At 38.0% G+C, this 105,580-nt stretch overlaps 1 protein-coding gene across 3 annotated transcripts; it reads right to left on the minus strand.

Annotated features, from left to right (window-relative positions):
* Positions 1-13,883: 13,883 nt before the first annotated feature.
* On the minus strand, positions 13,884-92,804 carry ZFAT (zinc finger and AT hook domain containing). 3 transcript variants are annotated; one of them, XM_009882897.1, is made up of 15 exons: positions 92,648-92,804; positions 85,744-86,004; positions 75,996-76,169; positions 67,482-67,632; positions 65,727-67,195; positions 64,308-64,540; positions 55,922-56,009; positions 51,905-52,054; positions 49,829-50,002; positions 45,142-45,230; positions 42,426-42,564; positions 33,478-33,596; positions 31,892-32,018; positions 29,664-29,794; positions 13,884-14,123 (listed from the first exon to the last, which is right to left on the minus strand). In XM_009882897.1, the coding sequence occupies exons 1-15, from the start codon at positions 92,799-92,801 to the stop codon at positions 13,884-13,886; spliced, it is 3,699 nt and encodes a 1,232-aa protein (XP_009881199.1). In that variant the 5' UTR covers positions 92,802-92,804. The 3 variants fall into 3 exon arrangements, with proteins under 3 accessions (XP_009881199.1, XP_009881191.1, XP_009881207.1); XM_009882889.1 differs by lacking the exon at positions 75,996-76,169 and having other exon boundaries at positions 92,648-92,801; XM_009882905.1 differs by lacking the exons at positions 29,664-29,794; positions 31,892-32,018.
* Between the last annotated feature and the right edge of the window lie 12,776 nt (positions 92,805-105,580).

The following is a 105,580-nucleotide window of genomic DNA, read 5'->3' on the forward strand; positions in this document are numbered from 1 at the left end:
AAGAGATTATTTAAAGGGCAATCCAACAGGTAAGTGTTTACCATCTTTTATGAAGAGCAGATCAATGCAAGAAGGTTCCCAATGAAAGAAATAATTAATTGGAGTCAGCGTTGCTGGTGTGTGAGCGAAAAGGTCACCAAGGGTCTGGAGCAGGAGCTGAACAGATTGAAGTTTCTATTACACAGTGTTAGATGGAAATGCAGAATAATTACTTTTGCAGGCTTGCAAAGGATTAAACTGATTTAAACGGGATGAATCTAGCTGCAGCCCACTGCATCAGCTGTGTGACAGTAATTAATATGCAGATTAGAAAAAAATTAAACAGAGTAGTTTACTTTGCATTAAGGCAACATTTTCCTTTCAAAATTTCAGCGGCATCTCAGGCCTTAGTATAGATACATAGTGTGGAAGATGTCTTCCAATGCTCAAAGTTCTTACTGTACAGATGAATTCATTTTCCAGGTTTCTTTTTAATGCTGAATAATTTAATTTGGGATTTAGAATTGAAGCTATAGTTTTACACTACAAATTTTAAAAGTGTTTAGGAAAACAATGTTCAAATTACTTACAGATGCATATAATGAAGTTGGGATAGGTGTACTTGCTTTGGCTTGTATTTGTGCTTTGCAGCTACATAAAGGCCACAGAGAGCATTAGACATGCTTAAATGATCGAGATATTCCCAGATATTCATATCGCAGCAGCAGTCACAAGCCCGTCGTGCACCAGGGCCCGACTGCTGTGTTCAGTCTGTCAGTCAGACCTAAAACTGCACAGCCAGAGCTGGGTGGTTGTAACGGGGTCCATCAGTAGTCCCGGACAAGGTGAGGAGGTGATTCAGGTCCAGGGTTCATCTAGGAAACGCAGAGAGGAGCAGCAGGAGACCAGGCAGGAGGCACGGCTGCAGACAAAGCCACAGCGTAGGTCTGAGGTCCATCCAGGAGACAGGGACAGAGGCAGGACCGGAGACAAGCTACCTACAACCAAGGTCCTTTTAGGAAACAAGGGCCAGACCTGTCTCCAAAATACCCACGACATTTTCATTGTTGATCCCAGCTTCCAAAGTTTCTTTCTGTTGCCTGTTAGTTTTCTGTTATGCAGACTCCATAAGCACGCTGTTATGCCAGTCATGATGTAGGTGAGAACTCCTGATACCTATGTTAAGAAAGGAAAAACTAAGACTGGAAGCCCGGGTTGTGTTACATACTGCTTGATTTTCAAAAAAAATCATGATATTCAAAACCTTCAGAGGGCATGTAAAGTACTCCTCACCTCCAATGACCAGCTCTGGACATCTAGCTCTGTGCAACCTTCAAGATCATCGGCCTATGAATCTCCTTTTTAAGATTACTAAAAATTTGTTTTCAATCAAAAACAGAATTGCATCCTTATGTAACTTGTAGCTACCTATCACTGACTAAAGAATGATACTGCTTTAACCTCTAATATTTTTATCCTACAAATGACAAAGAAGGATGGCAAGAATAACCCAGAAGGATTGTGACACTATTTGCAGTCAGCAGACAACCTTTTTATAGACAGCTTTACAAATTTTGTGTAACTGAGTGTAAGAGAGAGTTACACCTAGGGAGAAACGCTTTATTGTTAGTTGTGCATTTCTGCTAAGATAATGTACGTGTTACCGGAGAGAGTTTTAAACTACCTCTTTCACTGGACTGACTTCTTGGGCACTCCCCCGCTGCCTACAACGCTACAAAAACCATCGCAAAGGCGCTGGGCTCGAAGCACACGGCAGCACCCCGGGGTCTTTGCAGGCCGTTACCTGCCTGGCGAGCTGTTGTGATCCTCTGTTTTATGCAAATAGGACTTGACCTTTGGACGCTGAGAAACCAACGGTGCAGCTCTTCAGAAAGTCCCGAGCAACAGCTCGGCATCTATTTTTACAGCAGCTTCATCTCGTATTCCAGATACTGCAGGAGTCCCCTGGACACCTGTGTGCCGGGAGCGCGGCAATTTCCACCCAGCGCCCACCTCGGCCACCGCGCAGCGGCGATGAGCTCCCAAACTCATCAGCACTGGGGAAATAGTTCTGTTGTTTGTGTGCTGATGCTTTATAATCTCTACCTATGCATAGCTAATTTTGTTTTTTAACCACACTAGCTGTTCCTCTCAATTTCTAAAACCTCCTGAGAAGTGGTATAATCCCGTTGGTTCCCATTTTTATGATACACGCTCCTCACACATGCAATTACTGCCCGCATAATTGCCAGCTCACGTAGGCTCAATTATTAGTTTCTAAATCAGGTATTTAACTAGTCCTTCTAAATCACCGGGAGGGTGATTTAAAGACAATCTCATATACCCTTGTGGTCTCGGCCTCAGTGAAATGGTTTGGATTCTCAGTAAATCACACCGTACCCGAGTCTTAGTGCCTTCTGTTTTGTAAGCAGGATCTATCCTCTCAGAACAAGTAAAAACCTTTAATACACAGAATCCTTTTAGATTTCTGAGTATGTGGATAAAGCAAACTGCCTCGAACTTAGGTTGAAAAATGGACCAACCTAAGCATTCAGCAGAACAAAAGAGCAGCAAGAGATCCGAAAGCTGAGCAAAATGGCATATCCTTCTGAATATACAGCACAAGGGAATAAGCATGAATGTCCAATTCAGATGGATCTTGGCTCAAGTGGGAAGTATGCAATTAAATGCCAATCTGGCTTTATGCTGAGCTGTGATATAGGACATTCTGACATCTAGTGTAGAAACCTTACTGATGCCTCACAGCGCTCGGTGCCCTGAAGTCTTTGTGAACCAACTTAAGCATAAAATACAGGCACTAACAGCTAGTGAACTAGGCTGTGAAAAGAGAGAAGAAAGTAAAAATCAAAGTGTGTAGCTTAAGACAACACACTTTCATTGCTTCTAGGGGCGAGCAGAGGGAAAGGAGTCCTGGTGGCTTACCTACAGAATACTATAAATACAGAATTTTGCTGCTAAACACATTAATATTGTTAAATCAAGACAGAAATACTTCTCTCTTGCAACACTACAAATTTGGGCTTTTCAAGAATATCCCTTACGTGTGGTTTTGCAAGCTGGGTTTATGCTTGCCTCCGTGTTACGGTCCTACCTTGGTATCTACTGACATTTACCACTACAGGCTAGACAGTAGATATATGACAAAACACACTCATTTTATGCATCTACAGGTAGAATCATAGAATGATCTAGGTTGGAAGGGACCTTTAAGACCATCAAGTCCAACCATCAACCTAACACTGCCAAAACCACCACTAAACCATGTCCCTCAGCAGCACATCTACACTTCTTTTAAATACCTCCAGGGATGGCGATTCCAGCGCTTCCCTGGGCAGCCTGTTCCAATGATTGACAACCTTTTCAGTGAAAAACCTTTTTCCTAAAATCCATCCTAAACCTCCCCTGGCACAACTTGAGGCTGTTTCCTCTTGTCCAATCCCTTGTTACTCGGGCGAAGAGACTGACCCCCACCTTGCTACAACCTCCTTTCAGGTAGCTGTAGAAACCGATAAGGTCTCCCCTCAGCCTCCTTTTCTCCAGGCTACACAACCCCAGTTCCCTCAGCCACTCTTCATGAGACTTGTTCTCCAGAGCCCTCACCAGCTTTGTTGCCCTTCTCTGGACATGGTCCAGCACCTCAATGTCTTTCTTGTCATGAGGGGCTCAAAACTGAACACAGTATTTGAGGTGATTCTTGAAAGCTAGTCCCACCTTGATTCCTGTACTGAGAATACTACCCAAAAATGTAACTGTTTGAAAAACAGCATAATAACAGAAAGCACACTGCTATCGTTCAGCCAGTACCTGTCCTGTCATGCTTCCACCCCCACTGTCATGGAAATACCCATCATCAGAATTGAAGAAGCTCCACACTCTCACTTGTTCCCAGAGCTGCAGACCCATACTGCTAGGTACGCACCGTCTCCACGCTGCATTGCATAAAGACACTGCGCTCGACACTCCCCAGTGGAGAGGGATGTCAGCTGAGATCCCTTTCAGCTGTGAGAAAAGCTTTCTTCCAGCAGAGGTTCCACATAAGCTTCCCTCCACCTGCCTGTAGGCTCTTCTGCAGCTTCCTCCATGTTTTGTGTCTCCAAGGGAAAGACAACACAAGGGCACCTGGCTTCGCTTGGCTCTGCCACAGATTTACAGCTACTCCCTGCTCCAGTTCTCCAGCTACAGGTATGGAAAAACTGTATTTTAAGGACTCATATCAATCCTGCCTACTTAAAGAGCAAGATGTTTGGGGCAAGGATTTTTGGTGTGATTTTACAGCACCTACCACAAGATCAACCAATGACTAAAGGGCTACAAAGATGATTAGCGATTGGAGCATCTTTCTTATGAGGAAAGACTGAGGGACTTGGGTCTTCTTAGTCTAGAGAAAAAAAGACTGAGGGGGGATCTTATCTATACTTAAAAATACTTAAAGGGAGGATGCCAGGGGGATGGGAACAGTCTTTTTTTCAGTGGTGCGCAGTGACAGAACAAGAGGTAATGGGCACAAACTTGAACATAGGAAGTTCCATCTTAACATGAAGAGGAACTTCTTTCCTTTGAAGGCAGTGGAGCACTGGCACAGGCTGCCCAGAGAGGTTGTGGAGTCTCCCACTCTGGAGACATTCCAAACCCGCCTGGACACCGTCCTGTGCAACCTGTTGTAGGTGACCCTGCTCTGGCGGGGGTGTTGGACTAGATGATCTCCAGAGGTTCCTTCCAACCCTGACCATTCTGTGATTCTGTGATTCTGTAAATTCTGCTCTAGTACAGACCAGTAGCAAAAAAACCCCAGGCCTATATTGACTCCAGAATATAAGACATAGTAATATATTTCCATTTTATCAATTCTCGCCAGATCTTCTGTTGCACTTCGCTTCCTGCTGCAACAGGTTTTAAGGTGACAGTTAAAAAAAAAGCAAAACAAAACCAAAAAACCCTAAAATACCTAGTAAACTTCGCACATAGTGCATCTTGCTTAGTTCAGAATACCAGGAATAGAGTTCACGCTGACTCCCTGTTTTAAGTAGGACTAAAAAAGTGTTAGATTTAGTCAAAAGGAACATCTTGCATCTTTATGCAAAAGTCTGATAGTATTGCCTGCTTCCTTTGTTTCCCTCACTCAGATGAGTCTCTGGAGAAGGCTCTGTAGTTAAATACATCGCATGGGAAGCTGGAAGTTCTGGTGTAGTTTCAATAAAAGTAAAATAAAAATAGGATTAGACTAATCACTAAAAAGTTTAATGCAACCACTCTGGCAGGCCCTCTGTTATTTATTTTGTGCTAAAATACATACAAATTTAAATTTTCTGTCAGCTAGTTGGTTTGAGGCTTTTTTTTTTTTTTTTCCTATTGTGACCAGGAAAATTAAAGCACTGAGACTGGCTAAAGTACACCATCTACAGCTTTGTCCACATTTTTGTTTTTTGGTTTTGTTTTGTTTTGTTTTTTTAAAATCACACTGAGAGAGAGAGAGAGAGAGAGAGAGAGAAAGAGATTGAGAGAGAGAGAGAGAGAGAGAGAACTATAGTGGGTCACATTTCTACTGCCGATGCTATTATATTAGCAAAGACATTTTGCCCGGGAAAAAAAAAATACTCTATTCAGGCAAATGGGAAAAGAACTTAGAAACACATTCAAGTAATGCAAAACTAAAACATCTTACCATGATATTCCCAGCCTTAGCTATACCGGTGTAAGGAGTTTTATCCAGTCACCACTGCACCCTTTTCCACCACCATATTGGCTGACAACAGTGAAGTCCCCAAAGGCTCATGATGAGCTGCCTTCTTGAGGTTGCCCAATAGCTCTGTGAGCAGAGGGCTGAGGTGAAACTCTCTAATATGCTTCAAGTGAAGTGTATGGGATTAAGATAATGCTCCAGTTTCCTTGGAGTAGATGAGAGAGCTCCTACATGACTTTTACTGTTGACAAAGCTATTGAGTAACCTCTAGCAAATGGAAGAGAACAGCACCTGAATGCCACACTGTCTTTAGTGAACACCTCTAGGTTCAAAAGCCGACATCTGTCTAGCACTTCAGTAAATAATTTTGGTAGTTTTAAGTGTTACTATCCCACAGATGTTTTCTGACCTCACAAAACAGCACAGTTATGCCAGAAGATCTTGCAAGTACTATGATTTTTAGTAAAAAGTTCTTGCACTGTGGCAGTGCCCAGGAGTCCAAATCAACACCCAAGGTATTGGAATCACCCAAAGGGAAATGGAAAGCAACTCCACACTGGTGGGACTGCACTCTAAATGGACAAAGCTTCACATGAAATTCATTATCTAAGGGTTTAAAATGCAACCTGAATAGCTAAAACCAAATGTTAAATAGAATGTCACTGTCTAGGCTAACCTTGTGGCCAAGTGAAGGATGGCTGGTTTTGCTGGATAAACTGATTGACCTTTGATGAAGGTGTAAGAGATATGCACAAAAAACCTTCCAGAATCAGGGGATAAATCCCACAGGCTTTTTTACATCAGTTAGAGAACTGTAATTCACCAGTATTCCGAAGCATTACTCATGTATCCTATTTCTGTTGAGCCATGAACAGACACCTGCTGTAATGAGACAACACAAGCCACAAGGTGAAATCAGGTGGGGTTTTTTTGTTGACATTTGGGTGCGTATGACAAGTTCTGAGCTTGTTACATGATGAAAACTGGTAACATGATCACAAAAAAAACCCTGTTTCTTAATTTGTCTTCCACTCTTTTTCTAGCCTGAAGTTCTTACTAGTTGCCCTAGGATTATTTACTTCCCACTCTGCCTCCAGTCCCACTGGTGAAGAGTGCGCTCATCAGTAACATGACTTCAGATCTTTTTTGAAAAAATAATCCAATTCTGGCAGCTTGGATTGGTTTGTTCTAACACAAAATACTTCTGTAGTGGATGTTATCTGTTAGACAGAATAATCTAAAAAGCCAACTGCCTGACATTTCTGTCATTGCCAAAATTGTAAATCATATTGTCAGAGAAGAGCGGGTGTGCCACCGAACTTGCATTACAACAGCCACAGAAACTTCCCCACTGATCTACTCATGTAGACATGCTACTTCGATCCTAATTGCATAGTGATTTTTTGACTCGCACCTTTTCTAACGAATCTTGGATTTGAACTCTCTGACTCATTCAGTTACTGTTAGATGAAAGAAATACCTGATTACTACCATTTGAATATGGGTTTGAACAAGCTACCTAGCACCAAAACCAAGTCTGTACTCTTATTTTTAATACTCCAAGCCCATTTAGCTTTCAGCTCCCAGAAAGCATTTTCACTCCTAATGGTAGTAGCAAAATAAATGCTATCAAGGCTAATCAAAAAGGGGAACCATTTCTAAAATAAATTGTAAAAACATTGACCAGCTCTGTAATCCACTGTGATATGTTGTCCTTTATTTCATTGCTAGCCCATAAAGAATATTATAAATGAGGTCGCTCCTGTGGTCTCATTCTCATATATCTTATGTGTTCCTGTAAAATACACTTACAGTGTATTTCGTTTGTGTGCACGACACAAAACGATCCCTTCTTTTCCAGAAGATAACATTCCTTGAGCTGAAGAAAAAAACATAACAAAGCCTGTTCTATAAATTCCCATTAGCTGTTTGATTTCATTCCAAAACACTGAAGACCTTTTGATCCTTTTTAATTTACCGAGGCTGACAAAGGTATTTCCAGCCTTTTCAGAAAAATTTACAACATTTAAAAAAATCAGGCAGAGCTCTGTGCAATGCAATGACTGTAATTTCCCTCTTCAACCACTTTTAGCAAACCAGACTGTAAAAAATATTTTTATAAGGAATAAAAAGGTCATTTATAGCACTGTCAGAGATTTTTATTTTGTGGTTTGTATTTTACTGGCAACCAGTACTCACTTCAAGTCTTGCGTTGGACTTTTCATGAAGAGTAAGTGATGTAAGAATAAGAAAATATAAGCGACAATTTTGGTCTTATTTAACATCCCATCAATTCCTTCAGAGTAAGCTCTGACAAGCATCCTTGTTAGGTGTGGCTCTGAACGTAAAACAAGTCTTCTGTCATTTGGTTCTCCTTTGTTGTTACTAAATCCCCAGAAATCTGAGGTGTAAGAGAATCCTTTGAGGTCAGCTGCCCCGTGCTTCTCACCAGGCTCAGTCCTAACATCTGGCTGGTTTTTATGCAGCGTAATAATAGCGTAACTCAAGAAGAGGAGCTTCTACTATTTCAGGTTCTATCTTACAAGCTAATAGTTCTCCCCAACAGTACGTTAATACTGTTATTTGGCCCAGTATTTCTTTTGCTCAATGACATCCCATCATTTCATGTTTTCCTGTCACACCAATCCCTGCCTATTCTCCTCCCGTTAAATCCTTAAAAATTGTTGATCACTGCACACACGGGCACTTGGCCTCAACCCCCTGGTCAACTTCTGCAAACCCAATCCGAGAGAGAGGGGAAAGGACAAAGAACATTTTCAGTAATCCTTAGCTCCAACTTCTTCCTGTCATGGTTTCTGAGGAGTTGTAGGCTGACATGGAACTAGCTGAACTCAGCAGAATAAAACCCGACTGAGTTAGAGAGGAAAAAAACCCGACTGAATTAAGAGAAAAAAAAAAAAAAAAAAAAAAAGAGGCCAATGGGGTTAGCCTTCCTCTGAAGAGACTAGGGCACGTGGAGAGCCCCGGCGGGAGCAGGTTGTCCCTGAAGGACTGCAGCCCGGGGCAGGGCCCGCGCTGGAGCAGGGAGAGGTGTGAGGAGGGAGGAGCGGCCCAGAGGGGCTGCCATGGGCTGACCGCAGCCCCCATCCCACCCCTGCGCCCCCCGGGGTGGGGAGAGGGGGCGGCAGTGTGGGAGCAATGTGTGCATGTCTGAGAAATTTTTTTTTAACTAGGATAACTATTGCCATTCCTTTCCTTCATCCAAAGAGCTTACAAATTTGTTGAAGATTTATTAGGCACCTTAAGCTACGGCAGCAGCACTAAAACAAGCGTGCAACTCTTGAGCTCTTCAGCTGAAGTCCCTTCCTGCATGTCGTGCTGAGAGCGGGGATATACCCCCTAGCGGGAGTTACCTGCCAACCAGATGCTGCTGCGGCTCCAGTAGTCCCTTTCCAGCATTCTCCTGTTGAACTTCAGCTCCACCCTAGCTGAGGGCTGAGTCTGTACCCCCTGGCAAATATCTGTCATAGTTGGTGGCTTTCTATGGATGTCAACATGCTCTGTGCTCTAAAATGTGTTGCTGGTTCATCTGAGAAAAGGCGATCAGGTTGGCAACTCATTCTGAGAAAGACAAAGTCATTCTGGGACAGTTAGTTTGGTACTTGACCTGCTTTGTACGGGACTGAAAGGAATTATGTTTACATATAAGCAGAGCATTTTTATCCATTAGTATTTACCAAGAAACACATGATGGCTTCCTTTCTCTGCCTCAACCATCTGGAAGGTGGACTGAGGGGAACACAACAGGCTTGAATGGAATTTTTTGTTAGGAACATAAAACAAGGGCTCTGTCATTTGCACCGTCCTTTGAAATGTGTGGCACTGCTTTTAAACACTTAAAGCCCAATACAGGCAAGTTGAGAGCAGGAACACATAAAAGATCACGTAACCAATTACCTGTACCTTGTGGAATTATAGCAGAGATGAATATGATACTGCATATTTATGTCACAATATCAAGTTTGATACTCTCAGGATGTGCCAAAATACATCTCTGTGACTGAGTGAACATGAAAGTCTTCCAAGATGAAAAGTTGTCCTCATTTCAAGGAAGAAAAAAAGACAAATGGAGTGGTGCTGCTATTGATGGAAATGATGTACAATAATGACGGGAAAGCCGGAATTGCAAATAGAGAAGCCGTGGAGCCATGTGCAGTTCAACTCAGTAACCTCACTGTGATCAGATTACAAAAGGGAAAAGAACATCTGCAGTTTATCACGTTATGAGCAAAGACCGTATTATTAGCATTACCCAAAGCAACGGCATTTTCACTAATGATGCAGTGTGCAGATGAGCTCATGTCTTTCCCTGTTTAGACTTTCACATACAGCTCAAACATACCTACAAAAAGCAGAAACTGTAATCTGGTGTAAGAAAACCCATAACAAACCACAAAACAAACTGTAACAACCCATATACTATGATTTTTGTGTACACCATCTCTTTCACTCAGCTCTGCTACGTGCTCTGTGATGCCATCACTATTTTCAGATCAAAAGAATTAAAAAATAAAAATCAGTATTCTTTTCAATTCAGTAACAGTTGAACAGTGCTCAGTTGAACCTCACCCTTCTTACAGAAATAGAACCCCACATTTAAGCAAGACAAGACAAGCCAAGCTGGCAGTTTTTTAAGGCATAAGAATGACTGATAAGACTCTTGTGAGACCCCACCTGGAGTATTGCGTCCAGCTCTGGAGCCCTCAACATAAGAAAGACATGGACCTGGTGGAGCATGTCCAGAGGAGGTCACAAAGATGATCCAAGGGCTGGAGCACCTCTCCTATGAGAAGAGGCTGAGAGAGTTGAGGCTGTTCAGCCTGGAGAAGAGAAGGCTCTGGGCAGACCTTGTAGCAGCTTTCCAGTACCTGAATGGCACCTACAAGAAAGCTGGAGAGGGGCTTTCTAAAAGGGTTTGTAGTGGTAAGACTCTGCTGCCACTAAAATTATTTGCAGCTTCCTTTTTCCGTTTTTCAAAATCTTTGCAGGATTCCAAGACTTATCTCCCCTCTGTGCTCAGCCCATTCCCAGAATCATTCGATGCGTTCTGAGCTGTGCAGACGTGTTACAGCAGCCCACCAGTTACTCGATTTATGCATGCATAAGCTTTTAAAGAGCAATTATTTGCCAATTGTTAGCCTAAACCCAGGATATTCCTCAGGTGTCAAAGAAAGAGGAAAAAACAGAAGATTGTACAGTGTAGTAAATGCTAATGAAAATTACTAGCGTGTGGGAAGAATGTATGATCTTCAGAAACAGGAGCTACTTGACTAACTTAAAACTGTAACTGCTTGTCTCCCCTGAACTGAAAAGGTCACATAACCCTCGGAAAAGATTAATTGGATAAAAGAGTTGAAACTATACTGGAAACAATCTGTGCTGTTTAGGGGGTAACAGAAGCAGAGCTCAACAAGCAAAAGATTTAATTCTTACTTTTTTGGTCACTCCAAATCCAGACAAAAGACAAGCGGGAAGCAGTGGCCTCTCCAAACAAATGCCTGGTATAAACAAAGCTCTCCTGGATTTTCTTTATGCTTCTGAAAAAATGAAAATCTTTGGACACTCACTTTGTGAAGTACAACGGCTTACATTAAAGAGGAAGAATGTACCTCCTCATAGCATTACAGGTGTTGCATATTCTAGAAAGAAGAAAACGTATTCGTTATGGAGGTAAGAAATCAATGTGCAGTGCTCAACACAGCTCAGTATTGGGGCCGGTTCTCTTTGGTATCTTCATCAACTACCTGGATGAGGGGATCGAGTGCACCCTCAGTAAGTTTGCAGATGACCCCAAATTGGGCGGGAGTGTCGATCTGCTTGAGGGTAGGATGGCTCTACAGAGGGATCTGGGCAGGCTGGATCGATGGGCCGAGGCCCATGAGGTTCAACAAGGCCAAGTGCCGGGTCCTGCACTTGGGTCACAATAACCCCATGCAGCGCTACAGGCTTGGGGAAGAGTGGCTGGAAAGCTGCCCAGCAGAAAAGGACCTGGGGGTGTTGGTCAACAGCCGGCTGAATATGAGCCAACAGTGTGCCCAGGTGGCCAAGAAGGCCAACAGCATCCTGGCCTCTATCGGGAACAGTGCGGCGAGCAGGACTAGGGATCGTTCCCCTGTACTCAGCACTGGCGAGGCCCCCCGTCGAGTACTGTGTTCAGTTTTGGGCCCCTCACTACAAGAAAGACATTGAGGTGCTGGAGTGTGTCCAGAGAAGAGCAACGAAGCTGGTGAGGGCTCTGGAGAACAAGTCTTCTGAGGAGTGGCTGAGGAAACTGGGGTTGTTTAGCCTGGAGAAAAGGAGGCTGAGGTCTTTTGGTCTTTTCCAGACTAGGTGATTCTATCATTATTGAACTGATTCAGAAAGGTTTTACATTAAGCTGTTACCACATAAGATTATGATGCTCTTCCAAATGTGGTTTTAACACCAAGTGGGCTACGAATATTTCAATAAATTCTAGGAAAACTTTTTGAGACTGCTTTCTTCTCTTTTAGGTAGTAGAAAGCATTATTCTTGCAAAACCCAAGTTTTTTCTGCAGATTAACCAAGTTGATACATTTTGTGCATCACTTTCTATCTTGTTGCAAATGTTATTAAACACTTCATGGCTTATTCCAGTCGAATTTACTAAACGTATAAGAAATCAACACCGACATTTGTGACAAGCTCCAGCCAGTTACACCAAATGGCAAAAAAGTCTCCATCCTACAAACGTAACATCCCTGGGACAAATTCTGCACTTTCAAGATTAAACCCAAGGAGACTTAGCTACTACCAAAGTCCAACAATTTTCAGTTCTTTTCCATTAATAAAGCTAAATTCCCTATCACCACAGTTAGGGGAGAAGCTACCACTAAATGTTTGCACTTGGATTTTGCACAGCATTAACAGAACCCAGAAGACTCAGCAGAAGCAGGCAACCAACTCACCACATTACATCGACTTAGTCAAGAGCTTTTTTCCACTTTTCTACCCAGAACATCTATAACTAAGTTAAACCACACAGAAAGGACCACCTAGACTTCACTAAGCTACTTTCTTTACGAGAGACCGCTAATTGGAGGAATACTTCGTCAGAGCCAATGCAAAATAGCAATTTTACTTCACTGTGAAAGTGAACCCAAGACTTAAGAAATTAGAGCATTAGAAGAAAACATGACAATTTCGTTATTAATTAATAACTTTTATAGCTCAAATTTAAAAATATTAAATCAGAAACAATTCAATATTCATGAAGAAAAATCTGGAACTATATACATGCATAATTAAGAAGATCTAGATTCTTTTCAATATTTACTTAAGTTTTTTGTACAAGTTCTTTCACACAATCATATTTACAAGCATGTCTGTCTAAAACATAGGAACATACATCTTTTATAGCATTTACAAATATCTGAATATAATTTTTTTTTCTTAAAAACAAAAGAATATTTCATTGATTTGACAGATTTGGTTTCATCATATGGTACTGGACAGATACTTATCCAGTAGGATGGAAAGAGTTATCAATTATTCAGTTATCTTAATAACAGTCATCCTACTGGTACCCAGAATTATCATATATGGCTTTAAATACCTCCCAAACTCAAAAGATCATCTCACAAGTACAAACTACAGTCCATCTGTGGTATGTTTCTAATTAGTCTTGAGCCTCTGTTTGGGTTAGATCCACAACTTGGCAAACGCTTTCTAAGTATGTACTTGGAAATAAGAAGCCCTTCTAATTTAAAGAAAAAATAACTCTGCTTCCAGTCAAGTCAAATGCATATCAAGCATGTATAAAATGGGATGTATGGACTTTCCTAGACATTCTAGCTACCTTTATAGATGTTTTGTTATTGTGGTGTAACATGGTTTTGAACAGACAATATTTGTGGGGATTTACAGGAATCAAGTGAGAGATCTTCTAAGAAGGGGAAGAATACTTTTTCCTCAAAATATGAACATTTTTTAGAAAAAAAAAAAAAAAAAAAAGAAGTCCAAAGAGGTTTTGTACATAATATACCTAAGTCACTGATACAATCCAACCAGTCAGACCACTATGTAGTAACAAGGTCTCATTTCACAAATCAACTGAAAATTTGTTAGCTTGGTTGCTTTTGGCAAAGAAAGAAAAAAACAAAAAAAAACCCAGAAACTTTTGGCTTTGGCAAATCAAGTAGCCATCTCCTTTGAACACTAATCTCTAGAGCTCCTGCACAGATTGTTCCACAGTTTGTTCTTCTACAGGCTGCATAGCTTCCTGAACATAAACTATGAATTCTGAAGCCTCTCCACCCTGTGTATAGACAGTCACTGTCTCAATTCCCTCCACTTCATCTGAGGAGACTACCAGGTGATGCTGCTCAGACAGCTCCACTGAAGCCTGCTGCAGTGTCTCCTGAATCATCAAAGTGTGATTGGCTGATTGCTCCTCTTCTTTCACCTAAGGAGAAATTGAAGAGGTTACAGAAATTTCACCTTTCCAATAAGCACCTGGTATTGTGACGATTAATGGAAAATACAGCACAGAAATTAGAAATCAAGATCGTTTTGAAAGAAAATGTCAGTTTTGCACAGAATTTGTAGTGAGCACTTTTCATTAATAAGCATATAGCTAGACAGAATACTGAAAGCAGTAACACCATCTCAGTTATATGCACAGAGAGCTGTGAAGTTCCAAGAACACAGGTCTTTGGAGACAGCTTTAATCTCTCAGCAGTCATTCATTCAAAACCACTCTTACTTGAATAAATCTGAAGTCAAACAATTCCTCTAGTAGCACTGAGATGAGAATCCATCGAAAACCACTGGAAAACAAATCTACTGTATCCATTTCTTTTTCTTTATTTTTTTTTTTCCCCCCAGCCAACAGATTGCTCATAGAAGTAAAAATTTTATTGTAAACCTAAATGGAATTTTAATAGAAAAAATGCAAATATTACTGAAATAGATTCCTAAGACCTACTGTTTGTGAGCCAACAATGTTTACATTATTGAGAGGACAGTGACAGAAACAATTGAAAATAACAGAATTTTTATTGCTTCTTGTCAAAAAGGAAAAAAACACAATTTGGTATCAAATTTCAAAGAGCTCAAACCTTTTGAAAACCTCTATTAAGATACAGTACTTACTAGAATTCAAGAATAAATTTTCATTCTTTACCAAAACTATAGAAATTTCCAATACAAAGTACTCCAGCCCAGTAAAAACACATCAGAAAACTCTAAGTCATGTGGAGGAAATGCATTCTCTCAAGTGTTAGTGGTAAAATAATGTACTTTTGAGGAGAGAATAGAATAGCCATTTTTTGGTCATGGTTTGGTCTGAGCTGGCCACTAACGAATGACAGATGCTCTCCCCAACCTCTCCCTTCAGGGAAAGAAGGATGAGAGATGAAAGAGAAACTTTTGAGTTGAAAAAGATACTAAACTACTTTAATCAAAATATTAATAGTAAATACTAATAAGAAAACTGTATTGAGCTCCCAGGATGATGATCGCATCACAAGCAGACACTGGGAAAGTCGCAGACTGGACTCAGCAACAGGCGAGAGCTGAACTCAGGAACTAGACTGAGGAACGCACGGATGGGGATCAAAGGCAGACAAACGGACATAGTCCTCCTCGGACATCGGCCATTGAAGAAAGAGGGCTGACCCTTTGATCCCTCAGCTTTTATACTGAGCATGAGGCAGATGGGATGGAATACCCTGTTGGTCAGTTTGGGGTCACCTGTCCTGTCCAGTCCTCCCCGCAGGTGCGACCCCATTACACTTTTCCGCTTCTGACCCTCCAACGGGGCAAATAACATATTTAGCTGGCCCTGGGTGTTACGGCAATTAGTATAAGCAAGAGCCTCTCTGTATACCATTCCTCAGCATTAACTATAAACATCAGACCTTATCTCTGCTAGGAGCGGATACTTTCTGAAAAATATGCCATTAATTTTAGAGAGTTCAGTTAGTTAGAAGAGGCTTAGCTGAAAAGCAAAATTACTGAAAAGAAAATCTTTTCTGTTTTACCTCAGACCAGGACAGTATGCAAGATACATGCAAAGGCATTTGTTAGATGTTTTCAGTACAATACCACTCCCTGTATTCACTGAAGAGAGCTGTTTTATTTCCTCCATCATAAATACCAACCCACCTGCAAATGCAACATGCAGTTATTCAAATCCTCTCTTCGTTCTCTTTTCAGAAAATGGGTTGTTTTTCTTAAGGCCTATTTCTCTTTCATTTAGGCTTTGCAAATGTTTTATGAAGTAATCTCCCGGAGAGAAATCATGTTTATTTCCCACTGTAAGAAAGTAGCTGATTGAATCTGTAGGAGGTCACATTCTCTACAACAAATACGTTTTTCATATCCTCAAGTGTGTCTATAAATTGTCCACTTACACAAACAGGGAATGAAGACAGAATTGCTGGCTCACCTACACCTCATGATGGAAAGCAAAACTCCATGGTACTTCCAATAACCATACCAGGCGTAATAAAAAGAGAAGAAAGGATTGATAGATATCGATGTACTGGATCTCAGTGTACCCTTGTACCTCAGAGCAGTATACGGTGTGCTCTTGGCAGCACCGAACTCGTAAGTGATTTTGAAAAGAACAGGTCAAATATGGTGGATTTCGCAAAGTGTGGGATCTAAATTATGCAAATTAGAAAGGGGCTATTTTTTTAATTAGAAGCTGATTCAAAATTTCTTCTCCAACTCTCATTTATATGACATTGTTTTGTAAACAGTAGTGTTAGAATAATCAAGTTCAAGAAAATACAATTAAGATCAGTATTGTTGCTTAAGAGGGGAGCAGGAACAGAAGGGAAGAATTACAGCAAAACTTCCAAGCATCTGTTTGACTCCTTAGAGACCAGCAAGGAGAAAAAGAAGTTCTATATGTTTGTTTTCCTGATGCTCTTTTCTAATTACATTTTTTCCCAAAGCAACCATTGCCATTGTTGTACACTGCCTTTTCTTTTACTTTTTAATTCCGTGTTTAAAATATCTGTCAGATGAAAATTTCAGAGACGCAGAAACCCCTTAGGACTTCATATCACTTTGAACTTTCACTTAATTCATCAGGCTATATAAAGCTTTTTCCTGAACAATAACAAGCGTGTTCAGGTGTTAAATTATTCAGAGGTCCCAGAGTCAGTATGCCTGTGATATATTGATGAAATATATGTGGATTTTATCTGATGAAAAATTTAACATCTAAAGAGAATCTTGCCATTGTCATTGACCTTAACGCAAGAACACAATTGTACGTACTGATGCTGACTCTGGCTTTGTTGCACAGGATTCAGATTATAGGGATAAAACTACAGGGATGAGCTGAAGTCCTTTCCACACTCTGTTTCTTTTACCGAGCACATCTGAACATTTTAATTCAAAGTTACTTTAAACATGCTGAAGTTCAAGCTCAACATCCTACACACATGAGTGATGCTGGATGTTCGTCTTGACACAACAGAATTTGCAACCACCCTCAGAAAAACAAATTAATGTTGTCACGAAATATAGTTATCACCAAAGTACCCTTTACTAATGGAAGCTTGAGGCTGTCTTTGAAAAACAAGGAGCTAAATCATGAAAAGAAATACAGCACTGTTAACTTTCTTCTCTTCTTCCTCCCCACGCACCACCTTTTTTTTTTAATTATTAAAGAAACACTAAGTCCTATTGAAAGCAATAGGAACAAGTTGCCCAAAGAAACTGTGGATGTCCCATCCCTAGAGGTGTTCAAGGCCAGGCTGGATGGGGCTTTGAGCAACCTGGACTAGTGGAAGGTGTCCCTGATGATGGCAGGGGGGTTGGAACTCAATCTTTAAGGTTCTTTCCAACTCTAACCATTCTATAAGTTTTGTGAATTCATACACAGGACTCCCTTCTCATAATTGTCCTCTCCTCTTTCCTGAGGGTACATGCTCCAGTGTCAGCTCCTGTGTAACAGGGAAGGACATACACGAGATCATAGAATAGCTCTGTAGGCTTCCTTTTTGTGTTTGCGATTGTCCAGGAGCTCCTTGTTCATCCATGCAGGCTTCCTGGTGTTTTTGCCTGACTTCCTCTTTGTTGGGATGCATCGCTCCTGAGCTTGGACCCTCTAATATTAACCAGCTTTCTTGGGGTCCTCTTCCCTCCAGGGCTTTATCCCAACAGTACTCCACCAAGCAGATGCCTAAAGAGGCCAAAGTCTGCTCTCCTGAAACCCAAGGTAGTGAGCTTACTGTGTGCCCTCCTCACTGCCCTAAGGATCTTGAACTCCACCATCTCATAGTCACTGCAGCCAAGGCTGCCCTTGAGCTTCACATTCCCCACCAGCCCCTCCTTGTTGGTGAGAACAAGGTCCAGCATGGCACATCTCCTCATTGGCTCCTCTACCACTTGCAGAAGGAAGTTACCATTAACACATTCCAGGAACCGCCTGGATTGCTTATGCCCTGCTGTGTTGTCCCTCCAACAGATATCAGGGTGGTTGAAGTCCCCCATGAGGACCACAGCTTGTGAACATGAGACTGTTCCTCTCTGTCGATAGAGGGACTCATATGCTCTGTCTTCCTAGTCAGGTGGCCTGTAGCAGACCCCCACTGTAAAGTCACCTGCGATCTACTAATAAAGATCATAATAGGCAGACAAAAGTCTAATCATTAGCGAATTCAGATAGAAAGCTGCAGTTAAAGATGTTAGCTAATTAAAATCTCACAGCTTGTTATGAATCAGCTCACAATTACAGCCCTTGATACTAGAGATCCTCAAACAAATACGCAGATAGGGGTGTCTAAAATTTGGCCCTTTTAATTATGTAATATACACTAACTTCTCCTTATGTACTATACATAATCCCCTGACAACATGCCTCAGGCCAGAAAAATTACACTACATTTGCTAAGAGCTGCAAGAATGCACAGCACAGTCTGAGAAGGATCTCATACAGTCTCACTTTAGTCACCGTAAATCAAAACCCATAAATAATTTTAAATATAGTTTTGCGAGTATACATAAATAAGGAAGAAAGAAAAATAAATAAAGCACAGCTGGCACGAAAATGAAATGAAACCAGAATCTCATTCAATTCAATAGCAGCAATCTAATACTTATCCAGTTTTATATGCTTTTGAAATGAAAATGGCCAATAAAAAAAGTTAATTTAACCTTCCTACCTGACTTTATCAATGTGATTTTATTAGCCTTGTCACGCAGGGTAAAGAAGACTAATGCCCTTATTTCTGGTGTTTCTAGTTTCCAGTGTCTTTTTTGGACAGCTATCTGTAATCCTTTTAGTTTGACAAATCACCACATTATTTTGGATATTTACATTTCAAATCTGTTCAATGTTTACATGCTTCTGCTTGGTTCCTATTAGATTGTTCCACAGGGAATAATCTCAAAACATTAATTCACATCCCTCAGATTGATGAAACAGTGGGACAGCTGCCATCAGGATGAATGAAGTCACTACACTCAATTCTTTTTATTGGCATCTGAAATCTTTTGAAGAGTAGCATCCAAGACCTCTTTTCTGTTTGAGAGCCAGCTGAAAAGCATCTGGCTGCTTATCCTTCACTAAAGAACGACAGCAAGAAGCTGAAGCCACACACAGCTGGCACATTAAATCAATTCAGTACCTGCATAAATATTCTTTAGTAGTTAAATGTGTCTATCACAAAAGCCAATGGCACTTTCACCCCCATGTCTTCATAGGCAGCTCAACATTTCTAAATTATAAATGTTACTAAATTAAATATCTGAGGACCATCCAAATACATGTAAGTGACATTAAAAATTAGTATCTCTTAGAGGAATCTCTTTTTTAATTTGAGAGAAATTAATTCAAGCCATTAAATATACTTCTTCCCTTCCCTGAAAAGCAGAAAATATAAAAAAATATTTGCAGTAAGATGCTAAAGCCACTTTCTTATTCTAAACTCATCTTGAGAAATAATGAGTACCTGCAATTTCCTTTGAAGTCAGCAGGAGCTGCAGGTCCGTAGTGTTTAAAACAGCCTTGCTGGGCTTGACCTAAAATCCTCTACAGAATCTCTCCCTTGATTTCAGATTGAATACTGCCTTTCAGTTTACCATGAAGAAGAAAAGTTAATCACAGGGATCTTGCCAGGACTTCAAAACATTACACTAGGTTACAGATGCTCCTATTTATATCGTAAGACACCACAGTAAGAAAACATACGAAATATCTACAGAAAGGATTAAAAGGAAAAGGGAATATAAGCATTCTGGATCACAGAGAGCACCTGGATATGTGATGTGCTAGCTTATGTTGGTGCCTACAGGACTGTCTCTACCATTCTGTTCAGTGCCATTTGAATAATTTGAACTCTGTCTCTCGGTTCTAGTTTACATATAGATATACTGTGTGAAAATGACAGAGATGCACACAGAAAACACCGTAATTTGATCATGTGATCCTCTATAATGAGCTACAAAACAAAGACAATCTGGCACACAAAAGTCTCAGAATAATAAGAGACTTGAATATGCAAGAGTTGCTTTGCATAAAATAAAAAAATGCAAAGTGGCAAACAAATTTTCATATTGGTGATGCAGATTTTTTACAAAGTTTTAGCAATTGGCTGGTTGAATATATCCTGACTGGCAACCTCACTCAGCTGACAAAATGCTGTATCACCAGATTTCCTTCTGAGGAAGTATGGCAAGACAGCCATCATTTCAAGAGTTCTAACAGGACAGTAACCTTGATGTGAGATTTTATCTATATGTTACACAGATGACAAGAACTCCACAGAGCCTGAGAAAACAGGGCCATCTGCCCCAATTAAAACTTTCCTTTATGGGTACCATCAAGTTAAGCATCAAATTGCTCCATGTCCTAAAAGAATCGCGATCTTCACAATCAACCTATATATAAATCCACCTATTGGCAAATTTTCTAGATTAACAGTGCACCCAGCATCACGTAGGTATAAATCAGAGCCAGACTGAAATACAAGGTGTGCTGCTGAAATCTGCCTTTGACATGACAGCCACGCTAATATTATTAGATATTTATTTTTGAAGATGTGTTGCACTATAAAATTCGGTTTTGTGATCGGCTTCAAGCTGATGTGTAATCTTTGCTGTGCATTGCTACTGCTGTCACTTTGAAGAAAGTGACTGTTACCATGGTAGGATTTTACTGGAGCCTGAACAGATCATTGAATAAAAGGATGAAAGGAACTAAAATAAAGGGTGAAATGCATGGAAACCCAGTGTTTTCTTTAGCGTGATAAAGACCTGCTTAGTTAGTGAAACAGTTGATATACTTACTCTGAAAAGCAAATTATGTAGAAGTCTAGAATGAAAATAGGTTCCTGTGCTTTTCAGGAACAGATTTAACCCTAGACTCCAAGCTACAGAGGTAGTATGAACATCAGTCCTGTCTCTTATTTCTGAACGAGAGAAAAAGAGAAAGAATTCAGCAGCCAATTACTGCTCTTTATAGTTAATATTAGTGTAGTGCTTTGCATCAGGACCTGGACTGTATCCAGTATGCTACATGCAAAACGTATTTCATGCCCCAAAGGCTTTATAATTTCAATACAAAATAAGAGACAGTAAGCAGACACAGAAAAAGGGAGGTGGGGGAGTACAACATAAATAAGACAGAGGTAGTTTTGTGCGCCAGACATTAGTATCAATATACCAATAGCCTAACCACAGATAATTACTGTCATCATATATTTGAAGCGTAATTGGAAGAAGACAATGAGGTACAAATTGCTCTTCATTAAAAATCCACATAACTAAGCACAATATGGAAGAAGGCATTAAGAAACTTGTTTGAAAAAAATAATGAGCAATTCATTCCTCGTGGACTGAGCAAAGGTAGGAGTCAAAATCTTTACAGTTAATGAAAAATGGAACACTAAGTCAGAAAGGAGAAAAAAAAAAAACCAAACCTTGGAAATTTAACCAAAGTTTTGTCTGATGCTGCAAAAAAGGAACATCAAGTGAACAGAATAAGAAAGGGTGATGTCAAGAGCGGCAGAAAAAAGTAATCTTCCATTTTTTCTGAAAGAATAGAAAAGAGGCAAAACATATTCTGTGAATACCAGGAAGATGACTATCAGAGTTAACTGTAGCATAAAATAATGATGGTTTGGACAACCATTTTGGCAAAGTGGTCGAAATAAGAGACCATATAAAAGTCACCATGCAGAACAAGTCAGCACCATTTAGCTAATCACTTGCGCGCACAGCCCAAGAACCCTACCTGAAGAAGACACCAGCTTTCTGGCTTGAATAACAGGAAAGACTTACATCCCATTGGGTTGAAAAAGAAAGTGGACTAAATCACAGAATCACAGAATGGTCAGGGTTGGAAGGGACCTCTGGAGATCATCTAGTCCAACCCCCCTGCCAGAGCAGGGTCACCTACAGCAGTTGCACAGGACAGTGTCCAGGTGGGGTTTGGAATGGACAGTGTGGGAGCCTCCCCCACCTCTCTGGACAGCCTGTGCCAGTGCTCCACTACCCTCAAAGTAAAGAAGTTCTTCCTCATGTTTACATGGAACTTCCTATGTTCAAGTTTGTGCCCGTTACCTCTTGTCCTGTCACTGGGCACCACTGGATACAGACTGTTCCCATCCCCCTGGCACCCTCCCTTTAAGTATTTATAAGTATTGGTAAGATCCCCCCTCAGTCTTCTTTCCTCTAGACTAAAAATACCCAAGTCCCTCAGCCTAAAGATGAACAGCTGTGCAGAAAGATTGATATAATCATCTTAGTGATTAATAATAATGATTAATACAATCTTAGCCATCTTCAGAGAGAGCTTGAAGTGATGGCTCTAGAGCAACAGGAAAACTTTAGAGGACAGACACAATCTTGGGTCAGGAGAAGATTGTCTAGAGTGGCAAAGTAATTTTGCAAAATGTCAACCCTGAAACAAAAATCATGCAAGTGAAATGTCTGTGTATTACTTAACATGTGATGCCCTGGATTTTTGACTAAAGCTTTTACATGATATAAGCAAAGTGGCATAAAAATGTCTGTTTGCAGTGCTCACCCCAATATATTGCTCAGAAGAATTAGATATTAAGGAAAAGAATGGGGAGTTGACATGGTGAACAAGACCATGAGCATGTTAGCTGTTTTTCTGGGGGAGTTGGTTTCGTTTTGTTAGAGAGAACAAAGACTTCTCCTCTGCTCTCTAGCAGTTTTCTGTATATGAGGTAGGCAGGATTTGCTCTGAATGAAGAGGGATCCCAGTGGCTTGTTCATACAGGAAAAATAATACTGAGGACAAGATTTAAAGCTTTACACAATCATCTACTGATGAGTTTCGCACATCAGGACAATAAACTCTGGTCCAGTATGACACAGAAAACATACACCAGGCCTAAACATGGCAAATTAGCAGCACATTTGTCTAAATGAAAAAAGTCCAAAAACCAGATAACACGCAACCAAATGTAACTGGTTACTATCATATAAGGATTTAAAACTTTGCTTCAGATTAGGAATCAAAAAATCTGTGGCTCTGGTTTGGTAATTTGAGGCAAAAAGAAAAAAATTCAATTTGGACAAAGAACAGTATGTAGTTTCCACCCTTTTCCCAGAGATTTGGTACAAGTAATACAGTGCATTTATGAAAAACAAATTAATTAAACAAGAAAGTATCTCGCTACCATTACCAGAGCTGCTAACAAGCACTGGAAATGGAAGAGCAATAACTATAACAAAACCTAGAGCTGACGGACACAGACCAAGAAGGGACAACTCTTCTGATGTTCTCATCAATGCGGTGAGGGATTCGGGAAATAAGCATTCAAGGATGTTCACGTTGTGAAACCAAGAAAATGCACTTTGGATCTTGTCCTGCTGGAGAATAACTTACAGACACTACACACTGAAAGAGTCTCCTTTGCAGAAAATAAGATAACAGGAGCGCTCAGTTCTGAGGGAAACGTTTCTTCACAAGAAACTCAGTATTTAAATCAAACAAACGTTTAACTGGGAACAAACTTCTTTAGGATCAGTTAATATCCTTATTTGATGCACATGCTAACTGAAAGAAACAACTATACATCAAGGTAGTTTGTAGTTAAACACTCACTCTCTCTCTTTTCTAGTCTACCTATAGATAGATTGTGTGAAAAACAAGGCTTTGAACACAGACCTGCAGACACTGTAAATCCAGGGTGGATGTGACACTGGCATGCCTGCTCATCCTCCAATCCTGCCTTTTATATTCAGCACATGAGCTCGGAAAATAGTCCACCTATATAAATAATGGACTGAACAGCCTCTGCTAGCAAAATAAACAAAAAACCAAATGCCCTCCACCCTAAGGCATGAGGGCAAAAGTGTATCTGTAATAGGACACAGAGAGTCAAATAAATGCACAGAAAGTTAACTGACTTGTTTTATATTTCCAGTCCCTCCATCTTGCTATGTGCTCTGTTCCCACAAAACCGCTTTCTCCCCAATTTCTTGTCTGTGTTTACCACCCACCATGAACACTATTTCCTGCCTTTTCTAAGTGTCCTGGTTTGAGGTAAAACAGAACCAATTTTGGTCAGTAACTTTGCTTCTTAGCTGGGCCTCTCTAACTACTGAAATCAACAGCATATTGTGCAGACAATGATCTCTCTCTCAGAGTGACAAGACCTATGTTTATAGCTGATGCCCAGCCATGGTATGCAGAGAGGCTCTTGCTTATACTTATTGCTATAACACCCAGGGACAGCTAACTTTGTTATTTGCCCCGTTGGAGGGTCAGAAGCAGAAAAGTGCAGTGGGGTCCCACCTGAGGGGAGGAGCAGACAGGGCAGGTGACCCCAAACTGACCAACAGGGTATTCCATCCCATCTGCCTCATGCTCAGTATAAAGGCTGAGGGATCAAAGGGTCAGCCCTCTTTCTTCAATGGCCGACGTCTGAGGAAGACTGTTCGTCTGCCTGCGATCCCGATCCTGAATGCAGATCCGGAATCCAGTTCCCATCCGTCACTGAGTCCAGCCTGGGACTGCCCCAGTGCCAGCCGGTGTCGTGATTGTCATCTCAGGAGCTTGATAGGGTTTTGTATATATTTCATTATTTCTTTTTTATTTTATTATTAGTATTTCATTTAAGTAGTTTATTTCCTTCTAAACTATTAAGTCTCTTTTTCCTCCTCTGCCTCTCTCTTTGAAGAGGGGTAGAGGGGAGCATCTGTCGCTCCCATTTGGGGTACCCCAGGTCCCCAGTAGCCGATTTGGCCTAAACCACGACATTAAGCATTTATTAGCCTCTTTCCTAGTTATTCTTCAAACTTAGCACTCTTTACTCTCACCTTTTCCCCACCTTGTTACTTTTTTTTGGTGTTTAAGCGGTGCAGAACAACTCAAATATCATGCCATAAAGAAAACTCTTCATTAGCTCTGTTAGAAAGAGATCCAGACTGGATCACTAGTAACTGAAAAGGACTCAAACTGACAAGGATACACTTCTCTTGCAATGCTGCGATCAAAGCTTCATTGTGGGTTTTTGCCAATCTCACATCATACTGGTAAAACTTCACATTATTAACATTTTTTTTTTCCTCAGGCATTTAGTGTGTATTACATTCCTTAGTAGCTGTATATTTTCATAGCTGTCAGGCAACAAGATTTCTCCCAAATTAGATACCAGGAAAAGTTTAACTTCGATAATAGGTTAGTATACTGACTCTCAGGCAAGAATGAGCTGAAGTAATTTTGGGCTTTAGACACAGCCTTTGAAAAGGCTCATACACATGACACTATCAGAGCCAACAATGATTCCTATATCCCAACCATAGCCCAAGCTAAATAGGGCTAATTTTGCAATTTTTAGGCTTAAAATCGTGAGCTGAATCCCGATTCACACTGGGATTGGTTATTGCTATGTTGTTAAAGTGTTTTCTTTTACAAAATCATTCCTATGAAGAAAAAAAATGAAGTTTCCAAAGTCAGAACTCTAATTTTGTTCTTCTCAACACCCAATTCAGGAGCTGGGGGCTTTGATCAGACAATCTCATCTTGATTTCACCTCTGTTATAATGTGTACTCATGATTTAAGATACTTGCAGTAAGACTATATGCAACTCAGAATAATAATTTAATAGAAGAACACCTCAAACGTGGTATCCTTTCTGCCTTGTGACTTAGTAGAAGACAATTTTAAAAATATGCCAGTTAAATATAGCTAATACACTGGACATCTTGCAATACGCTGAAAAGGACTTATGGATAAAAACAAGAGTTTGTTTCTGCAGGCAAAAGTCTTGCATTAACCTGAAACACTACAAGTACTGCACACCGAAGGGATGTGAGCACGCAGATTAGGGGAAGTGCTAAAGCAGGAAGATCGCAGCATTACTGATAGACATTCACGTATAATTTTAAGGATCAAGCATAAATGGCACTTTTATGGGTGAAAAGTAAGGAAGAGAACAGCTGTGGGAGAAAGTTCCAGGGAGGAAATGGGAGAAAAAGATAGCAACAACATAGTGTAACATTTATAGCAAAAAATACTTTTAAAACATTCTAATAATTTAGGATTTAGAAGAAATTTCTTGGTGCAAATATAGAAATAGGAAGGCAACTTGCAAGGGCTAGCTAAAAATGAGATATGAAGGTAAGAACTGATGAAAAAATGGGTAATGTATGTCCTTAGAGAAAAAGAAAAAACCCAACATAACAGCATAAAAATCAGAACAACTACAATAAATGTTGTTAAGGAAAAAAATGGAACCAAGCTGCTAAGCAAGGACTCAGTGAGGCCATTAAAGAACAAGAGTGGAAATTCAGTGACAGATGATCCTGATATATTGCTGACACCCTGAATGAATTTTTTGTCTCACAATCCACAAGAGAAGCTGAAGGTCATAGAAGAAAGTGTAGAATAAATTTTCCAGTAGGAAAGTGAAATATGAACATGTCTTAAGATCACTTCAAGGTTAACAATTAGGAATTCAGCATAATTAAAAGCTGACAAAGTCATACGTACAAATGAGTGATATCCCACAGAAAGCAACCCAGTATTGAAGAAAAAAGAAAAGCTGACATTTCTGAATAGGAGAGGATTACAGTCACGCTAATAACATTTAAAGTCTTCCTTCCCTCAAATTAAAAATGGGTGCAGCTTTAATTCTGAGGCAATCTTCTCGTGGGAAGACAAGAACTGGAAACTAACTACAGCTGTGTAACAGATCAAACAGAATTTGATAAAACATTAATTTATATAGAAAAATAAAAGAGAAAAAATTAAAAGAGAAATAAACATCATCATCTCCAACCCCACCTTGGTCCTTGAAGCCCACTAAAGGTAACTAAGTAGTCAGTCAGCTGTCGGTAGGTGCACTGTCACCTGATCCTCCCCTGGGAAATCACAGATCTGAACACTTCTGCACGCACAAAGTGAAAAGTCACCGAGGCTACCAGAGAAAGAAATGAGTAGGCATCAAGTACCCGTTAACAGAGGAACGGTGCTTTGAACATCAAAGTAAGGCATTACTAAAATCCAGTGTAAACAGAGGTAGCACAAGTTCACTCACTTGAGGTGTACTCAAATTCTTCACTGATTTTGCTTCTGTTCAACTTCCAGTTAGGGGAAAAAAAGGCATTTTATATTAACAATACTCGGGGGGGAGAGAGGGGAATAAAAAAAAAAAAAAAAGCAGAAAAGAGATTCCATGCTCTGAGAATACAATATTTGATTTGATATAGGAGTGGAGCTTGTAACAGTTTGACTTCAGAACACTGAGAATCACTGATATATACAACGCAAGGGAAAAAGAAGTGATCAACGCTTAGCAGCTTGTAAACTCAAATCCTAGAAACATGGATTAAAGAGAGAGGGAGAAAATTAATTTGGGATATAAACATTTACTTACAAAAAGCTGCCAGCAAATTCAGATGGGCTAACAAGGAAGACGATACGATTTAAGATGAATCAGACATTGATCAAATTTAATACTTGGAGAAGGAAGACTCACTGAATTTTTTAAATTATGCGTTTTTTAAATTTAACATTCAAATAATCAAAACATAGTTTCTCCTTGGCAGCTGCTACTTCAACAGTCACTTCTTCCTAGGCTTTTAGTAGAAAGGCCTCAAAAGATACATTTTTAAGGGAAGAACAGGTTTCAATAATATTAACAGACAGCACAGACAAACACCAAGGACTAATACTGTATTCAACCCTTAAACAGGCCACACGTACAGCTCAGCGTGCATGTTGGCAGTGACTCTACTGTTAAAGTTGTTTTGAAACTTGCACATAAAGAGGACTAAAATGTCTCTTCTCTATAATGACTGAATTAAGTTTCCAAAGTTGGATCTGTTATTCTTCAAAGAACCCAAAAACTCTTACACGGTTTCTAATCAAAATACCTGTTAAGTATTGCAAAGGTAGATCTCAAAATGCTTTGTCTTAAAATTCTGCCTTATCTCCCTGACATTCGGATGGCAGGTTTAGGAATTATCCAAATACTGCATTCACAGACTACAGAGCTCCCACTTCTGTGGAGCTCTCACAAATTCAACATCCACAACACTACAAAAAATACTGCACTCAAAAGTTAGTTCTAGCTCTCAGAATAATCAGAGTTTTGGTTCATTCAAATAAAAGGAGTGAGTTAAACTCTTCAGGAATTAAAGACTTTGTACTTTGCTTTCCTCACCTATCAACCACATTGAGCAGAGAGAGACATTGACTGAATGAACAGAATGCGAAAGGGGACAAGCAGAGAGGTATGATGAAACAGGAGGAACAAGTGGAGCTTGGAGAACACTGTGAGGAGAAACATAAAATGTCATAACAAAGTTAGCAGACACCTGTGAGGAAGAAATCCTGGGCAAAAGGCTTGATGTTTGCACTCAACAGCCACCTCAAGTTGAAAATTATTTCCTTTTAATTGCTAATTTCGTATATCTTACCTTACTTAATTTCTAAAGTGCTTTAGTAATACTGTAAATATTTTTAGCTAAAACTGCGCAGTACTAAACTTCAAGAAAAATATATATACATTAAAGTTACTTCTGCCAATATCTTATAAGGTTTGTCTCATCTTAAGAGGAATAATATTGCCTACCACAAATTATGTCACTTAATTATCAGTTGAATCCACCGTCTTCCTGAAATTAACAACCAATTATACGTGGTTTTTTGATATTGATCTCGATCTTCTGGTCTTGCACAATTTCTCTGGTGACAACAAAATTAACTACAGATCTTTTCAATGAACTACAACTCAACTGAATTTTTCTTCATTTATCTCAAATGTGGGTGGCCACACTGACTTTTGTCTCACATAAACAACTGCTGTAAGGAACACCCACAATATTATTCTCTGCAGATCACTTGTGGTGCACCCCCTATTAGAAAGGCAGCGTGAACACAGACGGAGTAGAATTTTCGTATGTCGCCAGGGTACGTGACTTTAGGACTCCGCACAGCCCTGTAACTTCAGCCACAGGACACCACCGCAAAGACTAACGACAATGGTTCATCTTTGGGTATGATCCCACAGCACTACAGTTGCAGAGCACATTTCTGCACAAGCAACGCCCTTCCATACTCTTCTGTACCTGGATGAACGCTGTGCCAAGGACCTCCTGATTCTTTCAGGTGACAATGGGACTAACCGCCCCCCACCCTCAATGCAGATGTGTTATTTTAAAAAGCCTGAAAATGCCTGCTAGAAAAAAAGCTTTGTTTTCTCTCACACACATATATATGTACATTATACATGTGTATTTAGTGACTCATATCTTAGATACTCGCAAAAATGTATGCATTTTTATATGTATAAACATATATGCGTATATATGTATAAACATGTATGTGTGTGTGTGCATATAAACTTACATACACAGAACACGTAGTCAAAAATTAGTTTAGGAAGAATTCTATACATCTCTCACACTCATTCAAAATTTAGCCATTGCTAAATATTTATTTCACAGTAAATATATGAAAATGAAATATAGCTTTTTTGGAGAAAAAAGAGCTCTTACCTGCTTTACCACTGTGACAGTGCCAGGTGCCATGGTAACTACAGAAGCAACTGCAGTAGCATCATGGGTTTCCGAACCCAACTCAATGATTTGCTGCAGGATGTTTACAGCTGTTGGATCAAGTCTTTCACCTTATCAGAAAGACAGTAACCATAAGATTGTTATAGTAAAACAGCTCTAAGGGTATGTGAATCTAAGTGCTACAGGCACTCTTTCCCCTCCTGTCTTTAACCTGACTCACAGCGCTGTTTATAAATTTAAAATAGCTCAATAACGTGACACTTTAATAATAGATCTATGGCAGGAATGTGTTCGCAAAACAATTTTGCCCGAGGAATGCATGAATCAGCAAGTGAAGCCACACTGCTCATTTTTATGCTTCTTTTAAAAGAGATCTAAAAGAATACACTGAATAAACAAACAATAGATACAACTCACAGCACTACCTGTAAATTAGGAAGCTGCAAGACTTTACAAATCCAAATGCGTGTCTGCCAGCCATTCAGCTTAAACAGGACCTGAACTCTATACCTATAACCACAACAGCTATTTGGTGTATTACAAACCTGTGTTTACCATCTGTCTGGCCATCTGCCTACCCCTCAACCTTAAACAAGTACTGTTATCACTAACATGCTGAAGGGAAAAATTCATTGCTGAGAGAGCTTGTGCCTACCATTTTATAAGCACGGGATCAGAACACTTTTACCAATTTTTTTTTTTTTTTTTAATCCTCTTGATGTGTGTAGCCCTGCCAAAGGACAGGCAAGTTTATAAAAGCACCCCATACACAACTGTACTCTCTCTTCTCCTGAAGCATGAAAAGGAAAGATTTGGAAGCTGGAGGTTTTTGTTAAGCAGGAATATGAATTCCCCTTCTGTGGCCCACCATTCCCACACACCCAGGGTCAGCATGAGAGTTAGGTCGGAAAGGGAAAGAAACTCTCAGGGTCATGTCAAAGCTGCCTTATATTTGCTGTAATCGCTGTTGGAGCTAGGAAAGAGACAGGAAATCGAATAAAGCTCATCTCTTAACCCCAAACCCTTTCAAACTGAGCTTGATACTGTGCAATGGGGATCTACGTCAGGTAATTTCGTTTTAAACGGAAAGTAGTTATATTTTGTTATCTACATAAGAAACAACCTTATATGAGTACTGAAAAAAGTTTGTTTGCTTTAGGGTTTTTTTTCTATATAACTGCCTTTAGGCAAGATACAACTGGTTTTCATACCTAGAAGGAATATGCCAGAAGAGTATCCAAAGTTGGATACACTAAAGCAAATAATTCTACTTTGAAAATTACAGCCTCATGCTTAAACCCAAAAACGTTACGTACAGCACATGCAATGATCACGTTTATTTTAACTGAAATATATAAAAGCTTAAGAAAAGTTCTCGAGAGGTTTTTACTCATTCAGAATTCCCAGTCATTAAAATAAAATAATACACAGAAGTTGTCAGTAACATAATTTAATTGCAACATGCTTGGAAATTCCATTAAAAATGGGAGGTTTTGAAATGTACTTGTATTATGAACTATAAAGACCACAGAGGTAAACAATTGTAAAATGTCTGGTAACCAATGCATTTATTTACATATATAAAAACAAGATATATGAACACCTAGTCTAGTCTCTGATGTTTTAAAACCCTCAGAAACGTGAACATTTTTTCTCTTCTTCCAGCTTTTGTTATTTTCCACTTAGCAATCATGACCTAATCCAACTCTTCTTCCTCAATCCGATACAGAATGGCTTACTTTCTGTTGTGTATCATCAAAATTAAGTTTGTTAGTACTGTCTTGGGAACATGGTAAATGAGCTATTCCACTGTGTCACTTCTGCAGGCTGGCTGACTTAAGCAGGGAGAAAAATAATAGCTAGAGAATTGCCATTAGATACACACCATCTACTCTGCCAAGATAGCTGATTTTGCAATATATTTAATAATACAGGCAGGAAATTCCACACACCTAATAATAAAGTGCAAAACAGAGTGTGGTAAGTATTAATGACTTAAGGATACAGAAATTCATAAAGAATGCTCATTTGTCATTATTTATCCTCAAAGAAAAATATAACCCCCCAGAAGTAAGTTCTAAATGAAAATTTTCATCATTTTTAATAGTCTCATAGGAGATCATGTACTGCCTAGTATATTCAAAAGACTTAGATATTTAGGAAAAAAAAGATGTATTTTGTGTTCTAACCTAAAAAAGGTAACTTACCATTCTCAGAAGTATATCTAAGGTTCTGCAATGCAGCTACTGCAGCTTGAGTGCCTTGAACATCTTCTCCAGACTCCGTAATATGGAGATATTGAGTGGATGCTTCTTCAGAAACTTCAGCCGTTAGCTTGAAAACAAAACCCAGCCAACGCATGAATAATCTCACTCTCATGTAACTCTTGTAAACAAGAGTTACAGAAATATTGGGTGAAACAGAATTCAAGAAGAACATTACATGGGAGTCAGGATATCATCCCATAGGTTTTTTTTCTAGATTCTACTTTACAAGCTGTTTCAAACATGCTAAATTATATTAACTTCATTTTTGTTGCAGTTATTTTAGAATTAACAGCAGACTTTTGTTGTATCAGGTTCTAGTATTGACCTTTTGGGCAAAATTAGTTTATGATGTATGTCCTTGAAGATCTGGTAAAAAGCCTCTGAAGTTTGAAAATGGCATTTTGCTTTAGAAAAATTATCCTTTCTATGACTATGTTTTTTCAAGACAAGCTGTCAACATGTATTCCTGCTCTGATGGGACTTCTTTATTTATAGCCATTTCAACAACAGAGACATGTTTGTGTCTTAGACGTCCTCTTATTTTTTCAGGTTTAGGCATCTACTGGGAGAGTGTACAGAGAATCATTTGTGAAATGCATGTGGATATAAGACTTTGAAGGGCTAAATTTTAAAATGCTTGCACTGTCTTCTTTGAATAACTGACCATACAGAACCAACTTTGATATTTTTCAATGTCTTAGCATTCTGCCTGTGGATACTCAAAAACTGTTGAACAAGAACTGCAGGATGGCTGTTCCAAATCAGGTATTAGGTTTATAATGGGGTCTAGACTGCCTGAAATTTAGCAGAACAGCTCTTATACTGTGAAGGTCAGCCAACTGCAGTTGACTCGGCTTTTTCCTCTCGTTGGACACCAATAGCCTACTCAGGCAATGGAAAAGACACAGCTTGCTAACTGTAAATTTTTACATAAAAGTGCTTAGATAGTTCTTTGTTTTTCCCATAGCTTCTGCATCTACAGTCAGCCCTGCTCTGTAAGAGAAACAGTTTTCATTTTAAAACAAATAGCTACACATATGACAATAGAGGAAAACTCGAAAGGGTAAGCCCTCTCAAGGTAGCTGCCCTAATCCAACCCAAACCGAGAAAATTCAGGTTGTTGGTTTCTTTTGCTTCCTTCATTAATTCAATATAAGCTTGCAGCTTTGCACAACCTGCACCTAACACCAGTGACTATTTGGTATATTAAAAAAAATGCAGAAAATTTTTCAATTTCACATTTTTTAGCTAAAAATTTCACCCCTTCTGCTGCAAATACAGGACTAGAGCCTTAAAATGCAGAAGTAAGCAGTTACAATGGTGTTAATCCTACCAGATATTAAAGCAGTCAAGCTTAACAGTCACAGCAATGTATGCATTCAAAATGGAGATGAGATCACATGACCTCTCGATCTTGTATAAGGGCAAGAACACATTTATGAATACTTCTTATTCTTACCTTTTCTCCCACAAATTTTTTAAGATTTTTCAAATTTTTTAAAAAAGCTATGGCAACTTAGCTTTACCTCCCACTTGGTCTCCCCATCGTGTTCCACTAGCTTCATTCCATGCTTGTTTTTAAGATGTCTGTTGAATTCCCATTTTGTACCGTACACAAAGCTGCAAACAGGACACTTAATTCCACCTACAAGGAAACACAAAAAAATCCCTTGAGTTATTTTCATATAAATTGCCCCTCTACTCTGCTTTGGTGGGACCCCAGCTGGAGTACTGCGTCCAGCTCTGGAGCCCTCAGCACAGGAAAGACATGGACCTGTTGGAGCGGGTCCAGAGGAGGCCACAAAAATGATCAGAGGGCTGGAGCACCTCTCCTTTGAGGAGAGGCTGAGAGAGTTGGGATTGTTCAGCCTGGAGAAGAGAAGGCTCTGGGGAGACCTTATTGCGGCCTTCCAGTACTTAAAGGGATCTACAGGAAACATGGGGACAAACTTTTTAGCAGGGCCTGTTGTGATAGCACAGGGGTTTAAACTAAAACAGGGTAGATTTAGACCAGACACGAGGAAGAATTTTTTTTCAACGAGGGTGGTGAAACACTGGCCCAGGTTGCCCAGAGAGGTCGTAGATGCCCCATCCCTGGAAACATTCAAGGTCAGGTTGGACGGGGCTCTGAGCAACCTGATTGAGTTGAAGATGTCCCTGCTCATGGCAGGGGGGTTGGACTAGATCACTTTTAATGGCCCCTTCCAGCCCAAACCATTTTTTCAAGGCAGTGAAGACCATTTAATTTGACCCCATCTCAATGAAGCCACATAACTGTAATTTAAAAGGGCTTCCTTTAGCCATGGGTCCAACATGAAAAAAAAGGGGGGAAAATTAAGTATTTGAACTTTCACAGTGCTTAAAGGGCAATTTGGGATAATGGTAATGGGAGGAGTCTGGAACAACTCACATATCTGGGAAGGTATCCCAATCCTGCTTCCCTGCCTGCATGCCTCCCTGCAGGGGATGTGAAGTTGCCGGAATGCTGTTCCCATCTTTCCCTCCTTCTACACCTCTATCCCTGGGGAACCCCTACCACAGACCAATTAGAAAGAAAGAGCAGGAAGAGACAAATATTTGCATTAGTCTGAGATACAGCATTATTTCTGCAATTAGGTCCACGTAAGAAGCATTGGTTTCATCTCTAAAGGAGGTAGATGTTAAGGGATATAGTCAAACTATAACAGAGAACATAAGTTGTAAAGTAAGTAACAACTTATCTACTGGGTAAGAACTTGTGCTTGCTTTACTAACAAAAGCCATTCTAGCAGTGGTACGTACATTAAAGAGGGAAAAGTTTTTTCAAGGAATGACAACACACTAAGGTGGACCACTCCACCCTGTCTTTTCCCTTGGCCACAAAAAAATACTGCAAACCTAGGGGATGCTTCAGCCTGTGCAGAATCATTCCCACAGTCACAATTCTGTTTGAAATCCAAGTTGCGTAGCACCAATGAAGACTAGTCATAGTTTCCAAGTAGAATTTTTTTCAACTCTGAGGGTGTCTATGACATGTTCTGCTTTAGGCCCACCATAAACAAAGCCTAGCACGTTTTAAGTAATTCTGAACAAATGCTTTTGCCCTGTAAATACTCCTTTATTTGAAATCATAGAGTTACTCAGAGACTATTTTTAATGCCTACTCCATTACATATCACTGCAGCTTCAAATGTAAACTGTATGCATAGTCCAGAAATCTACAAGACAAGTCTCTTGCAAGCTTCAGCTTTAAATGCCAACTCCCTGTTGTCGTCAGGACACAATGCAAAACCATAGTCCGCTGTAAGCTTTCAGTAAGTGCTGGGATACTTTTTAAGTGCTTATAAATAACACTGAGATCTTAATATTTAACATACAGTTAGTGACAGTATAGACATACTGATAATTTTTTTTAAAATGTATCTTCTCCAAGACAGCTGTTTTAGTTTTCTCAAGTTTCAAACAAACATTAAGTTTTTTGGCATGTTATTAAAGCCAACCAGGGAGAGTTAACAATGTAATGTCATCTTCCCCCAACTATCTTTGCTTTTGAGAGTTCCTACTGTTTACGTTAACATACAAAACTGTAAACCTCAGTTTTCTGCCTATCTATACAAAATGATGCATAGCCTGAATTTAGCACAATGTTTACTGCCTGGGTATGCAGCATTACAGGTAAAAAACTGAGCATGACGAAATCATAAGCATCCAATTTTCTACACTAGATTAAACAGCTTTTACTTCTTTTTCTTATGAAAGCCATTTGGCCAAATGTCAGATCTCAGTTGCTTATAATTATGTAAATAAGTATTCCCCCCCCCCCCCGCTATTGACTAAAGCAGAACAAAAATAATCTGCAGATGATAAATTGTTGCATTAGGTGACCAGAACTCACTCTAACAAATCTAATGGCTAGGGAAGGGCGTTATGCCACTTTAGCAACTATGCCACCAGATGGCTGTCTCCACATTATCATGGCAAACGACTCTTACCCATCACGCTCAAATGCTTCATATACACTCTCATAAGCTGGTTACAAGACAAGTCCTCCTTGCATATAGTCTTATATGAATGAGGTGATTAGAAAAAGGATTCCATTTTACAGTAATGGAAACCTACTATATATTCTACCGGGCGAAAAAGAAAGAAACTTTTTATTTTGATAAAACAGAATATAACTACACCCAGTCACTAGGGTTTTTCACTGACATTATTCCTATACGATTTCCCCTCTTTGCTCTCAATCTATTTTAAGTCTTCACCAAACTTCACTGTTATAGCAGATGTTCAATACTCCATCTCTAGACAAAACTAAAATAGTTTCCCCATTAAGGGAAACGCAAAAGTTCACAAAAGCAAAATACCTTTGCTCAGATTAGGACAAAGATATTATCAGTCACAGAAAATTAAATTAAACATTGATTTCACACCAACCTGTAGTATTAGCAAAAACATGCTGCTGGGAAAGAGAGGACACTTTTCCACATTACTTTAATTTATCCGGTGTATTGTTATAATAGTTTCAATATCAAAGCTGTAGCTTTGCTTATTATTACTTTAACTAAAGAACAAATAATGGAAGCATAGAATGAAACTGGTAATATCTAACTCCACGTCACAGACTTGATATGAAAGCTCAGGAAAATTAATTCTGGACCATTCTTTAAAGTAATGGGTAACATACAAAGTAAATGAATTACACACCTTATCTATTTTCAATACCAAAGGTGATGTTTGCAACACAGTAACACACACATATTATACAGCTCTACAACTTTTTTCCATCATGGCATTGATACATGCTCTCCAAACAATTTATTTATTGGCCTAAAATCTCCATAAGACAACTATTATTTTATGTTAAAAGAACTTATGTGGTATAATAGAACATAGAGGCCACACCTGGATCATCATGCATGTACTGCACAAGTTTGCTGCAAAAACACAAATAGAAAATCCATCTCCCAGAGAGTGCTGAAATACGTAAACAAAACAATGGATGGTAGGGAATATCAGTGAAGAGAAAAGAAACTATTTCTGGAAAAAAATTATGTGACTTGCTCAGCACAAAGCAAATGAAACTAAAAAAGGAAGCTATCAGATAAGCAAGTAGGCAGCGTATCACAAAAAAACTAGTAACGCATATGTTACTCTTGTCCCCTATGCAGAATACATAAAATTCTTACAGTATTTATTTTCCTTTATTACTTTAAAATACTAAAATAAACATCTGATCATAGATGTCTGCTTAAACAAACAAACCAACCAACCAAAAAAAAACCCGAAACCCAAGCATTTTTCTGATCCTGGCTGATCCTAATTTCTAGTATAGGCACAGAAATTAAATACTGCTGTCTGTCCCTGGCAATGCAGTTGCTCAAATGAGCATGTTCCCTCTCCTGTTCTATGAATCATTCATTTATTTATAAACTCATTCTAGGAATCTTGAGTAGAGTCCAGCAGTCTACATTCATGTGAATATTTCCAATTAAGATTATTTGCAATGTCTGCAATGCAGTCAAAAACCAGGTGAGAGTGGAGAAGAAAAGATGAGCAAGTGTGAGGCAATTCACCCTGGGCTCCGCAGGTACCTTAGAACAAGCAGAATACAAAAAGACTAATAGCTATAGACAGCTTTTATTAGGCATTAATTTTTTTTTAGTTTCCCTTCTCACTTTTTTTCCAAACCCTTCACTTGCTGGTTCTCCTGCCTTTCCCTTTTTTGTCCATAGTCCTTTAATTTCAAAGGACTTGTTTAATATCAAGTTTGATGGGTCTTCTTCCCTTATATGAATACATGAATAATTTTCCAAAATTGCTTTTCAGATCTATGAATACGGTAAATTGAAACTTTGATAGAGGCTAGTCAGGCAGCAAGTTGCAGCTGCTGGCCCAAGCAGCTTAGAAACATATACTTTGTCATACTGCATAATACGTCCACAATGATCTGTTTGTGCTGTGTGACGCAGATACAGAAGATTTTCCGATTCCAAAATCAGGAAAATTTTTATTAACTTCAATAGGACTCACGTTTATCAACTCCAAATGCAAATCCTAATTAACTTAAGTCTCCCACAAGGAACATTTTCTTCTTCCCCAGTGAGATACCAAAACATTGAGAAAAACTGATGTTTCTACAGTGTGATAAGAAACCTGCAGGTCTCCTGATTTTATTTTGAGCCCACGTATAAGATCCATATGATGTGTCATATAGCAAGAAACAGTGGCGAAGGAGGTCGCATGTGGGAAAAACGCACCTACTAACATGGCTTTCCTCACGGCAGAGTCCTAATAAGAGGTCCTGACTTCACAGCTACTACATGGATTTGAAGCCCTTTACTGTTCTAGAACTCCACACAGCAGGTGAACACGCGGAAAGCAGGCGCAGCACTAGCGGTAGCACAGGAAATGTAAATGCTGTGTAAGGAAAGGAAGAGAAGGAATGATGCGAACTCAGAGATGGGAAGAATAAATACAATAGTTCAGTCGAAAGGGACCTATGATAACCATCTCATCCAACTGCCTGACCACTTCAGGGCTGACTAAAAGTTAAAGCACGTTATTGTCCAAATACACTGACAGACCTGGGACATCGACCACCCCTCTAAGCAGCCTGTTGCAGTGTTTGACCCCCCCCCCTCTTGGTAAAGAAATGCTTCCTAATGCGAAGCCTGAATCTCCCCTGATGCAGCTTTGAATGATTCCCACCTGTCCTATCACTGGATCCCAGTGAGAAGAGCTCAGGACCTCCCTCTCCACTTCCGCTCCTCGGGAAGCTGTAGGGAGCAATGAAGTTGCCCTCAGCCTCCTCTTCTCCAAACTAGACAAGCCTCAAGTCCTTAGTTATTCCTCATAGGACGTGCCTTCTAGCCCTTTCACCAGGTTTGTTGCCCTTCTCTGGATGCATTCAAGGACCTCCACATCCTTCTTAAATGGTGGGGCCCAGAACTTCATAGTTCTCAAGGTGAGGCTGCACCAATGCTGAATACAGAGGGACAATCACCAGCTGGTCATGCTGTGTTTGATGTCCCTCAGGATGGGGTTTGTCCCCTCTGCTGCCAGGGCACACTGCTGGCTCCTGCTGAGCCTGCTGTCAGCCAGCACCCCACATCCCTTTCTGCAGCACTGCTCTCCAGCCTCTCCTCTCCCAGTTTATACTTGTGCCCAGTATCACTCTGTCCCAGGTGCAGAATCCGGCATTTGGACTTGTTAAGATTTCACCCCATTAATCATTGCCCAGTGCTCCAACGTGGCGAGCAAAGCATGTCCATTATTAATTAAATTAAAGGCTATTCTCTCTCATCTCACTCTAATGTCTTCATTGTAAGATTATTCCTGCATTCTTAACAACTTTACAGTTTTTTTTGTTTGAGTGGTAAATAATTCTTTTCAGAAGTGCATTCATCTGGCTCCCAAAGGGGAAGGAAGACTTAATTAGCATATGATTAACTTCATTTGTGCAAAACATTATAAATATGATCCTTAATTTCACATTAACGGAATTCAGTCTCAGGTACCTATTTTTAAGAATGGCTATGGACAAATAATTCCTCGCAGTGCTCAGATTTTTGGAAAGTTAAACAAAGCTCCCCATAGTACACAGTTCTTCCTGCTCCAGCATGACTAGAGAATAGAGGCTTTGAGTACTGACTAACTATATGTCACCTCTTTAAAACAAACGCAGGTTCTGCGACAACTTTCACTGCCTGTGAAAATTGTAAAATTCTACTATACATTCCGGCCCTGAAATTTATAGAAAAAGATCTAGTTTTTAAATTATTTCTGGTCTTCTAACAAAAAGGAAACAAAGAAATGTCACATAAAATTAACACAGGCTCAAACCCCTTAATGTAATTATACATTTCTCCATTACAGTGCAAGTTTAAGGGAGAGTCTCATCCTCTAATTTGACTGTCTGTGTGTCATGATTTCAGTATTAAAAATTAATGTCTTCAATAGAAAAAGGTTCTGCGTTAGATGAAAAATTTGGAAATACTATTTAGAAATAATGTCATCTTAGAAGAACAATATTTAATTCATTATCTAATACAACAGCATTATTTTGGTCTCTTCTTCAGCAAAACCAGAACTTTTGAAGATCCCAAAAAGATACTACAAAAAGGCTGGTAGTTTCTATTAAAAAAAAAAAAAAAAAAAACAACCGAAAAACAGTCGCTAAAATGATCAGAAACAAAGTAAGAAACTCAAATCTACCACGCATTAAAATATTTTCAACACTATTTAATATTTGATTTGTCTTTCTCCTCTTCTTCCTCACTTCCCACCCCGCGAGGCACTAGAACTGAAGAAGCTTTACACCCAAAAAGGCATCTGACTGCAAAGTCAATAGTTTGCTCTGGTTCATCTTCCCAGTGTGCAACAGCAGAACTACGAATGGGAGTCAGACACCTTTGGTAGCACCCGGCCCCTGCAAGGAAGGAGCTGCAATTTGTGACACCGGCATCGTGCAGAAATAAAGCAATTAGTGGCACTGACCATCTTTTCAGAAGGATAAAGGACTTCAGCTGGGATGAAATTTATCAACAAAACCAACAATAGCCAGGAATATAACTTTTTATGCTTATATATAGAGTGGTAAAAACTACTACAATCTGATTCTCACTTCCCCCGGTATTCCATTAGTTCTTATACTTAATCTTGAATTTTCAATCCTCCCGAAATCCTTGTTGCCTTTAATTAGTTTATCTGTGACAGCAATTGCTCTAATTGACCAGGTGTCTATACCTAATTAGTTTTATTTATCTTTGTGAGGTATGACTATAGTTTTACACAGACAGCAGTAAGAAGCAGTTGTTCTAGGCCGAATGAGATATTTAGGATCCTAAAACAGAAACATGATGTAGAGAAATGCAGGCCTGGTACAACGGTCTCAAGACGCAGGAGTCGGCACAGAGGAGGGCAGGCATGGTGGGATAAGAAGTGGGGTGCAAGCATAGCATTAAAGAACCCACAGCTATAAACAACTCAGAACTGATCAATTAAAAATATGCAAATCCAGAGCTGGATAAACCCAGTTTTAGGGACAACATAAATAGTATTTAACATGAAGAGCACCATAAGCAGTAATTTTGGATTTAATCTGCAGCTACAGACCAGAGAAAAGTGTAAATGTGTGTAAGCAAACATGTAACAATGGCCCCAACTAGAGGGGGAGAGGAAGATCAGAGACTCATAGAATCATTTAGGCTGGAAAAGACACTTAAGATCATCAAGTCCAACTGTAAACATAACACTGCCAAAACCACCACTAAACCATGTCCCTCAGCACCATGTCTACCCGTCTTTTAAATACCTCCAGGGATGGTGCCTCCACCACTTCCCTGGGCAGCCTGTTCCAATGCTTTATAACCCTTTCGGTGAAGAATTTTTTCCTAATATCCATCCTAAACCTCCCCTGGCATAACTTGAGGCCATTTCGTCTTGTCCAATCACTTGCGGCTTGGGAGAAGAGAGTGACCCCCACCTCCCTACAACTCCCTTTCAGGTAGTTGTAGAGAGTGATAAGGTCTCCCCTCAGCCTCCTTTTCTCCAGACTAAACAACCCCAGTTCCCTCAGCCGCTCCCCATAAGACTTGCACTCTAGACCCTTCACAGGTTTGTTGCTCTTCTTTAGACATCAAGATGAACATCGTATTTCTCCCAGCGAAGCACTCCAGATGCTGACAACTTACTGAAACTCCCATCCCAGAGCCAACACCAGAGGGAAACCACCCATCTTAGGACTCAGAGAAACAGTGAAGGGTGACCACAACACCAGGAAAAGGAGTAGAACTAAGAAGTGCGTGCGTTATCAATTTAATTGTAATTGAGACTTCCGTATATAACTACTCTATTTTATTAACTTTTTTAAAAAATAACAATTAGATCTAGACTAATGGTGACTCTTGAACCAGATTGTTAAGATTTCCATGATACTAACAATAAGTTGTTGGCGTTACTTACACAGATAAAGTGTGCTTCCTTTGCCCATAAAGAAGATTCTGAGCATAACAATTTGTAACCTGTTTTACCTGTATTCTCTTTCCCCCCCCCCCATTTTTCTAGTGGGGGAATAATTTGCTGCCATTTACTCTTCAGTCTCTTTCCTTCCATTCGCTTAACCTTACCTTTAGTTCAACCTTGCAAAATTGTCATAGAAATTTATCAGTAGAACAATAGATATTTATCATTCATTTCAACACATAGTGACACTTTACTTACAAAAGGCAACAAACAAGTGAAAAAGATAAATGCATGCAACCATGAATAGCACAGGCAAGGTACATCAAAACTTTGGTTCATCTACCCTTAGAAACCAAGAACAAAGGACACTGAATGAACGCTAAAAGGTGGCCACTTCAGAATTACTAAAAAGTAATAATGATGTATCACATCACACCCAGCAAACTGAGGAACACCTATGCACAGAAGATTACCTTTAAACCAAGTTTGCCTCAGCAATACAAATAACAAATCTTATACGGTGGAGATGTACCTTGTTGGATAAGGGCTTCTGCTGCAGGTTCCCCAGAACCTACATTTACATACTCTTCATTTGGATGTTTTCTGTTGTAATGCCTCTTCAGAGAACCAGATATATTGCAGGAATAGTGGCAATGTGCACAACGGAAAGGCTAGGAGCAAAACCAAAAATGTTAGAACGTATTTCCTGATCTCTTCAGGATATAGGTCTAAGCTGCAATGTTTTGATCCCAAGAAACCACGTTCATTTCTGGTTTAGGAATATTCCAAGGAGACCTTCCAAATTCAATATCAATGGAAGTTGCAACTATATGTTACCTATAATTTGGTACTTTTTATTATGTGTAAGACATATTCTCAACATTCTCAATTATGTGTAAGTATTCTCAACATTGTAAGATTATTACCTACTTTTCATAATTCAGTAAACTGTGTGTTTTCATAATTGATGTTCACAGGTCTGACCACGTGGAGACTTTCTACTACAAGGAAATGACTCAGCTGCCGTAAGCTTTGGTCTGAAAAGGGGGAGTAAGAGAGCTAAAATAACTCAAGGTACAATATGATTGTATAGCCAACCTAATTTAACAGATAACTGTACCTGACAGGGTTGATCTCTGCCCCTTCCTTCTCTCTCCAACATGCTCCCAACTGCTTCCCTTTCACTGGCACTGGCATCCATCTGACCATTTGGTGAGCTAAGTTTTGGGAACTAAATTAACTAATTTTTTAAGAACATACATCTCCCTTCAACTGACAGGGAGAGACATTTCTAAAGAAAAAAGTTTAGGATAACAAGCATTTGTGCCTAAAGTTAGCCTTTGAGAATAACCTTCTGACTGAGGTATGTCATAGTTCTAGGATGTTTGACGCAACCATTAGGGTCCTGGAAAAGAATGCAGACATTAACCAAGTCCTTGGGAAAAGTCAAGTACACCAGAACAGGATGCAAAATACTTCATGCACAGCAACCAGGCCCACCTAAAGCTAGTCAGCAGAAAATAGCTGGTACAGAACTGTTTATTAAGAAGCTGAATTTAAAGCAGGGAAACCTCTGCAGTCAGGGTCCATTGACCAGAACATTCCCCTAAGCTTGTTGCTCATGACCCTTCCCTCAGGCTCCAAACAACAAAAATAAGGAAGAAAAGTGGTCTTCAGATTCCCATAACCTTACAATTCAGCTGTAACATTCAGCTATTTTCAGAGAGGGGTACTCCCCTTTTCTGTTGCTGAAACTGTTTTTCAAGAAAATAATCCAGACAGAATGCTGTGTTCTTGTACCACTCTCTACATACTTGCGCGTCCTGTATGTTATCTGCTATCGGATAGCAGGACTGCAAATTCATGGAGCTTGGAATTATGACGGATTAAATTATCATTAGGTGGCATAACTACTGACATTCCTCTTTGAGTTTGATATGCATGCAAACAACTGTCCCAGAAGTTGGCAACACGTTACCAACAGACAGTTTTTGAACTCCTTCTGACAAATACTCCTGTTTGACCTATTTCAGTGTTTTGCAGTTCTCTTGATAACGCATTGAATAACCACACTTACACGCAGGCTGACAGAGGACTGAAAAGAGATGCTGAGTCAACAGTTCTAAAGCTGATCCTGAGGTCAGAACCAGCTACATTTCAAGAAGTGCATTATGAGTACATTCATCCCATTAGCCATTAAAAAAGGAAAATGCTGTATTTCCATTTACAAAAAATCCTTTTAAAAAGGTAATTTCACAGCAAAACTACATACTTAAGAAACAAAAATTATTTATTCCAAATGTATCATCTCTTTAGACGACTTGCTTCATTTTCTTACATGTCTTGTCTTCCAAAATTTAAACATGAATCAAAAGACTGTCTTCCTCTCTGCTTTACGGAGGTAGGTAGATTGGTACTTATTAAGAATGGCTGAAGTGTACTCTTTAGAGAAGCAAAATCATTTGTTAGATAATAAAAGATGTTGTATATCAAAATAGTATGATGTCTTCAATAAGAAATATGCTCATTGCCAAGATAAAGTGTTACATTAAAATGAACATTTTCATACATACAAAATACTGGATTTTTTCTGGAAAAGAAACTAGCATCATTTCTATTTCCTGACTATAACATTTCACAATTCATTACATCAAGACCTATCATGCTGAGAAACAATGTAAAATTTAGGAATAAAACCATACTACAGTTTATTAAAATAAACCGTCTCTCTAATCTAAACACTTCATAGAAATATTAACAATCTTCAAAACTCTTTCCAAGACACGTTTCAGATAAATTGGGTGTTTTAAAATTAATTCCTTGCAATTTTCTTCAAGTATATGAACTCATCTATAGTACATTAGACTGGCAAACTTTCAGAGCAAATCAAGGTGGGCAATGAAGAGTGATGTATGGGATTCGCTTTCCTACTTCCCTAGGACATTAAGGTACACATTATATTAGGTCTCTCAAGGACTGAAGTAAAAAAACCCCAATAATGTTTATTTTGTATTGCAACACAACATACACATATTTTTGGCAAGTAAAGATACTAATTTCAAATTTTCCATGAACAAAATAACCCTATCTCAGAAGTCTGTACACAAAGTCAAAATTCTCAGAATATTAAAAAGTTAAGATGCCATAATTGTTCCTACAGGAACACGTGACAGTTTTAAAACTGTTCTCTGAAGTTCCATGTATTTATAAATGACTTATTAATAAGCATGATTTATATATTTTCTTACCTTGAAAGAGACATGTTGTTCCATATGACGTAGGAGCTGTGGTTTTTGGGCAGCTGTATAGTCACACACTGTACATTTAAACTGCTTTCCTGAAACGGGAATAGAAAATGGGGTAACTTTTTTCTATTTAAGTTCAGAAAACTACTAATTATATTTCCTCATAAAGGTGATTTCCAAAATGCTAAGAATGAACAATGAAAAACAGAAGTAGTCTGGCACTTGTTCTGCAAGATTTTGGTTAAATAGAGCTAAGAGCAGAGTAATGAAGAAAAAAGGCGTGAGTGTCATCTTTAAATTATAAGCATTGAATAGCCTTCATGATCCTGGGATAGTCACCTGGGAACAAAGAAAAAGAATCATTATAGTGTAGCCTAAATGGAAGAAGGAAATCAATTATTGATCACTACATGCACAGTTATTTTGCTATATGTAAAGCAGATTTGGAAATCCTTAAAACACAGACGTTTAGTCATGTTCACATTTGTTTTTACCTACTTCTGGCCCAAGCACTCAATTGTTACCATTTAAATATGTTTAAATTTTCTTGTTTTTTCCACTCTGAGTTTTTCTTGATGTATTTCTGGTAGGGTATGACATGACCTATTATTGTTACCACAAGATTTGGTAATGTCTATGGCACTACTCTTCCAATAATGACTCAAACTAACAGGGTTTTCTACACTGGCTTAACCCTGGATACGGGGAGAAATAAAATATGCTATAGACGAAAACAAAGATTAGAATGGCAAATAACACAGAGGTTTTGTGTTTTGACCTTTCACTTCTGCTTACATGATTTTAGAATATTGGGCACAAATTCCTCCGTCAACATCAGACGGAATGATGCCTGCTTGCTTTGTTCATCACGACACTTTGTCCTTTCTCATCTAAATCTCTGCAGTAGCCCTACGTCTCGCATACAGTCACACAAGGCAAGAGAAAGCACATACTGGAACTAGTTCACACTTTATACGTGGTAACTTACATGCTGGTGGATACCAAACACAAGGGGTAACGGGTAGGTTCTGTGACCTGTTCTTGGAGAGTGTTGATTCATATTTCTTTATCGTAACTGGGCACAAATTTTCTAAAAATATATAGAGTTAAAGTAACTGTTGGACTTCCACTCTTCTGCATCAATTGTTTCAAAAATCATAATGTGGACTGGAAGAGGGGTAAAGACAATGGGTGCATATTTGCATAGACATTGCTCCTTCAGATACCAACCTAAAGATCATTGAAAAATTTGAGACTGTCTCTTGAGTACTTGGCAGACTGAAAGTCTGTGTTGTAAGCAGGTCTTCTACTCAACACAACGTTAAATAGAATCACTGCAATTTTTGTATATTGCTTCGTGGGGAAAAAAGAAAAAAAAATAAAATCACTTCAGTTCAGAAGTGTCATCCAAAGAAAGGTGTTACTTTAAGTTCAAGAGAGAAGACATTATACTTGAAATTTCTTTACATGCCTGTGAGCTTTCTAGTCAGGCATCAATACTGAAGGCACTAACCCTCCAACCTGAAATAGGAACAATAAAATCGAAAAACAAGAACTGGAATTTCAACTAATGAAAGCTGACACTCAGAACATTCATTCTAAAATAAAGTCAGTATTTTTAACAGAAGGCATGATTAATGACTATGAAAATTTACTTAGAAATCAGACGGATGCCCTGTCATATGAAGTCTTTAAATCAAGTCTGATTACCCTTTCCTAAAAAGATATACTACAATCCAGCAGAAATGTGATGCAAAATTATTAGATTAAGTTATGGCCTGTACTCTGCAAGAGATCAGACTTTGAGATATTAAGAGTCCACTTTTGGCCCTGAAATCATTAGGCTTGAGTCCTTCTTAAGGCAAGATGGTCAGATTTTGCCATGATCTATTTTTAGGATTCTCTAATAGCAATGAATTCCCTCTGACATTGTCGAGAAACACCTTTTGCTGTTTGTGACTTTGCAAAGAGTGAAACTCCCAAACACATTCCCATTCTCAAGGTTTCTCTTACTTTCCCTTCAAAGCCTTCTCTCTCTCAAATCTTTTTTTTTCCCTTATGATTTAAAATAACGTAATTTCCTTCATTTTTATTCTCTAGGTTTCATAACCCCTTTCTCCATATTTTGGCTTTCAGATTCTATCAGTCCTGCTACCTCCAGCCAAATTACAAGGTACACGAAATACAGAAAGACAGCATTCCTGTATTAAATGCCCATGGCTGGCAAACTGTATTTGACCAATGTGGAATAAGTATGTGCTAAAAACTACTCCAAAAGGAAAAGAACCAAAAGGAAGGATGGAGGTGTACAATACGGAATATTCCGTATTATCCTGAAGAGATCAAGGTTCTTTAGATTCTGGATCTTGCTCAAAAAAGTTACAAGCATTTTATACTGAGTACGAAGTTTTCCATAAAACACAGCTAAGAAAAACTTTAAGACAATTTCTGTTATCTAATTAAAATAATGAAAACTTTTTTTTTTTTTTTGTTCATTTCTAATCACAAACAGTAATAAGCCTGGACTATGGGATTGTTTTCTATCATGCCACGCCTGAGAAGTCTGTCTGCTGGAAAAGAATAAAGCAGACAGAAAACTCCTTTATATTCCACTGGCTAAAATGACCTTGCAGGGCTTATATTTGAACAAAAATTGCCTAGAGTCTTGTCTTCCTGACTTCCGAATCAAACAGCAAAGCATCTTTCAAATTCATTTATTTGTGAAATAACTGAAGAACACTAGATGTGTGCTAGTAAGAACTTTTGAAGTGCTGTCACTACAGAAAGGGGCACCAGGCAAAAAAGAAACTGTCAGCATTCAAGAGGCTGAAAGTCCCTTGACAAATCATATATTACATTCTTAGTGACAAATGTTATCTTATTTTTCACAAGTGTTTGAAATGCATGAAAAGTTTACTGGGGTGGACTTAGTGAGGAAAATTATGTAAGACTCCACAGACAGTAAGATTCTGTTCCAACTGGAGTCAATGGCAAAACACATTTTTCAAACGTAGAGGGAACTTCCTGGAACACTTCTGGAAGTGCAAAAAGCAAGACAAAATAGCTGTAAGTATGGAATTTATTTACACCGATCAAAAAGGGAGGTGGATCAACAAGTTATTGCAGCAGATGACAACGGTCTGAAGCCAGATAAAAAAAGGCTCCTGGTAGTAACATTGCCTCTGGAGTCAATGCTTAAGCCTGACCTAACAGTAAATGATCAGAAAATGTAGTTCCTCGTATGCAATTAAATGTTTAAAAACTACCTTCACACCTTTAAACCAAACGCAGACAAGGCTACCTCCTGCACAACTACAGTCCTGTTCTTAGCAGTGCCAAATTTTCAAAGCAGCCTCAGTTGAATTGCAATACTTACTAACACACATATATATTTTGTTCAAGAAATAGAACTAACTCACAGGTAAAAACAAATTCAACTTCCACTGCTGAATTTCACTATTTGGACATGCCAGATGGTGAAAACAAAACAGAAAGGTTTTGAAATGAAACCCCATGCAGAGATTTATTTACCGTAGAAAGAGGCCTTTTTTTTTTTTTCCTTTATAGTCTGATCATGCTCCAAATTTCCTTTTAATTCAAATACAACCTGTCTCCTTCTCCCAGCCAGGAATCAGCTGGGGATTGCATTTGGTAAGTAAAATTGTTAATTCTTGCATATGAAGTTTAGATGTATGTGCAACATGTGCTTGTTATTGACCAAGTTATTTCAAATTCTTGGGAAATATTTTTTTAATAACAAGTGATTTACTGACTCATAGTACTACTACAGTAACTTTGGTAATACAACAGTAACTATCTGCTTCCTGTAATACACATCATATCACTGTAAAAGGGATCATCACTTTCACTAATGTTATACATACAGATAAAAGCGTACATAAAAACAAATAGAACTTCACATATATTCTAGAAATGTATCAGAGCATGTGTGCTTTCTTTGAAAGGACAATTCTAATGAATATGCAATTTTTTTAAAAAAATAATTTAAATTACATGGCCCATAAAGAGTGGAATGATGTTTCACCAGTTTGCATGAGGAAAACGATCAAACTACTAAGTCAAAATGAAGGTCTGTACTTATCTTGCTAAATCATTTACTTCACTTTCATAATCACAGACGAATAAAGTATTGTTGCATCCCAAATTCTGAAATAAAAGATGGTATTTTTCTGGATTTGCATCTCACTTTTGCTGTTACCATCACAGAAACATTAAAATCATGGAGCAAACGCATGTGCTGCATGTGTGCCTATAGGGACCGTGTGCTCAGGCTTGCCAATGACTAGACCTGGGCAAACGGAGCTGCAGCAGCCTTGCCTCTATTGGGCTACCGGATTCAGCAACTCCTAACCATATTCTCACAGAAGAAAGCAGTAAGACACTTAAACATGGAACTATTTGTATTTTCAAGTTTCTTTTGAGATCAACAGTTCTCTGTAAGAGGGCTGTAAGGCCAACCCAATATTTCACAGAAATTAACTATTCCAGAGACAGCTGTCTTAATTTTGCAAAGCTTTGAATTATTTCACAATCAGTGTCTCCTAGGAATAAACAAAATTTGTAACTAGCACTTAGTGGTCAACCTAAAAATGCTTGTTAATAAGGTCTTATAGTACAGCCAGTATTTATTGCCCTAAAATAAACTTGGATTTAACAAACATGCACTTACCATCAGCAGTATGAAGGAGTTTATGGCTCTTCAAAGTGCCTTTTGATTTGAACTTTTTCCCACACATATCACAAAGATGCGTTTTCTCAGTGCTGTGACGATTCATATGGGCTTTTAAGTTACTCTTGCTGCGAGTGGCATACTCACAGAGAGAACATTTGAAGGGTTTGACACCTAAAAATAAAAAATATATACTATGAAACAAACAAGCCGTACCTTTTGATGAGACGGTGGACATTTGCTTGAAAGAAATTTCCGATCATGTGACCAATGTAAACAAAAAGGTCAAAATTTTAAAATTTTGATATCTACATTTAAGAAATTTCATCTGTAGCATCTGTATAAATGACACCAAGCTCTCGACAGCATCATTTAACTTACTAAGAGAACAGAAGGGTTCTTTTAGGATTAAATGCTTCCCTACTGAAGCCAAGTACTGAGTTTAACCAAGCAAATACAAATGTTTTGGTCTTGGTATGTTCATCTTTCATTTAAAAGTAGAATCCAGACTGCCTAAGTTGATGCCTAGCTGGTGGACATACCAAATCTCCCTCTAAAAGTCATCAGATAACTATCGTTCTCTACATACTATAACAAAGAATGAAGAAACCTATTTTAGGAGGACTGGTTCATTAGGCACTTAATATGAAAGCACAAGTCAAATGTGCAAAGCTGTGTTTTATTGTTAATTGGCATCAGATTTGCTAATGGCTCACACAGTAGTGCTTTTCTTCCGTCCCCTTGCTAAGATGCAAGCACTTCTAACTTCACTTCTCTCAAACCGTCCAAAGCATGTAATAGACATACGCACAGAATGTCATCTAGCAGAAGGTCTACGGGAACAAAGTAAATCCTTCAAAGAATAGTTGAATAAATCTGAACTGGCAGAGTAGTTCAATAGTTTTATGAGACTCTGGCAGTTTTGGATTCATATTCACATCTTAAAATAAGATTTACAAGCATGAGGAATTATAGCCTACTTTAAGCAGACTTGATTGCACACTTTGATTTTGGAATAAATTTCCATTCACCTCTTTCTCCTGCTAGTTAGATGAGATGAGTTCCAAGCTTTCTTGGCAGAATAAACAGAATAGACAAGTAACTGCTTTAAGCCTACAATTTTGCATTACCTAAACTTAATGGAGTGAAGGCTACGGGACCACTACTACAGTACACAGGCAGGTAAGCTCATAGTTAAAGCACTCAAACAAATATGCAGAACTAGTATAAACATCTGAACTACCTGCATGGGAACAAACACTTTGGAACGAAAACATCAATTTGAGAGTACCAAATCCCATTATTCCCTTTATGCAGAGGGATGGCTAAACAGTCCGATATAATGCTTAAACACCATATTTTTGTTCCATAAAATATTAACTGACTAAAGAGTGTAGGAGTGGCCTTCCACCCGTTATAAAAATAGACAGATTGAGTAGACACAAGATTTTACTGGGCATAGATTTTAACTCCAAGGGATTTTTAACCTGTGCATTACCGTATTATTGGAATTTCTTACTAAAAAGTGATAGATAACATCAGCATTATTTTCCAGGTTTTTCATCACTGCCTATGTCCATGTCAGCTAGCTGCCACACTCAGCATGATTTAATTAAAACACACACAGAAGTTATATACATACATCAAAGCAACCGGATTTCAATTGTTTTACTAATAGATTTCCAGACCAAGTATTTTTGGGAAAATGCAAAAGGAGCAGCAGTTACTCATGAGAAGTTATAGAAAATTACTTGTTTTAAGAGACTAAGCATGTATTTAATTCACTCCCCCTCACTCACATTTATTATAGAATACTTTATGGAGGTTTATGAAATAGATTTGGGAAAAAATGGAACCATAAACTTATAACATGAATAGAGAGCTTAAATGTTAAATAATAAGCGTGCAGTTCCATATGTGATCCAGAATCTATTAAACTGATTATTTAACCTCTACTGCAGCCTAAAGTTTTTGATTCGGGTACAGCGATAACTTTGAATTCCGTTTTCTGTCAGCAGAGCTTGTGTGGAATATGAGACTGGTTGTATGTCCTAAAGCTTAAAACCAGAGTTTTACCTTCATGAGCCCAAATATGACGCTGAAGGTCTGATCCATTCTTCATAAAATAAAAATCACAGTAGGGACATTTCACAGCTCGTTTTCCAATAAGTCCTTTCAGCTGAACTCTTCTGCCAAGAATCTCAGAAATAGTAGTCATTGAAACCTCTGAGAGAAAAGTGAAAGGTAATAAAGACCAGAAGGACATGAGGGAATTTGTTCTATGTTATATAAGTAATATTGAAGAGCTAGACCCTGATTCACTCCAACTTTTTTAAAGCCCCACTTCCCCTACTGCCACTTAGATAAGACCTGAGCAAAGAACATAAGGACCTTTCTCCCTTTAGAGCTTCTAGGATGTTCTGTCCTTCCTCTCCTGATCTGTGCACTCAATGTCCCTACTGCCTGGTTAAAAAAAAATATAATTGAAACATTTAAAAAAAACCTTGTGTGTGCCACCATCTTAGAAATAATTTTACAACTATGACTTTTCCCAATAAGCTAATCTGGCACTTTCTTCTTCAATATTTTCAAAATACTTTATTCAAGATTCCACCCCAAGTTTCCAGATGTCAAGGATCTGAAGACAATTCATTTCAGCCACAGCCATAATGATCAAAATGCCTGATAAACAGAAACCTTAAAGTTAAAAACAGACTCAAAGAATAAATGTAATTGAAAATGACCACTAAGGTAACCTACTCCAAGCAGGGACAACTTTGGCATTCCAATTTCAAAGTTACATCAAGTTTCCCAGGGCCATACCCAGATCCAAGGATGGAGATTCTACAACCTCTCTTGGCCCATTCCAGTGTTTGACGACCTTTACAGTTAAAATTGTTTTCCTAATTTCTAATCAGAATCTCCTTGCTTCAATTCATGCCCCTTCACTGTACAGTTCCAAGAAGATTCTGTCTCTGTCTTCTTTTTAATCTCCTGTTAAATAGCTGAAGACAGTAATTAAGATTCCTCGCTTATTCAGGCTAAACACATTCAACTCTAAGTTTTTCTTTCATATGATCTAATGTTTTGGTTGTCACAGCAAAAAAGCTCAAAATAATGAAGTTTCAATTAAAATGTCCCAAACACACATAATGAAAACACTACCAAAAGCTTGTCAAAAATAAAGTCAATTATTCAGTGCATTTCAGATGAACAAAATGCTATCACCTGACTCAACAGAAGTACAGCACTCATGCAATCTCAACATTAAGACATGAAATCTGATGACTTATGCTCCAAATCTTATAAAATTTGAAAGTTACAGTCTAAACTTTGATTTTTACCAAATATAAATTGTCATACCTACTATCCTGGTGATTGGTCCCAGAGTAGAATCAAAAATCCTGCCTGAACTCATACACACAAGGAAAAAAAACTCAAAAGGGAAATACAAAAGCCCATAAACTGAGCAGATATGTTCTAAAATACCCCAAAAAAGAAAAATACAGACACAGGTCTGAACCCTCATCTGCCTTCTGTGGCTTAGGTCCTTCATTCATGATTGCAGGTTAGTATGTCTGCTCAGGAGCGATCTGTGAAAGCTGATGTCTCTCATGGCTCCAGACCATTAGCAAATTTCACTTTAAATCACAGTGGACGGAAAGGTAGATAATTCTGAGATCTGGGACCAGAATCCAAGACAACTCCTTCACTGCTGAGTACCCAAATCACTTGGCAATAAAGTCAAGCTCTCTTATCTCTTTGGTTTGAAACACCACTCTACCAAAGTCTACAGAGATTTTTGTCCCATTGACTTCATGGGACAAGAATTCAACTCCTATTCTCTGTAAATCTAGAAGAGGAAGGAGCACCGTTTTATTTCATATTTTCTACCTGATGAAATAGAGAGACAAGAGAGGGGTCACCCTGAATGATATTAAGAAAAGAAAGGAGAGGGGAGCTCCAGAAATAGCATTTTAATGATAAATATGAACAGGTTTCAGTTTAAATTAATTTTTGGTATGTCGTTTTAAAATTCAATTCCTTTTAACAGTAACCATTTTTCCTTTCATCTTTATTCTTTCCCATTTACATTTTTAAAAACAATTGCACTCACTCCACTGCAGTTCTGGATAGTTTATACCATCAGACCCCATACATTTATTTGGCTTGTAATTATGTTGTATGAATAAAGGATTTCCTCCCGATTACAAGGACAGCATGCACAGGAAAAAGATTTGTGTGTTAATTCTCCTCCATATATTAAAATTGCATTGTTGTGTAACTACAGCATAGGCATATCTTAGATGTAGTACTTCTTTAGTACTATGGAGGTATATCTAATAAATCTAGTATTTTGCTTCTAAGTTCTATTCACCTAAAACATATGAATTAAAAATGAGAACACAAAATAATAGGCTGTGCAGATTTTCTTTTTTAATCTTACTTCTGAGTTTAAAAGAACGCACTTTCCTGGATCAAAAAAATTACTCTATACTTTTAAAGGCATTCAGATACCAAATGACGTGTTCAAAAGTATTTAAATACATGAGCTTAGCACATCAGGGCTCCAGAGTTAACTGGTATTTCTGGACCCCAGACACAGCACACACTAATAACTCAGCAGTCAGTGGATCAATGCAGACCAATGGCAACCCATCGGGCACAGCACATAATGTAAGGCTAGTTCACAGATCACATTATTTAGGGAGGCCTCCTATACTCCCTGGCTGAGACAGCATAAAGGTTTTATAGGCACAGCTCTTGAGATTTGATTTCTATGCTTACTGGGTGACATACCTCCTGACTACAGTATAGCACAGAAGCCTTTCCTCATCTCAATTTGCTGCATCAGACACGTCCCCTGATGTATGACAAGCCCTCCAACCACACTGTTGTAGAGTGGTCTGAAAATAAAGAGGTTTGGTAACTAGAGAGCTAAAGTGAGAGTTAGTCTGAAATCAAAGTGAAGGACATTGTTTAAAACACGGGTCTAGCACTATCTAGTGGCAGTAGGAAGATAAGAAACTACTGTTTTATCTATAATGTTGTATTTCAAATAAAGACAAGAAAAGTTACATCATTTTTATTGGATTTTTCCTTCCCCAAACTTAGTTTGAACATAGCCGGTATTTTCTTTCTTAGTTTCAAATTATGTCAGGTAATAAGTAGCACAGTAAATGAGTTAATTAAATATGTTGGCCAATGCAGTCAATTCTCCTTAATCCACGTAGCAGCAGACTTTTTATCCAACAAAATACAGATACTGTGGAGGAAAGTACAGACACACCAATACATCTCTGCTGAGTTCACATCAGTCAGATTTAAATCGGTCCCTGCACCAGTCCCTTGGCCACTTTGTCACCGAGTTCCCAAGATTTGAAAAAGGATCATTTACTCAGGAACACCACACTGACTTACTGCATTCACTTTATGTTGTGCTTGCTCTGACAAATCAGGGCACTAGAATGCAAGGTATAAACAGAGTTTGAAGGGACTCCAGGGGTCAGCTTGGATTCAGCCAGGTTTGTCAGCTCCAGCTTAACACTGTCCATACTGTATCACAGCTGGTTTGAGTAAGAGCCCTGCTGCAGACTTCAGTTGGCCCTGGACTTAAAGCTCAGCCACACACTAACTGAGCACACATGGTCAGCTCAGGGACCTCTGCATTCATGTGAATTACCTACAGACAAAATAATGGGCAATAAATGCATTTCTGTCAGTTTATGTATGGCCAATGGGAATTTTACGTCTCAAGGTTTGTTACGGGATCTCTATATGCCCAATTCTAAACTTTCCAATGCTTAATTTTAATTCACCTAGGTCCTCTTTTGGAAATGAGTTCTCTTCCAGATGAAGACAGATTTCTTAGCACAATTTCCTGATATACTCCACAACACACAAGCTCTAACAATAACTTTTTTCACTCTAAATTCTAACATCTGCAAACCTAATACAATTCTTACTCTAAAACAGTTAGATTAGACACAGACTCTTCTCTTTATTTGGAATGTAATCACATTACACTGCTCACTCTAAACCTTTATCCATTTATTGCAATAGACTGAGAAATTTTCCTTGATTTTTTCTTACCAGGGTGATTTGTCTTGATGTGCGATTTTATAAGTCGATCTTCAGAAAATGACTTCTCACACACAGGACAGGAATAACTCTTTTTATCCTTAAGCGAGAAAGAAAGAAAGAAAGAAAGAAAGATTTTGCATTACCAGTCCACTGGTGTGATCATTACAGTCATTATTCAGTAATACATTGTTCTCAACAAAGTTATAATTGAAGGTTCGGTTTTTAAGGAAAAAATGAAGATATTTATAGTGAAATAAGTGAAGGAGAAATATTAAAGTATTCTAAGCACATCATTAATCCTCATGAATGAAGGGCTCCAAGTTACAGCACATGAGAAAATGCACAATAAATGTAAGCATTATCTTCTGACTGACTCTTTAGAGAATCAAGAGTCAAAGGATCAAGTCACATAACAGAAAAAATGTATTTGATATAAGCAGTAATATTCAGGCTTTTTTTCAGTTTTTTTACAAGTCCACACTTCTGAAACCTAAGGATGAGATCTCATTATTCTGAAGACATCCACCACTATGTGTATTTATAATGGCCAGAAATTGAGCAAAGAGTTCACAGTGAAAGATGCCATTACTTATTCAGTGTCTACATTTCTAACTATAAATACTCAGCATTTGCTGTATTACCAATAAAGTATTATTCTACTATTTTGATTTAAAAACTTACAGACTACTCCGGCTTTTATCAGTGTCATTGATGCTATAAAAGATTTAATACCATCAAACAAATTGAAGTGGAGAGTTTTGATGCAATTTCTTCCTACATGCAATTTTAGTGTAATCGTAATTTTAATGTTTTTACAAACGTATCTAACTCCACATAAAAATGTAGAACTTTTCTCCATTAATTGGTAAATTATCCAATTTATAATAATCTTTGCCGCTTATTATATAAATTGAAGAGGTTGCTCTTTCCAGAAGCGCTTGCTGATACAACAGACTGGATGCTCAATCAAATGAGTGGGTTATCTAGTCACCTCTGCACTGGTCAGATTAACATATGAATGGATTATCAAAACAACAGTGAAGAAAGTCCAGTTAGTCTTGACAACTAGGCAGATAACCAGATAACATATTACCTGGCGGGAGATGCATACCTACCAAACTACCAAGAGATCACTGTAAAAGGCGAGCTGAAGCTACAGAACAGATATTTCACTAGTTATTTCAAGAGGACAGAAAACTTCTTGACAAGTGTGGAAGGAATATTACTGTATCAAAAAGAGACAGACCCCTGTGTTATGAAAGAGAAATGTAGAGTTAACAGGAGAAAAAGAATCCTGGACTCTACCAGTTTCTGACCCAACAGCATCTCTGGAGAGCAAGGAAAAATGCACAAAGAGGTTATTATTGTCTATATGCCGCAGTTATACATACATAAATGGTCACCTCAAAAGAAAAAAAAGAAAGCAAACACTAATGAGTTTTCATGGCAAACTGGTTTTGGAATACGATACATGTATTTGCATTTAGTATCATGTACCTCTGAGAAACAAATCCCTGTGTTGAAGTACCTACAAGTTAAAATGAGAAGTAGCCCTACACCTTATGGGCTGAAATCGCAATAAATAATTTAATGACAGTAGGATATGGAATACGAAGCTCTTATTGCCATTAATACAGCAATGGCACAAGAAGAATTCTGCCTGCGCTGTTCGAAGGCCATTTGCTCCTGCAAGAAAACCTATACCAGGGACTGGGGATGGCAGCTTCTAAAGGATTACCACCCTGAGTAGAGCAAGGAGAGTATCTTGCTATGATGGACTTGGGGTAGTCATCATTTTGAGCCCTGAGAATCTCAAGCGAAGAAGGAACAGCAGAGAACACTAGCTGGAGCCTACAATGCTGACAAAACCTTCTCCAGAACGAGCTGTTAATTTGCAGCATTATGGGCTCTCAAATGATATAACCTATTATCCCTAAGCCTGCTACCGATGACTTTGGACTTCTACATAAACAAGTTGCTCAAATGAAAATTGGTAGATTAATTCTAATAATTCTATAGCAATGGTTTAACCTTTTCAAAGACTGGGTTGCATGATCACATTCATAATTTGGCGTGTATAAGAAAAACACAAACACAGTATCATTTAGGGGCTGTTGAAGGTCCAGTTGAAGTTTGCTGACAGATCTCAGTCTGGTCCTCAAATTTGCTATATAACTGGTTTCAAAATATACAATAAATGCAAAAAAAATAGTATACTTTTAATGTACAGTTACATGTTGCTGGTCTGTAGTACTCATTCTAGTAAGTATTTCTCAATGTGCTCAGAATACTAGGACAAATACACCTTGCCGTTTCATAAAGTTAAATAAGGATAAAAAAGCACAAAAGCCAACACTCCACTCCAGACACACTACTTTAAGTCAAATGCTATAATTGTGACAACTTTACATTCTTGTAAGCACTCTTCAGGAAGGCAAGGCTGTAAGCCTATGCTTGAGAGAAAACATCAAAATCATCAGTAAATGCATGAAGAGCTACAGAGCAACATGAAAATATGGGCACCAAGAACACATCTTTCTACATGATGATGGTAACAAAATTTTTCAAAACCAAAATACTCCAAGCAGTTAGAAAGTCATCTGTACCAAGTTCTGCAGTAAATGATGTTCAAAAGGGGGCTCTTTTGTAGTGTAACAAACAGATTGCTCTCAAGGTGTATCTGTCAAGCTCCAGTCTCTCAGAGAGAGCACCCAGCTGAAGCCAAACCTTTCACAGTTGTTTGCCTGGGTCAGTGCTACAGACTTTTGGAGCTTACGTTATTAGTTTTGAATGTTTAAGTGAAGTTCTGTTGCTGCCCTGAGAGCTTGTTACAGTGCCGGTCCTTCAGTATAATCCCACTCCTCTCAAAACCTGCCTGTAAGAAATCCTCTGTTGCAAATGAAGTATTTCAGAGCACCCAGGTCACAACATAGAGCCCCCAAAAAGGTCTCCCCCACCACAGCTTTAGCTCTTCAGAACCTTTGTCATAGGCAATGACAGAGACACTCTGAAGGACTTAAGACTGAGGTTGTAGTAATATCTTAATCACATTCTCAGCATACAAGTTTTCCTCTGGTAAGAATAGAAGTTCTTTATCCTACACCTTATCGGAGTGCCTGCCTTTTAAATGCCTTTGAGGGGTTATTTTTGAAGGACACAAACAGAAGCAAAGTATCAAGAGAGACAGATCTACCTTTGTTAGAGACCAGCTGCCTAGTCCAATAAGCTACTTAAATTTCAAAGTCACTTCCACACTTCCTGAGATTTGATTAATCCCCCTAATAGCCAATTTGAGAAAATGTAAGAAACTTAAAATAATTCCAAAATCTATTTCTGACTGAAAGTACTGCTGACGTTCCACAACTCAGGAATAAGTTAGTTCCATAAATATTCTTAAACTCAGTGAAAAAAATAACCTATTACTATCACAGAATTTTCTTGTTTATGTTATGTTTCATTATAAAATAAGGCCACGTACATAGGAATCACCATGTCTTTCTTTTTATATAAATGAATTAAAATTGTGGTAAGAAGGTATCAACTATATTGCATTACCAATTTATAGCTCTCTGAAGAGAATTTTGTTCTCTAAGGTACGTGTTTCAAGATAATTCAAGGAGTAGGTGTACTAGTATACAGTCCTGAAAAGAAAAATGAAAAGCTTCTGTATATGTAGCATTCAAACCAACAGACCACTATGAAGTTTATTTAATGAATCAAATAATACCAAATATGAGTTACACTGCAAAACATCAGAAACATCAGCAGCTATTCTACTGCACTCATCAGTAGAGACATTCTGATGACACAAATACCTTCTCTTATAAACACAGACAGAATACATATAATCATATATTACATGATCTACACAGCAATTCTACCACTGATTTCAAAAGAGGCTGTGTGAACCCCTGACTGCTTTGTTATCCATTTCGTTAATAGTGTAAAATTAAGACTACAGCCATCATAAAAAGTGTTCAGGCCCAAAATAGACAAATATGTTATAGAAATCAATAATCCATTGCCCTCCTTTTAGTAGCAGAGACATGATTTTATGAGCAGGAAATAAAACCAAGCTCTACTGAATACTGGTACTCTAAGGGCATTTCCAGCAAAAGTTCCCACAATGTCATTAACACAACATTTGATTGTGTGATTTCGTAGAGGAATAGAGAGCCAAAGCCTGCTCCTGCACCTACTCAGATCAACAGAAATTTGATTTCTAATTTCTGCGGGAACAGAATTAGCTCCCTGAGTTACACTTCTGAGGAGTGAAGATGTCCAGAATCTTCACCACAGCTGTCATGATGTTCAAATCAAAATGTTCACGAAAGATTCCTGAATTTAGCTGATGTCCTATTAAAACACAGCATAGGTAAACAGATCTGATTTACCCAGGAGGTGGTTATGCACACGTGTGAAGGAGCCTACATGAAAATTTGTGAATGGTTAGAGATGTTTGTGAAGCCTGGCAAGCAGCAGAAATCACAGCTCACAAAATCACAAGACACTGCATACAGTATTACCTAAACTTTTTTTGTGAAATAACCACTGGTAAAAACTAATGACTAGCTGACGCTCATTATAGAAGCAAAGACCAAGAACAAAACCCATTTTCTAACTGAGCGCCTGACCACTGGACCATAGATTCTTTGGTTAATTCCTTCCCTCTCCAGTACCTTGCATTCTTGAGTACACAGTGGCATCTGCTCCAGAGGTAAAGGTATCACAGCCACACCAGTGGCGGTCTGAAAATGAACACTCCTCAGGAAGAGAAAACAAGCAATCAGAGCCCACGTGTCTCACTTCCTACCAAAAGCTCTAACTACGCTATTACAGGAAAGGTCAGCAGCGTAATAAAATTTCGAAGTACCCTTCCAAAGACAAGAATCATTTATATCCACAACTATAAGTGAATGCAGACATAGGCACCTAAGAGCAAGTGGCGGTTCTGAGTCTGAGCTCCAGTTTTACAGAGTTGCTTATCTTGGAGTATCAATTACGTATATAGATTTAAAATTATTTCAGACACAAAACCTCTCCATGATGTTTATCTGCTCAGCATATTGAGTATTGTAAAACCAACTGGAGGTTGTAAACAAACTCTGGTACCTACATCAGCATTGTTAATTCTGCAACTGGTCCCCAATGTTACCACTAGCTCACTTGTAACTATAAATTACTCTAAAGTCATTATAAACTGCCCATCCCTTTCCTAGGTACTACCACATTGAAGTGATTCACACGTGTCATTGTTTGACCTTCTAAAGAGCTCCATAAATGCCAAGAATTGTCAAAAACCACTACACAAGCCTTAGAGGTAAGAGACAGGTACTAAAATTCAGAGAATATACGCAAAATTTTGGTTTAAATCAAGCCGAGCCTCAATTCCCAGACTTGAAAACTAAAAATCTTCCCTGTAACAATGATGTGCAGCCAATACTGAGGCAACGGGCAGCACACACCCAGTCCCCATCACCATCCCCCAGGGAATAAACAATCCCAAATTCAGTGCAAGACTTGGATGATGGATAGAGAATAAAATGTGTGGCTATATACCGAGTAACAGGGATGAACAGTAAGCTACTTTTCATTAACCATCATTTATCCTGTTCACCAAATAAGACAAGGATCCAGTTGAAGAGCAGCCAGCAACAAGGTAAGGAAAGACACGCATTCATACAATGAACTTATCTGAGATTTTGATATCAACTATGTCTGGGGAACCTTTAAGTTTAACATTTATTAAGTATTGATTTTGCAAACTAAAAATCAACGTTAAGGTAGCATTCCACATTTAACTGTGCGTAAAGTACTGTTCTAAAGTACTATATTTTTGAATGAGTGGTCCTGTTCAGTGAGGTATGCATTAAGTAAATACACCAAGCAGTGGGGGCAAAGGCCAATATGAGCACTGTCAAGTTTAGCTACTGAGTAAATTCTAATACATGATCTTTTCAATCCATTTAAATACTGAAATATATTTGAGGTTAAGCATCAGTAAGCACAATTCTGAAAGATCTCGCTGTCACACTGTTTTTAATCCTGAAACGTATTTTCTCAGTTCTATTCAGTATCATGAAAATGATCTGCCTGGTGGGAGCTGTCAGACATTCAACACACTTGAAAAACGGGTTGTTATATAAGGATATAGGATATCTAATTTTAGGCTCTTTTGTCTTAAGTAATCTCAGACACCATTTACACAGATTTCTGCCATCAGATGGACATCATAATAAATTCAAAAGCAGCCCAAAAGAACGTCTATTATGTGAGCTTTCTGCACATTTCTTGACAGATTCAGATTCTGTTTAAAATATCTACAGAATTGGGGGACAAAAAGGGGGGGGGAAAGCCTTCCCTTTTGTGTCACCTATTTTGTTTCTTAAAACTGTCCTGCAGTAACAAAAGAGTAATGTTTAACAAGAGTAGGAGTTGAAGTATTCTGTTCTGTTACAAACACCTTTAAAGGAACTTTAGCTGTTGGAAATATTGCCCACCAGCCTACCCACTGGCTGCAGAAGATGACATGAAACCAACAGGCACAGTCTGTGAACAGCTTTTTTAAGTAGCTATGCAGAAATTGTACACATCCAGGGAAAAATCAACATGAATCCTTAATTCAAGCATCACATTTCACTAGTAAAAGGAAGTGTGACAACAATATTTATCACAGTATTTTAAGTGAGTTGTGAACTTGCTTTCTCATGTGATTAGAAAGAATGTGTCATACGTGGTGCATTCTATCAAGGGTCTGTAAACTTATTGACAAGACAATGACAGTGAAAATAAGAACGTTGCACAAAGAATGAAGAAAGGTCCATCTATGTGAACATTTCCTTGTTCTTAAAGGACAGAAGAATGAGTGTTGCTATTAAACAACTGGCATCCTTATCTCCTGTGCTGGAATAAGAATAAATTCAGGAAAAAGATAAATCACCTTGTGGAAGTATTTTACCACATAAATTATTAATAACCCAAATTGCAAGGACATAGTACATGCCAATTTTCTGGCTCTATCAGTCAAGAAAGTTTAGTTACAAAAAGCATGCTTGCCAAACATTGTATGTAATCCAAAACTGTACTTCAATACCAGTATCTTCATATAAAATCGTATGAGGTAATATGTTCCACATAAGCACTCCAGATGGCCTTCAGGAAAAACTACAGTCAAAAGTAGAATAAATTAATTATTCTGGGAGAGCATGCTCTTGCAAACACCCTTTTCTAGAGGGTATTTGGGAATGAGAAGGAGCTTACCTGTGTTCCTATCATTTGTGACTGTATGCACATTGTAACCTCTTTGGGTATACACAAGTCTAGAATGTCCCTGATCAATTACACCTTGCAAGCAGAAAGAATCCTGCCACGTGGATCCATGGCCTGAAGACCTTTTCTTACCATAGCTTAACCTCATAGAAAATAATAAAACATCAACAAGAAAAAGCAAGGCAACGCTGATGTGTGAATATCACATATATAATGTGATTTTTCTTAATCTTGCAAGAAAAGCACGTCAATAATTTCACTTCTAAAAAAGCACCTTAATTAACCATGAAGAACAAAAATCTCATTCCTTAGTTGTAATATTTGTTATTCTGAATACTATAATATGTTTTTTAAAACATATTTTTAAAACAAATGCAAGCAGGGTTCACGTAGAAAACATTCTTCCTCAAAAGACTTTTCATGTTACAATGTTGAATCAGAGCAAGATCACAAAGCAGTGGCTTACACAAAGAGGGGCTTCCAGTCAGGTGTGCAGCCCTTCACATAGTGTCAAAGAAAACATGCAACAGGGCATGCTGAAGAAGTAGACCAGACCTGTTTTGAACACAATGGCATTCAGAGCTGGAAGGCTCACTGAGGAAGACAGGAGCCTTTAAAACATCATCTCTTCATCTTTGTAACCACAACAGAAAATGATAGATGTTTAAAGAGATTGGCTGCAACTAGCTGGAGCTATTGGGGAAAAAAAAAAAAAGAAAAAAAAAAAATCTTCTCAACAACTTAAAACTTCTTCTGTCTATAGTAATTAAGAGAGGAACATATTTTCATTTTACCACAGTCATCTATTTATGAAGGAAGGGAATTCAGGTCGGTCCATGGAATGAAGTAAAGTAACAATAGTACCAGACCTCATTGTACTCTCTCAAAACCCAGACAATCTGAAATACTGGGAAAACTAAAGGAAAAAAACGGATACAGACAAACTCTCCTGGAAACTACTACAAGAAGGACAAAATATCTAGTTGCTGTCACTCATGTATTCCCCACACAGAAGTATGCAGAGAACACTCGGGTAAGAACTCTTACCTATGTCTTCAAATATTGCCACACAATTCCAAACACTGTGATGATGACACCAAATTTAGACAAACCGTTCATTACTTACCAGTTCTGTGTGAACTTTAAGATGTGCCTGGAGCTTGTATTTATCTGGAGTAGAGTAGTCGCAATGTTCTGTTGGACATTTCAGCAAAATATTACTGTGTTTCTGAATGACGTGACGCTTAAGGCAGTTTTTGGTGATGGAAGAATAATTGCACTGGGAGCAGTAATATAAATGTTCTCGAGTATGCGTACGAACATGCATGTCATAATGCACTTGGTACCAAAATAACTTGCCTGAAAATAAAATTAGACACGAAGAAAGTAATTTCTAAACAATTGTTAGTGAAAATGCCAATACATACCCAATTTTCTTTCAGGGCAAAACACACTGTTTGAATCCTGTCCCTTTTGTCTTTAATGAAAACTTGTCCTAAAGATGCTTTGCTACGGAAAACATGTTTACAAAAAACACTTTTGTCTAAAAAGATATCTTATGTCCTGAAACAGCCTAACAAGGGCAACTTTAATACTTATCAATCATCTTTTTCCTAATAAGAAAGTCATTTAAATCTGTTCTCCTATACAAAGGATCTGAAAGCAACTGTATGCTAAAAGAGACTGTCAAAATCTTTTTTACTTCCTTTCATGTTATTCCTTCCTAGAAGCTTTTCTGACATAATGGCACCAAAAAGAAAAAGTGCATAGTATTTCATCTAATGTACAATGTTATGGTGTTTCAAAACTTTCTTTTTTTTTTCCCCCCAAACTTTGATTCCTTTCCCTTCTCAAGAATGAAGGCTAGAAGATAAATCCCAAAGTATTTCTTTTCCAGTTATGTAAACACAAAATTTTTCATTTAGAATAAACGGGAATGGTGTAGTCTTTCCACTTCCATAAATTAAAAAAAAACAATCACAATCAGAACAGTCTTGATCTCACACTATATAATGAAAACTTTCATTTAAAAAAACCTGGTTCACAGCACGTACACAAAAATATGCCAGTATGCGTGTTGATTGTACGGAATGTATATTATCATACGTCCTCCCATACTATATGAAAAAGACCCTGAATTTTATACTAAGCTGATAATGAAGCTTAAAGTACGGTCTGACACATACTGATCACTTGCCTAAATCTGCTGTGCTTGGCTCCAGTGAAGTTATTATGCGGGGAGAGGCGTGTGGACAGAAATCATCTAATTCTATCAAATTTCCCATCAACAGAAAATTAAGCCCAGCAAAGCACTGCTACGCTATACTCCACCAGTGGGTTTTTTTGAGGATATTTGAGTCATTTCCCACTATTTATACAGCACAAAGTAAATCTCGCTGGACCCCTGAATCCATACTGAACTACAAAACTAATACTGCTACAAAGATACACAAATACATCAAACACTATAAACCAGAAGAGCAGGAAAAAGATGGCCCACTACATAACATTTAAAAACACCAAGCGTAATCCCACTGCTCCTTACCACAATATTCACATTCTAAATCTCCATAAACCTTCCTTATCCTCTCGCACAACTCTGTGTTCATTTGTCTCTTCTGCAAGCTATCCAAGATCTGCATAAAGGCAGCAGCTCCACTCCCGCCATCTGACGTAACTGCGTTGGAAGAGGCTGCCTGTGGACTGAGGGCTGCATTAGCTTCTGGTGCTGGCAAAGGGTTTGTGGTTTCTGTTGAATTTTGAATTGGTGGATTGCTTGTTTCAGATTCACTAGAAGGAACAGAATGATTTCTCTCTTCAGAAACAGAAATGTTCTCAGTCACTGCATTGTTCTGACTGGTATTTAAATTTTTGTCTTCAGACAGCAAAAGCTGCATTTCTTCACCTTGTTCATTTACAGAACTGCAGTGATTAATTTCCTCTTCATTTGCTGAAGAAACTTTTAACTCTTCAGAACCAGAAGTACCGTTTTTGAGCAGAAAGCAATCTGATGCTACACAGGATTGAATGTTTGGGACTTCTGTGTCTGTTGTCTGACACAGCATCTCTGTCACGTTCTCCACTGGAGGATTTTCAAATTCTAACAAAGGGACCGTATCAATTTTTAAGTCACCATTATGTTGACCATTACGGTTTACCTCTGCAGCTGTTGATTCACCTTTACAAGCAGATGGCTGTGGTGTGTTAATAGCATCAGTACTCATGATAGTCAATTCAGCTGCACTTTGTGCTAGCTGTTCACCAAGGGCTTCCGGCTGGATATCACCTCCCGGCTCAAGCAGGCAGAAACTCTGATTGATAGAACTGTCAAAAACAGAAGTCTCCTGCAAATCTGCGTGGACATCTTTGATGTGAGCACGGAGTCTCACAGAACTGACAAATTTCTTCAGGCACACAGAACACACGTATACAAATGGGTGCTTTCGAACATGAAGCTCAAGGGCTTGGTATTTAGTGGCTCCATGACCACAGAGCTCACAAGCAAAGGGTCTTTCATCACCATGAACAAGCATGTGACGGTCTCGATCAAGTTCATTCTTGAATTTGCGTTCACAAATATGGCAGTCATAAAGAAGCTGTCTTTTTCCCTCTCGCGTCATCAAGCGAAGTTCATCAAAAACATCCTTCACCTTTTTATCCTGAAGGTCATGTGTTTCCTTTATATGCTTGATCAAATTTTTAACATCCGAGTATTTCTTTTTGCAGAAGCGACAATGCTGCTTAATTTTCTTATGAACTCTTTCAATATGGACTTTGAGATGGCCTTTGCTGAGACAAGTGAACGTACAATAATCGCAGCTGAACTTCTCCCCTGTATGTTTCCGCAAGTGAACGTTAAGGTTGGCTTTGATTGCACTGGCGTAACTGCAGTACGAACACTTGTAAGGTTTTTCATTTGTATGAATCCTCAAATGCGCTTGGAGGGAGTGTTTAAATTTGAACACCTTGTTACAGTATTCACATGTAAAAATCTTCAGTTGAGTTGGACCCAACCTAAAAAGAAACCAAACCAGTTATATTTACAATATTGAAACTTGGTGACATATGTTGTCAGAACTTCCCTAGATATTCATAATGGACAGAAATGGTTACTTTAATTTATTTTCAAAAGGTATTCTCCACAGACTTTTTAAATTCTGCAACTTATTGTCGTACAGATTATTTTCAGCAGTTCCTTAACTTAAAAGGCTCAGAAAATATTTCAATTTCATGAAAATGGATAGGGAAGCATTTCATTCATATTTTGCATGAACACAAATGTAAAGAACTTCAAAATTACCTGCTTGATTTCATTGCCTGTTCATAGGGGGTTTGCTGGATGGCATATTCTTGATATCCTCTTCGTTGTGAGGGGTCTTGAACTGTTGCCTCTGGAGTTGTGGGTTCACTTTCTTGGGGAGCAGCCTCAACAGGAACAATTTTTGTGGCTCCTAAAAGGAAGAACAAAAAACGTTCATTAAAAACGTCATATGAAAACGTGCATTGTCTATAATATACACGTGTAAACAAAACATTAAGCCCTGTAATCATTATTTCAACTATTTTAGTTTCTGTTGTTAAATTCATGTTCATAAAATGATAGATACACTTCCAGAAGACATCAGTACTTACACCACAGATCTGCTTAAATAACACTCCAGGACCACTAGTTTTGAGGGTTATTCATGGTGCTTGATGCCTACTATTATGAGATCCTATATCCAAATAGTTCCACCTTTAAAAAAAAAAGTAACTTGACAAAATGAAATTTTGATTTTTCTGTTTCTGCCTCATACGACATCCTTTGAAAATTTCAGCCAAGGCGTTTAACCACTTCTACAACTGAGGCTGGGGAAAAGATACTGGTTAGTCTATGTTTAAAAATCTGCACATCTTTTCCTTGAACAGATCTTTTACTGCTTATGTTTTGGGGCATGTTGCCATCACCTCAGAATAAAAGACTATGTTCCATGTGCATTTCTCAATCTCCATTAGAAGCAGGAGTGAAGGGGCTATACTGAAAGCAGTAAGATCAGACTCTATCCCTCAGAGCTTTACAGTTAGTTGAAGCACAAATAAGCATATTTTGAAATGTGACTGAGTTGAGATTATTTAGCTGGGTGTTCTTTATTTTCTGAACAGTGGCAGGAGAAACTTAATGCCAGGCAGCCACAGTTAACATTGAAGGTACTGAAAATCCATAGAAATACTAATATAATCTAAAAAAAACCAAAACAAAACAAAACACAAAACCTCATGTATATCAAAGCAATCACCTATTATTGACTGTTCCCCTCCTCTTTACTTTTTTGTCTGTAACTCGTCTAACCCATGTGTACAATGGGAATGCTATTCTCTTCAAAAGTTGAAATTATACACATTTGCATATTTATGTATTTATTCACATATATATTACAATTATACACATATTTGTCAAATCTTCATATTCTACTAGCAAGTACTATAGAAAAATCTTTGAAAAAAAAGTATTTTTGCTTTCTGGTCTGATACTGAAAAACAAATAGTAAATAAGGGACCATATACTGAATAAGTAAAAGAAAACCAAGACAATGAATATGTAATAATAGATGAACAGCCATCCAGCCTAGGATAAAATATTACAGGACTTATAATTAAAGATTGTTCTATCATATACTAGGGACAAGGAAGTAAGAGAGGTTGCACTTGAAAATATCTTTGAATTAAAAAATGAAGTTAACAACTTCAGGTAAAACTGAAATTTGTTAAGTTTCCTTTTTTTTTTTTTCTTGGATATTACATTTAGAATCTGATCTCATTTCAATTCACCTGATTAGAAGCTGAGAAGAAAAAAAGTACAATATAATTTTGTAACAGAGGAAAAATTTTGTAATAAAAATAAAAGAAATGGAACATGAAAGCCCAGAAAGCAAAAGACAGAATCAACATACTAAAATATGTTAAAAAACCATATTTTTAACAGATTCTGTCATTCATATGTAAGTATATATAAAATGAAACACCTGAATAGAAAGAAGAAAGTTCAAAGAATGATGCATTAGCTATTCTTTTAACAAAAGGATGAAATTAATTCTTGTTCCACTCAAACAGCAGGTTCCTGAAGATATTATTTACAAAAATATATGCAGTATTAACATAAAGTCTCTGAAGCAACAATTATAAGAACAACAAAACTAAACCACAAAGAGTACACAGTCCAAAGAAAACTAGCTGGTTCGCAAATTACTAAACCTAGTTTCCCTAAAAAAAAAAAACAACTTTCAGCCTGCAGATCAGCAAAAGCATCAGGAAAAAGGCAGGTACAGTATACAGGGGAAAAAACAGTATTAAGTGAGGGTTACCCAACAACATGTGTGAAAGACCTAGGGATATTAAGTTGAGGAAAGCAGTGCTGGAGACAAAACAAGGGAGAAAGATGAAGATCCTGTGGGTCTTTCAGAGACATTTAAAGTGAGAAAGGAGATATTTTGAGAAGAGGCCATTTGGGAGTATGTAAGGCTATTGAAGCTTTTTGTAAAAGATGGGACATCAGCCAACTCTGTAAATAAACAGACTGTAATAGCTCTGTTGCTCACTGAACTGGCTGGACCTAAAAGTGGCTTTTTTGGACTACTGTTTTTTAATAGTGCTTTCAGTTCTGTACTAAAGATTCTGCCAGTTGATCAGAACCAATCTTCCAAGTTTTCAACCTAAATGTTACCAGAACATTATCACTTCTATTCTTCCTGTCACTCCCTCTCCCACAAATGACAGGTTCTGCAGCAGGACTGCACCTCCCAAATTGCACTGTAGTAGCCCAGTGAGACAGGAGCTTGTCATTACAGTATAGGAGATGTGGTTCAATCAGTGGGTTCAGTAAAAGATGATAAAATAGACATTAGACCCCAGAGCGGTGTTTCCATATTTCAGTATTTTTAAAATAGAAGCAAATTCTTCTATATTTAGAACAACTTAGTTTAAAGAAAACATCTTGAACTGGTCTGTATGCATTGCTACCTCTTTCAGGCCTCCCATTTCCTGAATGAGAGATGAAGATCCTCATTAAACACTCTGCACTGAACCTCCTCTGTGCCCTTCTGCCTTTCAGGATGTTTGAGCATTTCCTGAAAAGACTGCTGAACTGTTTAGTAGATTTTTGTGCTACCAGTATAAAATTTTAATCACCTAAATTAGGTGAACTAGATAAGTACTACATCACCAGTATTTTGTACGCTTGGAGTGGGTAGAATGCTCCAGGTCATCCTAGTATTACCGCCTCTAGATTTCCTATGCAGTTAGTAGAGAGACAAACGCCTCTAAAAACCTAAAGAGATCGATCCAGTTCTTCAAACATACCGACGGAGGACTTGCTCACAGTGGGCAATCAACCCCCCTCGTGTTAGGTTGTTACCTCCTACCTTTAGAACATAGTGAAGCACTAAGAATCATTAGATGGCTCCATCCACTTGGGACACTGCCTAAGTATGGGCTACTAAAGGACCAGTAGCCACAGCAACCACTACTGTATCAAAACTAATGACTAACACAGACGTCCAGGAAGTGAGAAACTTGGATTCTAAGCTCTACCCAACCTAATGGGTAGTGAACCCATGTATCCTACATCCCAAGAAAATGCCCTCAACATTTGTGCCTCTAAAAGCTGCCACAGGCTAGGGAAAAGTGTACGAACAAGGCAAACAGATATAAGGTCTGGTCTTCCATTAAAAATATCATATGCCAATAAGGAAGATAGAAGTTTTCCTAACTGTTTCTCTAGACAATCATGTCAAGAAGTCAGAGTATACAAATACCAGGGGGAAAAAGAGAGGTTAACTGTACTGATAATTTCTTTCAAAAAAACCTTTCCTCCAGCACTATTATATCTCTATTTTAAATGCAGAATGAACTTTAGTTTACTAGGCTTTATTTATGCCTTTTGCTTTCATCTTTTCAGTCAATATCATCTGTTCTAAGCAAATCTGCTTTAAGAGTAATAAGATTTGAGTGCTTCATGACATTCCGACAGCAACTTCCACAGATAAGCATTACCCAGCGTGCCTTATCTCTGGCTCAAACTCAGTGATGGCCTCTAATCTCTTACAGTCTGTCCCTTAGAAAAGTGGCTTGACCTTCACCAGACAGCTCTCCAATATGTATCAACAGTCTAAAAAGTAATCACAATGGAAGGAATTATTAGGAATGGATCAGAAATAAAACAGGAGACATCATCAACCAAATTCCTACTAAAATCCAACTAAATTCCTTGAACCTCCTACAACTCCAAGCACGGACAACAAAAAGGATATAGAAGAACTAGAAAACAGAAACACAACAGACATACTTTGTTTGGAAAAGGCATATAGGCCTCAGAGACCTCCAGCTTGGAAGAGAGATAAATGAAAGAGTATCAGAAAGACCTCTAAAGTTAGCAAGTGAAAATTTGTGAAAATATGTGAATAATCATTCTCTATCTCATAAACCACGAACAAAGAGCAGTTTGAAGAAACAAGCAGTCAGCAGGCTTAAAACAGAAGAATATACACTTTTACCCTGTGTGTAATTAAGTTATGGAACAATTACTGCACAATGCACAGAGACTGAAAATGTAAATGTGTTCAAGAAGGTATTTAGGCAAATAAATAGATATGTATTAAATATGATGATCCAGATGCAACCACCAGCTCAATGGCTGTCAGAATCTGGGAGGCTTTACATACTAAGCTTCTTATTTCCTTCCGATAGAGATGCTGCAAACTGCTTTTAGGGACAACTAATCCAACCAGATCAATCTTTAAGGCTATGGCTTTTTTTTTCCTTTATAAGTTTAAAAAAAATCTTCATAACATAGGTACAGTGGTCTGGATAGCTGAAATAATTTGTTAAAGGTATGAAGTGAATATTTGTTTCTTACAATCTTTTTTTGAACAAACGTATTTTCTCAGCTTCTACAATACGCTGTGGAAGGTGCTCCAAATGCAGATGACCCCTTGTAAGACAGTTTTGAAAGTGAAACCAACAGAAACTTACCCTACCCATAATCCTTGATGTTCCCCACGCAAACCTACCCCTTACTCCCAAAATAAAGTTTAAAAAAAAGCAGAAGAATCTTTTAATATTTTTATAGGTTGGTTCACCATGAGGTTAAACACATTTTAACTCGGACAACGAAACAGAAACACAGACCTGTGTATGGTGGGATGAAGATTACTGCCCCTTTCAACAGAGGTGGACATTAGATTGGCTGAGCTAAATCAATCTGTAACACTGTGGTAATATAGATACCTGCTCACATTCAGAGAGGAAGGCTTTAATTTTCCTAACCTTGCTTAATTCCACATTTGTCATAAGGTTAGCTTCTTTTGTCTAGCCCTCCACTCAACTACATGTTCATGATGCCTTTGAAGTGCCAGCACATGAGTTTATGAAGAGGATCAGAGAATGGATCTGGCTAAAATCTACACCATGTGTCTCCTTCTGCAAATACACAATTAGTTTTCTAGTGTGTTTTACCACACAACTGCATAAACACGTACAACACTCCAAAGGACAGGAATTTGTGGCCAGGGGGTGGGGTGGGAGGACATCACCGCCCCTGGGACAGCATCTGTACTACTGCGCTTAATGACTTAAGTCACTCAGCTACTTTGAAAAGGTGTAGTCTCAATCCTTCTCCTTTCCCCTGAAAGACTCCTTTTCTCACCACTTTCCAACCTTCCAAACTTGTGCGGCCCCAGTGTGAGACAGTTTAGAAAGCAAAACTGGTAAATAAAAAAATTCTCTGACAGAGAAAATGGTTATGTGTGTATGCACATGTATGTGTATTTATTTTGCCACTTTTTTGAATCAGTTTACCACAGGCTGACACAAGCACCACAGCCAGCGCAAGAAAGGAGAAGTGAACTGGGAAATAAGAGACATGCAGGAAAGCTCCCTCGACAACAGCCTAATATTAAATCCTCTCAGATGTGTCATAAACCCACAATCATTGTTCCATGAGCTACAAAAAAAAGTCATCTTCAACAGAAATGACTGTTATCAGTTAAACCAAGTCAGTCCCAAAACAGCAAGCAAAAGGACATTCTTCCACTTCTTCCCCACTTCCCAAAATCTTGATGGCAGAAGGAACCAAGTGTTGATAAATTACAGCACAAGGTATAGCAGCAGGAGATAGTGGTTCCTCAGTGGAAATTGGGGAGAGAAAAACCTCCAGAGTGTTGTATTAAGAATTTGTAGGAGAAAAAGTCCAACTCCTTTAGAAATTAAAAAAAAAAAAAATTAGCATCAAGAATTTAAATACTTTACGCTATTTTTGTGTGTCTTGACCTCTACCAAAAAAAAAAAAAAAAAAAAAAAAGAAAAGAATTCTACCATTGACCATCTTTACAGGAACTTAAAAAAAGTCTCCTACTAACAAGCTGAATCTTTAACATATTACAGGACTCATATAAAACAACAATTTAGGTATTCAAAGTAGAATCTCTCCTGAATCAAACTAATTGAGCATGAATAACAAATTGGATTTAGAAGCCTTGATAATTTTACACAATTTAAAAATGGGAAGTAAAACACATAAAAAACCCCAGAAGATTGAATATTTGGCAGAGCTTATGCACTGGTTCTTAAAAATAGACTATGAATACAAGTATCTGCAATTCACAACAAAGTATTTTTAGATATGTGTATAATCGTAGTTATTCAATCTCATTCTTAATTACAATGCTTATGAAAAACTGTACTTCGTTAAATCTGATACAAGGCACGCGTGTTCATGAACACAGTGCCGCTCCCTCTCTTCAAGGTCTTTGGGTTCCTCCAGTTTTAGAATCATAGACTGGTTTGGCTTGGAAAGGACCTTAAAGACCATCGAGTTCCAGCCCCCCTGCCACGGGCAGGGACACCTCCCACTAGATAATAATAATATTAGTAACTGTCTTCCAAATAAATATGGGTACTTTCAAAAATAGCTGCAGGTTCACATTTGAGTGTAAATCCGTTCATTAAAGCCTTTTGAATGCAATATGTACTATGCACAATTAGCTCCAAAGTTGAAGTTGTTTTAATATTTTGAGTCACTCAAAAAGCACGGTAAAGAGAAAACAAACTTTTTGCTGTCCAAAGAAAAAATTTACTAGGTAGTAATGAAGGCAACAATCTCCTCTAGATTTTAATTTCCTCTCCCGCATCACATGCTTACTACATTTTCTTCACTATCGGTATGTATTACTATTTTGTTTGCCTCTTTAGGCTAGTTTCCTAAGAAAATGGGTATTTAATTGCACTGTCCACCACATCTTTCCTCCCTCTCTCAAGAATTGTTTTAGTCCTTGCGTGTAAAGAACTCGAAGACAAAAATTCTTACAAGTTTCATAAAATTTAGCACCTGGAGAGAGAAGACCCCAATTACAGCTCCTCCCAAAAGCCCTGAGGAAGGGAGGATGTGTGTATAGATCCATAAACTAACACCTACATGAACCCATTTCCGAACACCTACATGAGCCCTTTAACCAGCCATCACGTTAATTGCCCAGATGAAGGAGTAGGACACGAGGGGAGCCTCACGTGTAGCAGTGAGGGGTATTGGCACCAGGATGGGGGAGGAGTCATGCAGTGGGAGAGAGGCGAAAGGGGTGGGAGAGAGAGTGGGAAAATGAGTATTTAACGACAGCAAGGAAAGAGCCCAGGCTTACATCTCACGAGAGAAAGGGGCCTGTGGTTAGTGAAACAAAACGGCGCAAACATCAAAACACCCTGAAGCCAGGTTTCCACATTTCCAGTGCTCACCAGTCCTCTTCCACCTTCCCCTGTATTTACAATATTGCAAAACCAAATTTTTAACAGCTCAGTGTAAGTCCAAAACCCCGTGTGATGTTTCTCAAACAATGAGCGTGAAGGTGTTTTTTACTTCCCTTCTAAGTGCACAGGACATCTGCAGGTGAGCTCATCCAGTTTCCTCTACCATCACAATGAGAAATGCATTTTAGCAAACAAAGTCCAAGCTTATCACAGATCTCAATATCAAAAGATATTAAAGAACAACACAGAAAATCCAGCTAGCTTCCAACCCACAACAGTAAAATAAATAAATGCATTATAGTTGTCCTGAGAACTATAAGCAAAACAAATATTCAGAAATGTTAGCAATAATAAAAAGGAGAACAATAAAGCTATAAAGCTGAAAATAACACACAGAACTATTCAAAAGGGATCCTGTCAGTCAGGTGAGTAACTGGTTTATATAAACAGGCAAAGGCAAATCTAGTTTTAAAATAAATAGTTCAAATTTATTCCAAAATCCTTTGATGAAAAGGCACTATAGAAATTTATGGATGAAGAATCCTTTAATCTCCACATAGGAATTTTACTTGATTTTCGAATATGTATACATATTTTCTGTCAAACTATTTGTACACAAAAATATTAACTTATATATATACACACTAAGCTGTTTGTAGTTTCATAATCAAATCTACAGTTATCATAAATATACACACAAACCAAAAGCCAATATAAAGATATTATGGGGAAAAAATACTTTCCTTTTCTTTTGTCACTGATTTTTTCAGTTTCTTCTTTAAAATCATTCACAGACTAAAAATAACTGATATTAATGTAGATAACTACACCCAGGTCCCACATTTGTCATATCTATGAAGATATGTGACGGTAGTTCTAAAATGGTGTAGGTGTCAGATGCACAGATTCTGTATCAAGATAACCAAATACTACTAAATATTTTCCAGATAATAAGCAGTTCAGTCTTGGACCAATGACTATTTTATACAGTGTCAGCATGGACAAAAAAGAACCTGATTATATAATCAGTGGTTATCATTACCTGGAATAGCTTCATGAGCTGTCAAAACCACACTTATAATAGGATTTTTAGCTCCTGAAATCTGTTCAGTCTCCTTAGTTGATGCATTTTTCTCTGTTTTCTGAACTCTCGGCCTCTTTGGAGTTTTTTCTCGCTCATCTTCCTTCCTGTCAAGGTCAACGTCAGAATCATTACCTAAAGAGCAAACATCAAAAAGAATGTAACTATGTACAAACGAAATGCAGGTAACAGTCACTAACACTACAAGAAAGAATTAATGCTACTATAGAAAGAAACACATGGTATCAAAACAAGACGTCCTGCATCAGTCCCTAAAGGGAACTTTTTTCCCCTCTATTTAATAAAACTAGTGTGGTACTTCTAGAGAAAATAGACAAAATAAAGAAAAATTCAAAATTTAAAAAATGGAATCTCAGAAACATTTGTGTTCCTAAGTTATCTTGACATTACTAAGGGGTTTTTGTGCAAATTCTACAAATGGTATTGAATTTCTTACGATTTCACCATTAATGAACAAATTATTTTTCTCCTTTCCATATGTAACTTTTCTGATGACTTTAGGATTACTTCTCCTAGTACTAGATTTGTTACCCATCTTATTTAATGGAAAGTCTTCCAACAGTCTCTCTGGTTAAGGCTTTTTTTCCCCACTGCTACTCTGAATCAATAGCCAGAAATGTACTTTGCTTTTTCAATGTAGATTCAAGAAGAATTAAGGTTCAAAACAGTTCTTTGGTTCAACCTAACTGCTGACATGTAAATCTTCATTTTGAAGACCTGCACTTCTAAATCATCCCCTGTCTGTTGCTGTTCAAAATGTCTTCAGCTTCTTAAACTGGAAAACTTTGGGACCTGTTAAATAGAAAGCAACGCAATAGTTGTATTCAAAGCACTCATCTGAAATAAGACTGAATAATCAGTAATCAGCTAAGTTGTTCCTTGAAGCTATTTATTCCTTAAAGTGAATGAGGAATTTCTTACTGAAATTCTAAAAAAAATAAAAAAAATGCTATATATAAAGAATTAGCAGCATAAAGAATAAAAACAGAGGGTTGCAAGTTATATTAACAAAAATTCTCTACATAAGATGAAGTGGTAGAAAATGCAGGCCAGAGAAAATATTAATGGCAAATTAAGGCATTATGCAAACATTCCAGAGGTAATGAGTAAGGAAAGCAAAAACTGATTGAAGAAAGGAATTTATAAATTAATCCAGTGAATTTGGGATTTTTTATTTCTGAATATGAAGCAGCTGACACAATCTTTAGGATAAGTAACTCAATGTAGGTTCATAACGTGCTGTAGCCGCCCTACTGAGAAAGGGAAACAGTATATAAATAAACCCCAGTAACAGCAAAGCTGTAGTGCCTAGAGTTGTTTACGACATGCAAATAGCAAAAGTAGTGGAAATATATGCTACATGGAAATGGTAATGTTTTAATTTCAGTAATATTTGTTAATATTCAGCTGAGATTCAAACAAATCTGTCTCCCATGGTCTTACCGTAATGGAACAAAGGGTTAAAGGGTGCCGGCTGATCTTTAAAAAAAGTGAAGGGCAGAAGCTAAAGTAGCATAGTTAGGACTGATCATGGAACTAGCACCTGGATAAACTGCAAGCTCTTAACTAGATAGAAAACCAGAAGGAAACAAGGTATGTAGGAATTAGTTTAGATTTCTCAGGCACGCTGAGGCAGAAACGTGTATGCTGACAGCTGTTACTGACTTGATGCGCATCTATAAATCCAAAATTCATATTTACAATACCCAGAATGAGCAACAACCACATAGCAAACGGAACTGAAACACAGTTAGTAAGCCATCTTTCTGTGGAGTCACGTTAGCCATGTTTTTGCCCCAGCTTCTAGTTTCTAGATTACAGAAAATTATACTCTGTCTTGAGAGCCTCCAGTGCCTGCTAATGATTTCTTCAGTTTCATTAGATAAATTCATTGATATATGCCTTTTCTCAACTATCTTTTTCTCTGTAGATTTCTGTTTTCGGAAAATATTGCTGCTTTATAGGTATAAAGGGTCTCATTATGTCCCCATTTAACTCCTTCATATAGTTGTCAATTATTGATATCAAAACCAAGTACTTCTAACACCAACATTTCACAGCAATAATTCAAAGGCATATTTGAATATAAAGAAATATTCCCTTCCACTGCCTGTACAGTGTTTTCTTTTGGTGAGATGAATGGGGGTGGGAGGAAACAAACATGTTTTTCCACCTTTCCTTTACAAAACAACCTCTGTTAGTTTATTACCAATAATGAAATGAATCGTCACAAATTTCACAGTAGGATCAAGCAACCAAGAAAAGAAAGTCTTCTCATAAAGAATCAGAATACACAAAGAATGTAAACAGCTTATTAAATTGTATTTTCCTGAGGCTATTTCACATACTGTTAAACAACAAATACAGAAATTAATTGGGTTAATTACACTGCTTTTGTTCAGTGATCGTTTGAAGGAAAAAAAAAAAAAAAAGATCCGATATACCTATGGACAAAACTCAAAGTCATTTTTTCAGATGTTTTAGCTAACAAAATTCCAGAAACATAGATGGAAGGGAAAGCTATGATTAGGACAACAGAATTTTCCTCATTTTGCTTGGGATCACATAATGAATTCCTAGCAGGCGTATGAATAGAATCCAAGCATCACACTCCTGAATAATCTTTTCTAACCATTACAAAGTAAGAGTTAGTCAGTTTAATGAGTGAATGAAGTGGCTGAAACCAACACACAAAAACATTTCATTGCCTTTTCACGCTTTTCGTGTTAACCTGCAACTCTATTAACTTTTGAATATTGGAATTCTACTAAAAATAGAAAAGGAAGAAAGAATGAATGAACCACAGAGTTGAATTTGTTAGTGATCCAAATAATGAGTAACTCACTACCAGTACCACAGTAACCACAGTAACTCACTACCAGTACCACAGTAACAAGCTAACAAACGTTTCATGATGGTTTTCTTTCCTAATGTGCCTCTATCAGGCAGATCAGTTTGCTAGTTCCTTCGGTTCGACCGAGGGTTAAAGCTGTGGAAAAGAACAGACCTGTTAGGATAAATGTAGCTGACTATGATTCCCTGCTTTCAAGACAGAACTAAAAAAATGTTATTTAAAAGGAGATTTTAAAATAACATACAGAATTGCAAAATAAAAATATTTCTTCATTAAAATGTTGCTATTTCATATGCACAGAAACCTTGTAGACAGATGCTAAGCACTACATATGAAGATTATGGCCATGTGAAAACATTTTCTTAATAAACCCAAAGTTGGTAAGTAATTCAAACAAAGGACTGAATCTGAACTTCCACCTTCTCAATATGAGCAGAGAACATCCAGCAACTAACAGGACTACATTCAGCATCTGCAAAGGTGCGAGGAAGGTATTAAGTGCTATGCAAATTCCATTAACACAAAAAAAAAAAGCACACAAATATACCAGCCAAAAACAAGCAAGAGAGAAAATTCAACTAATTTACTCATCATATATTTTCAATTAGTGCTGAATATTTGTATGAACATTCTCATCACTCACACGACATATGATAAAAATAGTCTCCTTCCTACAGAGCGGTCAAGTCAAGTTCTAATGCTTAAACATTAAAATTTATTCACTAATCTGACACATCGATGGCAGTAGCCCCATTCTTCCTCTTTCTGAGAGGAACAAGCATCTTCCAGAAGCAATTTGTTGATAAGGAGTTGGGCCTGCAACACATTGCCAATACTTTTTGCTACAAACATAACTATTTCATAGTCTGTGTGTAACCTGAAAGAGACTAAAAAAAAAAAAAAAAAACAAAAAACAAACTCCAAAACCAACACCCTCCATCAAATCACCAAACCAAAAGAAAATCTTAACTCTCAATGACAGCTGCTTTGTTCCTGAACTACAAGGTGTGCTTTAAGAAAGCATTAAAGAGGGAGGCAAAATCATGTTTTAATAAAAAACAAGAGCTTCAAGTTTGACCACAGGGCTCAAACTGCCCTTCCATAATACGGGACTATCTCATCAGTAATTTAGTTGTCTTCCTGGAAAAAAATTACTGAAGTGTTACCATTGTGGATTAAAGTCAAAATAAGTGTTTTGTCTCTCACAACTAGGACAATCCACCTGTATAATAAAATAATTCTTGTTGTATTATTGAAGTAACACCCATAAGTGATTTTAAGATGATTCATGAGAAAATTGAATATATGCAACTTATAACAGCTAGTTTCTCTAAGCAGTAAGGGTCTTTGCTTGCTACTAAGGAGATTTATTTAGGCAAACTGCCTCACTCTGCATCTTCCTTGTTAAGCAGTCAGCTTAGCACTTTGTCAGCTGGCCCTTCGATTCAACAGCCAAATAAACTGACCTCTCCTACCTGGCGACAGGCATTTTAAACGCCTGTTTCTGTTTGCGCAAGAAATACAATGCCGTGCCTGTGCCTTCTAACATGTTTAAGAATCGGTTCTGTCTGTATTGATGAGTAAAGCTACTGTCAACTCTGAATGAATCACTGCTTTCTGAGTCCCGTCGAACTAGATTGTTCAGCTGTCCCATGATTCTATTTCAGTCATTAATTGAAGGTACTGCTCTCCGCATTTGTAATTGGATGTATGACATTTTGCAGGCACAGCTACACATCCCTAATTGGCATGTTTTTAAACTACTCTTCATTTAAATTGCTTTTTATCTTCTAAAAGATGCTGGTATTTCATAGTAGCAAGAGAGTAGCTTGGAAAAATAAAAATTAAACTGGCTATTCAAAATTAACACATACAATTGCTTCTCCTGCAGAGACTGACAGGAAGTCAGACTCACAAAAGAATTCATTTAAATTAGAATCCAGTTGATGGAAAAAAACATTTAAAGCTAAGGCCAAAAGTGCCATCTTTAAGAATTATGCAGTCTCCTAATTCACTACAAAGGAAAGGTTCACTCCAGAGAAGAGAATCGGGGCTGCCTGCTGCAGTAATCTGCCTTCCACCCAAATCCCATACCCCAGCCATCAAACGTCCTCTCTTATATCTGCCAGAGATTTAGGTATGCAGCAGTGCAGGACAGGGATGCTGGTTAAAATAATTACCTGTTTTCTGTCTCTCAAAATTGGTGAGTTTAGAGGCAGCTTCTGGGAGACTGATCCAATCTAGCAACAGCCAACATGGCCAAAATCACCCCATCCCAGCGGTAGGGGCTGAAGCAGCTCTGCTTTCTGGCTGGGAGCAAACACAGTGAAGGCACATGGCTGTTCAAGAAGATTCTCAACTCTTCTAGTTTTGTGTTTGGACACAAAGAACGGATGGTAGTACCTCCAGCCAACCAGATCCAATTAGCCAAAACCTTCCATTTGCTTTAACCGAATAAAAAGAGAAATAGGTGTACGCACAGCTCTGCTTAAATCACAGCAACTTTCTTAGGCAAATAAGCCCTTTGTTAAAAAAAAACACCAAAACTTACTGTATTGCCATCCAGAGGGACCTGGACGGGCTGGAGAGGTGGGCCCAAGCCAACCTCATGAAGTTCAACAAGGCCAAGTGCAAGGTCTTACATCTGGGTTGCAGCAATCCCAAACACAAATACAGGCTGGGCAGAGAATGGATCGAGAGCAGCCCTGAGGAGCAGGACTTGGTGGGGCTGGTTGATGAGAAGCTCAACATGAGCCGGCAATGCGTGATCACAGCCCAGAAAGGCAACCGCATCCTGGGCTGCATCAAAAGAAGCGTGGCCTGAAGGTTGATGGAGGTGATTCTGCCCTTCTACTCTGCTCTCGTGAGACCACACCAGGAGTACCGCATCCAGCTTTGGAGTCCCCAACATAAGAAGGACAGGGACCTGGTGGAGCGTGTCCAGAGGAGGGCCATGAAGATGATCCGAGGGCTGGAGCACCTCTCCTATGAGGAGAGGCTGAGAGAGTTGGGGCTGTTCAGCCTGGAGAAGAGAAGGCTCCAGGGAGATCTTATGGCAACCTTCCAGTACCTAAAGGGGGCCTACAGGAGAGCTGGGGAAGGACTTAACTAGGTCATGTAGTGACAGGACGAGTGAGAATGGCTTCAAACTGGAAGACGGTAGATTTTGAATAGATATCAGGAAGAAATTTTTCACTGAGGGTGACAAGGCACTGGAAGAGGATGCCCAGGGAAGCTGCTGAGGCCCCATTCCTGGAGGTGTTCAAGGCCAGGCTGGATGGGGCTTTGAGCAACCTGGTCTAGTGGGAGGTGTCCCTGCCCATGGCAGGGGGGTTGGAACTAGATGATTTTTAAGGTCCCTTCCAACCTAAACCATTCTATGATTCTAAAACTGGGGGATCTGTAAGCGCAACAGAGATTTTTTAATTCTGTGCAAAAAATTAACATACTTTTTTTTCTTGCTGTTTTAGTGAATGGGCCCACAAGTTGACGACAATCATTACACATCAAAGGATGAAATTAGATGCATAGAGGATGCCGATAACCATAACGTTTGGTGACACCTGAAAGAGTGGAAGAACTATCAATGAGACACTGATCTCTGAGATCTCAACGTGGATCACTAATCACAGCACCAAAAAACAACAGGGGTCTATTACATCCACCAATTATTCCTCCGACCAATGCATACTGCAGTTTCAATACAGTTTTATAGTGATTTATTCATTGTAATTTTAAACGTCCAAAATGATAAGGATCTCAACACTTCCCTTGTGAATCTATAAAAGACAGCAAAATATTTTATTACTTGGAAACCTTTCCTAATATTTCAACTGCAGCTCAATGTATATATTAAGTTTCTCTAAATAAAAAATATCAGTATCACACAGAATATCAATATATACCTTTTCAATATTTGTATGTTCAGCATATTTTAGCAATAGCTAAAACATTAGTGTGTTATCAGCATTATTTTGGTCACAAATTTAAAACAGTGCATCACATGAGCTGCTATGAAGAAAATTAACTTCATCCCAGCCAGACACAGTGCAAAGTGAAAACATACTTGATCATCGATAAGATGTCCACACAGCGGACTTTTCAAGAAATTAAAAACTTAAGAAAGTAGTAAAAAAAGTACTACCAAAAAAAAATCCCAGAAGCATTAGAAAAGCAGATAAAAGTAATCGCAATTTGGAAATACATGGATAAAAAGAGAGGGGGAAACCAACCCTTATGTATTAGGTAAGAGGTCAAAGACTAAGGGAAAAGAACTGCAGCCAAAGTTCCTCATGATTTTTAGCCATCTGCTCTGAACTACTGTGTCTGAAATGAGACAGAAGATATTAAACTTTCCAGAGCTACAAAGACGCTCAATAAAATTCTCCATCTAGCTCTAAGAATTTCATCAACAGAGAAATCTCATCAAATTAGAAGTTTCAGTACTCTTCTTCTCATACACAACAAAATAAGTGTGATTTCAAGAAGCTTTTCTCTCAGGGATCGTTTACTCTAGAAAACGTTAGTATCCACCACATCTGCTCAAATAACCAAAATATTCGTTGAACATTATACACATACAAAAACATACACACAAAATAAATACCAGGTGTAATACCTGCAGTATTGAGACACCTACAACACTCTATGTGCATGATGTATTTAGATTCAACACCATTTGATGGCAACAAAGCTACAGAAAGATCTCTCAGTAATCCGTAACTGGTGACACAATAACTTGGAATTAAACCAGATTAAAGCACCCACAAGCTACATTTCTAAATTGCCATTATAGACAAAGCTCTAGTTAACACAGTCAATGGAGACTACGAGCAATTCAGCTAACCCTATGTCACTCCACAGGCTCCCTGAAAGTATTGATTTGATCTTTCCTGAGCATCATTAAAGCTTAGAAAACTTAGTGCATAAACACATATATTCAGACACATGCTAGTCTGGAACAGACTCCCACCTACAGTGACAATAAATGCAAAGCAATGCACATGTAGAAAAAAACTTTACTGATAAAACAATGGGCTCTAAATTGATTCTTACAACACAGGAAAGATCTGGCTGTCTTTCTAAATAGTTCCCTGAAAACATAAGTTCAATACTCAGCAGTATTCAGAAAATCAAACATAATCTGAGGAATCATGAAGAAAAGAGTAGAAGAGGAAAAAAAAAAATTCAAAAAATTATGCCATGGTATAAATGAGGGATACTGTCGTGTCCACCACTGGTCCTCTATCTCAAAACAGTTACAGCAGAGTTGTAGAGAAGAATAAGACTGACCAGATGCATAAGCAATTTCCATATAGTCTAGTCCATCTGTTACATAACACTCAAAGAGGATAAAAATAATCTAAACACAAATATGAAGATTTCCAAATTATGAACATTTTGCAAGAGGGTATAAAGAATTTTTACTCTCCATTTCCCAGAATTATAGAGTAAGATGGCACCCAGTGAAATGATCAGCATTGGGTTTCAGAAACAAGCAGAAGTCCCACTATTTCACAGACTATGTAATAATGCCCTTAAGCTCATTAACACAGACCATATTAAAAACTAGAAAACCAAACAGCTCTGTAACCCATTTAGATAAATTAACAAGTGCAACAGCTCAGTATTCAGTTGCCAATGATATGAGTGAAACCTCTAGTTCAGGGACTCTGTCAACACCGTTGACAACTAAGAATCTTGATGCATTTGGGTAAGTATTTTTTTTTTTAATTTTTGAATTATGAAAAGGTCCTCATGAAATTACATGAACAGATAAAAAAACATCTATAATTTCATTATTTACTTGCCTTTTCAACTTTAGACTTTTGTGTTCACTTTTACAAGGTTCACTCATCATCCTCAAAACTTTCTTTGTAATGAAAACTGAGTCTGATAAAAAAATTGAGCTCTTGGAGTTGAATTGTTAAGAACACGTTTTCTGAGCCAGTACAGCAACACAAGCATGACAAACAATCATAAGCACAGACTGTACTGTTCTTGTCCACTCCTCCCAAAGTTTGGAGCTACTCAGTGTAATCACATTTTCTTAAAGGATAATAGTAATACACATGCCACTTTCATCTACATACTTAGAAATTGAAAAGTTGTCCCAAAGCAGTTCATAGGGTGAAAGTGAAGCCAGAAGTGAAAAGTTTTCCTGTGATGGGACAGTGATCAGTACATGACTGAAGACTGAATTTCCCAGAGGTATTCCAAGGAAGAATTATCCCTTCAGGATAAAAACAGCCCCTAATACCTTTACAGTTTGCAGTCAAGGTAGGAAGCTTTGGCCTAGAGATAGTCTAGCTGCACTAGCCCCTGTTATTTGCTGCTCAAGAATGACTTATTTTACTTGATTGGTTTGCTTTTGCCAGAGAATAAACAAAAAAATGTTTCATCTGCCCAAAATTGAAGCTACTTTCTTTTTAAAGAAGGAAAAGGATGAGAAATTTACTTAGAAAAATCTGCCAATGTGTTTTGTAGCAAAACAGATCAAGATAAGATTTAGGAGCTCTAACGAGCTAACAGGTCAGGAACAGGTAATTTGAGTTTAAACTCTGATCTGAGATTTTACTTTAAAAGGACAACAGAAGGAGTTTAAGATAATCATTAGTGCAATAACCATTTTGACCTTTAAAAAAAAATTAAAATACCTTCTCCGACTTTATTCTCCATTTTGCTTCAACATGCTTTTTATGTTAGAAGAATTAGACAGTTCCATTCCATTTAAAATTAACACTGGGGATTATGAGTTGTTACCAATCAGGTCACAGGATGGAAAGACACTGTTTCACAACATGCTTCAGATATTTTTGTTGGATATTTTCTTACCTCCATCTCCTTCTTCCTCTGCTTCATTTAAAACAATAATGCAGATATGTTTCCTCAGCTGACGCGTGTTGGAGAACTTCCGATTGCATTTCCTACATTCCAAGCTGCCTGGTGAGACTTCAGACAGTTCTGGACCTTCTTCTGTCCCAGGTGGAGTTTCTTCGCTTTGAACAGGATTATTTTCTGCCACATCTTCATCCACACAAAACTTTTTCGTAGACCCTTTTGGTCTGCCCCTTTTCCTCTTCACTACAAGAAGCTCTAGAAAAAAAGATTAAAGTTTAAAAGAAGCTATAATTAAATTCCACAGTTGATTATCTAATATCCATCTGATCTTTGAAAAACAGGAATATTAAATGAAGTTTGAGAGCCTCTATCCCTAAAGATTAAAAAAAGGTCAGCTTCACACAAACTTATTTTTAAGCAATGGTATTTGTTGGCATTTCTGCTAGCTGCAAAGCAACAACATTTGTGTTACTGAGATAGGCAGATGTCAAAGTGCCACAGTTTTACAGAAATTACACTTCAAGCACTCTTTTAGATTGTTGTATTAGCTTGTTGTTGTTTAGATTGTTGTATGTATTAGCATGCATATTCTACAAAGCTGCTCTGCTATGTTCTGACACTCTACAAAAAGCATTTTTAATTTAGATCACTCTCAAAGAAATCGCTTAAGTATGGACATATATTCAGAGAAAAATAGTTTATGTTTTAAAACCAAAAGCTCATTGTCCTTTTAATAAATTGAACTGTTACTCTCTAATATTTCCCGTGGTTCTTTATTGTTAGCACTTTCTAGCCAAAAGCAGTATAAAAATTGTTGGCAACAAATAAACTCCAGAAGTCATACAAAAAAATGTTTCCTTATTGAGTATTTCAAATAATTAAAATCAGAAGTAATCCATAATTCTTACTACATACAACATAACTTTACATTTCTGTAGGGGAAACTGATAAAACCTATGAGACGCAGTGAACACAGAAATGCATGACAACATAAAAAAATTCACACTCTTATTTCCTGCTTAAGATTTCTCTCATCAGTGCTGTGGTTACATCAAAAGCCAACTTGCTATCATGCACTCACAGATATAACTGTTGAAGACTGACCAAACCAATTAGACCCCAAGAAAACTTTTAGTCTACAAACCCAGATTCTCAGAGGGAAGGGGGGAATTTTCCAGCTAGTGATCAAGTTATTTTAGGAGATTTCAGTCGAGCTACAAGTTACTTCCATCTAACAGTTTAATACAATGAAAAGAATCAGTCTCTACCAGTCTCTATCCTTCTTGTTAATCTCAGGGGTTGCTTGCTTTTTTTAGTTCTTTATACTGTGCTTCTTGAGGAATTATCCGATTCTTATTGTATACATTTTAATTATTTACTTTGAAACTGCTTTTCTGCAAGAAACTGTCAGTTCACAAACAGTAAAGCACAGTAGCATTTAAATGATCTTTTAAAGTCTGAGCTCACATCTGGTGAAGTACCCAATCTACTCTGCATATCTGCATAAAGATACATAGTTCTAAGAAGGAAAAATTAGGGTGCATCTAGAAGAGCTTGCCTGATGGTATATGGAAAAATGGGATGCAGGCTTCTTCCAGGCTTTTAGAATTCATTTTATCTAATGCTAGACACTCGAGAGCTCAGATTAGTTAATGTTTGACTTCTATATTGAAGGAACAGTGAAACTACTCTCCAGAGTGCAGTTCAGATCACATAAGGCTTGAATCATCTCTGGATGCCAGGGTGACCAAGTTCCCAGTTTAAGAACCTTCAGTTACCTGCAGTGAATTCCAGCTATGAGAATTAAAAGGTAAAATAGCTTGATAAGGTCATCATAATTGCCAAAAAAAACCCAGAGTATAATGTGCATTAAAATGTGCTAAGTGAAATAGAACAGGTATGAAGCACCTGTCAGCCACCGTCTTTGTAATATCGTAGAGAAAGACAAGGGGGCTAGTACATACTAAAATTTTGTGAAGAACTCTGGGTTTAGCGCTCAGAAAAAAACAAACAAATTTAAATCTCGTGCATGTTTCTGCTTATGGTGGTCACAGCACAGAGATCCCTTTAAGTTTTCTTACACTAAAATATTTCCAAATCTTGAGACTTGTGCAGAAATAAAAATAAAATTATTGTCCTCAGAATTTCTGTTGGTTTGGGGTTTTTTGCACAGCACAGATGGGAGAAGTATGAAAATATGCCTTCTGGGTTAAAAGAGCGAAATGCCCAGCAATTAAGCAACTGCTGCAGTTCCAGAGGCTTGAAAATATCTTGAGATTATTCAAGCTAAAACAGACTGGCAGCACTACACGTAAATTGTGCCTCTTATGAGAAACATAAATTTCTACTACTCTTATTCCAGAAACTTTCACCAAAACTAGGGTATATCAAGAACAAAGGTTAAGAACTGACTAAAGCTTTTTATCAAGAATTCATCAAGCCAATAGCCTACCTTCTGCCTGATAAATTGAGAGTGACAGAGTAAAAGTCTGAAAAATCATGAAAGGAGAGAATATAAAAAAAAAAAAAAGAACAAACAAGTAAATTTCAACCACATGTACCAAAAAACCTTACTAAATTGACTGACATAGACCATATGGAAAAATAAGTGACCTTAAGGGAAGATGCTGCAAGACGACAGGAGGTGGTGGCAGCACCTTATTCAAAAACTGTTCAACATTCCCTTTAACTATTCCAGACAAATAAAACCCCACATACAGAGACCATAGCTTTGACTTAATCATGTTATTGATATCAAGCGGAAAAGCAAGTATTGTGCCTTATTAGAGGAGGACTGAGTACCCGTCTGCTTAAATATAATGTAAAAAGAATACTAAAAGGCTCATTATGAACAGGAAAAAAACAACCCTTTCACATAAATTTTGCTACCCTCCATCAGCAGTGTTCTGAATTTCTGTGCTGCTGCACTCGACTGAAAGTAGTTTTTGTCAATTATCAGCCAAAAAGACAGGGGTGATTTCAATGCTCTCAAAACTTCTCTTTGTTACCATTCATGCAATTTTGACACCCATCAATTGGAGCAACCAGTATTTGGTGCTTTGAGTTAAAGAAATTAACATACAATTAAAACAAGCAAACAACCAAATAACATTTACCTTCATATCAACCTGTAAAGAGGTCACAGTTTGCCAAAGTGTCGAACATAGTATGAGGAATACAAATGTGGATACTGCTCAGGTTACTATAAAATTATTAAATCACAGATTTGAAAAGTGAATCCAACTATGATATTCTCTGTGTATAATATTCTTTTCCTTCTTATACAATGCAATCACCAGATTACCCAAAATATTATTAAAGAAAATAATTAAGCAGAATAAGGTAAAAGAGCTGCTTCTTGACTGTTTTAATGTGAACTTAATGAAAAACAGAACAGCACATTCACATTAAGACAGAAACAGAAACAAAATCTTGAAAGCAAGTGGCAATGTGAGAACTGCTCCTTTAGAAGGTTGATAGTAGATCCTCCTCTATGACCTACAAAACTGCAGTTCTTATCACTGTGACTACTAATGGTGTGGCAAACATATAAAGGATGTGTAAATTTTACATCAGTTTGTAAATGAGCCTACCAGTAGGAGAATCTGCAGCCATTCTCAGACATTTAAAAAGGTTTGGTGGCAAGCACTGGGTAGCAACATACACAGGAACAGGACGACTCACATGGACAACTGATAGATCACCAGAACTTCTGAGTGTATGACAGTCTTCATTTCCTTGCACCTTGTTTTCCTCTTTCCAGGGCCAAACATATTGCAATCTACTTTGAATTAGCAATGCCAGAATTAAATTTTTAACAATGCACGTGACCATAAAATTCCAGCTGTCTCTCTCTGCCCAGCTTGCCACCAGCTAGCCATTCATGCTGCACTGTACTAATCACAGTTCAAAGCACCACCCAAGATTAACAAAACACAGTAATTGAACAGTAGTAGTATATTGCCATTCCTCTGTTAGCATGTCATCAAGTTAATCAGAAACATCATCGCTTGCCAGAAAAAAGAATCTGCTTAACTGTTAAAAATAGTTTATTAAAAAAATGAATAAATTCCCCACTTATTTCAAGGACGCTTAGTCATAAGTTTTAAATTGGTCATTAAAAAGATTTTAAAAGAACCTGTTCCCCCAAGAAAACCGTAGGTTTTTTCCTGGGGATTTTACACTCATCACAGACTCACTGGAACGAAACTTTATGTTGACTGGTACTGGATGCGCAACAGCAATATTCTGGGAAGACAGTCTGTGCTATGCTGTATAATTATGCACTCAAAGACATAAAAAAGGCACTTCAAAAAGAGAATAATGAAATAAACTATATGTCTATTTTTATACTGTTCCTTCATAAAGATTATTCACATAAGCTTCTCCAAATCGGTCCATTTAATAATCAATTGTCTAAAAAATATTCAGAACACAACTAACACAGAACATTTCCATTTATGAGGCTTTCGTATTATTATCCAGCAGAATTAGAGGTAATTAATCCCTTGAAGTTTAGCTAAGCTACATATATATCCCCCTCTCAATCAGATTCTACTGAGGTCTGTGATCATTCCCAGTACTTACTTGTCTGGGATCATGCTACATAAAAATAGCGGTCCACACCAAGACCTCCAGAGCACTAGGGCCTAGACAACATTTTTTAAAGTTTTTTTTAAAAATAAACAAAGTTGCCAAAAAAAAAAAAAAAACAATAACTTCCCCATTGAGAATTTTTAACTCTTCATAGATTAGACCCTACACTTTAGACCCTACACTATGTAGATCCTGGCACACCAGCACCATGGATTCCACTGGGCCTAATGATTCTCAGTGTTTGCCTTGAAACCAAGCTTTACCAAAATTAGTTCACTAAAGGACAACATCCTTAAAGGGTAGGATTGTCCAAAGTTACTTTATCATGTATAGGAAAATGCAATAAATTGATAAGACTATACACTGTAAGTATATCACTGGTGTTTCTCCTCTGGTTTTCTACCCATCAGCATTAACTCAATTACATGCATAACTTGTAAAATAAAAGATAAAAAAAATCTTCAGTAAACCATTTTAGTGTTGTAACGGGGCAAATATCTCTGACTTTGGAAGAGTAGGAGGTGTAAGTGATCCCTATCAAACGTCTCTTTTTCTCCAGACCTGTGTAAGTCAGTAGCTCAACACAGTCACCACACTGGCAGCTGCAACATGATTCAAACAAAACATTTGCCAGAAGTCACAAAACACCTGTACAGTGTTCACTTAAACTTCACAACAGACTACCCTTTTCTCCAATCAATTTGTGTAATGGGAAAGAAGAAACATTAAAGTATGTTTATAGTACATGTTGAAATCTATGTGAAAGTAATTTACCTTGACATTCTTACTGAGAGCAGATGGCAAAGAGTTGGGCTACATAATTTGAAAAAGGTGGCACCACATGATCATATGAGATGATGAGAGGCATTCACCAAGAATAATGAAAAAGGTAACTAATGAACATGTAACTTAACATGGGAATGTTATATTTTACATAATTAGATTAGCAAAGTTGTTTTCTTAAAAGTTGTTTATTTCAGATCATAACAGTAATTACATACTATTCTCATAAACATACGATGGATGTTTAACTACATATAATACAGAAAGTGCAGACAGTCCCTGACAAGTGGAAAAAGAATTTTACAGAGGAGCCTTTTTACTAAAAGGAATAAGAACGTTACAAAATACCAGTCTTACTGTGCTCAGAAATACAGTTTAGTGAAGGGCTAATGGGAAACAAAGATTTAAGAAAGAAGATGCATTCTGCATGCCTGAGAAATTCATTCTGTATAATTAAAAGATTAGAATGTTATCATGAAATTTGATCTGGATTTGATATTTATTCATCATCTTCTGATGCACTGTTAATTTCAGACATCATGTGAAATAATAATCATCTGGTGCAATTTTTCCTCCCCAACCATCTGAGGAGATAGCAGCTATAGTTGAATAGTATATGACCATTATTAGAAATACCTTCTTATGTTGATGAAGTTAATGTAACTACTGAATTACCAGTGGTAAATAAATTAGGAAATATCACATGCATATGTTAATGATAAAAAACCCCAAACTTTTAAGGATATTAGTGTTTTTTATTCATAACCACATACTTTTTAAAATCCAGAAGTCAAAACCACTGGAAAATTCTAGTAGTTGGGTTAAACAAAACGCTTGCCAACAATATAAATCCATTGCTCAGTAAGGGTTTAAAAGACAGAACTATGAAGTCTGAATTATTTTAAACTCACTACTAATATTACAAAGAACTGCAATTATAATCAGTTAAAAATGGAATTAATAGAACTTCTTCCACTGCAGAGTAAAATTGCTCTGTATAACTAATTCAACCTTTGACTACCAGATTGCTTATTTACTAGCGCCAGTATCAAAGCATAGTTATAAATTATTAATCATGCCATTTCTTTTTGGGAATAGAACTATTAATATTATCTGAAACACAATAAGCAACAAGTTAGACAACTCAAAGCACACCACCATTCCTAAGCCTCAAGACCCCCATCCATGGTGTCCTGGTTGCTTTCCACTGCTATTACACATATCTTCCCACTGCTGTGACACAGCTTCAAATTAAAGCTGTAGGACTTAGCTATACTTGACATTTAAAATTAATGGATCAATGCCATCATCCCCTATCACATGCTGAGTTTACCAACATCCATCCTCCGATCTATTCTGCACTGAACAAAATTCAGGTTGGCAGTTGTCCAGTGGTCGTTACAAAAACAAGCTATGTAAATCGTTCTATACACAATGCAGAATCATCACACCACAGGTTTTATTAAAAAACTAAATGAACGCTTTGAAAATTACATTCCTTTCAATTCATGAATGTTACCTTCTGCATCTTTGTTTGTGTTTGTGGGTACTGTTAGAGGTTGGAGAGGAATAATGATGTCATCCACGTTGGTCCCTTCTTCTGTATGCTTCTCAGAGACATGAGACAACAGTTCAGACTGATTTGGTGAAAATAAGTTACAAAGCTTACACATGAAGATGGAATTGATCCCTGAAAAGTAATTTTAAAAAGAGGAGTTAGTGTTGCCAAATTGAAGTGGTCTGTTTATAACACCACTAGTTATTCAGATTACGGTTCAGCTAACACAATAATTATTAGTTAACTTCATACACTTAAGAGACAGTAACGAGCTGAAACAAAGAATGTTACACTGTTAAATGAAGACATTCATAATAAATCCCAAAATGAATTAAAGAAATGGTTAAACTTCTACCCAGATCCTCACAGGGCAAAAAATTTCTTCTGGCTCAAATCTCAGAAATAACAAGACCCAAAAGGAAGCAGGAAGACTTTTTTCTCCTTTCCAGCCACAGACAATGTTACAATTTCATATTTTGACAAACAACTGATAAAATTATGTAAGATGTTAAGTCATCGTCTAGGTTTGATGTGTACCACATTGGTATAAATGCAAACCATTTTATCTTTTACAAAGTAGCTCTTAAATACGGAGACGCTGGGCCCAAATCCTAATTTATGTTCACAGACCTCACTGTTCTTTCCTACATCTACTTAACCTTTTTACTTACCTCACCTAAGCAAGCCTAATTTGCTAATTACCTGTGTAAGTGATGGAAACAAAAGAATCACAGATTGGTCAGGGTTGGAAGGGACCTCTGGAGATCATCTAGTCCAACCCCCCTGCCAGAGTAGGGTCACCTTACAGTAGTTGCACAGGACGGTGTCCAGGCGGGTTTGGAATGTCTCCAGAGGGGAGACTCCACCACCTCTCTGGGCAACCTATGCCGGTGCTCTGCCACCCTCAAAGGAAAGAAGTTCCTCCTCATGTTAAGATGGAACTTCCTATGTTCAAGTTTGTGCCCATTACCTCTATCACTGGGCACCACTGAAAAAAGACTGTTCCCATCCCCCTGGCACCCTCCCGTTAAGTATTTATATGCATTGATTAGATCCCCCCTCAGTCTTCTCTTCTCCAGACCCATTTCCCTCAGCCTTTCCACATAAGAAAAATGCTCCAGTCCCCTCATCATCTTTGTAGCCTTTTACTCCCACTAGACCAGGTTGCCCAAGGCCATGTCCAGCCTGGCCTTGAACACCTCCAGGGATGGGGCCTCAACAACCTCTCTGGGCAACCTGTTCCAGTGCCTTACCACCCTTAAAGTGAAAAACTTCTTCCTAATGTTTAATCTAAACCTGCCCTCTTCCAGTTTGAAGCCATTCCCCCTCATCTTATCACTACATGCCCTAGTAAAAAGTCCTTCCCCAGCTCTCCTGTAGGCCCCCTTTAGGTACTGGAAGGCCGCAATAAGATCTCCCCGGAGCCTTCTCTTCTCCAGGCTGAACAGCCCCAACCCTCTCAGCCTCTCCTCACAGGAGAGGTGCTCCAGCCCTTGGATCATCCTCATGTCTCTCCTCTGGACACGCTCCAGCAGGTCCATGCAGTATTCCAGGTGGGGTCTCACAAGAGTGGAGTAGAGAGGCAGAATCACCTCCCTCGACCTGCTAGCCACACTTCTTCTGATGCAGCCCAGGATACAGTTGGCATTAAATTATTAAATTATAAATAATTAAAACCCATAAAAGAGAAAAGGAAACTTTTCCTTCACTATAGCAACATTTGTTAGAAAATAAATATATTTGATTAAAAAATGTATGCTTTGATGTGTTATTTTTGCCTTAGCATGTTACCATGAACATAAGCCGTGAATTAAAAACGTTAAGTGCGTGGTTTCAGGGGTCATTATGCTTAGATGTGGCTTTGCCGCTAATGAGAGAGTAGGGAGGAAAATCAAAACTTCTGCAGTGCTGTAGACCACAAAATGTTGCATCATATGACAGTCCCAGCTATGCCATTACATCATCTTCCTTTCTCCTTCTGGCCATTCACTTGAGAGCTGTACAAACACAAAGTTTTTTCCTCTTTTATCCCAGTATTTGAAAAAATATTGGGCCTCATCTTGACCCATCTACATGCAGAAAAATGGGCAGGAATAGGAGGAAAATTTAAGGAGAGGGAAAAAAAAGTTTTGCTCTCAAAATGAAACACATCATATCAGCCTCAGAGGCATTTGACATTAACAAAAACCATCTAGTATTTCATATGCTTTGACATACAAGTTCTATGAAAAATTCCTGTTGATTCAAAAAAACCCTCAACAAACTAAAAAACTTTCAAAGCAGCAGCAAATCAGAATTTCATGAAAACTTTCCTTGGTCAATGCTTTAAACAGAAATTTTACAGAAATTTTTAGACAAAACTTTGAGGTGTTGTTTTTTTTGTTTTGTTTTTAATTTACAGGTACTAGAGGTGTGATATGAAAGCAAAGCCACAAGAGAGCCACAATAAAAAAGGGCTAATATAAAGTTAACAATTAAAAAAAAAAAAAAAGCTCACAAACTTTTGGCTGAGAGTTAATTCAGACGACTTTCCTTGCTAAAACTGCTGCCATTTGTTTTAATGGTTTGATTTTTCAGCAGTCCCTGCTCCCTTCAGTGTCCAATGAAACCTAACAACAACCAGGAACCAATTTTAACAGCATGCTTGTTCTGTAGCTACATGTATGAACTCCTGGCCCAGAGATTGGTTTCAATTGCTCCTCTTCCTTCCACCTCCCCAAGGAAAATTAGGGACGTATGCTCACTGAAATCAAACTGGAACAAGCAATGTTATTTGAGGTGCAAACCAAACCACAGATCAGCCAGATAAGTACAGAAATAAAGTGATATTTTGTGAACTTTGGGATGAATCTGGGGGAAAGAACAGGGAGCTGTATTTTGAACCTGTCTTCAAACCAATCTCAAGCAAAGATCACCACCCCTATTCAACATTATTCCCCTCCCTGCATGACACACTAATTATACGGTTCACCCCACTCAAGAAAAATCCATCTTCAAGGCATTCTGAATGTTAAGAACATCAGAGCTGCCTCTCTTTTACAGTTATTTGCACCTGAAAATATAACAATGGCATCCTTATCTTCAGAAATAATACAACTACCTCAAAACTAAAAGGCAGAGCATGCCTTCATCTCTTCAAAAACATATCTGAAAAACAACTCAAATATTGTTCCCATTGTTTGAAATATACTCTATATTACACACACAAGCAGCTATGTAAAAGGCATAATACATTCAACATGTTCTTAGGAGCTCAGTAGGGTTCCTTCTCAGGCATTCTGCTGTCTTGAGCACACACATTTCTATTTTGATTGTGGTATGTTTATAATGGAAATGTTCCTTTGAATCAGTTCCTTTGAACTAGTTCTGCTCTAGTTAGTATTATTCTTTTTTTTTTTTTAAATTGAATGAAACCTGCTATTGACCCAGTGGATGACAACTGTTCTCTCTGTAAATGCACATTTAAGATTCACACCACAAAACCTATGAGCATTTACCTAAAGGTTTAACTAACACTGGGCACTGAAATTCAATGATTTAGCTGAGTCTTCTGTTTTGAGGTTTTATTTGCCACTATTTCTGCTTCCTGACCCGCTAATTGTTTTCCCTGCAAGTTCAGGCTCGCTGCTCAGCATCTCCCATCTCTTCCTTCAACAGCTGTAATCAGTATTCACGCACCACATTCTCTCTCACTCCTCTCAGTGAGGACTTGGAGATGGGCAGAAAAACAAGAATAATCCCCAAAAGTCTCTGTGGTTGTTTAAAGTTCCTAATTACAGAAACCATCAAACAGAAGTAAAGCTGGAACAAAACCAGAAATGAACAGACCAGGTGGCAGAGAGCAGCGTGAGTGTTAGTGAAAGTGCAGAAAGCATCAGGAGAATATACAGAAGATGCATGTGCTTTGCTCAGAGGTGAGATGGAAACAAAACAGAGTAAAGAAATTATTTTAGGAAGAATGACTGGAAAAGGAGGTCAGATAGCAGAGGATAAACCATGCTGATCACAGGCCTAAACAACTAGATTAGGAATAAGCAAACAATAATTGATTAACCAGTTGCTAATTAGGTGGTGTTGCAATAGAGCAATGAATTATAGTCAATTAAGTGTAAAAATCAAATAAGCAATAAGTTAATTAACTATGCAGGGAATCAATGATTAATTAGTGAATAATTAATTATGTGGGAAATCAACAGAGCAATTAATTAGACAGCAATTAAATATGCAGAGAAAGAAAGGAACAGTAATCAAGTATGCAGGTAAACAAACAACAGGAATATCAGCCAAAACCAATTTGGAACATTCTGTTCACTAAACATGCTTTGTGTTAATTCATTATCTTCAGTTTGCCCATATAAACTGTGCAAAGTGTACACTGAAATAAATAATACCAGTTATTTTCTTCTTAAATGGAAAAGTGGACAATTAAGCTATGATGTAAGTGAAGCCATTTCAATTTTTTTTTTAATTCTTCCAAAGATCTCAGCATATTTCTTAATTAGTTATTTTTTTTCTCTTTATACTGAGCATGTATACAGCTAAGGGAGATTAAGAAGTGGATTACTGAAAACAAATATCAAGTTGCAGACTAGGAAACTGTCTCCTTTATTGCCAAAGCCTTTCACAAAGCATAAAACAGTACCCATGCTTTTTTGCTTTAAAGTTGGGAGTGGGGAGGAGAGAAGGGGAGAGAAAGAAGTACTTATCTCAGAAAAATCACTGAAATTAACATCATTTAAGGGAATCAGGTAATATATTACTGTCATATATACTTTTGATCACTGTATGACAAAACCTAGTCTAGACTTAATTTAAACTAATCAAAAACTTTCATTTTGCATGAAAGTTATGCTAGGGGTTGGATATTTTTAAATAACTAATTTCACAAGAAACACAGAGCAAGGAAACAAATCTGTATCTATATGCCATAAATCATTCTAAGGTATCCAAAACTTTTCATCACTCTTTTCAATGCATGCAACGGTCAAAAACTTCTGTAACAGCCTTTGAAGTTTTGCAACTGTTCTAAATAGAAAAATAAATTTCACTAGATATCTACTGGCCTGTGGAATAACAAAGTTGAGAGTACGCATATTTATGCGCCTAGTCAACCTTCCTAAAATACACAGCAATAAAGTACAGAATATGCATAACTACTTATTTCCTTCCAAACTCACAACAACACTGAAACAAACCTTGCTGCCTCATCACCATCAAAACCTTAACGACAAGAACTTTCTGCAATTAAAAATCTTATACATCATTCTTAGACTAGGACTTTTCTTGTTGGGTTTTTTCTTAGTTCTTTTTTTTAACAACAATTAGGTATTTGTGATTGTATTACAGACAATTAGTAATGTTAATGGTGAAAGTGAAGAAAAGAACAAAGTACATTAAATCTAAAAGACTTCCATCTTCAGCACATGCAATACAATCTTTATTCTTAGTTTGGCAGCTCCTTTATCTCTCAAGTTATACTAGTGTTTGTTTCCAATTCTTTTGTTCCCCCCACTTCCTATGATGCATTTTTAACCCTTTCCCTTTCTGTCTCCCGCATCTCTTACACCATGCTCTCTACCAGACTCTCTTCTCTCTCCCTGTTCCTTACTACGCACTTCCAAGCTTTCAACATAACTACTCACATTAACTTGTTTCCAGCCTCCCCTTTTCTTGCAGCTACAAGAGCTTTGCCTTTCTCTGTTGCGGCCTGGTTGGAATCCAGCAGCACTTGTTCTTAGCTTAAAATCTTAAAGGTAAACATAGCGTCCAGGTTTCACAAGATTTAGACAGGTGAGATCTAAAGCTACCACAGTCTTCATTGGGCATATTATACTGTACGGCTACTGGACACTGTCTTATTCAAGCCTGCCAGAAGATTCAGGTATTCTTAATTCAGATTAAGTAAGAAAATACATCTTTATTTCCAGAGTTAACACCCAGTTACACCACAGAGAAAACCACCATGTCTCTTCTCCAGCAGTACTACTTCCTGTAAAGACACAATTTAAGCTACTGATTTGCCATTTTCTACCCCAACAAAACAGCTAGAGGATCTCCATGTACTTAGCCACAGATGTGGTTTCTCATACCCTTTGATCCTAATCTCCCTTTGCTTCTATCTTCCTGTCTACACGTACATCAAGGTTTGCAAAGAAAGGCTTTGTTGGTGGTGTTAGTTTCTCTACAGAACCTGCCAGAATTATGAGAAACACACACACACCCCTTCAGCTCAGAATCACATCCTCGTATGTATTCTCCTTCTCCTAGTTCTACAACACCGTCTCCTTCTCCAGTCTCTGGCTGCATTCCCAATTTGTTGTGGGTCACTTAACTCCATGCTCTAGTTCACCGGGCAGCTAACAGGGAGCAGCACAGCAGGGAGCACGCAGCAGCCCGGATGCTCCGTCGCTTCACCTGATGTGCAGGTCCACAGGACCGCTTACTCTTCACTCAGGTTTTCCAACTCCGTAGAAAGTCATGTCACAGCATGCAGCACTTCTTGCAAATCCAGTTATTAGGTGAAAAGTTTGTTTTGGTTTTTTTTTTCCCAACTTTCTCTGTATGAAAGCTCTTAAAAACAACTGTATGAAAGTCCTTCCTCTGTTGTGCATCCAAGGGTACAGCCAGGAAACACAACATAGTAAGCCAAGAATGAGATGAGAAACATTAACTTCTTAAATAAGATCTTAGCCTTTTTTTATCATTTATAAGGGCACATGGAGTGCGAGAGTCTGCTTACAGAGACACAGACCTGGCAGACAAGAGAGAACAGTGACAATACCAACGACCAAAAGCCTCCAAACTAATTGATGGGAAACCAGAAACTGCAGGCACAGCTCTGGAGAAGGCTACCTGGACTTTGGTAAGAAAACAGAAACGAGATGGGGAAGATCTGGGATACTTGAGGAGCATCTGTGGGACTATGTGGATTTAGTTTACATGGCAAGGTTTTGGTAGCCAAGGGGAAGCTGCAGGGGTGGCTTCTGTGAGAAGACACCAGGAGCTGCCCCACGCCAGAGCGAGCCAGCTCCAAGGTGGACCTACCACTGCCCAAAGCTGAGTCCATCAGTGATGTTGGTAATGTCTCTGTGATAACATATTTAAGAAAGGTTAAAAAAGGTTAAACAACAGATGGGAGAGAGAAGAGAGAAAAATGTGAGAGAAACAGCCCAACAGACACCAAGACCAGAGAAGGAGGAGCAGGAAGAGATGCTCCAGGTGCCGGAGCAGAGATTACCCTGCAGCCCCTGGAGATGACCATGGTAAGGCAGGTTGTCGCTCTGCAGCCCATGAAGGGCCATGGGGGAGCAGATATCCGCTCTGCAGCCCATGGAGGACACCACGCCACAGCAAGTGGATGTGCCCTGAAGGAAGCCGCTACACATGGAGAGGAGCCCATGCAGACGGAGGCTCCTGAACAGGAAACACAGCCCATAGAAGGAAGTCCACACATAAGCACGTTTTCTGGCAGGGCCTGTAGGGGACCCATGCTAGAGCAGTCTGTTCTTGGAGGACTGCACCCTGTGGAAAGGACACACGCTGGAGCAGTTTGTGAAGAACTGCAGCCCATGGGAAGGACCCATCCTCGAGCAGTTCATGAAGGACCACCTTGCATGGGAGATACCCGAGAGATCTGTGAATGCACATGTGCTTGTGAAGCTATAGAGTGCTCTGTGTGTGTGCTTTCACTAGTGACTTTCAATCTCTACCAGCCAAAGAGCAGGGCTTGGCTGTCTCTGCTTACATTTTATGTGAGTCCTATACGTAGGTGCTATTGAGGGCAGTGCCTCCCATGCTGGTGTGTGTTTGGAGTGTGTCTCGGGGATACTCAGCTTTGCCGCTGGTTGAATCTGCAAGTGGGAAAGCAGCAGCTGTGTCCACCAGCCTGTGACAGCAACTCCCCCAGGATATGCCCCAGAATGGTGTTTCTGGTCTTTCTCCAACAGTTTTACTTCCCTAAGGTGTGCTACTCTCAAATCTCCATCACAAACCTATAAAAACCACTATGCTTGAGGACCAAAGAAAAACAAATCCTACACTCACACCTAAATATATCTCAGTACTGGACTATATTGAGAGACAACTGCTTAAAATCCAGCACTAATTTCAAAATACTCCTAAAATAACTGCTTATTCCTATAAAAACACCTGATATCTAACGCTTTAACAATGTCTATAACTAGCTAACACAAATGTTACAATACAATCAGAAACAAATTGTGATTTCCTCTACAAGGCAAAGCATAGCACTGCATTGCTGTTCACCAAGCTTATAAAAAAAAAAAAAAAAAAAGGTATTTATAATACTTCAGTACCTGACTTCCTCACTGTCTTGCCACTGCTTTCCCTCTGCAATGTTATCTTGAAATCTGCAATTATTAGATCACAGGTCTATTAATTACAAACTGTCTTTATTCAGTGGAGTTAAATTTTCCACTATAATACCAAACATGGTAATAATACACTAACATGAGAATTACTGAGAAAACACAAGAATTACTCAAGTAATATCTCAAGTGTAATTACTCAGGAATATCTCAAGCGCAATAAAAAGTGGGCACAATTCTTCCAATAAAACTATTGGTTTTATTACAGAACTCTTCATACATAAACGCTGAGCATGTAAGATATTCAAATGTCTAAGAACAATAAACAATACTTTTCCTTGATAGCTTCTTTAGGTAGAAGTACTGAAATCGTGAGATAACAGTTAATGAGAGAAAAATGTGAAAAGACAGCAATTTGTGTTTAATACAAGCAACATTAATTCTCAGTAAAAAAAGGAGTTGAACTGAACATGAAAGAATTGCCACATACAGTACGACAAAGCATGATATCCTATACTAATGTCAAATACATGTTATAATGTGTCTCTAATTTTTATTGCTTCACTGGAAGGGTGGTTTTTTGTTGTTCTTTTTATTTAGAACCTACTTTAATCTGTTTAAAAAAGAAATCAAACTATTTTTAAAACACTGTTAAATGTACAACTATGTGGTTTTAATACCTTCAAGTAATGAGTACTATTTAATAATTTCAGTAAAATGCAAATAACTGTCAGTTACATTTTTCTATCTCACAAAAAAGGATCTTTAAATGAATATAAGTTTTGATTACATACACTTTAACCTCAGAAGGCTATATTTAGTCACAGATTTATTACCTGGACCTCTTCCTCAACCTTGTAACATTTTAGTTATCATTTTAATAGACACTGGTATAAACTAATTTTATTTCTCTTCATTTGATAAAGTAATAAATAAATAAATAAATACTTGTTTCCTGCTATTTTCTCTATTTTGATTCATTAAGAAATCATTATATAGGATTATGGCATATCTCCAAATGAAAAGCATTATACTCATTAAGTGTTAAAAAAAAGTGTATAAAACCTACCACTATTTGCTACCATTAGAACAGCAGCATCATGAATATCCCATGTTCAAAACTAACAAATTAACCGTACTAAAAGCAGCGGGCCAGAGAGAATAGAAAGTTATTTTAGGGCTTTCGTCATCTGAATTTGAACTATTATGAACAGTAAGCAACTATTATTTTTTTTTAATTCACCAGCTATTGAATGAATATCTGCTACCAGCTACTATTTAATACATCACTACTGAGACAAAACTCTGAATACAGAATATATTCAATCAAGGAAAAGGAGCGCCTGACCGTGTCTGCTCTCACTTTTAGCTGCTAACTAAAATCAGGACAATTAGCATTAGTTAAATGCCACAAACAGCTTTTATTTTAACATTAAGAAAGTAAGTCATGGCAATGTTGATAAGATACTACAATCAATAACACTTAATATGGTTTCATGGAAAACCTAATGATATATATTCAACATTTTTTCTAACAAAGCTACAAGTTTAGTTTACAAGGTAAACTGCATCTATAGAGGCTCTTAGACATTACAGACAGGTACACAGTATATAAGACTAAATCACACTGAAGTTTGTGAATATTTCTGATTAAGAAGTAAACTGCATTTAAAAACCTACACAATACAAATATACTAGGACAGAGAAAAGAAAAGCAGGGGAAAAAAGCACTAGTTAAGGTGCTTGGGACATGAATGCATGACAGTGATAGTGTAAGCAAAATTAAGTTGACTGTTTTCTATATACCTATTACAAGCTGAGAAAAAACACAGAGGAGCATCAGGCTTTGTCCAACCAAGAATTTAAGAGATTGTGAAACCCTTTTTGAACTAAAGGCTGAAGGGTGGGTGACAAGCGCAGATCATCAAGGTGATTCACCTTGCAGTGGTAAAATCATGAAGACTATTCTCAAATAAAAGATGACACAGAAGTAAGATTTTAACAGGGAACAAAAAAGTTCAAACAAATTGTTGGGTTTGTTTTCCATTTCTTTGTAGTTGCTTTTAAAAAGATAAATCTACATACTACTACAAGAAGTCTGATAAGGTGTCAAAATCCGAATGCCTAGCTGTAGACAAGGATTATCGACAGACATGCATACAAACAAGTTTCTGAAAAATATTGTTGAAATGCCAGTGGGACACTACCACCTCAAAATATCGAGGACAGAAACTAGTATGTGTATTGTTTGTGAAGCAAGGCCATCTGTTAGAAGCAGCTTAAGGTCAAATCTGATTAACAGGCTTTTTTAACAAGTAACAGGATCCCTGAAGACCGAAATACCCACATTGTATAGAAAAGCAGTGTTAGGACTACTCAAGCAACAGTCTGACCCCAACGGTAAGAATGCCTGTGACACAGTGAAGGGGATAAAACAGGTCAAAGACAGAAATTATAATATATTGTAGGCTTCAATTACCCTTATGCAGATTTGTTAAATGTCAGGTCAGGACCTACCTTTAAGATAGGTACACACCCAGTTGGTGTTAAAAATTCTTGGAAGAAGAGTCGATCACAACCTAGTAAGTTGAAATACATTACTTGGGGCTCAGTAAGACCATAAGAAGGCCTATGAAGAATTCTAGACAAATATCACTGTGTGCTTGCCCTGTTCTTACACTTCTCTATTTAGATATCCATCATGAGTCACTTAAGAGACATGGTGTGTCAGGCGTGCCACAAAATTAAGAACCAGGTCATTGTTACTTTCTTAAGATTTTTTTAAAATCACAATATCAGCACTACACAATATAGACTTCAATGCACCTCAGTTACTCCAGCACTCAAATACTGTAATATTTCACCAACACAACACAGTATGTCTGAAAATCTCCAAACATTTGACATAAAGACATCATTATTTTCAATGCAAAGGTAGAGAAACAGTGCTAACACACTAGAGTTGTGCCTTTTGACAGATTAACTTTAGACAGTTAACTTGAGTTACTGGAAGACTAAGCACCCAGGTTACATCGACGCACTTGAGAGAGGTCTAAGATATCACCAGAAACCAGAGCCTGCCTCATGCCACATGATGAAACAGCTGCCCCAACAGGAAAAGTCACAAGGGTCTTATCACCCTTCTTCGTCTGAAGCATGTCCTCACACTCTCACCACAACCAAACACATTTTATTTAACTAGCCTGTTACTAGACTTGTCAAAAGAAACTTGAATTTAAAGCTACTGAAGTTTAACTAACGAGAGCATTTTTTTGTTACGCACATCAGCTTTATAAACTTTTCTGGAAAAAGTTAAATGAAGTTCTTCAAAAGACAACAACTGCTTACACATGTTTATCTTGGTTAAAATACACAAAATTCAGAACTAGATTAAAAAGGATACTCTAATTACTAGGAAATGAAATTATTTGCAGTGGTTTAGAATAATCAGTTTATCAAACATACAAACAAGGTACCTTTTCCATCATTAAAAAAAAAAAGCCATAATAGATGTGCTTTTAGTAAGACTTTGTTTTTTTAATGTTCTAAGATCGCCCTCATGTGGTTAAATGCAACACTGCTGAAGTTACCAATGAAATACACTATCGTACAATAATATCCTACCATAAGCCACACTACCAGAGATACTGAAAACACTCAGAACCTCTCAAAGAATAAGCACAAACAATGTGATCAGCCACCGACTTCAAGATGCCCTGACTGAAATGCTCCAAACCTGATTTTTGGAAGCACATGTAACAAATGTATATAAAGTCAGATACAGTTCAACAGTTGCAGTATCAAACACACCGGACACTCATGGTAGTTCTGGGTTCAACTACCCTCTGAACACTTTTTATTAAGATAAATGTGCTTGAATAAATATGACTTTATTAGTAGTAATAGGAGTAGTAAGAGAATTAGTTTCTTGTCTAAAGTTGGATCAGAGAGTATAAAACAGTCCTGGAATGTTGTTACAACAGTAACACAGAACCTGTTAGATATGCTGCTATTCAGATACAAGTTATTCTCCTGATAGTGCATCTTTGGCATAAACTCTTGTTTGAGTTGTAAACACTTCATAGGACAGCTAGAAATACCTTAGGATTCTAAACATTAAAATGTCATCTCAGGGAATAACAACCAAAAGCCAAATTTCAGCGGACAGAGTAATTAACTAGCACTAAATTATTGCAACATCACTTCATAAACTTGGACTGCAACGAACACACAGCGATTGTGAAATGCAGAAAGCACATACACGATGTTCCTATGGCTATCATGTCTGAGTAATTTTACTTACACGTCATCCCCATGAAAGTCAGGCCAACATAAGGCATATAAAGGACTGAGATGACAATACAGTGGAAGCATCTAACTTTAACTTATCTCCTTCCTGCAGCTGAACTCTTAGGCTCTTGAGCTAAAACTATTTACACAAGCTGTCAAAGCAAAGCAGGGCTGTTTCAAACATAGATGTGCATCAGTTCGACACAAACAGCGAGCAGCCCGGCAGCTGCTCTTCCCCAGGTGTCCCCCGACAGGCAGCCACGGACCTCGGGGCTGC

Source organism: Charadrius vociferus, unplaced genomic scaffold (assembly GCF_000708025.1).
Source record: "Charadrius vociferus isolate BGI_N301 unplaced genomic scaffold, ASM70802v2 scaffold360, whole genome shotgun sequence".
Classification (NCBI taxonomy): Eukaryota; Metazoa; Chordata; class Aves; order Charadriiformes; family Charadriidae; genus Charadrius; species Charadrius vociferus.

Coding starts and splice junctions, on each gene's coding strand:
- ZFAT (XM_009882897.1), bottom strand. CDS start 92,801: ATGTGTAAGCTTTGTAACTTATTTTCACCAAATCAGTCTGAACTGTTG. Junction 67,633..75,995: donor AGCTCATGAAGCTATTCCAG/GTAATGATAACC, acceptor TCTTCCTTTTAG/GAGCCACAAAAATTGTTCCT. Junction 50,003..51,904: donor TCATATTTGGGCTCATGAAG/GTAAAACTCTGG, acceptor TTTTATTTTTAG/GTGTCAAACCCTTCAAATGT.